Consider the following 144179-nt stretch of genomic DNA (forward strand, 5'->3'; position numbering starts at 1 on the left):
CCGGAAGTGACATAGCGATCCAGACGTCGTAGCGGAGCTGTGGCCTAGTTTTGAGGCAATTGTCATCAGTGGGCTGACGACGGACGCATGTATAGCTTTTGCTTCCTAAAAATATTTAGGAGTATGTAATAGCTTAGTTAAGGCTTTTAGAGGTTAAATAATGATGCATGAGTATTTGCATTGTAGAGCTGATGATAGACTCAGTAAGGCGTTACTTCCTGTGGATTCGTGTCTGGGGATGCTCAGCCCCTGGTTTTGCTATCACTAGGAGCGACCACGATGGTGGAGTAGACGTTGTAGTTGATAGGTTAATAAGAGCGGCACCGTGGACTTGATATCCGACATTTCTCTGTATACTCATGGCACCTCTAAGTACTGGTTTACCCTCGTTTTAAATTCACTTATGTGTTGCATATACTTTATATATCATTGCTTCTGTATTGAGCTTAGAGCTCGCGTCCAGTATTTTCTATATGTCTGGACACCCCATTCGACGGGGTAGGTACAGGTGCAGGGTTGAGCATCAGGAGCTTGGAGTAGCCAGTGACCAATGAAGACAACAGGATTAGCTGTAGGTCTTTACCCTTAGGATTATTTGTAATTTAATTGGGTTGTACATTGGCTTATTTAACCGGTTGTATTCTGCCGGCCTGCTTTTATTTAAGTCTTTCGCAGCGATTTATTTTAAATGCATGCTTAATTATGCTCTAACTCTGATTAGGTAGTGGATCCGGGTTGGGTCGCTGCAAGCGTTCTACTGAATGTTGGATGTCCACATGAGATTGCACTACATAGATGTCAAGGGTTAATGAGATCTTACATTAAGGGTTATATCCAAATCATGCATCCAATCATTCTTATCTCTATACATAGGCGTAATTAATGAGATGTCGTTGACGTGATAAATCATAAGAAATTAGATCTATCATTTGGATAATACTCGTAAGGTAAGTTGAATAAAATCGATGTCAAGGAATCAAGCTGTTAAGGGCTTGAACAGGACGAATCCCTAGACTAATGAATGCATAGAAAAATTGGTGTATGTTTGCATGCGCGTGTGCGTCAAATTTTTCGTAATTGAGTCTCAAGTTACATATCTCATCTCCAACTTTAAACATTAACGTCATATTTTCTATAAACGATCAACCATTTGTTTTTTTTTAAAAGTAACAAAGAGAGAGTTATTTGGACAAAAAAAGATATCCTTCTTTTACATTTATCCTACCAAAATCTCACCCCCTCTTTTTCATTATTATTAAATTTTACATGTTATTAGGTTAATGAATTTAGTAACCAAATCATTCTTCTATATTTATACAACATACGTCAATAAATATAAATATATTTTTTCCACTCGTTATCAAGCTTAGAATAGCTTTTAGATAAGGATATAAAACTTGGAAATAACTCAATATTAATGGATCAGCGACTAAGTAATTGACCCACCGAAGGAATACTAGTATACTACAACAAGACCAAGCTCATCTTCAAAATCAGTTGGATTCAAGTGTCAATGCCTTAAAGATATAAGAGAATGAGAGAATTAAGGAGTAATAGCAGAAGCTTTGAGAGTGCGCAAGATGCCTTCATGGATGAAAGATTACGTCACCTAAAAGAAGGACCACGCGGTTGAGCGTCGACAAGCTAACCACCTGCACAACTGCACTAATGTTGGAGAATATTTTTTGTTAGCTAGTTATCTCATTAGATGGTATAAATTATGTAAGGAACGCTTGATTTTTTATCAAAAATTATATGAGTGAATTGTAAGGAGATTGACACAGATTCGAAATGTGCGAATTTCAAACATATTACTGATGCTCTCGTTGTTCTCATTCCAGCAACAATGAGAAACGAAGAAGTGGCAGAAATAATGAAGCAGATCGAGGCCAATTTCAAATCGCACTATGAAATTCAATTGACCCACTACACTAAAATGATCGAGCAGTATATGAATTACATGGACCTTTGTTTTAGCCAAATGCATCAAAAATTTGAATAGTTTTTTGAGGAAAAATCTTAGCAACCAGAAGGATCTCATGTTGTGGTTGATAGCAATTGGAAAAATGAGGGGTCTAATATTTGATTTGTCTCTTATCTCAAGGATATAAAACTTGATTTGTTAAAGTTTAATGGCAAAAATTCTCATGCTTGGTTATATAAGATTGAGAAGTATTTATCGGTACATTCCATCCCTAGACCGGTACATCTTCAGATGGTGGCCTTCTATCTTGAAGGTCAAGAAGCTTCTTGGTATCATTGGTTAAATCTTAATGGAGCTCTAAGTGATTGGGATAGCTTTGTATCAGCTGTGCAAGAACTTTTTGGTTCTTCTATCTATGATGACCCATTGGGCGAAATTGCTAAATTGGTACAAACAGGGCGTGTTTGCCAAATTTCTTGTCGATTTCGAGAATTTTATGAACCAAATAGTTGACGTACCTGCATCCATGTTCTTGAAATTTTTTATATGGGGCTTAAATCAAGAAATCCGAAGGGAGTTTCTCCTCTCCCCTCAAGCGACCCTCAATGAAGCTATGGCTAAAGCCCAACTTTATGAAAAAAGGAATGAAGATCTTCGTGGCCATTTCCAGCATGATAATATGAGGCAAAATTCTGACAGCCCAATATTCTCTAGATCTTCAACACCTTCTCTTCACCATGGGGGAATAACTCGTCAATCTCAAGGGTCTCCTCCATTCCACCATACTCAGACGAGTCCTACTCCAAAGGTTCCCATAAAACATTTAACTCCAGCTCAGATCCAAGACAAATGGGAGAGAGGACTTTGTTTCAACTGCGATGAAAAATACAATCTCAATCATTGTTGCAAAAACAAAGTTATGATTCTCTTAGGCGATAAAATTAGTGAGGAAGGATATGACGACATCAAACGAGAAAATTCCAATGAATCATTTGCCAAGCTTGAAGAAGAAATATAGGTTAGTCTGCATACTCTCACTAATGCCCCAAATCCTCGTATATTTCATATAACGGCTACCCATCACCAAGAACTAGTTGAAGTGTTGATTGATACTGGAAGCCACAATAAATTTTTTCATGAAGAGTTGGTTAATCGATTGGGCATCCCCTACTTAGCCACTAAACTTTTTCGTGTATATATGAGTAGTGGTCAACATTTGTGGTGTGACAAGATGTGCTCGTAAGTTTCTCTCATTTTTCAGGGCCATGAGTTTTACATTGACCTTTATATACTGCCCATTTGGGTTTGGATGCGGTTCTTGGCATGAAATGGTTGTGCACCTTAGGTCCTTGCTTACATTACCATGAGGCGCTCATAATGGAATTTTCTTGGAACAATAAGAAGATTTGTTTATTTTTGGGATCTTCTCCGGTAAATGTTCGTCCTTATCTTTATCCCTATTTCCAAAAGATGCCATAGAAAAGTTAGTGCAAGAGTTACTTGCCTATGGTTTCATATGGAGTAGCACCAGCCCGTATTCCTCTCCGGTGTTTCTTCTTAAGAAAAAGGATGGATCATGGAGATTTTGTGTTGATTACAGTGCACTCAATGCACTTACAATCCGGGACCGTTTCTTGATTCCCATGATTGATTAGTTATTTGATGAATTAAGAGCTGTTTGAGTCTTCTCTAAATTAAATTTGAAGGCTCATTATCATCAAATACGAATGGATATCAAGGACATCCACAAGACAACTTTCTAGACTCATGAGGGTCATTATGAATTCATCGTTATGTCATTTGGATTATCAAATGCACCTTCTACATTTTAGGTTGCTATGAGTAGGGCTTCATGTTGTTACTTACAGTGATTTGTCATCATATTCTTTGATGATATACTTGTCCATAGTCAATCGGAGGATGAACACCTCGTACATTTACAAAAGGTCCTTGAGTGCATTCTTACTCAGAAATTATTTTCAAAGAGGAGTAAATGTCATTTTTTTCGAAGGACGGTTGAGTGTTTAGGGCTTCTAGTGACTGACAGAAAGGTAATGGCCGATCCAACGAAAATTGAGATCATGACACAATGGCCCCAACCCAAAACACTTAAACAACTTCGTGGGTTCTTGGGCATCACATGGTATCACCATCGATTTGTGCAACACTATGAAACTATAGCAACACCACTTACAGATTTACTTAAGGACTCTTTCCAATGGACAGACGCAACTACTACAGCATTTGAAAGGCTAAAAAAAGTGATGTCTTCGACGCATTTGTTATGTCTTCCAGATTTTTCGAAACAATTTATTATTGAAACCGATGCTTCTAAGGTGGGAATGGGAGAAGTACTCATTAATGAGGCACCTCCTTTAGCTTATTTTAGTAAAAATTTAGGCTCGAGGATGCAGCAAGCATCCACTTATGTACGTGAAATGTATGTCATCACTGAAGCAGTGGCTAAGTGGCGACAATATATTATGGGTCAGAAATTTATTATTCAAACAGATCATCGAAGTCTGAAGAAATTATTTTCACAAACAATACATACTCCAGAGCAACGAATGTTTGTAAGAAAGTTGTTGGGTTACCAATTCACCATAGAATAAAAACTAGGATGTGAGAATTCTGCGACAAATTCTTTATCTAGAATGCACGAGGAAAGGATTGGACAGGAAACTACTACTCAATTTTTCATCTTCTCGCAACCCGTTTACATTTTTTTGGAAGTGCTCTGCCAAGAGAACAACTCTGTAACAAAAATGATTGATCATCAGCAGCGCCTTAAGGATAACTCTAATGATATCCGTGGGTTTTCTCTGGGAGATGGTATTACTTGGCTAAGGAATTGAGTTTGAAGACAGTTATGCTACAAGAATTTCATAATTCGCCCACTGGTGGACATGCAGGGGTACAATGAACATACATGCGTTTAGAAACCAATTTTTATTGTTTTGGGGTACGCAAATCAGTCAAAGATTTTGTAGCTCGATGTTATGTATGCCAAACAACCAAATATTCCACCGAGAAACCTTTTGGGTTGATGCAACCAACGGAGATTCCAGAACAAATATGGAAAGATGTGGAACTTGATTTTATATCTGGATTGCCACGATCCAAGGGACATACCACTATTCTTGTGGTTGTTGACAGATTCACTGAGTATGCGCACTTCGAACCACTGTCTACTTTGAATACAACAAGTCAAGTGGCTGATCTTTTCTGTTCTATGGTCATTCGATTGCATGGGGTTCCTTGCTTCATCATTTCAGATAGAGTTCTTATATTCACTAGCCAATTTTGGCGAAGGATCTTTGAACTTATGGGAACTCGATTGCGAATGAGTTCAGCATACCATCCCCAAACGTATGGGCAAACCAAAGTACTCAATTAGTGTTTAGAGAAATATTTACGGGCTTTTGTGGCTGACAAACCCACTGCTTGGGCTGATTTCTTAAGTTGGGCAGAGTATCATTATAACACTAGCTATCATTCCTCTATTGGTATGACTCCTTTTCAATCAGTATATGGTCGATCTCCTCCTACCATTCTTGCATATATGAGGGGAACCACAACAATAACAGCAGTTGAACAACAGTTGATTACAAGAGATGAGATCCTCAAGAAAATGAGACACATTCACAATAACGGATGAAACAATTTGCTGACACCAAGCAAAAGACAAGCAGTTTAATATTGAAGATTTAGTTTTGGTTAAGCTAGTTCTTTATCACCAAACCACGGTGGCTAACTGATTGCATCCTAAGCTCTGTCGTCATTTTTTTGGACCATATGTTGTGATTGTTAAGGTTGGTTCAGTTGCTTACACCCTAAAGTTACCACCTTATAGTCGGATCCACCCCACTTTTCTTGTGTCACAACTCAAATCCTACAATGGCACAATGTCAGATACTATTGAAAAGCTTCTAACCCAAATTCTTCAATGGCCAACCTTTAGCACTACTTTTTTGAATTCTGGTTACGTGCATTGTTACTATAAACGAGCAACAAGTCAAATAGATTTTGGTGCAATGGTCTTATAGTTATCCGGATGATGCCACATGGGAAAACTTCCATGAATTTTGCTCATTATATTTTGAACTACACCTTGAGGACAAAGTGAATTTCGATGATGGAGGGAGTGATAAGGATATAAAACTTAGAAATAACTCAATATTAATGGATCAACAACTAAGTAATTGGGCCATCAAAGGAATACAAGTATACTACAACAAGACGAAGCCCATCTTCAAAATCAGTTGGATTCAAGTGCCGAGACCTCAAAGATAAAGGAAGGAGAGAATGAAGGAGTAATAGCATAAGCTTCAAGAGTACGCAAGATGCCTTCATGGATGAAAGATTAAGTCACCTAAGAGAAGGACCACACGGTTGAGCATTGACAAGCTAACCACCTGCACAACCGTACAATCACTGGAGAATCTTTATGTTATTTAGTTATCTCATTAGAGGGTATAAATAATGTAAGAAACACTTGATGTTTTTTTTATCGATAATTATATGAGTGAATTGTAAGGAGTTTGGCACATACGCGAAGTGTGCGAATTTCAAACATATTACTTTTTATTTATTTTGTATGAAGCTCTAAATTCAAGATTCGGTGATATAATACATTATTTTATTTTAAAAAATAAATAATATAAAAATTATAAAAATAATGCATTTGTAAAAATGTTAGAGCATCATCTTCAATGGGTGTGCTATTTTGGAGCGAATCCATGGTTTTGCACCAAATTTGGCGCACAGGGAACCGACAAAAAAATTATGTTTTTAGAGATTAATGTAATGATTTGAGGAAATAGGAAATTTGTTATAATTTTAATGAGAAAAGAGAGAGAAGAAGAGAATAGAGAGAAAAGTGAGTTTCGAGTATGAGTCAGAATTGTTTTATTCATAAGTAAGAACCCCTATTTATAGGTACAATTTCAATATACAAATCAATAGATAGATAAGATTGAGTGTAGTAATCCAGATTCCATTTTAAGATAATAATATGTTAAACATGATTAAGGGTTACTAATTAAACAAGTCAAGATCAAGAACACATGGTATGAGCTCGGATGTTTCCTTGGGGCTCGGGTCGGTCATGGTGAACCAAGGGAGGGTTCGGACATGAGGGGCTCGGTCAAGGAAAAGCATGGCTCGGGTCGGGTCCTAGGGTGCTCAGAAAAGTGAAGTGCAAGGCCAAGGTAGTGTTCGATCATGGGAAGAGCACATTGTGTTCAGGTCGGGAATGAACACGTCTCTTAACCAAAATCAGTGCATGTATAAGCCGAGCTATTAGGCGAGGTGTCAAGCATTCATTCAAGTGATGAGATGCTTAGTGTCCTTCCAGATGTCAAGGTCTCGTGCATTTCAGTGACACCTGTCCCAGTTCAAAATCTATAAATAGGAGCTGAGAGTTCGGTTATTTACACATCACTTCCATCTTACTTCATAATTCAGCTCGGGAAGGAGTAGCTCGGGAGATCGGGAAGGAGTAGCTCGGGAGCTTGGGAAGGAAGAGCTCGGGGTCGGACCAAGAGGCCAGGTCGGGTCGGGAGTTGACCTAGGATAGCTAGGGGTTGTCTTTCTCCAGCTTAGTTCAAACTTCGGTGTTAAGTACATACACATTGACTGAGATTTCCAGCGAGTATACATGTTTATATGTTGCATTTATTTGGAATTATTATGTGGCATGATGTATGTTTTACCATTTTATATATTCATATATCATGTGCACATACACGTTGAGCCTATACCTTGTTATACCTGATTATAGAGCTGCTCAGCTCTATACTCGATAGTCTGTCACTGAGAGTACCATGACGGCGGGGACATGTATGTTTGACTACTCTGGTGTACTAGACGAGTGTGGTTGCACCCAGAGGTTGATCCGTGCGGTGGCAGCACTCATGTGGCACCGGTACTGAGCATAACTTTTCAGATGACCCTTTACCAGTCATCATGTTGCATGCATCATATACATATGTTTACTCATGTTTATGTACTGGGCGTTAGCGCTCACGTTCTAGTTGTTATTTTGGACACCCATTCCACGGGGCAGGTCGCAGGATGGACGGAGCCGGTAGCTCGAGGCAGGATTAGGGAGCCAGAGCTTTTCAGGGGATTTTATACAGCATGATTTGTTTAGATGTATAAATGTTTTAGACAGTTTATTTTAAGCATTTCAATATGGTTGTATCACTAAAGATCTAAGCTTGGATATGTTTTACTAAGCTGTTATGTAAAGTATGGATTATATTTCCGCACGTTTTTACTCTGTTTAAGAATTTTGATGTATTAAGTTTAATGCATGCTATTAGTTTCCAGTTAGTAGGTGATTCCATGCAGGGTCACTACATTTTTGGTATCAGAGCATACATAGATTTTGGGAATTAGTACTTGGGATTTACTCTAGTCTTAAGTAATTATTGCGCATTTGGGATTTTAATGTGCAATTCTTTTCAGGATATGGCTGATGAGAGTCACAGTAGTGTTGGCCAGGGAGGTGGTCATCATCATCGTCACCATCGCCATCAGGATGATCGACATCGTCCTCATGAGGGTAGACGTCGTTGCTCTATCAATAAGTTCATGCAAGTAGAACCGAAACCCTTGGTGGGAGGCGAGAATCCTGAACAGTCAAGAGGTTGGATGTCTAAACTCGAGAGTGCTTTTCGAGCTTTCGAGTGCACTGAGGAGCAGAAGCTGGAAGTTCTAAAATTCGTTCTAAAAGATAGAGCACGCTTATGGTGGGATGCCAAGGCTACTCAGGCACGTACTGAGAGAGGACAGGTGACTTGGGGGGATTTCTGTCAGTAGTTTCAGAAACTATATTTTCCTCCAGCTGCTCGTCAGGCACGATCTATGGAGTTGCTGACTCTGAGGCAAGGATCAATGACTATTGATCAATATCAGCAACGATTTCTTGATCTGCTACCTTTTAATCCTCATATCAATGACAGTGATGCGTCCAAGTATGATATCTTTCTGCAAGGCCTGAATCAAGATATCTACTCACAAGTTGTCGTATGTGATAATCCGACATCTTATGAGACTTTGGTGAACCGTTGCCGTCAAGTGGAGAACAGCAATAGGCGGGCACTATTGATGATGTCAGGACAACCTAGTGCATCTCTTGGGCCTAGGGCTCAATCTGTTGTGCAATCTGGACCTATGTCTTCTTCTACTCCTACTACTTCGTCTGGTTCTCGTGGTTCACGAGGTACTTTCCGTTTCGGGAAGAAGAAGAAGAAGGAGGAGGAATTTTGCAGACACTGTGGTGGGAAGCATCCTGCGGCTTCGTGTCGGAAGGCTACTGGTGCTTGTTATATTTGTGGTGAGCAGGGACATCTGCGGAGAGATTGTCCTCAGCGTATGGGTTCTGCTAGTGGATCGGGATCATAGGTTGGATCTCAGGCTTTTACTTTTCCACATCAGCAGACAACACCACATAGTTCTTCTGGTTACCGTCCACAGACTCAAGGGCAGGTATTTGCTCTGTCTTAGGAGCAGGCTACGGAGGAAAACGATCGCATGTTGGCAGGTACCTTTCTGTTATGTGATATTCCTGCACTTGTCTTAATTGATACTGGAGCGTCGCATTCCTTTATTTCTAGTTGTTTTGTTAAGAGACATAGATTACCTTATGTATCATTAGATATGGATTTAGTTGTATCTACTCCGCTGGAGCAGGAGGTAGTAACTAAGCGTCTAGTGATGGGTTGCCTTCTAGAGTTTGAGGGTAATGTGTTATCGGCTAATCTGATAATATTAGCGATGATCGATTTTGATTGTATTTTGGGAATAGATATGTTGACTTTGCATCACGCTACTGTGGATTGTTATCAGCGTCTGGTACAGTTTCATTCGGATGAGGGTGATAGCTGGTACTTTTATGGTGAGGGTGCGCGACCTCCGATGCCACTTGTATCGGCTCTAAAGGCATGTCATGTCTTGGAGTCAGGTAGGGAGGGCTACCTCATTTATGCAGTTGATATGTCCACGAGTAGTCCAGGTATCGATCATCTACCGGTTGTCAGCGAGTTTTCTGATGTATTCCCTGATGAGATTCCTGGTTTTCCTCCGGTTCGAGAGGTTGAATTTGGTATTGATCTAGTACCAGGAACTACGCCTATATCTCGAGCACCTTATCGTCTAGCACCGTCAAAGATGAGGGAATTGAAACAGCAGTTGCAGGATCTGCTTGATAAGGGATATATTCGTCCGAGTGTTTCTTCGTGGGGAGCACCTGTGTTATTTGTCAAGAAGAAGGATGTATCGATGCGATTATGTATTGATTACAGGCAGCTGAATCATGTCACCATCAAGAATAAGTATCCTTTGCCACGAATTGATTATCTGTTCGATCAATTACAGGGTAATTCTGTTTACTCCAAGATAAATCTGAGATCGGGATACCACCAGATGCGGGTACGAGACTCAGATATTTCTACGACTGCTTTTAGGACCAGATACGGGCATTATGAATTTCTGGTGATGCCATTTGGTTTGACGAATGCACCGGCAGTCTTTATGAATCTGATGAATCAGGTATTTCAAGAATATCTGGATAGATTTTTCATCGTCTTCATTGATGATATTCTTGTCTATTCTCATGACGAGGATGAGCATGCACAGCATCTGAGAATTGTTTTGCAGACGTTACGAGATAAGCAGTTGTATGCGAAATTGAGCAAGTGTGAATTCTGGATTGATCGGGTAGTGTTTCTTTGTCATGTGATTTCTAGTGAAGGAATATCTATTGATCCAAGTAAGATAGAGGCAGTGCTGAACTGGTCTCATCCGATGACGGTTGCTGAGATTCGTAGTTTCTTGGGTCTAGAGGGTTATTACCGTCGGTTCATCGAGAATTTTTCACAGTTGGCCAGGCCTTTGACACAGCTTACACGGAAAGATGTTGCCTTCATATGGTTCCCGGATTGTGAGGAGTCATTTCACGAGCTGCGTAGACGTCTTACTACTGCACCTGTGCTAGCTCTACCTTCTGGATCAGGAGGTTATGTTGTCTATACTGATGCCTCTGGTCAGGGGTTGAGATGTGTTCTGACACAGCATGGACATGTTATTGCCTATGCTTCTTGACAGTTGAAGACGCATGAGAATAATTATCCAGTACATGATCTCGAGTTAGCCGTCATTGTATTTGCACTCAAGATTTGGAGGCATTATCTTTATGGCGAGAAATTTGAGATATTCACAGATCACAAGAGTTTGAAGTATTTATTCACTCAGGCGGAGTTGAATATGCGACAGAGACGCTGGATGGATCTTTTGAAGGATTATGATTATGAAATCAAATATCATCCAGGTTCTGCTAATCTTACTGCTGATGCCTTGAGTCGGCAGGTGAGATTTTCTGCACTTCAGACTAGTGAAGTATCTCATATGATTCAAGAGTGTTGTTCATTGAGTTTTACGCTCAAGCACAAGAAAGGGAGGAATGAGATTCGATTGTATACTATTCTATCTGAGCCAGCATTGTATTCTCGGATCAGAGATGCTCAGATATCTGATGTTAAGACTCAGCATTTGGCACGTCTAGCCAATGGAGCTAATATATCTGGATTCCATTATCAGACATATGGTTTATTATGCTTATCAAATCGAGTGGTTGTGCCTGTTGTTGCAGAGCTCAGGAATGATATTCTTTCTCAAGCTCACAGGAGTCGATTGTCTATTCATCCTGGAAGCATGAAAATGTATAAGAACTTGCGAACTAGATTCTGGTGGAAAGGGATGAAGCGGAGTGTATATCAATTTTTTTCAAGATGTTTGGTTTGTCAACAGGTCAAAGCTGAACACCAAAGACCAGGTGGATTACTGCAGAATCTTGAGATTTCCGAATGGAAGTGGGAGCACGTGACTATGGATTTTGTTACCCACTTGCCTATGACTTCACGTCAGTGTGATGCTATCTGGGTCGTTGTTGACCATTTGATGAAAGCAGCACATTTCATTCCTTACAACCGGGAGTATTCTTATGATCGCATGACACGCTTATACATCCAGGAGATAGTGCAATTACATGGGATTCCAGTGAGCATAGTCAGTGATAAAGACCCGCGATTTACCTCACGTTTTTGGGGTAGTTTTCAGCAGGCATTGGGTACCACTCTGAGTTTGAGTACTGCATATCATCCAGAGACTGACGGGCAGTCAGAGCGGATGATTCGTACGTTGGAGGATATGTTACGTTCTTCTGTCATGGACTTTGGTTTATCTTGGCATGTTCAGTTACCTTTGATCGAATTTGCTTACAATAACAGTTATCATCGTAGTATTGATATGGCACCTTTCTAGGCATTGTATGTTCGACGGTGTCGTACTCCGTTATTCTGGGATGAAGTCGGAGAACGTTAAGTCGAGGGTCCTGAGTTGGTGCAGCAGATTGTAGACAAGGTAGATTTGATCAAGCGGAGGATCAAAACTGCTGAAGATAGACAAGCCAGTTATGCTAATATTAATCGCAGACCATTGCAGTTTGAGCCTGGTGAATATGTGTTCTTGCGAGTATCACCTTTCAGGAAGGTGATAAGATTCGGTGTGAAAGGCAAGTTGTCACCTCGTTTCATTGGACCTTTCCAGATACTGGAGAAGAATGGAGATGTTGCTTACCGTTTGGCGTTACCGCCATCTCTTTCCAGTATACATAATGTTTTTCATGTGTCGTTACTTCGACAGTACATAGCTGATGAATCACATGTGATTCAGTCTTCTGAAGTTTAGCTAGAGTAATATCTGTCGTATGTTGAACGACCACTCCGTATTCTAGACAGGAAGGAGAAAGTTCTTCGAAACAAGACTATACCACTTGTGATGGTATAGTGGAAGTGCCGAGGGCGTTGAGGAAGCAACTTGGGAAACCGAGAGCCATATGCGAGCAGAATATCCTGATTTATTTGCTTTGTAGTTTTGATTACCATGTAAAGATGTAATTACTGTTTGTTGTAATAAAACATGGTTTTCTGTTTCATATTGTTATCTTATTTTGTCTTTAGATTTTATTTCGTGGACGAAATATCTAAAGGTGGGGAGAATGTAGTAACCCAGATTCCATTTTAAGATAATAATATGTTAAACATGATTAAGGGTTACTAATTAAACAAGTCAAGATCAAGAACACATGGTATGAGCTCGGATGTTTCCTTGGGGCTCGGGTCGGTCATGGTGAACCAAGGGAGGGTTCAGACACGAGGGGCTCGGTCAAGGAATAGCATGGCTCAGGTCGGGTCCTAGGGTGCTCAGAAAAGTGAAGTGCAAGGCCAAGGTAGTGTTCGGTCATGGGAAGAGCACATTGTGTTCAGGTCGGGAATGAACACGTGTCTTAACCAAAATCAGTGCATGTATAAGCCGAGCTGTTAGGCGAGGTGTCAAGCATTCATTCAAGTGATGAGATGCTTAGTGTCTTTCCAGATTTCAAGGTCTCGTGCATTTCAGTGACACCTGTCCCAGTTCAAAATCTATAAATAGGAGCTGGGAGTTCGGTTATTTACACATCACTTCCATCTTACTTCATAATTCAGCTCGGGAAGGAGTAGCTCGGGAGCTCGGGAAGGAGTAGCTCGGGAGCTCGGGAAGGAGTAGCTCGGGAGCTTGGGAAGGAAGAGCTCGGGGTCGGACCAAGAGGCCAGGTCTGATCGGGCTTGAGACCAGGTCGGGTCGGGAGTTGACCTAGGACAGCTAGGGGTTGTCTTTTTCCAGCTTAGTTTAGACTTCGGTGTTAGGTACATACACATTGACTGAGATTGCCAGCGAGTATACATGCTTATATGTTGCATTTATTTGGCATTATTATGTGGCATGATGTATGTTTTACCGTTTTATATATTCATATATCATGTGCACATATACGTTGAGCCTATACCTTGTTATACCTGATTATAGAGCCGCTCAACTCTATACTCGATAGTCTGTCACTGAGAGTACCGCGACTGCGGGGACATGTATGTCTGACTACTCTGGTGTACTAGACGAGTGTGGTTGCACCCAAAGGTTGATCCGTGCTGTGGCAGCACTCATGTGGCGCCGATACTGAGCATGACTTTTCAGATGACCCTTTACCAGTCATCATGTTGCATGCATCATATACATATGTTTACTCATGTTTATGTACTGGGCGTTAGCGCTCACGTACTAGTTGTTATCTTGGATACCCATTCCACGGGGCAGGTCACAGGATGGACGGAGCCGGAAGCTCGAGGCAGGATTAGGGAGCCAGAGCTTTTCAGGAGATTTTATACAGCATGATTTGTTTAGCTGTATAAATATTTTAGACAGTTTATTTTAAGCATTTCAATATGGTTTTATCACTACAGATCTAAGCTTGGATATGTTTTACTAAGCTTTTATGTAAAGTATGGATTATATTTCCGCACGTTTTTACTCTGTTTAAGAATTTTGATGTATTAAGTTTAATGCATACTATTAGTTGCCAGTTAGTAGGTGATTCCATGCAGGGTCACTACATTGAGATATCTATCTTAAGAAAAAATCTATCTTGATAATCATCTATATTCAAAATCATTTCATAGCACTCCCTCTTAGATGATTATTTCGGATTGGCAAGATGATTGCTTGGGAACTTCATGGAGATTCAAGTGTTGCCTCATTAAAATCTTGTCAGTAAAACCCCGTGAAACAAAAACCTGAGCGAAGGAAAAATAGTACAACAATTGATTATTTATTCTTGGTTGTTTCTTGAAGACGGATGTGCCTCGTTTAAACCTTACTAAAAAAAGCCAATGGGATAAAAATCCAGTGAAGAAAAAAGAGTACGACATCATTTACTTCTTGTTGAGATTTAAATGCAATTTAAGTAAAGGGTAAAATTGACTATTAAGCAATGTTCTAAAAAGCTTACTAGATCGATGCTTAATCTCGTTTAAATTTTCATACGCCTAAGCTCGATTATGCGACCTCTTTTTAGAACGGAAGATTTTATTATTTTTTAAAAATGTAAACAATTTTATAAATATAAATATTTATAGTTTAGAATTTGAAATATGTATTAAATCTTATATTTATGGTTAATCTGTCATTTTATTTAATGTTTGTCTGAAAATAATTAAAATTACAGTAGATATTAAAAACGTTTTTTTTTTCACGTTTATGCTCGTTTAAGCTTGAAACTTGATCTTCACGCTTTGACGTGTTTCATAATTTTTAGAACCTTATTTTTGAGTTGATCATATATCAATTAAACTATTTTTAATAGTTCATGTACCAATTTGATATTTTATTAATTGTTTGTGTAAAAATTAATTTTATATATACTAGTAGTAAACAGCACGTGCGACGCACGTGGTGATACTTTGTTTATATAATATATCTATTTATTATTTTTTATAATTATTGAGATTTTCACCAAATGTTCATGCAACTATTTATCGAAAAATTCTCTAATGAATTTTTTTTATTTCTATTCACATTTTTAAAGATAAAATTATTAAATATACATGATTTTTTAAAATAATTTCAGCTAAAATATATTTTATTTTTCGAACATATATTTACTTTATACATCAATTTTTATATTTTTAAAATACTGTGTAGAAAATCTGATATCAATACAATTAATCGAATGGATATACAATCTAAGGGCAAAATAAAAAATCCACCGTGAAAAACTAATTCATTCTATTTACACTTTTATAGTAATAATAAAATAAATATATATTATCTACCGTAAAAAAATATATATTATCTTTAATAATTGTAAAGAATACATGCAAATTTTTATTTTTCAACATATGAATCATTTTTATGTTAATTGTTTTTAGATTTTTCTAAGAATTATATTTCGATAAAACTTTATTTCTCTAATTTATTTTTATGAACATATATCTATTGAATTATGACGTATCATTATTTTCAAATATTTTTATAAGTATGGCATAATCAAATTTTATTTTTTTATTAGAATTTTTTTTAAAAAATGTGTTTTAAATTTTGTATTCTTAAATTGATAGAAAATAATTCAAACCAATTCATTGAAGGTGAATTTTTATAATTAAATAAGAGGTGAATAGACACAATGTATTTGTAATAACAAATAAACTATATGAAATAATTTATTTTTTTATTTTACTTATATTTCTATAGTATATGATTAACTTTAAAAATGCAATATGATATTTTAAAAACCAATTAAAAATTTTATATTATTTTTTATTCTCTTTCTAATATAGCATGCTTTTATTAACATATTTTCACATTACGAAATTATTCTTCATAAAATTTATGGTGATGATATATATCTATATATTATATTAAACACAAATTTTGTAGAAGTGTAAATATTGCTTAAATATTTTAAATGATCAGTTATTTTTTTGTCATAGTACAAAAAATATGTCAATTATTCTATTGCTATATATATTTGTTACAATCCTTATGTAATTAATTATTTATTTTAATATGATTAATTCATCATTTTTATTAGTATCTTACTATTATATTATTATAATCATAACAGTTTTTTTCTCTTAATTTATCTCATAATTCTATATTTTTCAAGATAAAAAATCATTATTACCCATAAATATTAATATTAAAAGTCAAAATGATTCACTTAGAACATAATCCACGAGAGCATACACAATTACAAAAAACTATAAAAAAAACTCACTAAAAAAACTCAGATATTAAGAGTCAATAAAAAACCCAATAAAAATAAGACGCAATAAAACAAACAAACTCAATATTTAGACCCAATTAAAAAAACCCCAAAAAAATTACACCCACTAAAAAAACTCAGATATTAAGAGTCAATTAAAACCCAATAAAAATAAGACACAATAAAAGCAATTCAATTATTAACAATAAATACAAACTCAATTATTAACACATTAATACATGTAGGAAGAGAGAGGAATTATTGTGCTTCCTCAAATGTCCCTATAATTTTCATGCAATTCTCAAAAATACCTCTTGCATTTAACATTCCAATAAACAAAATTTGGGCAATTATGACAATACACAATAAAAAACTTTGCCCTCCATTCATCATTTTATGGTAGATTTATAGTAGATAGAAATAGATATCTTACTATTATATTATTATAATCATAACAGTTTTTTCCTCTTAATTTATCTCATAATTCTATATTTTTCAAGATAAAAAATTATTATTACCCATAAATATTAATATTAAAAATAAAAATAAAAATGATTCACTTAGAACATAATCCACGAGAGCATACACAATAACTACAAAAACCTATAAAAAAAAACTCACTAAAAAAACTCAGATATTAAAAGTCAATTAAAAACTCAATAAAAATAAGACGCAATAAAACAAACAAACTCAATATTTAGACCCAATTAAAAAAACCCCAAAAAAATTATACCCACTAAAAAAACTCAGATATTAAGAGTCAATTAGAACCCAATAAAAATAAGACACAATAAAAACAATTCAATTATTAACAATAAATACAAACTCAATTATTAACACATTAATACATGTAAAGAGAGAGAGAAATTATTGTGCTTCCTCAAATGTCCCTATAATTTTCAATGCAATTCTCAAAAATACCTCTTGCATTTAACACTTCAATGAACAAAATTTGGGCAATTATGACAATACACAATAAAAAAAACTTTGCCCTTCATTCACCCTTTTATAGTACCTTTTATAGTATGATATACTGATCTAGATACGGCTGAAATACACGGTTCATGAGATCCATGAATACTGCTGGAGCATTGGTCAACCCAAATGACATCACCAAGAACTCGTAATGCCCATAACGTGTCCGAAAAGCAGTCTTAGACACATCTGCATCTCTAATCCGCAACTGATGATAACCAGATTGTAGATCAATCTTGGAGAATAACGAGGCTTCCTGCAGCTGATCGAATAAGTCTCTATCCTCGGTAGTGGATACTTATTCTTCACTGTAACCCTGTTGAGCTCTCGGTAGTCAATACACAATCTCATGCCTCAATTATTAACACATTAATACATGTAGGGAGAGAGAGGAATTATTGTGCTTTCTCAAATGTCCCTATTATTTTCAATGCAATTCTCAAAAATACCCCTTGCATTTAACACTCCAATGAACAAAATTTGGGCAATTATGACAATACACAATAAAAAAACTTTGTCCTTCATTTACCCTTTTACAGTACCTTTTATAGTATGATATACTGATCTAGATACGGCTGAAATACACGGTTCATGAGATCCATGAATACTGCTGGAGCATTGGTCAACCCAAATGGCATCACCAAGAACTCGTAATGCCCATAACGTGTCCGAAAAGCAGTCTTGGACACATCTGCATATCTAATCCGCAACTGATGATAACCAGATCGTAGATCAATCTTGGAGAATAACGAGACTCCCTGCAGCTGATCGAATAAGTCCTCTATCCTCGGTAGTATATACTTATTCTTCACTGTAACCCTGTTGAGCTCTCGGTAGTCAATACACAATCTCATGCCTCAATTATTAACACATTAATACATGTAGGGAGAGAGAGGAATTATTGTGCTTCCTCAAATATCCCTATTATTTTCAATGCAATTCTCAAAAATTTTCCTTGCATTTAACACTCCAATGAACAAAATTTGGGCAATTATGACAATACACAATAAAAAAAAACTTTGCCCTTCATTCACCCTTTTATAGTACCTTTTATAGTATGATATACTGATCTAGATACGGCTGAAATACACGGTTCATGAGATTCATGAATACTGCTGGAGCATTGGTCAACCCAAATGGCATCACCAAGAACTCGTAATGCCCATAACGTGTCCGAAAATCAGTCTTGGACACATCTGCATCTCTAATCCGCAACTGATGATAACCAGATCGTAGATCAATCTTGGAGAATAACGAGGCTCCCTGCAGCTGATCGAATAAGTTCTCTATCCTCGGTAGTTGATACTTATTCTTCACTGTAACCCTGTTGAGCTCTCGGTAGTCAATACACAATCTCATGCCTCAATTATTAACACATTAATACATGTAGGGAGAGAGAGGAATTATTGTGCTTCCTCAAATGTCCCTATTATTTTCAATGCAATTTTCAAAAATACCCCTTGCATTTAACACTCTAATGAATAAAATTTGGGCAATTATGACAATACACAATAAAAAAACTTTGCCCTTCATTCACCCTTTTATAGTAGAATTTATAGTAGAAATAGATTTATAGTAAAAATAGATATATATACTTTTGATAGACCCAGTAGACGGTATCTAGACACTAGACCATGTCTGACTTTTCAGATTGGGCCACAAAAGGCTCAAAATATTTCGCAAGGTCCAAATTTCTCGGTTATTTTGGAACAAACCCGTCAGAGACCGAGTGGCCCGTGAAAGTTTTTGTGGTGAATCTATCTCATAATTCTAATCAGTAAATTGTGCCCATTTTCTATATTTTTGGGTGTGAGGATTGTAACTTGTAAGCTAGCGACATCTATACGAGTTCGTGATACGTAGAAGGCTCTATGCATGCATGTACGTACATGAGTTATATTTAAAATCTTTTTTTTTTTACAGAAGTTATATTTAAAATCTTAACTCGATATTCACGTGTTTTCTTTATATGTAAAATTTTAATTCGATATTCACGTGCTAAAAAAAACCTCGCTTTTATGTAGTAGATTCCGTTTCACAAAATTGACCGGTAAGCGATGATAATTTTTACGTTTAAAAAATGACTTGATATTTGAAATTCCCAAAATATTGTGATATCTGTACAAAAATTACATCAAAGCATAATTAGTTATATAATTTCCATATCTTAGATAACATATTTTTAAAATTAATTATATATATATATATATATTATAATTGTGATAAAAAAAAATGAACCATATTATCAAGTGTGTCAATAAAATAGAAACGTCGATAAATGTTGGGAATTTTGGCAAATAAAAACAAATGATAAGTCATAAGGGTTGTGAATTAGCTGTCAATTTTGGTTCATTTCATGCCTATCCAGGTCATCTAATTAATCGGAACAAATCAAAGTCCCATTGTTATTTTACTTCTTTTGACAACGAATTCAAACAAACATTAATAGCAAATTATAATTAGCCTACTTTTTTTTGTTGAATTTATGATATTGTATAATATATATATATATATATATTCTCTGTCAATATTATATTACGTAAATAAATACACTCAGAAAACATTTTTCTATAGCTCATATGATGCAGTGACATAATATTTCTTGCTGTATTGTTAGAACTTAAAAGTGAGGGTTTTAAATCCTAGTTATAACAAAAACCTGTTCTCATCACATTGTAAAAACAAAAAAAATCGTATATTTTAATCACATATGGATGGTCATAAATAATTTTTTTAATCTTATACATAAAAGGGCATTATCATAAATGTTTAAAAAAATATTAATTCATTTGGATGTTTGATAATTTTGTCTCTGTAATTGACTTTGTAAATTTTTGCAACCTAACATATGGATAATACCCCAATTATAATCAACAATATATAATTAATTACGTCTATGTGTAAAAATACGAACTGTTAGATGCATGGTTTGGATATTATCCATATGCTAGCTAGGATATCATCTACCCAAAATACCCCAATAAATAGATCCCCTCCCGCAAATTAAGATATAATTGTCCAATCGAGCTAGATCATAAATCATCCACTCTATTGTTTTGAGCCAAAATGTTAAAGATAATATCCTCAAAAAAAATGTTAAAGATAACGTGAAAAAAAAAAAGAAAATAATACAAGATGAAGCCATGATTTATTGCTTTTTAAGAAACCTTAAAAAACAATTATTTTGAGAAACAATGATAATACACAAAATAATTATTTTCTCCGTCCCGATTATATATTCATTTTTTCATACAAATTAAGAAAAGTCATTGAAAAGTAAATTATATACAAACTTCTCATTTTATCCCAATTAATATATTCAAAAAATAGTTACACAATTTTCAAGACGTAATTAATAAAGATATATCAATAAAATAGTATAAAATATTACTAAATACAATGTAATATTTGAGACAAATTAACAAAAAAGAAAATGTGGTTGATATAATCGAGACGAGTTGGAGTACATGTTAAAGTAATCAAAATAACATAACTCAAAATATATATGTTTCTAATCTATTATAATCAACAATTAAAAATTATACAAAAACTCAGATGAGGTCATCTTATAACTCAAATTTACAAAACGATCTTCGATTCGATTAGACTAATGAAAAAAATTTTATGCTATACGTATTAGTTTTTTCAATAAGCGTGTATAATGTTAATACATCATGCGTACGGTTATAAATCCGTGAGAGATACTGTCCTAACTAATTAAACTTCAAAAATATCAAACGATTATAATAAAAACACAACATATAAATACGATCAAACTCGACTCGGAATGAACTACGAGAATCACGATGAACTACAAATGATACAATGGTTGTTTAAATGCAACGATTCTTTAACATTTTAAAATTTTAAGATACTTTGTAATAATAATTATGTGAACAAGAGATGGCATGAGTTGTTTTTTGACCTACCTGCGACAAATAAATCAACAAACTTTAAAATCAATCAATTAATAAAAATAATAATAAATTGAAATTTGAGGAATTTTGAAATGGTGGACTTGATTGTGAAATTTAACATAAATATGAATAAATACAGCTGCTTCCCAATTGCATTGAGTAATTGGAATTTAAGTGTATCCCAGCTGGCCAATACAGACACCATTCCACTATCCGACAAAAACCCCTTCATCCAAACAATACCTAGCAAATACTAAGCGACAGCATACAGGGATCATATTGCAAAAAATTTAAGCCCCACCTATTTTTCTTTATTTTTTGTTTAAAAAAAAGTATATTTTATGTATTGATTGCTACTTGGGCAAATTTTATATTAGGGAATATTATTACAAAACTTTTAATAAGAAATTCCATCAGAAATATCTAGAAACTCTTTTTTTTTAATCTTGAAAATAATTCTTATTATTTTCATACAATCTGAATACATGTTTTTCTTGTTCCTAAATTGTGATCTATAAATTTCAATCTACATCAATCTATAAACCCTTCAACCTTCAACCTTCAACATATAACTATAATTAAAATATAAATAATTTTTAAAAATATATATAATAATAAAAATAATAATTGACAATCAATGGTTAAACATTGTACCCTGACTCTAATTTTAGTTTTAGTCGACAATTTTTATTTTTTTGTTTAATATTTTAAATCATTTTCTAATGAAGTGTTGATGTGGCGTCCAATTGTGTAATAACACAAAAAATAAAAATTATCGATTAAAACTAAAATTTGATAATATAAAAAATCAAAATCACAAAACAATAAAAATACAGAGTGAAAAACACAAATTTTCCTAATATCAATTTTAAATAGTGAGATAAATTTCTTCTAATTTTCCCCACCACCAGCAAGTAATAATAAATCCTATGTTATTAATCATAAGTTAATTATAATATATGGTTTTTATTGGTTAGTACTAATAGTTTACAAGAATAATAATGAAATAAAGGGGTGTTTTTGCAATTAAACTGGACAGGTATGTGTACCAGTATTGGATACCATCGCTGGCACTTACCGTACGTGCAAACCAGCTCATATCGCACGCATGCCCATGCAAGCCCCTCACCCCAGCCTGGCGTACCCCACTCCCTCGCTGCCACAGCCATGTACGATTCCCATATATGAGCTGCTTCTCCTTTGATTACATCATTCTAGTACACATCTTGTTCTGGGAAGAAATTTGTTCGTTGTTTTGGTTACTGTGTTGATAGCTAGCTAGTTGGAGTTTTGGCGAGAGCTAGGGAAGTGATGGATCCATGTTCTTTTGTTCGGATTTTCTGGGCCAATCTGGCGTTGAAGTTTCCTGACAAAACCCATCTCTCGTCCCTTTCGTTTTTCTGCAAATTCAAGCTCAAAGGGTTTCCCACCCAGGTTTCAGATGTCACGGTCCTTGCGGCGGAAAGCGGCCCGTTTGAGAGCAGAATTCAGGGTTGTCTCACCTTGAGGAAGGCGGAATTGGAGAGTTTGATGAGCAAGTCTTCTTGTCTCAAGTGTGAGATTTACAGGAGAAGTGCTGCTGGAGGAAATGGCGGTTGTGGGTTTGCCAATGGCGTGAAGCTCTTGGGCTGCGTTGCGGTGCCGTTGGATTTGAGGAGTATTATGGAAAATAATCGGAATAATCGAAGAAGTGTGATTCAGAATGGGTGGGTTGCGATCGGTGGTTCGGGGGTGAAATTGCACTTGAATGTGAGGGCCGAGCCCGACCCGAGATTTGTCTTTCGGTTTGATGGGGAACCCGAGTGCAGCCCGCAGGTTTTCCAGATCAACGGCCATGTGCAACAGCCTGTTTTCACTTGCAAGTTCGGGTTCAGGAATTCTGGGGATAGGATTTTGAGATCCAGGTAAACTTAATTTCTTGGTTTTATTTCATTAATTAAATTCAGTCATTTTATGAACAAGAAATTTGATGAACAAAGTTTATGAATCTGTATGAGCTGCCAATTAGCACTTATTTCTTGATTGTGTGAAAATGTTCTAACCAAGATTTCAGTCCAACCAAGATTCTATAGGTTTAGTTTGCAGCAGGTTGAAAATGGATAATTAAACCTGATTTTGAACAATAGATGCCCGAAATGAAGTCCATGAATGTGTGTTTTAGTTTCCAGTAAGCTCTGATTTCTTAAATGTAATCTTGATATTATTCGGTTTCTTGTTGAAATTAGATCATCGCTGTCGGAACCAAGTACCTCAACCAGCTGTTTCAGTGCATTTACAGAAGAAAAAGAGGAGGCCCCGGAAGAACGAAAAGGGTGGTCGATCACTGTCCACGACCTCTCCGGCTCGCCGGTGGCTGCTGCATCGATGGTTACACCATTTGTTCCATCACCTGGCACTAATAGCGTCAGCAAATCGAATCCTGGAGCATGGCTCATTCTTAGACCAGGCCACAGCACGTTCCAGCCTTGGGGACGCCTCGAGGCGTGGCGTCAGGGGAAAGACGTTGGCTACCGATTCGAGCTCATACCCGACGATGGCATGGACTCGATCCGACTTGCGAATTCCTCCATTAGCACAAAATATGGAGGGAATTTCAGCATAGACATCAGTAACGGTCCAACTCCTATAACTAGTCCTAATAGTAGCTTTGATCTCAGTTCGGGATCAGGGTCCGAGTTGGGGTCGACGTCCGGTTCGGGATCTTGGGCGAATTTTTTCTACAGAGGATTCGTGATGTCATCTACCGTGGAGGGCAGCGGCAAGTGCAGCAAGCCAGAGGTGGAAGTTGGGGTGCAACATGTGACCTGCACGGAGGACGCTGCTGTTTTCGTGGCTTTGGCTGCTGCCATGGATTTAAGCATGGACGCTTGTAAGCTGTTCTCTCGGAAGCTCAGGAAAGAACTGAGACAAGAGAATCTTGATTAGTTTAATTCGGGATCGGGTTGTGTTGGCAGTTGGATTTTGAATTTTGGAAATTTGGATTTGTATTCAATTCATTGCAACAACGAAGAGCTTGTTCAAAATTTATTCTTTAAGAGAGTGTACAGTAGTGATTACCAGCTGTTTGTTTTCTTGATTTTTCTTGCTTTCAATGTAATAACTTTTCATTGTACGTTAATTGATAGGTTCCTATCATTTTATTGATAAATGGTTTTTCTTTATTGGCTTTATTGGATCCATGTTTACACTGTAGATAGTAATAGAGCTGGGACAATGCATTTAAAATATAAGCCAACTCATTTCAATCCATGTTTACAATGTACAGATTAAAATCCTTAATACCATCAAATTTTGGTTCAAGATATATGATAAAGCAGAAACAACAATGTACTTGAGAGTGAATTCTTAGACAGTTGACAAGAGAAACAAAAAACATACAGAAAGAGCCCTCTTCAACTCATATTATCATATATCATGCTGCTGCTGCATCTTCATTGTTTGTGTCTTCGGTGTGTATCTCAGGGAGTGTATCAAGATCTGCACCGACATCTTCGGCGCCTTTCTCCTCTGATGAATCGGATGAGTCTATTGAATCCTGTCGTATTTCTTCAAGATTTTCGGTCCCTTCAGACTTCGAGATTTTGGTTTCATAAGTACCAGTTAACTCAGAGTCTAAATGGTTATCATCCACGTTTAAGGTAGAATAGTTGGCCTTCTCTAAACCAGTACCTTGTAGGTTCAAGTCCTCCGAGAATGTATCCAATGTGAGAATCTCAGGAACATATTCTGATTCAGCCTCCTTTGTTTCCGAGCGAGGATTCGAGTCATTCGACCACATATTTTCCTCGTTTTCATTGTAAGTCACATTTGGCTCTGCATCATCTTTAACCATTTCACCAGCTTCTACTACTTCCAACTCTTTCCTCTTCTCACCTTCATCGGTTTCCTCGCTGGCGTTCTCTTCCAATCCATGTTCAAGAATGTCCTCGATCTGTTCATTCTCATTTTCCATACCTGCCACTCGGGTTTCATGACTCACTGCACTAGAAGCATCATCAGCCTTGTAATGTTCCTCACGCGCCTCGTGCGAACTCTCATCATCTCCATTATGATCTGTTTCCTCCACCGAACTTTCCTTCTCCATTTGATCATCAATATCTGCCGGATCTTTTTCTTCAATATTTTCATTCTCAACAACTTCTTCCCCCTCCCTTTCACCAACGACGGAATTTTCTTGATCAACTTCAGCATCATCAAACGTCTCATCTCCGCCATCCACGCCTCCACTCTCATTTTCCTCGTCTTTCTTGTCTTCTAGCCCATCTTCTTCATGCTTATTTTCCTCCACATCTTCCACACTCATTTCCTCCAGTCGGGAATGGATACCTTTTCTTCCGAGTTTTACAAAAATCATTTCACTATGACCACTGGGAAGCGAAACTTGCACATCACTTTCATCAAATCCTTTCTTCTCATCGTGAGAAGGCTTCACTTGGTATATTAACCAGAAGCAAACACCGAGGAACAAACATATCTGCCAGACATGCTTAACCTTGATTTCCTTCGATCTCTGGTTCGTTTTCACGAACTGCCGGTACATAATGACTTCCGAAGAGCCGTCCTTTTATCAAGCTACTACCCTTTTCTCACCACCGACAGCAACACAACCTGCCACAACATCAAAAGGAACATTCATAGGAGAAAAATAATCATATGGTAGACAAACCTCAGACGACCGAAACAAGAAAATCATAATGTTTCCAGATATACAAATCATGTCACACATATTTTCCTTCACACTGTTCATCTCTATTCAATATTCCTCCTCTTGTTTCAGTTATGTACATGTGTGTGAGGGAGGGACTCTCTAAAATCTGGCAGTTTTTAGTGAAACGAACAAAAGTTAAGTTCAAATCCAACCAATGAAGAAACTACACAAGCTTGAACATCTAAAGCCAAAAACCCAGTTCAAGAAAAAAGATCTAATCAATCAACCAAGTGATGATCAAAGGTCCACGATTCCACTCAAGCACTCGTAGTTGATTATTAACATTTTTATACACATTCACTTCAGAACTCGCGGAAACCACCGAATTCTTCCATTTAATCGACCTGAAAATACTGGGTAAGTAATTAAACATACAGAAATTAAGCGGATACAAGCAATAATACCTGAAGAAAACGAGAAAAATTCTTTCAAGTTGATCACAAAAGTAGTAAGAACACAGTCAGATCAGAAACTATATATATATACACACATTGAAAAATCAAAGTTTCAAGTATTTCCTCCCTCTTCTTGTGTGATGCATTTGATCGATAATTTGAATGGCCCCAAATTTTTTAGAAGCCTTGTTATTATTATTATTATTATAGAATACATATATTATCTTGCACTTCTCAATTCATTTTCATATTTGTTTTCAAAATTTTTAGTTAATTTTTTTTGGTAGGCTTATTGAGTTAATCGGTCCATCTACAATTTTTTTGAATTTGATCAATTTCAATTTCTATTCTTGAGCTTAAAATTAAAATTTTGTTGAGCATAAGACTGGGATACCAAATCAAAATATCGATTTTTCGGGATATCGTACCGAAATTTTTTTGATATATATACATTTTTTTGGTATATCGAAATTTTTTTCGATATTTGTACGGTATCAATATGGATTTTTTACATACCAAAATTTTAGAATTTCGATATCGGTACCGGTACCGATATGATTTTTTTTTTTACCAATATTTTTAATACGATACATCGAAAACTCACCCTTAGTTGAGTCGACGGAAATTTTGTTTCTTTAATGTATTCATATTAAGCTTGGACTTAATTTTAATAAGCTCATCTACAAGATTTTTCAATTGAACGTATTTCAAGATTTATTATTGAACTCAAATTGAGTCTTTGTTGAGATGACTGGTTATTTTTATTTTTTTTTTTAAATTACGTTAAGCTAAAAGCATATCACATGAAACCAAAACCTACTTTTTTTAACTTTTTATTTCAACTCATTTTTTTCGTTTTGAAAAAGAACTACAAAATTATTTTAAAAATTAATTTCTGGACTTTGAATTAAATTTTAAAAATAAAGTGTAAAATGTCACAAAAAATGACGATTTTTTTAAGTTAAATTATTTTTCTAGGAGCGGGCGATCTCGGTGACCAACGAATTTTTTTAAAACTTTATTGTTGCAATGGAAAACATTTACTGATTTACGTGTATATATTTATAAACACTCCAATAAATATCGGTGTTGAGATTTTACATTCTTTTACTTTTGACACCGTTTGGTTTGAAGTATGATATAATTAAGCAATATATAGATAAGTAATATAATGTAATAAAAAATAAATAAAAATTAATAGTTAAAATAGTATTGAATTTGATTGATAGATTGTAGTTTATTTGATTTGATTGATTAAATTTTATATAAAAATGTTAAATGACTATTTTGTCCTTTTAACAATAAATAAAATAAAAATTATATTATTTATAAGAGGTAATATAGTAATTTAAATTCAATAATTTGATTAATGTAAGATAAATAATTAATAATTTGATTGATGTAAAATAAATAGTTAATATATGGATAAATAATATGATGAGAAGACGTGTGATGAGATAAGATGAGTTATACATATATTAGTAATATGGTGAACAGAACGATGTCTAAACTCAAAATTCGTTAGTTTCTTGAGATGCACAGTCTCTTAGACTACTAGTCTGAAAAGAGAATTCGGCCTCCCAACTGAAAATTGATAGCTCCATCCATGGGCGTCGGGCGGAGCCACCCCAGCCCCGCCCGGTCTTAATTTTTTTTTTATATTATTATAATATATATTTAATTGTTTAGGCCTAACAATGATCTTTGCCCAAGTTAAATATGTAGACTTGTTGCAGGCGTGCAGCCTATTTTCTGAAATATATTTGTTGTGTTTGATTAATAAAATTGGTTTGAAACAAAATGAAGGCAGATGAAGCACATCTCCTTCGTACGTGAATTTTTGTGTTTCTTTAAATTAAGGTTTTTTTTTTTTGTTTTTGAACGGTTTGATTTTATTGATGTGTGCACTTGCGAGTTTCGTGGAAATAATTGTGACTTTCGGATATTTTTTTAATAATTTCATTTAGTTTTTATAATTTTTTATGTAATTTTTTATTTTAAAGTTGCTTCGTTTCTTTTATAATTAAGAAATTAGGTGTTTCTTTAGTGGTTCACGAGTAAATTTTTTCATGGTATTTTTTATTACTTGAAACATCATATTTTTCCTTCTATGTATATGTTGGGTAAAATACTAGTAATCTTTGGATATATTGAGTATATGCGGGTGAACAAAAATGGCTAGAGGAAAATTAGTCGAGGCAAGAGTTTGACTCTTTTTCCTTAAAACGTTATTGCCCCGTCCCGGTGCTTACGACTATTGGCAAACGTTTTCCAAGATACAATGACTATCGACTTTAAAATAGTAGCACTACAAATTTTAAAGTCACACGAACTTTGAAATGTTCAGAACGCTATGAATTCGAATTTTACTCGTTCAACTTAAAAATTCAAACCCAAGATTTTATGTCTTGTAAAATTTGAATCTAAGTGTTTTGCTTAAAATTCGAAACACCTCTCGAATTTAATTCTAAAGATCGAATCTAAGCGCAAAAAGCTTAGAAAATTCGAACCAATATTTTATGTCTTGTAATTCGAATCTTAAGCGCTAAAAGCTTAAAAAATTCGCAGAAGAATTAAACAAGAGAGAAGATAATAGAAAATGGTGTGAGATACAAATGAGAGGGGATCTCTATTTATGAATGTTGAAAAACCTTGATGAAAAGACACAACCTTTCACCAATTGGAACAAGCACCACTTCACATGAAGTGGTGCTTCCCTTCCCCACACCACACGGCCATTCAAAGGCCGTGTGATATACTTCAAATTCACTCGGCCATGTGTATATTTACTTAATATATATAATATAATATATAACATAATATTATAATATATATATATATATGTGATATAATATAATATAACATAATATATTATATTATATATTCATATACATCTATCGTTTCCATTAACTTTTCAACACGATAAATTCGAACTAATTAATTTCTCATTCACTTTATTTGATCAATACTCGAGAAATAGTTTTCTTACGAATTCTACTCGCGATATAGAATTCGTTCGCAACTTGTTCGAATTATTTATTAACTTTAAATGAGTACACAACTCATTTTTTCCAACAATCCCCCACATGAATGAAAATTAATGCATGTGACTATGCTGACTCGACAAATAGCGTTCTTGCGAAAAATTATTGCATCAGGATAGGTAGCTTTTGGCTTTGAACCTTCCTTAGTGAAACATAATCGGATTTACTTGGCAATTAGTGGACGTGATGCCTTGAACTATTCGCCGTTTTGTGTAAACCAAGAAAGTTATGCTCACAAAATAACCTTTCTAACATTTCGTTTAGTTCTCACTGTTGTGTTCAATTCAGCCTTGGACACCGCTTGGTTCCGCGAGTGCTTTACATATTTGAAGCGACCACACTTCGCACTTACGTAGGTGATCTCCTAGGAGAGTGTTCCGCAATACTCTAACATACCATTTCGTATGTCGTAGGAATCATTAAAGGTATAGACCTATCCTCATACCCCTATTGCGTACAACACCTGTTATCATAGGAATGGGAAGGAGATTTCTCCAAGGTGTTTCTCCAATCTTGTAATTTAGTTGTCCCTTTTGAACCTAGATCTTGGGATCTCCAGACAACTAGGTTGGGTATCCACTACAAGATTTAATTTTGGGGTTTTAATCTCATTCCCCTCGATAGGCAATTCATTTGATCTCTCGGTATACCTTTTGTTAGTGGATCCACGAGATTCTCCTTTGATTTTACATAATCAATGGAGATAATGTCATTAGAGATCAATTGTCGTATGGTATTATGTCTACGGTGTATATGTCGAGACTTACCATTATATATGTTGCTTTGTGCCCTTCCAATTGCAGATTGACTATCGCAATAATTTATTATTGAGGACACGAGCCTATTCCAACAAGGGATTTCTTCTAAGCAATTTCGAAGCCATTCTGCTTTTTTTCCCTGCTTTGTCCAAAGCAATGAATTCGGATTCCATTGTGGACCGAGCAATGCAAGTTTGCTTAGAAGACTTCCATGATATGGCACCACCACCAATGGTAAATACGTAACCACTTGTGGATTTTGAATCTCTTGTATCCGATATCCAATTTGCGTCACTATAACCTTCTAGCACTGCAGGATATCTCGTATAATGTAATCCATAGTTCAAAGTGTATCTTAGATATCTAAGTACCCTTATCAATGCCTTCCAATGTTCATTACTAGGATTACTCGTAAATCTACTTAATTTGTTGACAGCATATGCAATATCCGGATGAGTGCAGTTCATGATATACATTAAACTACCAATTATCCTTGAATATTCTAATTGAGATATAGGTTCACCTTTATATTTGGCAAGATGTAGATTTTGATCACAGGTGTTTTAATCAAGGACATGTCATTCGCATTTATATTTTTCTAATATTTTCTCCACGTAATGAGATTGCGACAACACACGTCCTTTCGATGTCTTGGTAACTTTAATTTCCAAAATGACATCTACTTCTCTCATATCTTTCATATCAAAATTCTTCGTCAACATTTTCTTAGTAGCTTTGATGATGTTAATATTACTTCCCACAATTAACATATCATCAACATATAGGCAAACTAAAACATATGTTTCGGGTGTACCTTTAATGTAAATACATTTATCACACTCGTTAATTTTGAAACCATTTGACAACATAGTTTTGTCAGATTTCTCATGCCATTATTTTGGTGCTTGTTTAAGCCCATATAATGACTTAACGAGTCTACACTGATTTTTTTTCCTTTGTCCGGGAACCACATACCCTTCGGGTTGTTTCATATATATTTCTTCCTCAAGTTTCCCATTGAGAAATGCTGTTTTTACATCCATTTGATGTATTTCTAGATTATACAATGCTGTAATTGATATCAATACTCGAATTGATGTTTTTCTCGTCACTGAAAATATGTATCAAAATAATCAAGACCTTCCATTTGTCTATAGCATTTGGCTACTAATCTAGCCTTATATTTTTCAATAGATCCATCAGTCTTGTATTTTCGTTTGAGAATCCATTTGCATCTCAATGGTTTATTTCCCGTAGAAATATCAACCAATTCCCATGTGTGATTTTGCATAATGGATTCAATCTCATTGTTCATTGCCTCTTTCCAAAAAGAGACTTCAGGACTTGATAGTGCTTCACTGATTGTCCTTGGTTCATTTTCCAATATATATGTTAGAAAATCGGGGCCAAATTCTTTAGCAGTTTTAACCCTCTTGCTATGTCTTTGTTCTTGTGGTTCTTCCGTGAGTTGACCACTCTTATCTTCATAAGTCTTTTTTCGATAACTTATCTCTTTATTTTCCTTACAAGGAAACGTTTATTCAAAGAATACAGCATTCCTTGATTCAATAATAGTTCCTTCGTGCACATCACTTATTTCAAACTTATGTACCAAAAATCGATATGAATTACTATTATTTGCATATGCAATCTATTGTTTTTGGTCCAATTTTTACTTGCTTTGGTTTTGGTACTTTCACCTTTGCCAAGCACCCCCACACTTTTAAATATTTGTAGGAAGGCTTGTGACCTTTCCATAACTCGTATGGATTTTCATCCTTACTCTTGTGTCGTACTTTATTAAGAATGTAGTTGGCTGAAAGGATCGCTTCCCCCCCCACAAGTTCTGTGGTAATCCTAAACTCAATAACATTGTGTTCATCATTTCTTTAAAAGAGCAATTTTTTCTTTCAGCAATTTATTTGTTTGTTCAATCGGTTTTCAACCTCATTCTTATAGTGTTTAAACACTTCAAGAGCTTTATCTTTACTTCGCAACAGATATACATAACAATACCTTGTGCAATCATCAATAAAAGTAATGAAATACTTTTTTCCACCTCTAGTTTGCACAAACTTTAAATCACATAAATCGGTGTGAATTAATTCTAAAAGCGACGTGCTTCTTTTCACAGATGGAAATGAGGCATTTGTTAATTTAGCTTCCACACAAATCTCGCATTTGTGTTTCTTGTTAACATCAATTGAAGGCAATAAATTTAATTTTACTAGTTTACGTAATGAATTATAATTTACATGACCCAAACGATAATGCCATAAATCACACGACTCGACCAAGTAAACAGAAGCATATCTTTTATTGCTTTCAATATTACGAAGTACATTCATCGCATTTAATTTGAAAAGGCTTTTCTCCATATAGCCTTTTCCTACAAACATATCATTATTAGACAATACAAACTTGTTAGAATGAAACACTAGTATAAATCCAGCTTTGACAAGTGCTGATCCAGATACTAGGTTCTTTCGAATGTCCGGAACATGTAGCATATCAATAAGGGTTAGTACTTTGCCGGATGTCAGTTTTAGCACCACTTTACCTAGACCCACAATGTTTGACGTAGTTGAGTTACCCATAAAGAGTTTACATCCATGATCGGGGTGAAAGTAACATCTCTTTTTATGCACATACATGTCTTGTTGCTCCAGTATCAATAAACCATTCTTTTGGATTATCCACTAGATTGGCTTCAAACACAACCGCAGACAACATGAGATCAGACATGTAAGTTGACAATTTATCGTCTTTGGGGATGTTCACTTGGTCCATTGATTTCTTTTGATTACCTTTATTTTCTTGGCAATCTCGAGCCAATTGGTTGGGTTTGCCACAGTTGTAACAATTTCCCTTGAACTTTTTGGTTTTTCCCTTCTTTGGACCATTTTTTTTTTTGTGCTTTCTCTTTTTGCTGGTATTTTGTTCCACCAAATTTGCCCTTGCCTCAATCCTTGTTTCGGCCTTCCTTTCGGATGCCCTGTTGTCCTTCTCTATTCGCAGGCGCACGATCAAGTCTTCAAGACTCATCTCTTTGCGTTTATGCTTGAGATAATTCTTAAAGTCTTTCCACACAGGAGACAACTTTTCGATCATGGCCGACACTTGGAATGAGTCACTAAGAGTCATTCCCTCCGCATGAATTTCTTGCAAGATCACTTGTAATTCTTGCACTTGGGCCATAACTGGTTCAAATAACATTTTAAGATTGTTGGGTAAAATACTAGTAATCTTTAGATATATTGAGTATATGCGGGTGAACAAAAATGACTATAGAAAAATTAGTCGAGGCAAGAGTTTGACTCTTTTTTCTTAAAACGTTATTGCCCCGTCCCGGTGCTTACGACTATTGGCAAACGTTTCCCAAGATACAATGACTATCGACTTTAAAATAGTAGCACTACAAATTTTAAAGTCACATGAACTTTGAAATGTTCAGAACGCTATGAATTCGAATTTTACTCGTTCAACTTAAAAATCCAAACCCAAGATTTTATGTCTTGTAAAATTTGAATCTAAGTGTTTTGCTTAAAATTCGAAACACCTCTCAAATTTAATTCTAAAGATCGAATCTAAGCGCAAAAAGCTTAAAAAATTCGAACCAAGATTTTATGTCTTGTAATTCGAATCTTAAGCGCTAAAAGCTTAAAAAATTTGCAGAAGAATTAAACAAGAGAGACGAGAATAGAAAATGGTGTGAGATGCAAATGAGAGGAGATCCCTATTTATGAATGTTAAAAAACCTTGATGAAAAAACACAAAATCTTTCACCAATTAGAACAAGCACCACTTCACATGAAGTGGTGCTTCCCTTCCCCACACCACAGGGCCATTCAAAGGCCGTGTGATATACTTCAAATTCACTCGGCCATGTTATGTATATTTACTTAATATATATAATATAATATATAACATAATATTATAATATATATATATATGATATAATATAACATAATATATTATATTATATACTCATATACATATATCGTTTTCATTAACTTCTCAACACGATAAATTCGAACTAATTAATTTCTCATTCACTTTATTTGATCAATAATCGAGAAATAATTTTCTTACGAATTCTACTCGCGATATGGAATTCGTTCGCAACTTGTTCGAATTATTTATCAACTTTAAATGAGTACACAACTCATTTTTTCCAACAGTATATTGTAAGGATATAGATTTAAGGAGAAAAATTAATATATTATATATGCGAAACTTATATTTTTTACAATTACAAAGATATTTTTGGAGTCAGCCCACTTGAAACATTAGTATATAATTTTTTTTCATCTCAGTGTGTAATTTTGTAGTTAACATTAAATGTTTTGCAAGTTTTTCTTGATTGTTAATTAGTGTTATAATATATTTTAGTTTTAATATATTTATTTTACATCATTTAATCTTTTTTACGGGATCAACCAACCCAAGTTTATATTTTTTTTTGGCTGTGTACGTCTGTGCTCCATCACCGCAAGCAACGGTCTTGTCTATGCTATCTCATTCGGGTAGTGCAATGGGGATCCAACGGCCCAATTTTTTTTGCATTTGAGAACGCGAACATCTAAAATACAAAAAAAATTGGGCCGTTAAATGCAGCACATGTACCTATGAGTTAGCATAGACAGAACTGCAAACTTAAGATCATGGATCTGCCATGTTAATGGTTGGAAGTTGGCTGAATTCTTTTCTTTAATGTTACTACTGTACAGACACTGGACACAGGTGAAGATTTGGAGCTGGATTCATTTTCTTTTCCCGGGATTTAAATGGGAACTTAATATCCTGGTCATAGGATTTTTTTATTTTATTTTTGAATATGTTGCTGATATTCGAATTTCAAGTTAGTTTTTAAATCATTAAAGACAAAAATTTCTTTTATTGTTTTTATTCTACAAGTTTAAATTTTTTAATACAAATATATTGTGTCACAACTACGAGTTTAGAAAACATTAGAGTTATATATTATTACAATTAGAAATACTGGGTACCTTTATTTTGTCTCAAATACCTTAATAAGCTTTTGAAAAATTATTTTTTCCCAAGGGGGAAAAATGTCTAATTTCTATATGTTGACCGTAAAAATATGAGAAAGATAGTTAAAACTTATAAAGATAAATTTCAATTTGTGAAAAACAAAACGGCTATTTGTGGCATGTGGGGATTACCAGATTTTTTTTTTTTAACTCTTTTCAAAAAAATATTTTCTTTTAATCTATTTTGTTGTTTTTTTGCTGATGCATGTCAGCATGGGCATTTAAACACAGTATATATAAAGAAAAACATCGCTTTACTCGCATTAATTGAGATAGTTTCAGGGCAACTACTTTGCCATAGAAAATAGATGTTTTCCATTATATTTGAGATAGTTTCATGCAACTACTTGCCATTAAAAAAAAAAAACTAAAAATCAAAACCATTTTTCTTTATACAGGTGTATAAATACCATTTCACAACTAAATAATTTGTAAAATGTTACCGTTAAAATCGAATATTTTTGAAAATGTTTCCCAGAATGTGCTGTTATTTTTATTCCCGTAATTTAAATCGTTATTGGTTTTGCATTACCGGGAGATCTTAGACTAGAAATTCCCCATCTCTGCAAAGATAAATTTGTACACAAGAAACCAGACAAACAAAATTTTCAAGATACAATAATATTGTTGTCTTATACTCAGATATATAAAAGAAAACAAGGCGACACACTTTCCACAATTACAGTTTGTAAAAAATAATACTATAAGAACTAAAGATGCTATTTATTTAGCACCTATGATCATAAAGAATACAACCTACATGATCAAAATAATCAATGCAATGGTTTGAGGTGGAAAATCTGGCAAGCGGACTTATACGATTTCTTGGCCGCAGCCTGCTCAAACTTCTTCACATATGCATCATTCTCTTCCAAGCTTGTTTGAATGAAAAATCTAATCCACCAAGACGAGCTTCGCAATTTTGCCTATATCATGAATATAGGCATGTTAAGTTGCAAGAATTGAGGTATAGAAATGAAACACAAAATATGGTATGTTGTATAGTTCTTCTAATCTGAAAGAAAGGTAATCTACCGCAAGTTACAGTCCATTCCAATCAAACAAGGAGAAGAAATAACTCCCTTCCCTTGCCCCTCTCTCGACTTATCACTCACCCTAACGAATTATTTCTTACCTCACTCTGTCAATCCCCTGCATTTTTACTTCCCTCTCTTGTCCCCATATGACGTGACTAACACAATATTGGCCTTTTTTCTTGAGAAGAAATAACCCCCTCGAGTTATCATTCACTCTAATAAATTATGTCTTACCTCACTCTGTCACTCCCCTCTGTTTTTACTTCCCTCTCCTGTCCCCATATGACGTGACTAACACAATATTGGCCTTTTTTCTTGGCCCGAATTAAATTTGGACTCTCGGCTGTAGCTCTCCTCCTAACAGTTAGCCATCAATTCAAACATTCTTGCACTAGAGAATTACATGTTTATGAGAAATGGTCCATCCACCAAAGATGAAATATCGATGCCTCAACAGTTTGGACTTTGGAGCTTACAATTTCACAAATAATTGAATCTCATAATCCTTGGGTTTCATCGGATATGTCAGAAAAAACTATAGTTAAAAACTATTTGTTGTATTAATCATTTAAGTTAATAAATTCTATATATAATGAAAAAGAAAACATTAGGCGAATGGGAATATCTGGTGAAGAGGCCAATGGTACATCAACCAGGAATTTGAACAGTTAAAAGCTTCAAAAATTCATGCTGATACTATGAATTCTCAGATATTTTATTAAACTTTGTCTATTTATGGCCATTCAAGCAAGATAATAAAATGTGCAGGAAACCAGGTTGAAGGAAAAAAGCGGCACTTACAGGGCGACCAAACTTGGACAGCTCAGCCACTTGAGCTTTTTGAAGACCTGGGTACCCTGCGAGCAAAAAGAATTTTAGATAAAAGCACTCGTCACCATAATAATGCTATGATCAGGACCCCTCGCTGTTACACTTTCCCAATGTTTGTAATTATTGTATGCTATAGATGAGATAAAAATGTTATTTCACCTCCTTAAAATTAAAATAAAAATTCTAGGGCTTAGGTTTCACCCCATACAGGAACTTATAGGGTCATTAATCGTTATCCCCATTTTCAAGTATCTAATCAGCTCTCAGATATAGCAAGAGTGTGCTGAATTGTTGGTTCCATGTTAGAATAAAGAACATTGTAAAAGGATTTTTAAATAAAGACAAACTTAAGAAACCAAGCGATGCACTCAGCCCAGTCTCAAATTTTAAATATATTCCTTATGAACAATGTTATTAGTAATTAGTAATTAGTCATGGAGAATTACCAGATAATATAACTAAACCGTCTGCAGATACCCTAGCTAGTTCTGGAACTGTCTTGTTAAGGTATTTGGGTGACAAGTAATCCAGTGCATCTGACACTATGACAAGAGAAAACGACTTTGGCCTATAGGGAAGAGGGAACTTGATATCAGCCACACGAACAACACCTTTGTGCACAAGACCCCTGCAGTTTGCATCAGCATCATCTAGCTCGTAAGGTTCCACACCCCACGCTTCAGTATCTTCTTCTTTTAATAGTTGTGAGACTATGGAACAGGTTTCAGGGCCTACATGCAACACTTTCTTCATGCTGTCGCCATATGCTTTCTTAAGAATGGGGATTAATCTCAGAGTTTCTGATGAACATGAAACACCCCCTGCATATACATGCCCGAGTTACTGAAAAAATGCAGCTTATCTCCAGAAATTCTAAGAGAAACCACAAGCAGAATAGAAATACATAAACAGATGAGGAAGCCATGCCAAGCAGGTAGTTTATATTTTCATCAACAATAGGAATTAAACACTATAAAATCAATTATAAATTGCAGAATTTACCTACAGATGTCAACCAAAGAAAATATCGTGATCCAAGTAAAAACAAGTTAAGTAACACGTCCATAGCTCAAAACAAATTGAGATTTCCTAAATGGAAAAAAGTTGCAGCTGCAGTGGTTGCAGGTACATGCAACAAAACATCGTATAAGTACACCTGCATTGCCTGGTTCTGATTCACTAACAAGGAATATTGGTACCAAGTACACTTATTTGTCACCGTCATGTCTTTCTTTGATATGTTAAATATGGAAAGAATAGTATCTGGTAGAGCGCCTTCATTTCTAGCTAATACCAAAGTGTGCATCTTTGCATCTTAAACATGCCGATAATGATTTGCATTAGAGGCTCTTGACAAGATAGAGTCAGTTATTTTAGATCACGTGCAATTACCATCAACTCTATCAAAAGCAGCTATGTCACCACTCCTGCCACCTGTCATAAAACGATTTAAGACTTAGATCTCACTATAACAACGAACTTCATGATCAAACATTTTCAATGGAAATAATTTATCAGAACAAATGAAGGTACTAAGGATAGATGCTAAGTTCCCGTTCTGCCAGGACTTTCATCACATCAAAATTTAGGGGAAAAACAATTACATAAAAATTCAGCTAAAAAGGAAATCATGACAAATTAAAGTTCGATGTTATTTGATGAATCTTGCTAGGATATGTGTTGGGTGGGTGCAAAAACCAAAGGATCAACAACAGACCTGAATCATGATACACATATCCAACAACCAATAACGCTCCCTGAAAATGACAAAAAAAGTAGTTAGCTCATCAGTTATCTTGCAACAAAGAAAATCAACCAGATAGAACCTGACGGCTGGGCCATCATCAGAATTCATAAAGAACTTAAAATTTAATCAGTGGCATCCATCAACCATATATTCTACGATCCATATGAAATGCTAATGTTAAAAATTGTACCACAGCGTATATTTATCGCAATAAAGGAACGTAGGCATGCTTGTGAATGCCAAGAGTGTGTACATATTTCTGGGAAGTGAACTAGTGAGAAATAGTTAACGGAAAAACCAATATTTACCACAACAAGAAGGCCAATAGATAATATGGGAGATGGGCGAGATTTGGGGTGCAATGAACCCACTAAAGGAAGGCCCCCATTATCTGCAAATCGACGAGAAGTATTGGGTCTTCTAGACATTGTTTTAATATCCTGCAAAACAAAATTTGGCACAAATATATAAATGTCAGCCCGATTAAACAAGAAATATTATGGTAAAACAATTTTTTTTTAAAAATAGTATTTACCATATAATGCTCATTCAGCTAAATCTATAGTATAAAGATCCGTAAACTGGAGAACCGAGACATCTGATCTCAGTACCCAAAATTCCTCGACTAAAATATTCTTAAACGCACTAGACACAACACAAACACTCTAACCATCTCAAGCAAAATGAATTTCTGATAAACTAATAGTAAGAAATATCCAGTGCCAACACAGAAGAAGCATTCAATGCAGCCAAAGCAGGCCAAAAATGTAATACAATCCATGACACGTTTTGCCACCGCAATAAATTTCCAATATTCATATCCATTCCTAACCGTCAAGCAACCAAAAACAAGAAAACAGCTGATTGCACTTAACGAATACGGGATTCTGGGAAATCAAACACGCAGCAGAAACAAAATCAAATTGCAAACCAATGACGAATCAAATTCACAGCTCACATCTCTTATTTCACTTAATCTTGAAAAGACAAATTTTTTTTAAAAAAAGAACCCACAACTTCAGGAACGGAACAACGTCGCATCTTCTCAACAAAGAAGGGGACCATAAAATCTAAGAACCAAGAATTGTACCAGAGATGCTACCTGGAATGGCGAGAAGTGGATGTGGGATCTGGATCTGCTCGTTTGATCTCAAGGGAGGGGAGAGGACAGAGAAAAAAGAGCTACAATTTATTTCGCTGATATTGATTTTCTATAATTTTCTTTGACTTAATATGTTTGGATTAAATTAAAGTTAAGTACCATCTAACATCTCTAATAATAATGCAACTCAATTAGTGGGAAATTTAATTTGATTTTAATTACGTCGGCAGAAGCCACGTGATATTTGACAATAAGGTTTTCCCTTCCATTTTTGGCTATACGTACATGTGCAATTCAAATTACTAAAACTTGTAAATATGTAATGAAATAACCGATTTATTTTTCGAGTCGGGGAATATATTGTTACAATTGGACATCGAATCGAAATTTTGTATTTGACGAACTACTTGACATGGACGATGAAGAGTTCTTTTATGATATTCAACACTACATGCCCATTTTATGCCCACCATGTACAAGTCAACTCATCTATTGTACCGGTCAACTCATTTATTGTACATGATGGGCATGAAGTGGGCATGTAGTGTTGGACACCATAAAAAAACTCGGACGAGGAAATAATGGAATTATATTATAATTATAATTATAATTATAATAATTAAAATGATGGATAATTTAGAACCTAAATTGATTTAATGAAATTATCATGTTAAATTTGTTTCTTGTCACACTAGTGTCATGGGGTTTTGAGTCGGTCGGTTTAGGCGGTTTTTGTAAGACCCAAAAATATTAAATTATTAATTATGGGATTTGAGAATTAAATTTCATATTATGGGCTAATATTGATTTGAGAAGTTATGAAAATGATAGATTTAATTTTCGAGCCAAAAATATTTAATTTGAGAATTTACGGATTTTGAGAATTAAATTCCGAGAATTCTTAAATTAAGAGAATAAATATTCGATTTGAATATTTATGGAATTTAAGATTAAATTCCATGTTTCGTGAATTAAAGAAGATTAATTTTGACAATACAACTCGATCAAGGACTGATTTGCAAATATCGAAGTTGAAGGGCTCGAATGCAAAAGGCCGGGATTATTTGATTAATCCGAATTTATTTAATTTTAATCCGAGAATATTTAATTTGGGAATATTTAGAGTTTCGATTTAAATTCTAATATTCTTAAATTATTTAGGATTGAAATTAAATTAAAAAGAAGGCCAAGGACTGAATTGCAATTACTGAAGACTTGAGGGACTAACTTGCAATTTATTCAATATCTATCCGATTTAATCAGATTTCTCAGCATGTACACGTGCATATGTTAAAATGAATTCAGAATTGAGAGTTGAGAAAGCCGAGACCTTCGATTTTTTTTTTCTTTCCAATTTTCAAAACCCCGTAGCTTTTGATCTGATCGTCCGATTTCGATTCCGAAAGATGTTCTGGAATCCTTGCGACGAGGACTTCGATTTGATGTAAGTATTGTGAGGTTTCTGATAGATTTTTAAATCATTATATTGGACAGATCAGATGTTGAGCATGAATATTAGTTTTCAATAGGTTATGTAGTTTCGTATCGATGTCGAATCGGTTATTTGATATCGTATGAATTCCAATGAGTTTTTACAGCATGTATCTCGAATTTATACTTCTGATATGCTGCGAATATGATGTTATGTTGCTGATATGTTGATTAGAAGCCATAATTGAAGTTGAAAATGGTTTCGATATTTTGTCGGTTACCGATTTTTAATCGCTACGCCGTCGATTCGTGTTTTGAGACTAGTTTGATAGCTGATTATCGAGATGAGATGTTCTTTGATATGTTGATGATTATAGCTGTTGGTATGAAGAATTTCATGATAATTAACGGATATGAAAAGCCGTATGAATGAAGTTGACATTAGAAATGAATTCAATATCGTAACGATTCCCGATTGTCAATCGCTACGATGCTCGATTATGTTTTGAAACCATACTGATAGTCTACGATTGAGCCAATGATCTTGGGATTGTATAATGATTTTGTTAGATGGTAATCTTTACATTTCAGACGTGCTACGAGCTCAATCAACTCAAGAGGTCGGATGGTGAACCGAGGAAGTTCGCTTGTGGTTTGAAATGAATTTGATTGAAGATGTGTTGATGATTTTGACTCGATTTTGAAAGGAATGAATTGAACAAAGATTGATGTGAATGTTTTGAGATCGCAATTCAGATTTGAAGAATTCAAAACAGACGAAATACGAAGGTAAAAGTGGACTACTACTTGAATGGGATTATAACTCGAGATGGTTTGTATCGAGTTCCCTAAATCACATACTTATTTGCTTAATTGCTTTTCTATGATCTTCTATGATTTATTGAATGAGTATTAGATGTTAATGAATGCTCTTGTGATGATATATATTGCATTCATCTTGAAAGACTTATTCTTTGATTTTGAAATGAACGGAAACGTTCGAATAGACGATTTGAGGGATTATATATGTATGGCCTGGGTGGTTGACGTAGCCTAGCATCTGAAATGCATATGTAGTGGCTTCAAAGTCTAGAGAAGTAAGATAAGTAGCCCCACCTCGATTGGGAGAGTCGGTGGTTAGCTATGATATCTTCTTCTCGGGATCCCAACCGACGAGATAAGAGATGAACCTTGTTTTTAAACATGCATTGCTTTTCTTTATATCATGATCTTGATATATGTTTATATGCATGTTTAGTTGCTTTTACTGGAAAATATATTTCTCACCGGAGTTATCCGGCTATTATTATGTTGTATGTGTCATGGCAATAGGCGGGAGTGGAACAGGGCAAAGGAGATCTTGAAGAACAAGGGATGAGAGAATAGCGTGATGATCCGAGTTTAGATGTTTGTGTGAGCTGTCAATGTTAGAGTTGAGTCCAAAAACATGAGTATGTTATAGCTACTTGTACCAAGACTTGTTGGTTATCAAGTTGTTGTCTTGCTGATGTATATAGGATTGGAAATGATGTTGTAAATCCTTAAGACAACATGATGTAGCTTAATCTCTATTGTATAACAATGCTTCTTGCATGTTTGTGAGCCTTTATTATTATGATTGTAAGGCTTTGTTATGATCTAGTTCCATCAATTGTATAGCATGTTGGAATGCATGTTAGTTGTTGATATTGATTAGATCATGTGTGAACTGAAGCTAGATGTAAATGCATGAAGGAACTCATTCTTGACAGCAAAAGTTTCTCCTGTTATTTTCCTGGAAATGAGCTCGCTCGATCGGTGCAATGTCACGGATCGAGCGAGGCTCTGGATTTGGAAACAGAAAGTTGATCATATTTGGCTCGCTCGATCGGTGAAATGTCACGGATCGAGCGAGGCCAAAACTAGAACACACCCGAGAGATTGAGCTGCAGGGCTCGCTCGATCGGTAGCTTTTCACCGATCGAGCGAGGTGCTCATTTTTTTAAAAAAAAATTTTTTTTTTACTTTGTTTAAACTTTGATTCTTTGTCTATTAATTACAATAATTTGTTTAATGAGAGATTAGAACTCGGGTCGTCACAACAGGTGGTATCAGAGCGTAAGTTCTTGGACTGAGATAGAAGCTGAGCGGGGTAGATTGAGTCACATGCATTTATAGTATAGCATGATTATGCCTTACTCGATTTTATGAGACGATGATTTGATAAATTGCATGTGAGCATGATCTATATTTGAAATTCAACTGCCTGATTTACTGATTTGTAAATTTTTGAAATTTTTTTTACCGTTTTGTTATACGATTTTTACTGGGTGATGTAAGCACCCTTGATTGAACAGAATGGTATGGTCAGACTGAACAGAACAGAACGGTATTGCTCAGCTGAATGAAGTATCTCTGATTGAAAAGAACATAATATTAGCAAATGAATAGATGATGTTGTAGGTAACGGTTGGCTTGAAGAATTTGTCCAGTTGTTCAAATATCTGAAAGATTCAGATAAATATCGGATCAGATTGATTGAATACCAACTTCGAAACCTAGCAGTCAGCTGGTGGATTGTGATAAAGAAATGATGAAAAGACAGAGGTATGTTGATTGTTGGTAAGTGTCTAGAACAGAATTTTGTTTATAGTTCTTTGCCACAACAGATAGAAATGATGAGAAAGAAAAATATACTCTGTAGAAGCTGAATATTTTGAATTTGGGGAAGACCTTATTAGAATTTTCAAGTCTATTACAATTCTTTGAATTGTAGATGATGAAAAGCTCAAGATTGAGTGAATTATTTAATGGCTTGAATTCGAAGGTTATGTCTGAATAAATATCGACGACTGCAATTTTGTGTGTTTTTATAAGACATAGTCCTGTCTAAAAGAATTGAAGCTGAATGATGAGTTAAGAGAATGAAATTGTAGACAGGCAAGAGTATATTAGAACTTATTACACTTATTGTAGAGGAAGATATCCGAACAAGCAGTGTAAGGACAATTCAGACAGATGTGCTAAAATCTATTCAATGAATAAAGTTCAGAAGTATACAGAGGATTAGAATAATATTGCACCTGGGAATGAGACTTACAGGTAACATATGTATGTTGTTTTTACCTATTTATTATTGGTGCAATAGATACATAATAGTTGGAAGCTTATTATATGATCACCTCTGTATCAGAAAAGGGATTTTGTGAATTGAACTGAAGAATAGAACTATTGCTTCGATGAACTGAAACCGAACATGAAATTGTTCATATGGGAACTATGCGGTTGCTCTGCATGATAGATTATAAGACTACCCAAGTACTGATTAGTGATAGTTTCAGATTATTGAATCACTGGATTTTGTGATTTAACCAATCAGTATGATGATAAGAAGCGATAAAATTAGATCAACAAGAACATGATGTGCATATGAATATGATGATATGATATAGAATCTCGAATTAAGATTCTGTGATTTTGGTTTGATATATGATGTTTGATTATAGAAATATTCCGAAATCAGTATATTCGATGCACTAGATATGTTCAAGATCTAAATTAGCATTGATAGGTATGCCAATGCATAGAGATTACAGATATGTTCCAGTAAGGATTTTTTTTTTTTTTTTACTTTAGTTTAAGTTGTGAACTGAAATTCAATAGCGAATTGATGAATTGATGAATTTATGAATTACCGAATTGATGAGATTATGAACTGAATATTGATCTTGAGGTTTAGAAGATAGATGATGATGATATGAAAATCAGTTACAGATGAGTCTTTTCTTTGATTATGCTGAATCGAATACATCAATTGGATATATAATTCTTGAAATAATTGATTTCGAGTGGCTCTCCTTGTTTCGTTCATAGAGCCTGAGTGATTTACTCATTCTGAGTTATGTGATGCAAGTGAATTGTTTTCACTTTGCAGAGTTTGTTATCCAGAAAATTTTATTTTGGATGACCTTGATTGAGGGATTTTCTCAATCTTGATTTATTTCTTTTTATTTTGAGAATTATTGATCCTTTGATGATATTTTAGCGTATTTTAAGATTGTGGCTCGTAACTGATAGAAGAATTTGAATATGATCCATGATTTTTGGGTTAGATGATATGAATTATCGGTCTTTGGAGATAGGAATAAGGAATGAAATAGGCATCCGATGAATTGAATTCAGATTTCTTTGTATTCTGGTTTGAATATTCAGATGAATATATCACCAATCAGAATGATTTTTCGATTGAAAGTAAGGCAGAACTGTTCAGAAGATGAAAGCAACACGGAAAGTAAACTGAAGAGATGAGAAGTCAGTAAAGAATGCCAGATTGAGATATGAATTGAAGCCTCCGATCCGATTGAATGAATTCTAGTATGATTGATTATTTGATTTTTTCTGACATTTCCGAACAGAGATATCCGAATTTGAAGTATTGCACAACAATGAATTCAATACTCATTCGATAATTGTTTTATCAGAAGATAAAGCAAATAGAAATAACAAAATTAGTATGTTTTTGAAATTAAACGTACAGAGAGTTTCCGATGAAGTTGAAAATCGTTGACCAGATGAGTTCAGTGATAGTTTGAAAACTCCAAACATTGAAACGAGATTATAATGTGAAAGAATATTTTGCGAAAACCACTGTGATGAAACAGTATAGATGAGGTAAACAGGTAGTTATGATGGAGGTTACTGTATACGATGATCTGTCTGTATGATCAAGTCACTGAATTGTGATTAGATTCGTTGTCAGATGAACAGTAAGCCAAGAAATAATGTTTCAGGTTGAAACATTGGGTTTACTGTTAAATTGTAATACAGATGATCCGACGACTTTAAATACTTTTTGAGTTAAAGGTACAATATATTATCCTTGAATTGGAAGAATAGTCAGAGAAGATGAATCGAATTTTGAGAATGAACTTTTTATCTGATATGATACCGATTCTCAACATCTCTGAATACTTTGACATCTGTGAAGACAGTATATTATACTCTAATTTAAAGATAGTCCGAATAGACTAATCAAATTTTTTTTAGAATACATTGTCTGAAGATAGAGATATGATGAAATTACAGGGATGATTAAAATCTATTGTCAGAATTAAGACTTTAGATTTATTCGATAGAATGTGGCATCGATTGATTGACTGATGTTCTGAGAGTTGGTTATATGTGATTGCATTATACCTTCTTCAATTGATGGATTATCTGAGTCGATTTTCCAGATATTGAGAATATTCTCAGAACTTTAATACCTGATTCGGTATTACCGGACTTGATGTGTTGCCACTTGATGATTATAATTCCTGTAACATCTATTGAGTCGATTTTGAAATAATGCTATGCTGATATGATGGAAAGAAATATGATTTCGTTATGTTGAAATGATACTACTGAAGTATATGACATCAGATCAGATAGGATTTGTCGATATCCGATCAGATTTGATTTGGGAACACAAAGATGATAAATAGGAATCTGTATGAAACGAGAATAATGAAGACGAGTCAGAGTAAATAATTGAATGATAGTTATAATTTTGAAGCTGAAACTGATTCGTTAAGCGAAAGAGTTATTTTTGAAACATCATTCAATTCAGAATTGAGAAAGAACAGAGTTGTTTTACAAATTTAGAATATGAAGTTGAATACGGATATTGAAGCAACTAAATGAATGATAGCGTAGACTTGATATGTTCTATACAGAACATTGAATGATATTCAGAAAGAAACAAGTCGACACAAATACTGAACTTCATTGAATAAAATGTCAGATGGAATTGACGATGTGAAAGATTTATTCTTTTCAGCTTGATACAATGAATCTGAATTGTTTCACGTATCTAAAGTAAGGAAGTATTGATAGATTCCTTCTGTGTACTTGAATCAGACAAGAGGAATAATGAAAAGATTCTGAGGTAAGTCGAATATTCGACAGATTCTTGATTTAGAATAGAAACAACTCAGAGAGAATTCTTTTCAATACTTAGAATACAACTGAACAGATTAGAGTTAGATTATTGAAGTGAGAATAACTTCAGATAATCATTTAGTCTCTCAGACTTGATATTTGGTTTGACTACGATTTCGAGGACGAAATAATTTCTTAGAGGGGAGGAATTGTAAGGCCGAAAAATATTAAATTATTAATTATGGGATTTGAGAATTAAATTCCATATTATGGGCTAATATTGATTTGAGAAGTTATGAAAATGATAGATTTAATTTTCGAGCCGAAAATATTTAATTTGAGAATTTACGAATTTTGAGAATTAAATTCCGAGAATTCTTAAATTAAGAGAATAAATATTCGATTTGAATATTTATGGAATTTAAGATTAAATTCCATGTTTTGGGAATTAAAGAAGATTAATTTTGACAATACAACTCGATCAAGGACTGATTTGCAAATATCGAAGTTGAAGGGCTCGAATGCAAAAGGCCGGGATTATTTGATTAATCCAAATTTATTTAATTTTAATCCAAGAATATTTAATTTGGGAATATTTGGAGTTTCGATTTAAATTCTAATATTCTTAAATTATTTAGGATTGAAATTGAATTAAAAAGAAGGCCGAGGACTGAATTGCAATTACTGAAGACTTGAGGAACTAACTTGCAATTTATTCAATATCTATCCGATTTAATCAGATTTCTCAGCATGTACACGTGCATATGTTAAAATGAATTCAGAATTGAGAGTTGAGAAAGCCGAGACCTTCGATTTTTTTTTCTTTCCAATTTTCAAAACCCCGTAACTTTTGATCCGATCGTCCGATTTCGATTCCGAAAGATGTTCTGGAATCCTTGCGACGAGAAATTTGATTTGATGTAAGTATTGTGAGGTTTCTGATAGATTTTTAAATCATTATATTGGACAAATCAGATGTTGAGCATGAATATTGGTTTTCAATGGGTTGTGTAGTTCCGTATCGATGTCGAATCGGTTATTTGATGTCGTATGAATTCCAATGAGTTTTTACAGCATGTATCTCGAATTTATACTTCTGATATGCTGCGAATATGATGTTATGTTGCTGATATGTTGATTAGAAGCCATAATTGTGTTGGAACACGGTCGTTCTCCGGATCGAAAAAGAAAGTGATACCCGGTGCAGCGGAAGTTTTAAAATTTTATATGGAACGATTCCATATTGGTATCAAATTCCTATGATTAAAATTGATAACATAAAATTTAAACAATTTAAATTTTACCTTAAAATCTCGAAACGAATTATGGACACCAACAGATTAAACTGCTCTTGTTGTATATCCCAGGAACTGATGAACGAACAATTCTTCAATCAGGTCCACGAACAGAAGTTTAATCCCTCTGATAGACTGCACTAGAAAGTCTATCAGAAGTTTCTGCGAAGAGATAGAACAGATATGATCTGCTAATTCAGACTGCAAATTCGAAATTCGCAGACTGAAAATTCTCTAAGACAGAGAGAGGGGGGCGGCCAAAATTCCTAGACTGGAGGCTAGGGTTTTCGAAAATCTGAGTGTAAGTTGTGTGTAATTTCTGTACTGCAATAACTTATTTATAATGTGGGCTGCTAACAGCTTAGTGCCCATTAGTCCTAAGTTCAAGCCTGACAAGCAAAGCCCGCATGTTCAGAAATTAATATAAAATTCATCGTGACTCAGATTGATAAACCAATTTCACCAATATACACAGAAACCATTTCTGCATCTTTTAAAGTCAAGATAAATTTTCTGAATCCGAATTCAGTGGTTTCCAAAAATGTCCATCACTATGTCATTTTAGGAAATCTTACTCCCTCTACTCTTAAATAAGAATTCCCACTTCTTTATTCACTAAATTTAACTCTTTAAATTTAATTATCTCAACGGAGATTAAAAATCCATTACTTGTGTGACCCTCAATGGTTCAGGGATACAGCTAGCCGTGGGCTCACAACTCCTTATGACTCGGAACAACAATTTCCGACTTGCCCATCGAATCATGGTAAGAGCGCCTAGCAACATCGCCCCATGATTCCCTAGGTATCACTGATAGTGCCTGCAAGAACCAATAGATTTTGGTTAGCGTACAGTACGGTCCCTTCATCCATATATCCCGATCGAATCAACAACCATTGGTAAATCGAGAGTCGTTCGAGATTCGATAACTATGCAATGCATCTTGAAGATCAAATAGTGACATCGCATGTGCTACTAAGAAACCATTTCTTAAAAATACATCATGTACTCTGGCCAGAGATTCGTCACACTAATATCTCCTCAGATTGCATAGGATATCCACACTCGCAAGTATGTGGTGAATCCTTGAAAACAAAGCATCGACTCCTATATGTGTCGTAACTGTACCCAATCCCGACACCTGATGACCCCAATAGAGTCGGTAAACGAGTCAAAGTACAGTACTAGCATATAGAGTCTCAATGATGTTTCAAGTAGTAAGGACTAATGGTGTACAACCAAAACCGCGGACTTTATCCACTCGATAAGTGATAACCACTTGGAAAGTCCGGATAGGGTAGTTCGATCATTCATCGTATGAATATCCATTTGCATGCTTTGAACATCTCTATGTTCCATACCAATGAAACGTGGTACTCGGCATCGCAAATGCTAGTCTCAATCTTGAGCGATCCTTATCCTTATTAACGGACGGCTCAATCGACTAGGAACTGTTTAGAATATACAGTGACTATAAGATGTGTTTCATGATAGCCATCCCCATGTGCCACCACATCTTACATACACTATAGTATATTCAAGGTCTTCATCTAAACATCTTATAGTATGTCACAACATAATAATATGATAAAAGATAAAGTAAATGCCATTATAAAAGTGTAAATTATATTAAACAAAATATTGTTTATACATAGATTCATAAAAGCCCTTAGCCACAAGTTGGCTCACCGGGCACCCACTCTTTCAATCTCCCACTTGCCCTAAAGCCAACTAGTCATACTACGTAGTCTCATTGCTTCGCGATGTTTGTCAAATAATGGTCCTGGCAAGGGCTTAGTAAGTGGATCAGCGATATTGTCTGCAGAGGCCACTCTCTCGACAGTGATGTCTCCTCTTTCCACGATCTCCCGGATGATGTGGTATTTCCTCAGTACGTGTTTGGATCTTTGATGAGACCTTGGTTCCTTTGCCTGAGCAACGGCACCTGTGTTGTCACAGTACACCGGGACTGGACCAACAGCTTCAGGAATAACGCCCAACTCTTGGAAGAAATTCCTCATCCAAACGGCCTCTTTAGCAGCAGCTGATGCCGCAATGTATTCTGCCTCAGTGGTGGAATCCGCTGTGGTGTCCTGCTTGGAACTCTTCCAAGAGACAGCACCGCCATTGAGCATGAACACAAATCTAGAGGTTGATTTCGATTCATCCACGTCACTTTGGAAGCTAGAGTCGGTATAGCCTTTCAATTTCAGTTCTCTTCCTCCATAAACCATGAATACATTCTTAGTTCTTCTCAAGTACTTAAGAATATCCTTCACGGCTTTCCAATGCATTTGACCGGGATTGGCTTGATATCTGCTCGTGACACTCAGAGCAAATGCCACATCCGGTCTGGTGGATATCATCCCATACATGATACTTCCTATGGCTGACGCATATGGTATGTGTGTCATTTTCTCTATCTCTTCGTCAGTCTTGGGACACATAAACTTGGATAGAGAGACTCCATGACACATAGGTAGATGTCCTCTCTTGGACTCATCCATTGAAAACCTTTTCAATATAGTGTCGATGTAGGTAGCTTGAGTAAGTCCTATCATTCTCTTAGATCTATCTCTATAGATCTGTATCCCTAGAATATAGGACGCCTCACCCAAATACTTCATCGAGAATCTACCTGATAACCATATCTTTGTTGACTGCAACATCCCTACATCATTCCCAATGAGTAAGATGTCATCAACATAAAGTACTAAGAATGTCACAGCATCCTTAACTACTTTCTTGTACACGCACGGTTCCTCCGGGTTCTTGATGAAACCAAAATCCTTTATTGTTTCATCAAATTTTTGGTTCCAACTTCTCGATGCTTGTTTGAGACCATAGATCGCTCTCTGAAGCTTGCATACCTTATGCTCGCTTCCCATGGATGTGAATCCCTCGGGCTGCATCATATAGATTTCTTCCTTAATGTTTCCATTAAGAAATGCAGTCTTCACATCCATCTGCCATATCTCATAGTCATACCATGCTGCTATGGCAATAAGAATTCTTATGGACTTGAACATTGCGACTGGTGAAAAAGTTTCATCATAGTCAACTCCTTGTCTTTGAGTATAACCTTTTGCCACCAATCGTGCCTTGTAGGTCAGTACCTTTCCATCAGGCCGTTTTCTCTTATAGATCCATTTACACCCTATTGGAACAATTCCATCGGGAGGATCTACTAAAGTCCAAACTTGGTTTGTATGCATCGAATCTATTTCCGACTGCATAGCATCAAGCCATAAATTCGAATCTACATCAGAAATTGCTTCCTTGAAGTTTCTTGGATCACATCCAATGTCGGGTTCACTTTGATCCCCTTCAAGAAGAAAACCATATCTAATAGGAGGCCTAGACGTCCTCTCGGATCTTCTAGTAATAGGCATGTCAATCAATGGTTCCTGAGGTGTAGGATCATTATTTTGTATCTTGGGTTCTTCTCGAATTTCTTCGAGTTCCATCATCTTGTCTTTCTTATCCAATAAGAACTCCTTCTCCAAGAAGGTGGCATTCCTTGAAACAAACACTTTTGTTTCAGTAGGATGATAGAAATAATATCCGATTGAATTCTTTGGATACCCTACAAAATAACATAAGGTGGATCGACTATCCAACTTATCTCCCACTGTCTGCTTCACGTAAGCAGGACATCCAAAAATCCTCAAGTACGAATACTTAGGAGCTTTGTCATTCCATAACTCGTATGGTGTTTTGTTCACTGCTTTAGTGTGAACGTTGTTCAACAACAATACCGCCGTTTCAAGAGCATAGCCCCAAAAGGAAGGTGGGAGCTCAGTGAAGCTCATCATGGATCGAACCATGTCCAACAAAGTTCGATTGCGACGCTCCGAAACACCATTAAGCTGAGGTGTCATAGGAGGAGTCCACTGAAAGAGAATCTCATTCTCTTTTAGATAGCTCAAAAACTCGGTACTCAAGTATTCTTCACCTCGATCTGATCGAAGTGCTTTAATCCTCTTACCTAGTTTGTTTTCTACTTCAGCCTTGAATTCTTTGAACTTTTCAAATGATTCAGACTTATATTTCATCAAATATAAGTACCCATACCTAGAATAATCATCAGTAAAGGTAATGAAGTAGGTGTGACCAAATTTTATACCAATACTAAATGGTCCGCAAACATCCGTATGGATCAAATCCAATAGATTTTGACTACGCTCAGGTTTTCCTTTGAAAGGAGATTTAGTCATTTTTCCTTTCAGGCAGGACTCACAAGTAGGTAGAGAGTTAATATCAGACATATCAAACATGCCCTCTCCCACTAGCTTGTTCATCCTCCTTGAGGAAATATGACCTAGCCTAGCATGCCAAAGGTTTGCCGGGTTTTGACTATCGATTTTCCTTTTGTTCGTTGTTACCGTTTTATCAACATAATTTATTGGAACATTTTTTAATTTTAAGTTATATAGATCGTTTTCAAGTTGTCCATTTCCAATCAAACATTCATTCTTGTAAATATTGCAAATCACATTCACAAAATTGCAAGAAAAACCATCTCTATCAAGCATAGAAACAAAAATAATGTTTTAATCAAGTCTGGAACAAATAAAACATCTCTTAAAAGTAACTTAAAATCGTTCTGCAAAATTAAATAAACGTCTCCCACAGCTTTGGCTTCAACTCTAGAACCATTTCCGAGCCTCAGCTGGGTCTCACCCATTCTAAGCTTGCGACTTCTTGTCATCACCTGCAAATCATTGCAAATGTGAGATCCACATCCGGTATCCAATACCCAAGAAGTAGTATTAAGTGAAACATTTATTACAATATAAAACATACCCTTCGCAGTTCGCAACTGCTCTAGATATTCCTTGCAGTTACGTTTCCAATGACCGGGTTTCTTGCAGTGATGGCAAACATCCTTGGAATTTTCCATGTTTGAAGACTTTGTCTTGTTCTTCTTCTCGGGTCCGGTTTTCTTGGATGGGGCAGAACGTTTCTTACCCTTTGTACTTGGCCCCTTCTTAGCAGAAGAAGAGGAGCCCACCAAGAGAACCGGTTTATCCTTCTTTAAAGTGGCTTCATAAGTTACAAGCATATTGACCATTTCTTCAAGGGAGGCCTCTATCTTGTTCATATTGAAATTCATCACAAAACCGTCAAACGATGAAGGAAGAGAGAGAAGTAATAAGTCCACATTGAGTTCATGCTCCAATACCAAATCAAGCGTTACCAACTTCTGAATGAGCCAAATCACGCGTACCCCATGATCACGGACCGAAGTCCCTTCACGCATGCGACACGTCATTAACTCTTTTACAGTAGCGAACCTTTTAGCTCTCGATTGAGCCCCAAAAAGTTCCTTGAGTTGTACGTTAATGTCAGCAGCATTCACGGTATCCTCAAATCGCCTCTGGAGTTCATCAGACATCGAAGCTTGCATATAGCATTTGGCCTTGATATCATGGTCCCACCATTTATCAAGTTTGGCCAACTCTTCCGGACTTATATCAGCTGGTGCTTCCTTCGGAGGAGATTTTTTAAACACGTAGAACATCTTCTCCGAGGTTAAGACAATCTTCAACTTACGGAACCATTCCGTATAGTTTGCGCCAGTCAGTTTATTTTGTTCGAGAATAGAGAATAGTGGATTGCGCGAATTCATCTTAATGAAATACTGAAAAGAAACAGACAATAATCAGTGATTGTTTAATTAATTTACTAAGACATAAAATAGGTGAAATTTATTTTATGAATCTCACTCCCACTATTTTAACGATTTCACTACCCTCTAGTGAAAACGAGAAACATTTTCTTTAGTGGGAACATGGAGTCCAATTGAAAAACTATAGTCCCGAATAATATCAGCCAACCATAATTTTCAAAAAGTAGAGCCCAATTGCTTCCAAAGCAACCTCCATGTTTTTACCTCATGTCCAATAAGGGCCCAATAATATGACGCCGTTTATTGTGACATGTCAAGATGACCCATCAATATCAAGTTGTGATGGACGGTCGCCATATGGATCCCCAATAATATGAGCCAATCCCATGGGAGTTCCATCCAACTTACAACATGTGTCGATCCAATGTACAGCTTTCCGACGAACGGGCCCCCCCAATAATATGAGCCGGACCGTATCCGCGGGTAGCATCTCATACATTGATCGTTGATGGAAGGTAGGAACATTTAAACAATATTTAAATTTCCTTTATTTATCTTGATATCAATTTTAAATCATATTTAAAATGAGGGATTTTAATTTTGAAAATTTGTCTCATCATTTAAAAATTGTATGCTTGCGGGATTCATACAATTTAGTCTAAACATGCATACAACGATAATATCATATATTATATTTTAGGATGATCGATTTCATTACTAATCGACCCGTGGTTGCCAATCACGAGTCTAAGTCCAATCCTAGGTGATATGCAAGTATGCAATGCAATCCTATTACATTGTGCTTCCAATTTACATTTCTTCAGTCTTTATCATTGCTTGCTGGTCCCACCTCCATCTTCAAAAACTCCCACTATTTCTAGTGAATTCACAATAAATTACTATGACAAATAAAGGGATACATTGTAGGGGTGGGAACGGGCCATAAATCAGGCCCACTTTTATTACAAATGATTAAATCAAATTTGGGCCATAAACCAGACCCATTAATAAAATCCAACAATCAATAATAAATTCAAATGTAAACAACCTAACATACACCTATAATATTGGTCATGGCAATCGATCATCCTTATCCAATAATATTTAATTCAAAAATTAATTTATTGAATATCATGCAATGACAATAAATATAAATAGATAAAATCATATTTCATACATAAAATCTTATTTTATATATAAAATCATATTTTATCTAGTTTATCCATAAAATCATATTTTACATATAAAATCCAATTTTATACATAAAATCATATTTTATTATCAATTGTACCAAAATTAATAATTAAAGATTTAATTTATGGGATTAAATTTATAAATTTCCAAAATTCAAAATTTATCCAAAAATTAATTTTCTTAAAAATTTTGGGCTCAAACAATTTTGACTCATTGCCTCGTGGACCAACTGAAACAATTTTCAATCGGGCCAAAAACTGGGCCCAAAACCATTTTGGGCTAGAATTCATAATTCACGAAAAAATTTAATTTTTAATTAAAAAAAAAAAAATTTCTGGGCAGCCCGGGACAATCCCAGGCTGCCCGCCCGTCGCTGGGCCGCTCCATGCGGCCCAGCTGCGCGGGCTAGGGCAACGCTTGCCCTAGCTCGCGCAGGGCTGCTGCGTGCAGCCCATCTGCGCGCAGCCAAGCTGCGCGCAGGGCTGCACGCGGCGCTGCCCGCTGCCTTCGGGCAGCCCGAAAATATATATATATTTTTCTTTTCCGTTTTATTTTTCTGAAAAATCGAGGCTTTGTACAATCGATAAAATTTTAATCGTAAAATCCGAGAACATCCTGGCTTTGATACCACTGTTCGAACACGGTCGTGCTTCGGATCGAAAAAGAAAGTGATACCCGGTGCAGCGGAAGTTTTAAAATTTTATATGGAACGATTTCATATTGGTATCAAATTCCTACTATTAAAATTGATAACATAAAATTTAAACAATGTAAATTTTACCTTAAAATATCGAAACGAGATTATGGACACCAACAGATTAAACTGCTCTTGTTGTATATCCCAGGAACTGATGAACGAACAATTCTTCAATCAGGTCCACGAACAGAAGTTTAATCTCTCTGATAGACTGCACTAGAAAGTCTATCAGAAGTTTCTGCGAAGAGATAGAACAGATATGATCTGCTAATTCAGATTGCAAATTCGAAATTCGCAGACTGAAAATTCTATAAGACAGAGAGAGGGGGGCGGCCGAAATTCCTAGACTGGAGGCTAGGGTTTTCGAAAATCTGAGTGTAAGTTGTGTGTAATTTCTGTACTGCAATAACTTATTTATAATGTGGGCTGCTAACAGCTTAGGGCCCATTAGTCCTAAGTTCAAGCCTGACAAGCAAAGCCCGCATGTTCAGAAATTAATATAAAATTCATCGTGACTCAGATTGATAAACCAATTTCACCAATGTGCACAGAAACCATTTCTGCATCTTTTAAAGTCAAGATAAATTTTCTGAATCCGAATTCAGTGGTTTCCAAAAATGTCCATCACTATGTCATTTTAGGAAATCTTACTCCCTCTACTCTTAAATAAGAAGTCCCACTTCTTTATTCACTAAATTTAACTCTTTAAATTTAATTATCTCAACGGGGATTAAAAATCCATTACTTGTGTGACCCTCAATGGTTCAGGGATACAGCTAGCCGTGGGCTCACAACTCCTTGTGACTCGGAACAACAATTTCCGACTTGCCCATCGAATCATGGTAAGAGCGCCTAGCAACATCGCCCCATGATTCCCTAGGTATCACTGATAGTGCCTGCAAGAACCAATAGATTTTGGTTAGCGTACAGTACGGTCCCTTCATCCATATATCCCGATCGAATCAACAACCATTGGTAAATCGAGAGTCGTTCGAGATTCGATAACTATGCAATGCATCTTGAAGATCAAATAGTGACATCGCATGTGCTACTAAGAAACCATTTCTTAAAAACACATCATGTACTCTGGCCAGATATTCGTCACACTAATATCTCCTCAGATTGCATAGGATATCCACACTCGCAAGTATGTGGTGAATCCTTGACAACAAAGCATCGACTCCTATATGTGTCATAAGTGTACCCAATCCCGACACCTGATGACCCCAATAGAGTCGGTAAACGAGTCAAAGTACAGTACTAGCATATAGAGTCTCAATGATGTTTCAAGTAGTAAGGACTAATGGTGTACAACCAAAACCGCGGACTTTATCCACTCGATAAGTGATAACCACTTGGAAAGTTCGGATAGGGTAGTTCGATCATTCATCGTATGAATATTCATTTGCATGCTTTGAATATCTCTATGTTCCATACCAATGAAACGTGGTACTCGGCATCGCAAATGCTAGTCTCAATCTTGAACGATCATTATCCTTATTAACGGACGGCTCAATCGACTAGGAACTGTTTAGAATATACAGTGACTATAAGATGTGTTTCATGATAGCCATCCCCATGTGCCACCACATCTTACATACACTATAGTATATTCAAGGTCTTCATCTAAACATCTTATAGTATGTCACAACATAATAATATGATAAAAGATAAAGTAAATGCCATTATAAAAGTGTAAATTATATTAAACAAAAGATTGTTTATACATAGAGTCATAAAAACCCTTAGCCACAAGTTGGCTCACCGGGCACCCACTCTTTCAAATTGAAGTTGAAAATAGTTTCGATATTTTGTCGGTTACCGATTTTTAATCGCTACGCCGTCGATTCGTGTTTTGAGACTAGTTTGATAGATGATTATCGAGATGAGATGTTCTTTGATATGTTGATGATTATAGTTGTTGGTATGAAGAATTGCATGATAATTAACGGATATGAAAAGCCGTATGAATGAAGTTGACATTAGAAATGAATTCAATATCGTAACGATTCCCGATTGTCAATCGCTACGATGCTTGGTTATGTTTTGAAACCATACTGATAGTCTACGATTGAGCCAATGATCTTGGGATTGTATAATGATTTTGTTAGATGGTAATCTTTACATTTCAGACGTGCTACGAGCTCAATCAACTCAAGAGGTCGGATGGTGAACCGAGGAAGTTTGCTTGTGGTTTGAAATGAATTTGATTGAAGATGTGTTGATGATTTTGACTCGATTTTGAAAGGAATTAATTGAACGAAGATTGATGTGAATGTTTAGAGATCGCAATTCAGATTTGAAGAATTCAGAACAGATGAAATACGAAGGTAAAAGTGGACTACTACTTGAATGAGATTATAACTCGAGATGGTTTGTATCGAGTTCCCTAAATCACATACTTATTTGCTTAATTGCTTTTCTACGATCTTCTATGATTTATTGAATGAGTATTAGATGTTAATGAATGCTCTTGTGATGATATATATTGCATTCATCTTGAAAGACTTATTCTTTGATTTTGAAATGAACGGAAACGTTCGAATAGACGATTTGAGGGATTATATATGTATGGCCTGGGTGGTTGACGTAGCCTAGCATCTGAAATGCATATGTAGTGGCTTCAAAGTCTAGAGAAGTAAGATAAGTAGCCCCACCTCGATTGGGAGAGTCGATGGTTAGCTATGATATCTTCTTCTCGGGATCCCAACCGACGAGATAAGAGATGAACCTTGTTTTTAAACATGCATTGCTTTTCTTTATATCATGATCTTGATATATGTTTATATGCATGTTTAGTTGCTTTTACTGGGAAATATATTTCTCACCGGAGTTATCCGGCTATTGTTATGTTGTATGTGTCATGGCAATAGGCGGGAGTGGAACAGGGCAAAGGAGATCTTGAAGAACAAGGGATGAGAGAATAGCGTGATGATCCGAGTTTAGATGTTTGTGTGAGCTGTCAATGTTAGAGTTGAGTCCAAAAATATGAGTATGTTATAGCTACTTGTACCAAGACTTGTTGGTTATCAAGTTGTTGTCTTGCTGATGTATATAGGATTGGAAATGATGTTGTAAATCCTTAAGACAACATGATGCAGCTTAATCTCTATTGTATAACAATGTTTCTTGCATGTTTGTGAGCCTTTATTATTATGATTGTAAGGCTTTGTTATGATCTAGTTCCATCAATTGTATAGCATGTTGGAATGCATGTTAGTTGTTGATATTGATTAGATCATGTGTGAACTGAAGCTAGATGTAAATGCATGAAGGAACTCATTCTTGACAGCAAAAGTTTCTCCTGTTATTTTCCTGGAAATGAGCTCGCTCGATCGGTGCAATGTCATGGATCGAGCGATGCTCTGGATTTGGAAACAGAAAGTTGAGCATATTTGGCTCGCTCGATCGGTGAAATGTCACGGATCGAGCGAGGCCAAAACTAGAACACACCCGAGAGATTGAGCTGCAGGGCTCGCTCGATCGGTAGCTTTTCACCGATCGAGCGAGGTGCTCATTTTAAAATTTTTTTTTTTTTTTACTTTGTTTAGACTTTGATTCTTTGTCTATTAATTACAATGATTTGTTTAATGAGAGATTAGAACTCGGGTCGTCACAATTTTTCACGGGGAGTTTGATCAACCTTAATTTGTAGGAGGATATTTGATTTGGTGGATGATATGAAAATACGTTTGAAGTAACAATTATTTTGAGTGCATTTCAAATATATCTCAATGACCATTAAATGTAACTAAATAGTCTAAATTGATTAAAACTAGGTTTAAATTGATCCAATATAAACTCATTTAAATAAATAATTATATTAGAATACCTCGATCCAAATGCATCTTTTTTATATAGATTTGGGTGTGATGATTTCTTATCTAGACCGCTCATGCAATTGACGTTCACTCTTGTTGTTATGCTAAAATATTTTAGATAAATACACATTTTTTTTCTAAGAACAGATGCGCTTATTTATGTTAAAAGAAATGTGTTCACAATATCACATATGATCATATTTAGAGATGTCCAAACTTTGATTTATACCGGAAAACAGTAAATCCAAATCGAGGAAAACAAAAATCAAACCGAATAAAAAACGGATTTTTTTAGTTAGGATATAAATGATAAAGTTTGACCAGCCATAATTTGTAGGTGGATATTTGATTTGGGAAATGATGTGAAAAATACGTTTGAAGTAACAACTATTTTGAGGGAATTTCAAATATATCGCGATTTCCATTAAATTTAACTGAAATTAATTTAAAGTAGATTTAAATTAATCCAATATAAACTCATTTAAATAATTAAATTAGAATAACTCGATCCAAATGCATCTTTTTTATATACAATTGGGTGTGATGATTTTTCATCTATACTGCTTATACAATTGACGTTCACTCTTGTTGTTATGCTGAAAGATCTTAGACAAAAAAAAAAATTTTAAAGAACAAATACACCTCGATCTTTATGTAAGAAGATATGTGTTCACAATATCACATATGATCATATTTAAGGATGTCCAAACTTTGATTTAAATCGAAAATTAGTCAATCCAAACCGAGAAAAAAAAATCAAACCAAATCAAAAACTAAATTTTTTAGTTCGGATACAAATGCTGGAAAGGAACTATATATATTAAAACCGAAGTTTATAAGTTTCGATTTTATATTAGATATGTCAAAATCGGAACCACAAAAAACCGAAATCAATAATAATTTTATTTATTTTTTATTTAGATTATATATTTTATGAAATGATATTAATGAACTAATAATATTTTGTTAAATTTTAGTGGATTTTTATTTATACATCTAATTTACTCGATTTTTAAATGTTTTATTGAATAATAACATACTATATTTTAAAATATATTTTAAATTAAAATATTAAATAATTGTTAAAATCAATAAAACTGTTTTGGTACAAAACGAAATCGAAGTATAGCAATTTAAGTATCAGATTATACATCTTTAAAATCGAAATAAATTACATGAGATCAATTCGAACCAAATGATGAATATAATGATTAGGGGTGGTTCGGTACGGTATACCGCATACCGTACCGAATACCGCATACCATACCGAAAATTTCGATATCGATACCGTACCAAAAATTTCGGTATATCGACATGTCGGTATACCAAAATTTTGGTATGACATAAACCCATACCGATACCGTACCGAATACCAAAATTCGGTACGGTATCAATATGATACCGTGTATACCAATTTTTACACTGTTTTTTTTAAAAAAGTATCGGTATATACGGTATCATACCGATACCGTGTATATCGATTTTTTTTTCGGTATACCAAAATACCGAAAATTCAAAAATCTTATACCGATACCGATATCGAAAATTTCGAAATTTAAGGTATACCGAAATTTTCGATTTTTTCGAATTTTTTTCGATACGGTAAAAACGGTATGACGGCATTTCGTTATTTTTTGTCAGCCCTAACGATGATCATGTTATAGAACTACATATACAATATAAATGGCAATATGGTAACGCTGGAGTTTGTGATGCGACTTGCGAGTGAATCAATTGAATCATCAAAGACCAATACATAATTTTTGTTAAAAGGGGATAAATTAAAACCACAACATTTGTATGCAACAAAAAACAAAACAAAATAAAATACAATAAAAAATGACAATATGTTTGTATTTTAAGAAAACATGACACTTGACGTGTGCCAAAATCTAACTGACACGTATATAATTGGACCAAAATCAACGAAAATTAAAAATTAGTGTACCAAAACCAAATTTTGAAAAATTAATGGACTAAAACCAAAACATGGACAAGTTAATAGACCAAAAAAATATTTTTCATATTTTTAATAAGAAAATAGTTTGTAATATGAATATTATGAATTATGATGGAGTTGTGCAAGTGTTTTTTTTTTTTTTTTATATAAAAAAGCATATTGTTCATTGATCAAAATTGTTTTACTTTTTTAGACAAAAGTTTGGGCCCAATGATAAAAAATTTAATAGAGATTAAGAGTTTGTTTTTAAAATGTGTTTTTTAAGCTCTAATTTTAAACTTTTGAAAAAACTCTAAATTTGATTTAAAAAAGTGTTTTTTGAAGCCCTTAAATCATCATCCAAACACTTTATAAACTGAAAAAAACACTTTAAAAAATACTTTTCTAATCTAGCTTTTGATACCAAACGGAGCCTAATAAATTATGATAAATAATAGAGATTAATATATTATGATAAATAATTGTAGATGATGACATACCAAAAATTTCCTTCCAGCGTGTGTATTCTCTGTCTGTGTTTGCCTGAAAGTCATGGAAAAAACCGGTTAGGGGCGCCAGGATTTCTCCCGGCGTGACCCCTCCGATGCCTAAGTCAGGCAGAGAAACATGGGAGAAAACTAGAAGAAAACGTGAGAGAACATCATGGGGAAGAAAGTGTCTCTTCCCACCTTGCCTGTAATCAAGAAGAGAACAGTCTATATAATAAAAACTTCCCTGTCCTTCAGATAGTTGAGAACGTGTGTTCATGTCAGACGTGTAGTCCCTAGTGTAAGCCCATAACTCAAAGGGCAAGGCCCATGATCTGATTGGATGCGGCCCATGATCACATAATACTGACAAGTCCAAGCCCGATTGTAGATAGTGAATATATGCGAGGCCCATATCCAATAATAATTGCAGGACATCACTTACCACCAATAATATGCTTGTTATCACATATCCCGATCTAAGTTCATGCGAAAAAATAAATATATCCCGAGATATTAGACGATATCTCGGGATATATCCCATAACATCACTACACCCCCCTTAAGAAGTCGGGCTAGAGTCACCACTCGCTGTCCCGATTTGTTCACTTCCTCCATGAACTTAAACAAGAATGCACCAATCACCCTCCTGAATCGATCAGTCAGGTAAGAAGATTCCATGCATGCAAGGCCGAGAGAATGGCCATGGACTTGTGTTTGACGAGGGGTCGAATTAATATAATAATTGTTGAAGAACATAAAATCCTCGAGGTTGAATCGATATAGTCGTTGGTGAGTAAATGATCAAATAATCTCTCATGCCAAGTCAATAGACTTGTAGTGCCGAATGCATCGGGTTTTGGTAAGTGCCGGGGCATGGAACCTCCCAGGCTTATATAATGTCAAGGGCTTATATATGCCTTGGGCTTGAATGGGTGCCGGGGCCTGGAACCTCCCGGGCTTATATAATGCCAAGGGCTTATATATGCCTTGGGCTTGAATGAGTGTCGGGGCCTGGAACCTCCCGGGCTTATATAATGCCAAGGGCTTATATATGCCTTGGGCTTGAATGAGTGCCGGGGCCTGGAACCTCCCGGGCTTATATAATACCAAGGGCTTATATATGCCTTGGGATTGAATAGATGCCGGGGCCTGGAACCTCCCGGACTTTGGATGTCATGGCGTATACAGTGCCATGGGATTTTCTGGACTGCCATGGCGGAGATATTGCCATGGGCTTTTAAATGACTGCCCGGGCCTTGAAACTCTGGGACTTTAAATAAAGATCTCAGGGCCTTACTGCTAGATTGCATGCCCGATAAATAAATCCTGGCGGGGCTTCCTGCTAGATTGCATGCCCGAGAAATAAATCTGGCGAGGCTTACTGCTAGATCGCATGCCCGATAAATAAATCATGGCGGGCCTTACTGCTAGATTGCATGCCCGAGAAATAAATCCTAGCGGGGCTTACTGCTAGATCGCATGCCCGAGTAATAAATCCTGGAGGGGCTTACTGCAGATTGCATGCCCGAGTAATTAATCCTGGCGGGGCTTACTGCTAGATCGCATGCCCGAGTAATAAATCCTGGCGGGGCTTACTGCTAGATCGCACGTCCGAGTAATAAATCTGGCGAGGCTTACTGCTAGATCGCATGCCCGATAAATAAATCATGGCGGGCCTTACTGCTAGATTGCATGCCCGAGAAATAAATCCTAGCGGGGCTTACTGCTAGATCGCATGCCCGAGTAATAAATCCTGGAGGGGCTTGCTGCAGATTGCATGCCCGAGTAATAAATCCTGGCGGGGCTTACTGCTAGATCGCATGCCGAGGCTCAATGTGCCTGCAAGAAAACATGAGAACAAGGCAAAAAAGAATCCTTGCACGTGCAGCCTATCTCATGAATGTGAGATCCCACTTCTCATTTTCCGATGCATTTCATGATTTTCATGAATTCATTCATATTGATTTGGAAAATATAATACCGATAATCTTTAAGCACTACTAAGCCAATGAGGTAAGATATATAGAACAAGTTGAAAAAGTCAAATTCTTGTGCCACATAAATTGGACTTTTGCACTATCCAAAAACACGAGAATAACTAATCAAATAATTACCAATTTGACAGTATTCTCACCCACCTAGCACCTTAAATAAATATCCGATCCTACAAAATGCATTGGCTTAACATAATGGCGTAAATAATTAAATCCAAACCATATCCCCAATATGCAATTTAATTAATTGCATTCAATCGGCCTTTCTTGTCCTTTTCACCAATCCATATTATTTTGTTAGCCACATGAAAGATAGTCTTGTCATATTATATGTGAATAAATTTAGATAATGTAGAAATACTTATCTTGCTGTGAACTCCAGATTCTGAGAACCCAAGAATATTTGAAGCTTTGTTTCTCGACAGCCCTTAGCCACGAGTTCGCAACTAGGAACCCGTAAAAAATTCTGGACTTCAATTTCTAGCTTCAACCCACGCCCAAACAAGAGAGACCGGCCTGAGAAAAGTTGTAGCTCGCGAAAAGAAGCTCGGCGCAGGGTTCTAACTTTCTTGCCAATGTCTACTCAAGCTGTTGTGCCCTTACCTTGCAACCTGCACAAAATGTGAGCAAGGGGGAAGAAAACAACAACAAGAACGATGGAATAGCAACTAAGAGGACTTCGTAAGCATCCAAAGATCAATCCCAGGTAGAGCGCACAGAAGCACCCAAAACCCAGCCGCTAGAGTAGACCACCGTTGTCTCTGTCCGCCGGAGCAGTAACATCGACGCAAGACAGGTAAACCCGAGCAAACAATATCCAGCCAAAATACGAAGTAGTAGAAATCCGATATAATATTGTAAAAGCAGAGCCAGAGATATAAGAAAGTCATCGCCATCATATCCATAAAATCCCAAGAATATTCTATATGAAGCGGTATAAGATTTCACCCAATAAAAAATTCATATTTTTGAGCAATTTAGCATAATTGCTCTGTCCAATATTGGATTGTATTAACATGATGAAGTAAGAAAACTTATCTTCGTGAAGCTGCACCAAGCTTGCTATCAAGGAACCGAGAACGCCTGACCAGCAAGATGTCGGGCTAATACCAAGTTATCCCAGGAATAAAAATGATTTAACATGAGCTCGAGAAAAAGACACCGAGCATATTAAATTGTGCCATTAAAATTTGTCATAGTTTTCTTTAAAATCATAATCCACTAGTCGAATATGTTCCAAGTTAAAGCATGAAGCAGTACAAAATTATTTGATTGGGCAATCAAAAGTATGTGCTAGAATGACACAAAATGGAACATTGCTCCACGACGAATTCCACTACCATTTGAGCAAGTTCAACCACATTGATTTTTTTAAATGAAAATTCAAGTCAATCGGCCACTTGCTTCCAAAATCTCAATCTTGCTAGATCAAGATGCGAAAATTACAAATCACATGCTTGACTTTCCTAAATCCTTGTGTTGGAATTTTTTGAAGATTCAGTATAAATTTGGAGGTACTGAATAATTAAGTCTCACATATTTCATGAATTCAAACCAATATATGCATGACTCGGCGAGTATATCCCTTGATGTGATATGCAATCTCTATAAATTACATACTAGTCCTAATATAATTAAGCATTGTAAAAGCAATACTTATCTGTTGTTGCAAGTCAATGATGAGCAAGAGATGAGAGTCTCCAATAGATGACCTCTATCCATTGAAAAGGCAGAAACGAACTGAAATCTTACTCATGTTCGCATAAACATTTCAGATAGAGCCAACATAAATTCATTAACCTGTATTCGATCAACTCGCATTGGACCGAAATTCTTTCCAATGAAACAATGCTTTGGGTTCTGCCCCTGCACTCGAACGGCAGTGATAGAAGCCATTAACTCAAGCACTTGGCGGGCATAAGTATGTAACCCGAAGTGCAGCAGCAGGGTAGTGATTAAAATGACTCCAACGCATTACCAACAATTCCAAAAACACTCCAAAGCCGAACCCAAGCAACCCCAAACACAACAGCAAACCGAACGACAATATAAAAATGCAAGAACCTTAAATCTGCTCAGATTCGCAATCTCATTGAGCAGCAGGAAGAACGAGAGAGATGAAGCCCCTTCGAGCTGCAGGAGATGCCATGATGGTATGGGCCATAAAATTCGAGATTTAAGCAACAAAATCGATCAAATGCGCTTGAGAAAGCAACAAAAATTGATGGAAGGAGCTGAAGAAAGCTTTTAAAGTTACGCTTTTTCTTTTTCAGTGGGAGAAAGAAAAAGGAGAAATTCAATCCACGTCTCAAACTCAATTTCCTACAGACGGCGCCAATGATGACATCCCAAAAATTTCCTTCCAGCGTGTGTATTCTCCGTCTGTGTTTGCCTGAAATTCATGGAAAAAACCGGTTAGGGGCGCCAGGATTTCTCCCGACGTGACCCCTCCGATGCCTAAGTCAGGCAGAAAAACATGGGAGAAAACTAGAAGAAAACGTGAGAGAACATCATGGGGAAGAAAGTGTCTCTTTCCACCTTGCCTGTAATCAAGAAGAGAACAGTCTATATAATAAAAACTTCCCTGTCCTTCAGATAGTTGAGAACGTGTGTTCATGTCAGACGTGTAGTCCCTAGTGTAAGCCCATAACTCAAAGGGCAAGGCCCATGATCTGATTGGATGCGGCCCATGATCACATAATACTGACAACTCCAAGCCCGATTGTAGATAGTGAATATATGCGAGACCCATATCTAATAATAATTGCAGGACATCACTTACCACCAATAATATGCTTGTTATCACATATTCCGATCTAAGTTCATGCGAAAAAATAAATATATCCCGAGATATTAGACGATATCTCAGGATATATCCCATAACATCAGTAGACTTTCAAATCCAGAATCCTTGGTGACACTGGAAATTGTTGTTGGTTCTACGGCGAAGAAGCGAAGAGGAAGCAATATCTGAGACTGACCAAAAAATTGAAGTTTGCAAGGAATGCATTCGGTGCAATGATGGCTCTTCACTCTTTCTTCCAAGGGCAATGAATATTGAGATCAAAATTTTGGTAAATAATTTTCATTTTCATAAAATGGGAGTTAAGTTGGTAAATGACATTTTGGGTAATACGAAATAATATATATCTATTTTATTCTTCTATCAAATACAACAAACACCATACACACTACCACATATTAACCAAACACATCTATCTACAAATGTTATTTTAATTATCCATTCTATATCAACCAAATTATCAATTCGTTGATTATCTTATCACACCAACTAAACGCACCCTAAAAATCTACATAAGTATACTACAAGCATAGATGAACAACACTCGTTTTTATGTATAAAACTTTATATTTGATGAGTTATTATAAATCAATTTAATATTCAGTGTATGTTAACTTATGCCGGGCCTTATCTCTCTGCGGATCTTTTTTAATAATCAGTATATTTAGGTTAGGATCGTGTTGGGCCCAAACCTACGGGAAGTCTATCAATGCACATCTCTAACCCCACTCACTTCTCATTTTACGTTTAATTCAAAAATCTTTTTTTCTCTTTTTTTTTTTCTTTCTTTCTTTCTTTTTTTCTTTTTTTTTTTTGGGAAGGATTTTCGTTGAATAACTCTAGTTCTTCTAACTTTTTTTTTTTCGTGATGTAAGTGATGAGCCACAAAACTTGTGATGGTTTATTACTCAGATTGATTGATTAACCGAATTTGTCGATCATCTTTATATTTCGGATAGTCTTAATTCTCGGCAATATCAAAATCTAAAGTTATATTATAACAAAATATTATGTGAAATATCGAAAATGCATATTTGTATCATGAAATTAAATAAACGTCACATCCCTTGAATTTTTATAAAAAAATGGATGGTTTATCGTCGTTATTGCGATTTTTTAAACACATACCCATGTTACGGCTAGAAAATCAAAAGATAAATATACAAAAATAGCTCATATTGATCTATAATATCTTCTCGATCTACACATTAAATCATTTCGAATATGATTTTTTTCGAACCACGCAACAAATTTGAACAAAAAAATCATGTAATCTCGAATCAAGATTCCACAATTTGTTGTATTGAAAATCTCAATTCAATGTTCGATTTCACGTTGATTTCTTAATCGCAACACGTGTACGTTTTCAAAAGATCATGTTACTAAGAGTAGATGACGCAATTTTCATAAAATATCAAGAGCTTAAACATCTATGTAATTTTCATAAAAATAAAATACACATTTTGATGTTTCAAAAAGGTTCTGATGCGAATAAATCTTATATCTATTATCACAACTTCAATAAAAATTTTAAAAAATAAATTTTTTTTAAAAATATTTAAATTTGCATTAACTGGCCCACAAAAATATATATATATCAAGTCCCGACAAAGGAGCGAACTGTAGCATTTATGACTGCACCAGATGCAGTCATCGCCCACACCGTTGGCTTGTGGTTGGTGACACGTCAGCTTTACGACTCACAAAAACATTCCCCTGCGATTAAGCTCTCTCCAATTCCCGCACAGTTACAATATTCTTCGCGAATCCGAATTATTCCTCATCCCACGTTAGGGAATCGATTCCCCAAGAACAATAAAATCTACTTGACTTGATAATCGGAAGTGAACAGTGGCACATTTAGCAGCTGAATTCGTTTTGGTGTTGAATGGCGGTGGAGTACAAATGTTGTGGGGCGGAATTCTTCATTCACGTTGCTGGGATCGTGCTTTTGGTGGCGTTTGCGGGCATGATGTCCGGGCTTACTCTGGGCTTGATGTCGCTCAGCCTCGTCGATCTCGAAGTGCTTGCCAAGTCCGGAACTCCCAAGGACAGGCGGCATGCCCGTAATCTTCGTCCCTTAGTCTATGTGCTTTTCGCCTTTTTTGTTGTTATATTTTGAGTTTGAAGTTACCCGCGTGCTGAATTTGTGATTAACCAATGTTGTGGGGAGTTTCTGTGCTATTGGAGTTTTATGTTGAATCGTCGTTTTGTAGTTTGTTTGGGGTCAAACAGTGGTCGAATCAACATTTGGTTGTGATAAAAGTTGTTTGTGATAATGGCTGACAATTCTGCCGGTCATTTGGTTGTGAATCCTTTAATTTTCGGATACTGATGGAATGGATTTTGATGTTACGGTATCACCTTTTCATAACAGTGAAGATATTGCCAGTCGTGAAGAATCAACATTTGTTGCTTTGTACACTGCTTCTCTGCAATGCTGCTGCGATGGAGGTGAAATAGTGAAGGCATTATGCTTCATAAAAATTATTGAATCTTGTCTAAAATGATTTTTATTTGTTGAGTTATTTTTCCTTTCAGGCGCTTCCTATTTTACTTGACGGTCTCATTGCAGCTTGGGGTGCAATTCTAATTTCTGTAACTTTAATTTTGCTGTTCGGAGAGGTAAGTTGTCTCTAGTTGTTTACAAGTAGCTTTTTGTTGAAATTTTTTTTTTTTTTGAACGTGCTTTTTGTTGAATTTTAGTAGCTTATGTGCCCAGTGAATATAAATTGATTAGCAAAGGTTTACTGTACTAGAGATTTACTTACAACAACACTTGCAGACACCTCTGTAAAAAACAAAAAAATGATTACATTTCAGAATTTTAGGTCGTTTTTACATGTTTGGGACTAGGACATGATATTGGATTTAGTTGATGATGGAACCAATACTGATGGATATTTTTTGCAGTAAAAAACTTGAGAAAGGGTGTTGATTTTTGAAGATGTGCCAAAGTATAGGACTAAATATGAGGGATTCCTTTAGCTGCGACAAAATGAAAGGATAAATAGTAAACATGAAGGTTTACATGATGCAATATCCTAGACTTAATATGTTATTCTGAAATTGGCGGAGAAACAAAGGTTTGTGTAAAAGGGACAGCCCAAGTTCATATGATTCCTTTAGATGTGGCAAAATGAAAGGATAAATGGTAAATCCGGAGGTTTATATGATGCATATGCCATAGACTTCATGTGCCATTCTTCAATTTGTGTAGAAACTAAGGTTGTTTAAAATGGAAAGCGCAAGTTTATATCTCACGGCTACATATGATTTGTTAAGTAAAGAATCTGTAAAGCCTTTATGTACTGAATATGAATGATTACATGCAAAATTAAAATCTTGTTTTACTTTCAAGCCATTATCGTGGAGAAAATAGCAAGCGTCTAGATGAGATAGGCTAATTATATTCATGAACTGATTATGTCTCATCAGATCATTCCACAATCTGTTTGTTCTAGACATGGACTTGCTATTGGTGCAGCTGTGGCTCCAGTAGTTCGTGTCCTTGTCTGGATCTGTTTTCCAGTTGCATATCCAATAAGCAAGGTACATATTTGTTTCCCATACATTTCCATATTTGCATTTTCAGACAAAGACTGTAGCAAACTAGCAATATATGTTGTCTGATTTCCAGCTGTTAGACTTACTACTTGGACATGGTCATAGAGCACTATTTCGTCGAGCAGAGTTAAAAACACTTGTTAATTTACATGGCAACGAGGTATGGGATATATAAATATTGTGCATCTGTTGAATCTCGTATTTTTGTTGCTCTGTATTTTGCAAATCATGGTTTTGTTTTCCTTTAAGTTGATTGCTTGTGCCGCCTCTGTGTCATTATGTAGACTTTCTTACAAGGAGCCTTTTACTTTTCTGCCTGATATTCTAAAGCTAACGCCACTTGTATGTAGGCAGGTAAAGGTGGAGAACTCACACATGATGAGACCACGATCATTGCTGGGGCACTTGAACTCAGTGATAAAACTGCTGGTGATGCTATGACTCCAATTTCTGAAACTTTTGCAATTGATATAAATGCAAAGCTTGATAGGTGATTCTTGTTTTGGTATTTAGCCACCGTGTTCTTTCAGTTGCTAATACCAACATTAACATTGGAATTTGTTATCAGGTTCTTGATGAATCTAATTTTGGGAAAAGGAAATAGTAGAATTCCTGTCTACTTCGAGGAACCCACGAACATCATAGGGCTTGTTCTGGTATTTGTTCCTCTTTACATGCAGTTTCATTGAGTCAATAGTTACCCCACCTTAAGATCACATCTATTTTATGCTGCACTGCCGCTTGTGTTGCTATAGTATTGGGTGTTATTCTGAATTTGTATCCAGTGTAATTCCGGAATGCTGGGTGTTAGAATTTGCTTGTTTTCCTGGTTGGTGTAGATCCAACATTTAGAAGAGCTATTAAGTTCAAATGGCCCCACCATAGTAACACAATCTAATCAGTTAATGTTAATTAGTTGTGGAGGAATTTTTTATTTATTTTTCAATGACTATTGCAGTTGAACACGGCCGACAATTTTCGCAAAGATTATGTATATTTCTTCACAATTCTTGAAGCCGTGTGTGCAAGCAAAACTCCATTTTGTCTACTGGTTTACATAACTAATCATAAACCCTGTATTCGCGATTTCTCAGATCTGAGTCTTACTAGATTTTTTCTATTATGTCTGCTCAGTTACAGAAACATCAAATATAATCTATGAATTTTGGCATAAGTTTTTTAAAGCTGGTTCGATCCTAGTGTATGATAAGGCAAAACTAAGTTTTAACGTGATGGTTTAATCGTAGTGTCTGCTATTCTTAAGATTGTGGTCTTGCTTGCCGCGACTCCATATTATGAAATCTGTTCATATAGTGGCACTTCTCGCTCTAGCTGTACATGGTTTTAAATTACTGAAACTCAAAATAGCTCTTGGAATTACTCCAGCGATTTTTGCCCTCATAGTTTCAACTTTCAACGTCATTAAACCCATCAAGCGGTATATTTAAATGGTTGTTGCTTGTTCCTACCAAGTTCTGGCTAACATAAGATTATCTAAGCAATATATTGTTGTTTGTCTCTGACCTTGTAGGTCAAAAACTTGTTAACCGTCCGTCCCGAGGATGAAATCCCAGTAAAGAGCGTCACTATACGTAGAATTCCAAGGTAACTTATTGGTTTTGAAACTTTGGATATCTTAATTAAATTGATTATAAAATAGCAAAATGCTTAATAAAGATCTTCACTCAGAACACCACTTTCACGTATTTTGAGCAGCCCAAATTTCTGAATTTCATATGTTTTGTGATTGGTTGTCCAAAATGAGGCGTGCCGGTGACAAGTTTATTTACTAATTATTTGTTTGATGCCAATGCATTTTGCTTACAAATTAGTAATAACCACAGTTGGTCCTCTCTACACACACACATACACGTGCACAATTTTTTGGTACTTGCTATATATTATTGAATTCATGATATATACAGACACCTTTTATTTTTTAACGACACTTGCGCACCTTCATTGCATCAATTAGCTTAATAGATTGAGCCATTCATCTGAATGTAAGGATCTTGTGCTTCAGATTTCTTATTCAATATGGTAGAATTGACGAAGCTGAAATGTTCTTCGGATACGTAACTGATAACACAACTTACTATTGTATTTGTATTATGTCGTAGGGTTCCAGAAACCATGCCGTTGTATGACATCTTGAATGAATTCCAGAAGGGTCACAGTCACATGGCTGTTGTTATAAGACACTACACCAAAGGGATGGCCCTTCCTGCTAGCGCTGGAGCTTCAGAAAGTAAGCGCCTTTGGTTTTCATGATCAGTTTTTTAAACACAAACTATTTTTGACTCATAAAGGATGTGTTTGGTTTAGTTTTTTTCATCTTCAGAAAGCGATTCTGAAAGATGTAGTGGAAAATGTCATGTATATATTTGATTTTTTTTTATGAAAGAGATTTCTTTTATGGTAGAAGTAAGGATGTATTAGGTTAGTGATGTTACATCATATATATTTAGTTTTTACTAGTATTTGGGTTATTTTAAAACTTTAAAAATAGTATATTGAATTGAAATGTGACATAATAATATAGTATTATTGGGAATGTCGGAGAAATTAAATTGAAAGTAATGGCTATACTTGGAGGTCTGAAGATGTTGAAATATTTTTGAGGATATTGAAATGAAAATGAAAATGAAAATTAGAGTGTAATGTTTGGTTTTATCTTCAGGAATGGAGAGGGATGAGGGAAAATGATACCAAAAATGCCTCGAGTGTTTTTGTTTTTCTGGCTGATTTTCTATGGGACGTTATCCAAACCATAGGTTGGTCAGATTTAAAATCAGCTTGATGTATAAATAATTTAGGCTCTACAAAAGATGGGACTATGTGTAATGTTTGAAGAAGAAACCATGTGAGTATTTGACAGTGCACTATAGCTAGGATATATTTAAATGGCTGAGGCATCGAGATTCTACTTGTTGGGGTTTTGGATTCAAATTTCACTATGAATTGGTGTTATTCTTCGAGATTTATTGTACTAGGATGCTTGCTTGAATTTAACTTGTATGATTGACTTGGGTTTCTATCCTAGATTCCATCAAGGATGTGAGAATAGACGTTCACGGTGAGAAACCTTACCCGGAAAAAGGTTCCAAAACCAAAATACCGATACAAAAATGGAAGACTTCCCCAAACACCGCTAACAATCCTGTCAAGGTTTCTCAAAGGAGCAAGAAGTGGACAGAAAACATGTATTCAGACATCCTGGAAATAGATGGAAGTCCTCTGCCGAAAATCCCCGAAGAAGAAGAGGCGGTAGGAATAATAACCATGGAAGATGTAATCGAAGAGCTATTGCAGGTGAAGTAGTCATGCATATGTTGAATTCCATTGGTTCTGAAATGTTTTTTTTTACCTTCTCTGATTTGAAATCTCCAATGATTTATTGCAGGAGGAGATATTTGATGAAACTGATCACCATGTCGAAGAATTGTGATATTTTTAGGTTGGACATCACATCGATTTAGTAAATATTACAAAACATATCTTTGCGAGAAGTGGTTTTAGTTGCAATTTGCATGCCTGTATTTTGTAGTACTTGTAATGTGTCCGCAAATTGCTAAGTCCATCAAAGATTTATATTGAAATGATAAGGTGACAAAATAGAGTCCGTTATTAGCCAATTCATCTGATAGGTGCTTTCAATTTTTCTCTATTCTTGATTTTCCCCCTATAACATACTTTTTTTTTCTCAAAGATAATAATTTTGTTTTTTCTTATTTTTGTACTTGTTCACCAAAAATGCAATTTTTTTAGCTCAGTTTCATCTTCTTGAATCATAATTTTCAATCCATTTCTTTTTTAAAATTAACCAACTACATTATAAGTTTTATGCTCGAGATTGAGATGCCAGTTACCAAACACCTTTTTTTGTGAAGTTCAAAACATTGATATTTTAAAAACTAAGTAATATGATAGCATCTTCGTTAATAAAAAAATATCCCTAATCAAATAAAACCAAACATGTTTTGCTTAATAATATTCAACCTCAGAGCATATCTTAACACGAGGAACCTTAATAATCACAGTTGATCACATTTCCCTCTACATTGGTAGCAAGCATATGCTGAAATACGAATTGATAAGTCATAAAAGAATAACACTCTTATTAATTCATAAAAATTAGATCAGAAATCTAAAATTTACCTTAGTTTAAAGCTTTCGTATTAACCTCCTCGAAAGCATGCCCCGCACCTTTTCGATATGAAATCGAAATCAAATATGAAATCAACAGCTTCGATTACTTAACCAAATAGTTCCCACATTCTTTGCGCGGTACTTAGATATAACGTCAATGACATTAATACACAATTGGATTGTCCTAACCATATGAAACAATTCTCAGGTTATAACCTGTCATCTGCGATGCTTTCTCTTTTTCTCATTCATCATTGTCTTCTTCTTCCTCTTACCATCAGACTCTTCTCTTGATTTGTGTTTCTTGGAGTGCTGCTTGCTTAGGCTCATCTTCTTCGCCTTTCTTTTCTTACCTTGAAGGGATTCATCGTCTGATGATTCAGCATATGCTAGTGAAATGGGTTTCTCTGGGCCAAGCAAAACAGGGCGCTTTCCAAGTTCCTCATCAGTGCTTTTTGAAATAATTCTTTTAGAATCGGGAGAAGTAAAAAGGTAAGGACCGGTTTCATCCATTCTTGAGCCCACCGCACCCCTGCCTCGCTTGGTCCTGCAATTTATAACACAACTGATTGAGTTTATGGAAATTGTCTTGTGAGGAAAGCCGTTCCATCAATTAAACAAATAAAAAACCGGGGGCTGATCCAGAGACAGCGGAGGGATTGGTTGCCCACAAAATAAGATAAATTTTTCAAAAATGTTTCTAAAACAAGTTTCACCCTCCGAATCTGCACAGTGGCCCCACCCTTGCAACCCCTCTACCGAAGCATTGGATCAGCTCCTTTTATGGAAGACTAACGTGTCTACCTTGACTGTAAAAATTCATCCACCTCATCATCCCTCAAACCTTCGCCTTCTATTGGAATTTGATCATGAATAGTTGTCTTGGATGAATGTGATGCACTAGCATTTGGTTCAACTTCTCTGCGGCCAGTATTTGAATTACTTTGAGATCCAAAAATATCACCTTGACCTCTACCACTGGTACTTTCATGTCTTCTCCCTCTAAGTCTATTGTCCAGCTCCAGTTGTTTCTCCCTCAGCCGCCACATCTCATTTACCTCAACAGCACGATTAGCTGAGAACAACATTTCAAAGAGGGATTATTTAAACACAAATAAGATAAATAAAATCAAAAGGTAAGAATCATCCCCTTTAGATGCACTCTCAACGTGTTTAGGTGTCTGTGCAAATAAATCTGAAATTAAACCTAACCTTGCTGCACACCACGTACAGTTGCCGTCAAGAAACGGGAGTTTGGTCTACTCCTAACAGTGGGCTGTCGAAGATAGGCGAGAGCACCTTCACTCTGAGCTTGGCGACGCATTTCCGCCGCCTCCTTCAAAAGTATGGCAGCAATTCTATTTTCCGTTTCCAAATCCATATCTAAACCTTGCTGCTCCTCAAGCTTCCAGACAAAAAATACAAAGCCCTGCTAGCATATTTACATGATCCTTGAGCCTAAAAACTAAAAGAACACCCATCTATGATTATCAAAAACTAGGAAAACCTACAAATTATCAGAAAAATAGCTGGAATGACACTTTAAAACACTACCAACACAATTTAACTCTCAAGGTTAAATTTTTAACAACTTTTCCGCTTCCGTTTAATTTTTAAATTTAAATTGTTGAACATTAGGTCCTCAATATCACTGTATTACTATATATAAAAATTCACTCGATCGAATTTGGCGATCAAAACTTACAAAGTCAATCAAACTTCCGAGCAGACACAAATTTAAAACTCAAACACCAATTGTTCGAAATGTTTGTTTTCAACATCGGGGGAAATGAGAAAAATTGAAACACCCAAATAAACACTGATTTTTTTATCTAACGCAATGAAAATTTCACTGCGATACAGTCAGAATTCAATTAGTGAAACAAATTTAAATACAATTGCAACAATAAGCTAGGGTTCTTGTAGCAGTAAAAGGGGAAGCTGATTGACGAAAATCAACACACAAATCTTACTAACCAAGATGAGACGTGAACTTCATACGACCAACGAACGAAGCACTTGGCGAAATCGATTCTTGGACAGCCCTAGAAAAAGCTCTTCGCAATTAAATTGGAATTCAATTCGAGACTATATATATATTAATTAAAAATATATATAGCAGCTAAGCTAAGAAAAATTATTGCGTTTGGGCTTGTTTTAAGACCCAAAAATTGGTCCAGTAGTGCCCAAGAAAGCTTTATCCATCATCGAGGTCCATGCTAGATTTTATTATTTATTTCTATATATATATATATATATATATATATCACTTAAATAAATTAAGGGATAATAAACCAAAAAGGTCCTCTAATTTTGGCTATTTTTAAGTTTTGGACCAGTAAATTAGATTATTTTTAGATTTTTTTTTTTTTGATGGAAGACTAACGTGTCTAGAGACTAGAATCACTTCAGCATTTAACTCCATAAATTGGAAAATCCTTAGATTAATAATCTGAAATTCCTGGAAAATACCAATAAATCCCGGAACTAATGTATATAATTTCTAGAGCATTTAACTATCTAATTCTCAATCAGTTCACTCTAAAATTCCGAAAATCCTAGATAAATAAATCTGGAAAATTCGAACTAATTCTTAAGAAATTCGAAAAATCCATCGATACCTTCGATCGGATCGAATATAGCACCTACAATCAACAAATAATCACATATCATATAATTTCGAATTAACCAAAAATCACCAAATTCGAAACCCTAATTTCGAATCATACCTTCTAGGCTATGAAAACAAGCTCCAAACGACTAAACAACCTCGACCCAAGGCTGAAAGACGGTCGGCGACGGCAGGGACGGCGGCTGGGCGACGGCTTCCGGAATTGGGTTTGTCGAGACGAGCTTAAAACTTAGGAAAATGGATAGTGGTAGATAGCCCTCGTCGAATGGATTCCAAATCTATGCTCAAATAATTTTTTCAAGCAACAACACGACGTAGATCGGAGCTTGAAGTTTCGAAAATGTGAAGGAAAGAATGGAGAAGATGAAGAGGGCGAGACGAAACGGGATAGGATCCTCTGCTGTTTTGGGACAGCACCGGTGCTGTTATCCCAAAACGGCACCGTCTCTTTTTTTTTTTCATTTTATTTCTTATTTTTTCATGAATATTTTGGTGGGCTTTTTTTGAGCTTTTTCCAACCGTTTGACTTGAGAATAACGTTTCTTTTTCTTTTCTTTGGCGTTTTCTTTGTCTTCAACGTTTACCCATTCATTCTTCCCCCACTTTCTTTCTTTCCCTCTTCTTTTGTTAAGTCTGTTTCTTTTAATTTTTTGAAACATTTTTTTCCTTTTTCCATGGCCATTTAAAGTAGGGGTGCAATCGGGTCGGGATCCGTCCTGTAACCTCCTTACTCGATTCTTGTTTCGATAAAAATTGAGATATTTTTTTTCCCGATCCCACACCCGAGAAATGTGGGGACCCAAAAAATATTTTTTTAAAAAAAAATTCTATGAAAATATTTTTTTAAAAAAAAGTTATGAAAAATTCAAACAATTTCTTATTACATTACAAATAAATTAAAATTTCTTTATATATAACCATGTCCTCCAAAATATTTTTGCATATTTTCATAAATTTTTATCATGTCCTCCCTTCATTAAATATTATTAAAATATTTTTTCTAAATAATATCAATTTTTATAAATTATAATATAAAATAGATTTGTTTTTAATATAAGTTTATTCTAAAATAGCGTATATTTATAATTATTTACATGACCTTCATACTATTATATTTTTTTTATAGCTTATGAAAAGATTTTATAATAACAAACATATCAATATTTTAAGTTGTTTAAAATAAGTTTATCCAAACTCTTTTAACAATCTATTTTTAAATAAGTACTGATAGCTTATAAACTACTAAAACAACTTATAAGCTCCTAGTTTATAAGTTGTTTTTAATAAATTTAATCAAACACTCTGTTATTGCACATGATTGACGAAATCGTTTACACATTTTCTAGATTTTTTTATATTTTTTTCCTCTCCCAATTATTTTAAAGAAAGAGAATTTTTCGTTTTGGTTGGTAAATCTTATAATTAAAGGTTAACAATAACATTACAAGTCTTACTGTTAAAAAATAATAATAATTTAGAATAATTTTTTATGAAGTGGAAAAAAACGCGGCCACTGTTCGATAACGTAACCTTAAATCATGTGATGCGATCGGCGAATTCGATTGCACATTCCCTAGCTAGCGTCTTTTGATATTTATCCCCTCTCCAAATGTTTCCTTCATTTTGATTCGATTGCATCATATTTTTAAGGGAAAATAATTTTTTTGGTTCATTAACTTGTCCATGTTTTGGTTTTGGTCCATAAACTTTTCAAAATTTGGTTTTGGTACACTAAATTTTAATTTTCAGTGATTTTGGTCCAATTGCACACGTGTCAGCTAGACATTGGCACACGTCTGGACCCTTGCACGGACCAGGGCACGAGGTCCGTGCCTGTTCTGGATAAGGGTCCGTGCCTATACAGAAATTGAAATTCAAAGGAGTTGCGGAATAGAGGACACAAGGACCCTTACACGGAGGCTTGCACGGGGTCCGTGCCTCCTTTTCTCAAAACATTTTGGGACAGAGTGTAACACCCGGTGTTTTTAATACGTAAATTCGCATGCATAATTAGGAAATTTATTTATTTAAAATTTTAGATTATGGGTTAAATATTTATGTGAATTATTTGTGCATGATTTAAATAATTTTCAAGCATTTAACCCATAATTAGAGATTTTTCATGATTTATGGAAATTTAATTATTTTATCGCGTAGACGGGACCGTGGACGGACGAGATGACAACTTTCTACCCAAATTATTTTATGAGTCTTTTAGGAGCCCAAAAATATTATTTTGAGTTTTTATTCCTCAAAATTATCAGTATTTAATTTTATATATTTTTAGGAGTCCGTTTTTATCCTAATTTAGCCAAAATATTGACTTTTAATTACCTTTAAAATTCCCTAAAAATTTTATTTCGGGATTTTAAGTTAGTTATCAGATTTTTACTTATTATGTAGAGTTTTAAGTTATATATTTTATATTTAAAAACCCTTATTAATATTTTAATTATCCTAAACCTTATTTTATTCTAATTACCCTAAACCTACCCCAAAATCCTACGCTCAAAGCTCCCAGCCGCCAACCCCATCTCTCCTTCATCTTCTTCAGTCGGTTTTAGCTCCAAGCCTCCATTGTTGAACGGTTTTTCAAGCTCCAAGTTGGTTGTCATCGCCCCGTCGTCCCGGAATCGTCATCTACGTCTTCTTATTTTCATTCCACGATGCAAGGCATGTTTCTTTCTCTTATTTTTACACCATATCAGTGATTATACGTGTGAGTGTGTAGACATCAGATTTTTCAATGAGACTTTCAAGAGAGGATCGGTTTTTACGATTATTTGCACATGGTTCTTTGGTTTCTTAATCATGCTCACGTTTTTGGTTAACCATGACTTGTATGACTGCTGATCAAGGTGCTTTAGGGTCCCTAGGCCAGGTAGGGCTCGGGGGTTAAGGCTGGAGAGGGCTAGGAAAGAGAGGAGACGAGCTGCACCATGGTTGGTGCAGCAGATCGCGCAGCTAGGTTTGATGGAAGGGGTGATCGGTTGGTTGGCTGGGGCTGCATGGGGTCAAGGATAAGGGGTGGTTCGGACCGCCCAGACGTGGGCTACGTCTGGGCGGTGCTGCTCCGGTCAGCGGCGGCCGGAGCAGGGCGGCAGCAGCCCTAGAAGGGCTGCTGCTCGCAGCCGCATGGAAAGAGAAGAGGGGGATCGGTCTAGGGCTGCTGCTCGCGGCCGCATGGAAAGAGAAGAGGGGGATCGGGTTCTAGGGTTCAGTGATGGGTCTGGGTCGGGTTTGGTGATCCGGGTCGGTCAGTAAGTCATGGGTTATGTTAGTTGGGTCCGGGTCCGGGTTAAGTGAGTCGGGCTCGGGTATTTTTATTTTTAAGTTTTAAGTTTAATTAAGTGTTAAATGGGCCTAATTAAATCCAAAAATTTAATTGGGTTTCATTTAATTATTTAAGTTGAATTTAATTGTTATTGGGCTTAATTAAGTTAAATTAAGTTAGCCCGATAATTTTTATGGGCTTGGGAGCCCATGAAAGTTATTGGGCCAGTCTTTGGGCTTTTGAACCCATTGGGCCAGGTTAAGTTGTTATTGGGCCAAGTATGTGCTAATGAGCTTTAATTGATTTATTGGGCTTAGAAATGTGATAATGGGCTTAAGTATGTTAGTGGGCCAGTCCCAGTGTTAATGGTTCAGAATGTAAAAAAATGGGCTTGAGTGTTAGGGCCAGCAGTTCAATACAAACCGTGAGAAATTGCATGTGTCCCAATTATATATTTAATTATTTTATGCATGAAAGTTATTTTAGTATTTATATGTTAGTATAAAAATTAAATTAAATATATATGAAGGACACACATTTTTATTTAAGTACATGCATTCATGAAATAATTTTTATGGCATGATTTAATGTTTAAGGTTGAGCAGGAAAATAATTTTATGTTGGAAGTTGAAGTAGTATGACAATTTAAGGGGGGCAAGCCCCCACATGTTAAGGGCAGTTTACTGTCAATTTAAGGGTAGTTTACTACCAGCAAGAGGTGATTCGTCACCGCCGCGTACGTTGGTTTTAAGAGACTGATCAGTCGAACCACTTAAGTTTAAGGTTACACTATGGATATGACCATGCGATGTTAGAAAAACGGTATGCTCAACAATGTTTATGTATGTATTATATGATTATATTTAAGATCGAGTTTAAGCAAGATTTTAAGTTATGATTCACGATTTTTAAGCATGCTCATTCATGTATATGTTATGTATTAGTACTTCAGTGATTTAAATTATTTTTAATCCTTGTTATGTTAGCATGTTGGGCCTCTAGGATCACTACACTTATATGGTGCAGGTGAGTACGTAGAGGAAGATGTAGTATCTACCGACGGCGAGGACGTATGAGCGGACAGGTAGTGATCCCCCACAGCCGTCGTTTGAGTCATTATGAATATTTTTAAGAATTTTAAACTCTGTTATTTATTTATTTCTTTTTAGTCTTTTCAGTGGCAAATTTTAACACTATTTTTATTAAGTAATTTATTGCATGCAAACTTTTAAGTTAATTGTTTTGACAGTATTTTATTTAAGTTTGACTCAGATATTTAAGTATAAAATGTTGCATTTTATTTAAGTTATTTTTAAATCTGTTTATTGTTGTGCATATATGTATGGGCATGTATGTACATTTATTTCACTTAGGATATAAAAATATATATATATATTGCATATGTTATTTTAGAAAATTTGCTCATTTCAATTGGTATCAGAAACGCGTTCTTGGTGGGGTCATCACTGCTATGCGAGCTCAGAAATCCACGCTACCGGTCTGTAAGTTTTAATTGCTTTTAGTATGATTTAGTAGTAGCATGTTTAAGACCTAAGTATTTATGTTAGCAGAATTTTTTTTTTAAGTACTTAGTTATGCATTGCGATTTACGTAAAGAAATATGTGGTGGTGCAGAATGCATCTGAGACCAGTTAACAGGCGTGAGGGATCCCCACCACCGCAGAACCCTCTTTCAGCATTGGAGCAAGCCAATGCAAACATGATGGCTAGGATTACTGCTCTGTTGGAGCATCAGGCGGCGCGTTCGAGACTTTCCCATGATGAGGACGTGGCTGAGAGGTTCCAAAAGAAGGGACCGAAGGATTTCACAGGTGCCACAGATCCACTCGTTGCTGAGGGGTGGATCCGTTCTTTGGAGAGCATCTTTGCTTATATGGGGTTGACTGATGCGGACAAGGTGAGGTGTGCAGTGTACATGCTGAAGGGTGATGCAGACTTATGGTGGGAGAGTGCATCACGAGGAGTGAATCTGAATACTATGTTTTGGGCAGACTTCCAGAGGATGTTTTACTCCAAGTATTTCACTGAGGACGTGCGCAGCCGCATGATCCGAGAGTTCATGAGTCTCCAACAGGGGGACAAGACCGTTGTGGAGTACATCCAACAGTTCGAGAGGGGCTGTCACCTGGTGCCATTGATTGCTGACAGTGCACCTGAGAAGATGAGACAGTTTATTGAGGGGCTCAGGGCAGAAATCAAGCATGACGTTCGCATGGCGGACGTCCCTACTTATGAGGCTGCAGTCAGTAGAGCCTTGCGTTCTGAGGAGGGTAGGAGAGAGATCCAGAGGGAGCAGCAGAGTAAGAGGCAGTTTCAGTCTGGGTATCAGCGACCATCTTCGCAGCCTCCTGCGAAGAAGCAGTTTACTGGGCCGTCTAAGGGCCCGAACCAGCAGAAGCCACAGCAGCAGAGACAGCAGCCTAGGGGCGGGGCCCCTAATACTGGAGGATATCCTACTTGCCCGAAGTGCCAGAAGATGCATCCGGGACCATGTCTTCTAGGAGCAGGCGTCTGTTTTCATTGTAAAGAGCCAGGGCACCAGATGGCCAATTGCCCGAGGAAGAAGAACACTACAGGGAGAGTGTTCGTGATGCAGGCTGAGGAGGCAGACCCAGATACCTCCTTGATCACCGGTATATCTTATCCCTAGCATTTTATGATTTTTTCTTTTGGGTAATATTTTTTCGATTTTCGTTGTGGAATAATTTGTTATTTGGGTTACCTATCTGCATGTTAGAATAAAAAACATGTTTTACTTGTGATTAGAATTAAGGGTTATTAGTGACTCATCTTTGGGGGAAAGTTTAGTGGTGGTATGAAATTGTTGGGATTCTTTTGCGTGCAGGGAAAATTCTAGTTGGAGGCAACTTCACGTTTGCATTGCTAGATTCAGGGGCTACGCATTCGTTTATCTTCCTGAAGTTTATCAGACGGATAGGCATTACCCCTGAGATTGCCGACAATGGTTATGATGTCACTATGCCGTCAGGACAGATTATTACTATCTCTAGTGTCATCCGAGAGCTGGAATTGGAGCTGCAGGGGCACTCCATTCGCGCAGATATAGTGGTTTTGCCATTGAGCGGATTTGATTTGATATTGGGTATGGACTGGTTGACAGTCAATGGAGCTTCGATTGATTTTCGTCGGAGGACAGTGTCAGTGAAACCATCGGAAGGCGACCCGTTTACTTTCCATGCATCTCAGAGCAGTGATATTCCTCAGGTGATATCTTATATTCAGGCGAGGAAGCTGTTGAGACGGGGTTGCCGAGGTTTTCTAGCGAGTATTGTCACGGCCTCAGAACCATCTAGCAGATCATTATCAGAGATAGAAGTGGTTCGTGATTTTCCGGACGTCTTTCCGGAGGATGTTGCAGGAATTCCACCAGTGAGAGATGTGGAGTTCAGTATCGACTTAGTGCCAGACACCGTGCCTATCTCAAAGGCACCATACCGACTTGCTCCTACCGAGATGAAAGAGTTGAAGGAGCAGATTCAGGAGTTATTAAAGAAAGCCTTTGTTTGTCCTAGCTTTTCTCCATGGGGAGCTCCAGTGTTATTTGTGAAGAAGAAGGATGGCAGTATGAGACTGTGCATCGATTATCGAGAGCTCAACAGGGTCACAGTGAAGAATAAGTACCCACTGCCGAGGATAGAGGACTTATTTGATCAGTTGCAGGGAGCTTCGGTGTTCTCCAAGATAGACCTGCGATCTGGTTATCATCAGTTGCGAGTTAGGGATGCAGATGTGTCCAAGACTGCTTTCCGGACACGTTATGGGAATTACGAGTTCTTAGTAATGCCATTTGGGCTGACCAATGCTCCAGCGGTTTTCATGGATCTCATGAACCGGGTATTTCAGCCGTATCTTGATCAGTTTATCATAGTCTTCATTGATGATATCTTGATCTACTCTAGGAGCATTGAGGAGCATAGGCAGCATCTACAGATAGCCTTGCAGACTTTGAGGGAGCAGCGTTTGTATGCCAAGTTCAGCAAGTACGAGTTTTGGCTTGAGCAAGTGGCATTTCTTGGCCACATTATTTTGAGAGATGGGATTGCAGTGGATCAGTCGAAGGTTGAGGAAGTGCAGAAATGGGGTATTCCGAGGAATGCTTCGGAGATTCGCAGTTTCTTGGGTTTGGCAGGATATTATAGGAAATTCATCAAGGGTTTTTCCTCTATTGCAGTACCCTTGACTTCCTTAACCAAGAAGAATGCGAAGTTTATTTGGAGTTCAGACTGTCAGAGGAGCTTCGATCAGCTGAAGGAAGCACTCACTACCGCACCGGTTTTAGCGATGACAGTTCCACACGAGGAGTTAGTGGTATACACCAACGCGTCTAAGCTAGGGTTAGGCGCAGTACTTATGCAGTGTGGTAAGGTTATTGCTTATGCGTCGAGGCAGTTGAAGATTCATGAGCAGAACTACCCGACACATGACTTGAAGTTAGCAGCAGTGGTCTTCGCTTTGAAAATCTGGAGACACTATCTGTATGGCGAGAAGTGCAAGATTTTCACTGATCATAAGAGCCTCAAGTACTTCTTCACTCAGAAGGAGTTGAACATGAGGCAACGAAGATGGTTGGAGTTGGTGAAGGATTACGACTGTGACATTAGCTACCATCCAGGTAAAGCTAATGTAGTGGCCGATGCTTTGAGTCGGAAGTCGTCAATAGCATCGTGTTTGACAGTGCAGTTACCACTACAGAGCGAGATTCAGAGGTTTGATTTGGAGTTTTACTCGAGTGGTCATGCACCGAGCTTGTCAGTGTTGACGGTGCAGCCGATTCTACGAGATCGGATCAGAGATGGACAGCCTACTGATGAGGAGTTACAGTGTTGGAGGCAGAGAGATGAGGCCAAGGGTGGTCTTCTTTATACAGTTGTGGATGACATTGTTCAGTACCGTGGTAGGATATGGGTACCGAACGTCGATCAGTTGAGAGCTGAGATTTTAGCAGAGGCTCACACATCTCCGTACTCCATTCACCCCGGAAGTACGAAGATGTACCAAGATTTGCAGACTTTGTATTGGTGGCCCAGCATGAAGAGTGATATCGCACAATTCGTATCTGAGTGCTTGACTTGTCAGCAGGTCAAGGCAGAGCATCAGCGTCCAGCAGGGCTGCTTAATCCTCTACCCATTCCGGTATGGAAGTGGGATAACATCACGATGGATTTTATAGTTGGCCTTCCGAGGAGTACTAGAGGGTGTACAGCTATTTGGGTGATCGTGGATAGACTCATCAAGTCAGCTCATTTCTTGCCTGTGAGGAATACCTACTCCTTGACACAGTATGCAGAGCTTTACATCAAGGAGATTGTTAGACTGCATGGCATACCACTGTCGATAGTGTCAGACCGGGATCCGAGGTTTACATCTGCATTCTGGAAGAGTCTACACACAGCATTGGGGACTAGACTACTGTTCAGTACAACTTTCCATCCTCAGACAGATGGCCAGTCTGAGAGAGTGATACAGGTTCTCGAGGACTTACTGAGGGCTTGTGTCATTGATTTTCAGGGATCGTGGGAGACTAGATTGTCGTTGGTGGAATTTACCTATAACAATAGTTTCCAGGCGTCTATAGGTATGACTCCTTATGCAGCATTGTATGGGAGGAGATGCAGATCTTCTGTGCATTGGGATGAGGTTGGCGAGAGGATTTTACTTGGTCCTGAGATCGTGCAGCAGACAGCTGACATTGTGACTCAGATTCGGGATCGTATGAGGACTGCTCAGAGTCGTCAGAAGAGTTATGCAGATACTCGACGACGAGATTTGGAGTTCGCAGTAGGTGATCACGTGTTTTTGAGAGTGTCACCTATGAAGGGAGTGGTACGATTTGGCCGGAGAGGTAAGCTTAATCCGAGATATATTTGACCTTTTGAGATCTTGGAGAGAGTTGGCACATTGGCCTACCGTTTGGCCTTACCACCAAGGCTTGCAGAGTGCACAATGTCTTCCATGTATCCATGCTTCGGAGATATATCTCTAACCCGTCGCATGTGTTGAATTACGAGCCCTTGCAGTTGCCACCTGATCTAGTATATGAGGAGAGGCCAGTGCGGATCTTGGCTAGGGATGAGCGGAGACTTAGGACGCGGGTCATACCGATGGTCAGAGTCCAGTGGCTGAATCACTCGGAGGAGAAAGCTACTTGGGAGACCGAGGCAGACATGAGGACTCGCTACCCGGAGTTGTTCGGGTAAGTACTTTAATTTCGAGGACGAAATCCAATTTAAGGGGGGGGGGGGGAGAATTGTAACACCCGGTGTTTTTAATACGTAAATTCGCATGCATAATTAGGGAATTTATTTATTTAAAATTTTAGATTATGGGTTAAATATTTATGTGAATTATTTGTGCATGATTTAAATGATTTTCAAGCATTTAACCCATAATTAGAGATTTTTCATGATTTATGGAAATTTAATTATTTTATCGCGTAGACGGGACCGTGGACGGACGAGATGACAACTTTCTACCCAAATTATTTTATGAGTCTTTTAGGAGCCCGAAAATATTATTTTGAGTTTTTATTCCTCAAAATTATCAGTATTTAATTTTATATATTTTTAGGAGTCCGTTTTTATCCAAATTTAGCCAAAATATTGACTTTTAATTACCTTTAAAATTCCCTAAAAATTTTATTTCGGGATTTTAAGTTAGTTATCAGATTTTTACTTATTATGTAGAGTTTTAAGTTATATATTTTATATTTAAAAACCCTTATTAATATTTTAATTATCCTAAACCTTATTTTATTCTAATTACCCTAAACCTACCCCAAAATCCTACGCTCAAAGCTCCCAGCCGCCAACCCCACCTCTCCTTCATCTTCTTCAGTTGGTTTTAGCTCCAAGCCTCCATTGTTGAACTGTTTTTCAAGCTCCAAGTTGGTTGTCATCGCCCCGTCGTCCCGGAATCGTCATCTACGTCTCCTTCTTTTCATTCCACGGTGCAAGGCATGTTTTTTTCTCTTATTTTTACACCATATCAGTGATTATACGTGTGAGTGTGTAGACATCAGATTCTTCAATGAGACTTTCAAGAGAGGATCGGTTTTTACGATTATTTGCACATGGTTCTTTGGTTTCTTAATCATGCTCATGTTTTTGGTTAACCATGGCTTGTATGACTGCTGGTCAAGGTGCTTTAGGGTCCCTAGGCCAGGTAGGGCTCGGGGGTTAAGGCTGGAGAGGGCTAGGAAAGAGAGGAGACGAGCTGCACCATGGTTGGTGCAGCAGATCGCGCAGCTAGGTTTGATGGAAGGGGTGATCGGTTGGTTGGCTGGGGCTGCATGGGGTCAAGGATAAGGGGTGGTTCGGACCGCCTAGACGTGGGCTACGTCTGGGCGGTGCTGCTCCGGTCAGCGGCAGCCGGAGCAGGGCGGCAGCAGCCCTAGAAGGGCTGCTGCTCGCGGCCGCGTGGAAAGAGAAGAGGGGGATCGGGTTCTAGGGTTCAGTGATGGGTCCGGGTCGGGTTTGGTGATCCGGGTCGGTCAGTAAGTCATGGGTTATTTTAGTTGGGTCCGGGTCCGGGTTAAGTAAGTCGGGCTCGGATATTTTTATTTTTAAGTTTTAAGTTTAATTAAGTGTTAAATGGGCCTAATTAAATCCAAAAATTTAATTGGGTTTCATTTAATTATTTAAGTTGAATTTAATTGTTATTGGGCTTAATTAAGTTAAATTAAGTTAGCCTGATAATTTTTATGGGCTTGGGAGCCCATGAAAGTTATTGGGCCAGTCTTTGGGCTTTTGGGCCCATTGGGCCAGATTAAGTTGTTATTGGGCCAAGTATGTGCTAATGGGCTTTAATTGATTTATTGGGCTTAGAAATGTGATAATGAGCTTAAGTATGTTAGTGGGCCAGTCCCAGTGTTAATGGGCCAGAATGTAAGAAAATGGGCTTGAGTGTTAGGGCCAGCAGTTCAGTACAAACCGTGAGAAATTGCATGTGTCCCAATTATATATTTAATTATTTTATGCATGAAAGTTATTTTAGTATTTATATGTTAGTATAAAAATTAAATTAAATATATATGAAGGACACACATTTTTATTTAAGTACATGCATTCATGAAATAATTTTTATGGCATGATTTAATGTTTAAGGTTGAGCAGGAAAATAATTTTATGTTGGAAGTTGAAGTAGTGTGACAATTTAAGGGGGGCAAGCCCCCACATGTTAAGGGCAGTTTACTGTCAATTTAAGGGTAGTTTACTACCAGCAAGAGGTGATTCGTCACCGCCGCGTACGTTGGTTTTAAGAGACTGATGAGTCGAACCACTTAAGTTTAAGATTACACTATGGATATGACCATGCGATGTTAGAAAAACGGTATGCTCAACAATGTTTATGTATGTATTATATGATTATATTTAAGATCAAGTTTAAGCAAGATTTTAAGTTATGATTCACGATTTTTAAGCATGCTCGTTCATGTATATGTTATGTATTAGTACTTCAGTGATTTAAATTATTTTTAATCCTTGTTATGTTAGCATGTTGGGCCTCTAGGCTCACTACACTTATATGGTGCAGGTGAGTACGTAGAGGAAGATGTAGTACCTACCGGCGGCGAGGACGTATGAGCGGACAGGCAGTGATCCCCCGCAACCGTCGTTTGAGTCATTATGAATATTTTTAAGAATTTTAAACTCTGTTATTTATTTATTTCTTTTAAGTCTTTTCAGTGGCAAATTTTAACACTATTTTTATTAAGTAATTTATTGCATGCAAACTTTTAAGTTAATTGTTTTGACAGTATTTTATTTAAGTTTGACTCAGATATTTAAGTATAAAATGTTGCATTTTATTTAAGTTATTTTTAAATTTGTTTATTGTTGTGCATATATGTATGGGCATGTATGTACATTTATTTCACTTAGGATATAAATAAATATATATATTTTCCGCATATGTTATTTTAGAAAATTTGCTCGTTTCTTAGAGTCCATCCGGACCCAGGCACATGGCATGCACGAGGTCCGTGCACTGCGCATAAAATTCAGTCTTTTTACGCTATCAAGTCTGAAAAATGATATAATCTATCATAAAAGCTTTCCAACATGATTCTACATAATTGACATGCATTTAAACATCAATCTACATATCTGTAGACAATACTCAACAACAACATATACAAAAGTGCTTGTTGTTCTAACAAGATTACCAAATCATAAAATACATGTCATATGCTTAAAACCCGAGTCTCCACTTCTAATTTTTCAATCTTGTGCAATCCAAGTCAAGTCTGACTTGCTTATGCCCCAACCTGATGCAATGCACACATACAAACAAAGCAATAGCCGGATAACTCCGGTGAGAATAAATCTCAGTATGAATAACATGCATATACATCATTCAAGCATATTGAATCTATATGCCATAATAATCTTCAATCATAAAACATGTAATAACATGTAAATCATAGAATCATAGTCGACCCTTAAATTCTTAAAGCACAACTATTCACCCAAGGTAATCTCATACCAAGCATATAAACACATTCACATCTTGAATGGAATATAATAACATGCTAGCATTTATACACGCATAATCTAAACCATAGAAATCTCTAGGTTAATGCATAAATGCAATGCATGTGCCAAGGAATAGACTATCAAATCTGATATCAATAAATCGTAGCTTTGGGATCCCGGGGAAATAAAATCTTTAACCAATCACCGACTCTCCCACTCGAGGTGGTGTTAAATATCTCAATTCCCCTGACTTTGGTGCAACTATAGTGAGTCATCTAGCTCTAGAAATAAATATATATTCCGTGTCATGAGTCATCTGACTCTGGAAGTAAATCTACATTCCATGCCACTCAACTACAGTTTTCCAAACGTCATCTGCACTCTAGGCCATTCAACCCTCTGTGTTTTTCAGGCTGGAGTTCAAGATGAATGCAACATAATCTGGACGCATCAAATCATACATAAGCTAAAACAACATCTTGAACACATCAATCATATAATCATATGATCATATAATCACTCAAGGATACCGACAAATCTGTAAGCATCATATAGAATACGTAAAACATGTTCAATACAGAACATAATATAAATCAAAGAAGACAAGTAAACATTTACATAAATATTCTGGGAATTCAAGAAGATAGTTATCTTGAATAATCTATCCCATTTATGTAAACGTAAACAATAACATATATTAAACATGTCTGTATGTGATTTTAGGCAACTCGATAATCAGAAACAATCTCGAGTTATTCTGCCCATCTTATTAATGTCTATTCATACATTTCCTTCTGAATCTGAGAAGCTCCAATTCTGGACAAATAACATCAAAGAACTTCTATCAAAATCTGCTCAAATCATTACAATCATTCAAGGCAAACTAGCTTCACACCTTCTTTAGTCTTTCTCGGTTCAAAGGCTAACTTCTCGAGTTCGCCAACTCGAAATCGATATGTTGCAATTCAAATATGAAATGCATTGATATCTAATTCAATATGAGCTTTCAATATCATTTCATTCTTATCAAACAATCTAATAACTTGATCACATGACCGGAATTCAAACCGACGGCGTAACGGATCAAAACCGGAAATTCTAAACACATGAATAACATCAATACTATGATCTCAACATGATATCATCTTCAATTCTTCAGCTGAATTTCGAAATATGCAGCCCCTAAATTTCAGAATTGCAAATAATCTTCAAAAATTCATAAACAGGTTCAAACGACGATCTTTTCTCGATCCGTCTTAGATATGCTATCGTCGTATATGCTAGAACATGTTTATACAATCAAATCTTAATTCTAACAACAAATTAAATTTTAAACATGGTAGAACTTCTTAAAACTTACGTCAAAACGAAGTACTCGGAGCTGTGATCGCAAATATATGCTCAATCGGAAATTCTACCGGACGGATCGAAAGATATCGGAGCTTTAAAGGGACGTTTTTCTGATCTTCTTCCCCTCTAATCACGTGTAATCTGATGAAAACAAGGTGGAGAGAAGATATATATAAGCCAAATTGCACTTAGTCCCTGAACTTTGGCCTAATTGCAAACTAGTCCCCGGACAAGCAATTTAATTCAATTTCAATTCTAAATCATTTAAGAATATTAGAATTTAATTCTAAATTCTAAATATTCTCAAATTAAATATTCTCAGATTAAAATTAAATACTTTCGGACCTTATCGCATTCTAGTCCTTGAACTTCTCAATATTTGCAAATTAGCCCTTGCTCGGATTTCATCCTCAAATTAAATCCTTGATATTTATAATCTTGGAATTTACATCTTAAATTTCATAAATATCAATTTAAATATTTTTAATCTTTTAATTTAAGAATTCCGGATATTAAAATCTTAAAATTCAAAAAATCCTCAAATTAAATATTTTTGACCTGAAATTGAAATCTCGAATTTCCATAAATTCTTAAATTCATCTTTTCACTCTTATTCGGAATTTAACTCTTAAATCCCGTCATTAAGAACTTAATATTTTCGGGCCTTACAGAACCGGTCGAACCGGCCGGTCCGATCCGGTTTTAAAAACATGGCTTCCAATGATGAATTGAATTAATGTATAAATATGGTTTTATCGTGCAAAAAATCTGATAATTCCACCTCTAAATTTCCAAAATAAAATCATTTAATGTTTTTTTTTGTAAAATCACTAGTATTGATTTGTAAAACTGATCTTACTTTTTCTAGTGATATTTAGCCCGCACGAGTTTTTATACTCGTGCAAAATTATTTACTTGTGTTTTACTTTACGCTTTAATTTTCGCTGCTCTGTGTTGTCGCTGGTGTTACAACACCAAATACAACACAACCTGTTTTTACATTAAAAAAACTGCGTACACATCGTTTTTCATTCTATATATCTTCGATTTATTATAATTTTTTCTCGATTTTCAGGGAACACGCATACATGCAACCGTAAAATATGATGTCATTGATAAATTGAAACAAATACTCAAAGAAAGTCGTCTTTATGCTATAGAGAATGCGATTGTCGCCTAGAATAAAATGAAGTGCAAGACCACGTCAAATAAATACAAAATCAATATTATCAATATATAAAACAAATATGTGCGAGATAGAAAATGATCGTTTTCCGTCAAAGCTCTTTGAATTCAAGAGCTTCAAAGATTTGAAGGGCGCAAATGTCATCGATGAAATATAAATTTTTGGTATGTTTTATTTTTCAAGTGTTGTGAACTTAACAAATATTGTTAGTTTTTATTATTATATTTTAATTTTTGTTTTTGGATCAAATCTATAATTTGACAACTCCTGTATTTATCTTTTTTTTTTTCTAGATGTCATTGGCGTAATGGTTTCAAGAGACCATCCTAAAAACAAGAAATTAATGGACGTCCTACGAAGTTAATTGATTTTGTCATTGCAGATTTATAGTAAACAATTTATTTTTTTAGCACATTATTCGTATTAGTCATTGTAAAATCAAATTTTGTTTACCTTTTAATTTCATATCAAAATTTTCATATATCAAATTTTAATAAATATTATACACATATATAGTCCGTACATGACACGAGTGAGATACTAGTTAAATAGAAAAAGTTGAGTTTTATTAATATATTTTTGAAGTATAATTAAATAACATTCTCTTATCTATAAGTTAAAATATTTTTAATTTAATTTTAAGTTCCTAACCAATTCTATGATTTTTTTATGTATAGTATTTAATATCGTATACTAATTTATCAATAAATAAAGTAAATATTTTTGCGAAACATGTATTTTTTTTTTTAGCATGAAACATGTAATTAAATCAAGCTAATTACTCAATTAATTATTTCATAATATAAAAAAATTGCTTAAACCTAACCACGTGCGCCAGCGGCCGGCCCTTTCTTTTGGGCGGAATTGGGATTAGGGTTCAGAGTGGATCATTTCAAATATAGATAGATAGAACAATAGAAATTCAATTGGCAATCTGCTGGCCATTCTCTCGCCTGCTTTCTGAAAATGTCTGCAATTCAACAGAATCTTTCCACATCTATGGCCTCTTCGGCCTCCAGTTTCGTCGCTCACTACAGCTTCGATAACATCAAGTACCAAAGATTTTTTTTTTTGAGTTGGGTTTTTTTTATTACAAATGAGAAAATTTTCCGATTTTATTTTCTTGGTGATTTGGTTGCAGGTCCACGAGTATTTCGATTCCTGGAAAATTTAAAGTGTCTGTGAAATGTGTTGCCGCGCCTGAGAGAACAGGTGAGTTAGATGTCCAGTTATTGAGAAAATATATTATTTTTGAATCTGTTTTTAAGTATTGTGGTGCTCTTTGTTCGTATATTCCGGTGTTTCCTTTTTTTTTTTTGGATCATTTTTGACATTTTATAGCATTTTTTTAATGTACGTACTTTCTCTCTTTTTTAGGTATTAAATATGAACTGCGCGTGGTATATGACTCTATATTCAGTTATCCTAACTACTAATGCTGCTTTTGATGAAGCTTACAAGACGAAAGTCTCTCGCAACGAAAACATGGCTAAACTTCAAGCTGGCTACCTCTTCCCGGAGGTGCTGTTTTAGACTCCTTAATTACCTCTTAGCTATTTTGAAGCATTAAGTCTGCTGGTTAAACATTGATTTGTTCTCGCATGATGTAATGGCTCGATAACTATGTGTGTAACCGCACATTTATTCGGTTGAGTGAAGTGAATTTCATCCTTCGGTAGTTTAAAAAAATTTATGTATTTTTGCCCCTCTACTTTTGCTTTTGAGTGAGAACTTTGATTCTTTTACCATTTTTTTATCCCTGCATTAGATTGCCAGAAGAAAAGCTGCACACATGTTGAAACATCCTGATGCCCAAGTGATCAGCCTTGGAATTGGGGACACCACCGAGCCCGTTCCAGAAGTTATAACTTCTGCCATGTCAAAGGTATTGATGCAGTAACATTTAGCGAGCGCTTTGAATACTATGAATTGTCATGCTTTCAGAAAATTCCAAGAAAGCTGTCGGAACTTGTAGTTTTATCCAAATAAGTTAATGTTGTCTTATGGTGGTAACCCTTGTATTTCAATCTGTCTCAGAGATCACATGGGCTGTCAACTATAGAAGGTTACAGTGGTTATGGAGCTGAACAAGGAGAAAAAGTCAGTGATTGCCATCTTTCTTTTTCTATCCGGTCCTATATCTGTGCCTAGATTTATATTGTTTTGATACCTATTACCTACACAGTACATATTGAAATTATTAAACCGTTTTCTTTCTCTCACAGTTTCTTCCATTCGTTGCTGCCTTCTTTTTGCGTTAATTTGTGCATCAGCTTATTTTCTAGCTGCAAAGGGTTTACCAGGCTTCTATGGTTTTGTCTATGTGGCAGCTAATGTCTGAAACAAAGTTTCTCTTTGTTTCTTTTACAGCAATTGAGAGCTGCCATTGCTGCAACCTATTATGCAGACCTTGGAATAGAGGAAGGTGATATTTTTGTCTCCGACGGTGCAAAAAGTGACATTTCTCGCCTTCAGGTTTATTTTTGTTTATATGTACTGCTGCTATGTTTTAACTATGATTTTAGCTTTGGATGTACTACTTTGTAATTGAATAATATCTCTGATGACTGCTTTTTTAAGAAACGACTTTAATTTGTGGATCGATTTTATTGTTTCTTCGAGGCAGGTTCTTTTTGGATCTAAGGTGACGATAGCCGTTCAAGATCCATCATACCCGGTAAATATGTCAACGAATGCTCAGATATTATTACATCAGCATGGATTATAAAGGAAAAAACATTCTTTTTTATGTAGGCGTATGTGGATTCAAGTGTTATTTTGGGTCAGACTGGGCAATTTCAGAAGGACATTGAGCAGTTTGCTAAAATTGAATACATGAAATGCACCCCAGAAAATGGTTTTTTCCCTGATTTATCCACTGTTGGTCGGACTGATGTCATATTTTTCTGTTCACCCAATAATCCAACTGGTTATGCTGCCTCAAGAGACCAGCTGACGAGGCTTGTGCAGTTTGCTAAAGAAAATGGATCCATCATAGTCTATGACTCTGCCTATGCTATGTATGTATCTGATGATAGTCCAAGATCCATTTTTGAAATTCCTGGAGCTAAAGAGGTTAGTTTGGAGACTGATTCTTCCATATTAGTTCTCGTCTTCTGGTATTTGTTAATTTCCCGCCTTAAGGTTTGCTTTGGATTTTAAACTGTCTTGTAGGTTGCGCTTGAAGTTTCTTCCTTTTCCAAGTATGCTGGGTTCACTGGAGTTCGTCTTGGTTGGACTGCAGTTCCAAAAGAGCTCCTGTATTCTGATGGATTTCCTGTGGCGAAAGACTTCAACCGCATTGTCTGTACTTGTTTCAATGGTGCATCTAACATTGCCCAAAGCGGTGGTGTGGCTTGCGTTTCGCCCGAGGGCATTAAGGTTAGTCCCTTTTCTCATTTCGAGATGCATACATTCGACACCCTTTAAGAGTTCGCTCTTGTAACTTTAGAGGCATGACATTTTTTGCCTGTTTGTATGTGCTTATTGGCTATAGTCCTAAATTTATGCCCCAACTGCTACTTGTGTTCCTCAAAGCTAAAATCACTCAATTTTGTAACGTCAATTCACATCTTTCTGATACTTGATTCACCTTCTAACTGAATTGAAACTGAGTTGGTGATTTAACTGAAGTTTTGGTCGAACTATACATACTAACTACTAAACTACGCACTTAGTTTTTGAAAACAAATCATGCACATATTGCAGTTTAAAATCTTCTACCTACAGATCTTATATCATATGAAATAACATCCTCACTCGCGGCATCAGTGATACGTGTCAAGAAAAGCTAATGATTTATGTTTACTTAGATCATAATTGAGGGTAATTGTCTGATATTAAAAAGCCATTAATTTAACAGCCCTTGAAGAGAAAACTGAGTGATTCCTGCAAGACCGAAAGCGATAGTTGGAGGATACTTATAGGACTAAAATTGATAGGTGATGCATGATTAACAATGCAAAATCACTATAGTTTTGAGGTCAAAATTGCATCCTACATGGAAAAGCACATCAATTAATTGAAAGATCAACATGAATTGATTGAATTCTCTATCGGCAGGCCATGCATGAGGGGGTGGGCTTCTACAAGGAGAACACCGGTATCATAGTCGACACGTTTGATTCTCTTGGATTTAAGGTTTATGGAGGTAAAAATGCACCATATGTTTGGGTACACTTTCCGGGCCAAAGTTCATGGGATGTTTTCAGTGAGATTCTTGAGAAGACCGATGTCGTCGTCACTCCTGGCAGCGGTTTTGGACCTGGTGGCGAAGGTTTCATCAGAGTGAGTGCCTTTGGGCACAGGGAAAATGTTTTGGAAGCCTGTAAAAGATTCAAGCAGTTGTACAAGTAACCGTGCTACCTTTCCTACTTAGACCAGGCACGTTGGTTCGAGTAATTTGAACCTGATTTTTGAGAGTCATGAGCTGATACATTTAGTTACCCGTGTTTTAATAATTTGAAAATGTTGTATTTATTTCCATTGTTTGATGTCTTGACGATTATTGAGCAATTTGGAGTAAAAAAAATAATAACGATAACAGAAGAGAGACCATCATTAGACCCGACAACAGAATCAAAATCAAAATCGTCTTTCAAAAGTGGACCGAATTTTAGGACTTATGGTTGGGGCTATAGATTTCTAGAAAAAAAACTGGAACCTAGATCAACATTGCTTACATGATTGTAACTGGAAGTTATTGAAATGTTTATAGAACTAATTAAATGAATAATCCAAAGATATTAAAACAAGATTAATATGCACGCAGAATCTTTATATATAAAGAATTCTCTAGCCACTCCACAAAATAATCACACAAAATGTACCGAATACGTACGGTTTGATTTAAAAGAAAATCCCAGAATCTTGGTGTGAAACATCTTTTCGGGCTAGTCTGTCGTCCAGTGCTTGATCAATATGGTTTAGCCGAAATGTAGTGACTGCAAGTGTGACTGTCATAAAAAAAAGAAAAGATGACCATTCGCATTTATGGGATGCAAAATGTGCATGTAACTGATCTACCACGCTTCTTTCATTTTTGAAACTTAAATTCCGCAAATGGACATGTCGTGTTTGCCAACATTAATCTTTTGTATTGAAATACAGAAGATATACATGCGTACACGAAATCCTTCTAGTTTCTTGTTTTTGTGGGCTCATATTATTATGTTTGTTCATATTTCAAGGAAAGTAGGTTAATTTCTATTATGGGCAAATAAAGAAAAATAGAACCACGTAAGGGATTTTCTTTTTTACCTTTATCATAGAATGATATTCGAATCTTTGTTTATGCGGAAGAAAATATGAATCAAAACTTTTCTCTTTGTTAGGATATAAACTTGCTGGGCTGCGAACAAAACCTGTTGAAACTATTGTCCCAAAATTTCAGTAGCTCATGGGAATCCATGCACGCAGTAAAGTTCCTCAACTGTGTAAGCTGGAAACTTGGATATATGTGCTCGAAAGTACGTAATATTCGAATTGTTTAAATGCGCGTTAGCATGATATTAGGCAACAAACAGCTAAATACCGGATTTGGATCCTCTGTTGTGGAGGTAAAGCACAACACCGTGAGTTTTTTTTTTAAAGAGATAATCATCTGACAACTTTTCAAATTCATCTGTGACACCATGTAGGATCCACATGATGATCAACCCATCATTTTGCATAAAAAAATGCACCACCAATTTAATAATGTATATGAGTTTGGTAGCTGGAGCAATAGGTGTTCTTCACCATAAAACAAATACAGCAAACATGAAGCAATTGTTTCCTCGTACCTTGGCAAGGGTATAGGCCAGAGCTGCCCCGGCCACACCGGCACCCACAACGATATATAATGTCAGCCTCTCTGCCTGCCGGGCGGTGCTGGAACTGTACACGCATCGTTACATCTTGTCTTCGACCCTATGGTTATCTTATTCTCTCGACGCAACCTGTAGAGCAAAAAGATTCAAAACAACAGAGCAATTGAACCACCAGCAATATGCTGATCCACCAACCATTTTGTAGTCGATCAAATTTGGGATCAGTACATATGATGGAGAATTGGGAGAAATATTATTGTGTTGTATTCAAGTTGATATAGAGGTGATAAATATGGAGGGAGAAGTGCAGTGCTGCAATGGCAGGGGATTCTTCTCATGCAAAACCTGTGATCACCAATCAACTGCAAACGTTTCCATATGTCTATATGCTTATTTTCTGCTTCGTCCATTGACTTGTCAAATTTGAGTTTTTTCTCGACTAACTTTGTGTGTTTTTACTCTTATTTCCGCTTACTTTTGTTTCACGGAGTGCTGAAGTGATGACGTGACATTGAACTTGTAAACATTTTTGGGCGAAACATGATTTTTGAAAAGTGGTAAGAGGGAATAATTCATTAATCGAGCAATACAAATTCAAAACAAAGATCCTTCAAAATTACTTCACGGTTAGTCACGGAATGCCAGCCCATAAAAGTTTCAATTACACCAAGTTCATGCAAGTGAAAACGGATTCCGACATAAAAAAGCAGAAACCGAAATTAAAATTGGAATCGTAACCAATATTAAATGTCAAGTTTTCTAGATATATATCACCAATTTAATTCATATAAAATGTAAACTAGCTAATTTTTTTTGGTAATAACAGTGGTTATATGGTTGAACTAAAATAGTTTGATTACATCAAATGATGTATCCCAAGGGCCAGGATTAGGGAGTCTTTAATCTTTATGATAACTAAAACTAATTGCAGCACATACGTATTAGGTGTGTAATGTTATATATAAATATTATGTATAATGTCTACATAATATATATTTATTATTTAAAACATTTGATTTAATATGATTTTTTTTTGTTGCAATTGATAATTTTATGTGATTTTTTTAAAAAAAATATATTAAAAATGTATATACCAAAAGACCGCTAATATGTTCTTGATTTATATATAGTATAGAGAAATGGTTATGTTTTTTACTTTAAAAAAATCAGTTTTGTATGATTCTTAAACCTAAATTATATGTTAAATTTTGCTCAATTTAATGAAATCCAAAAGTTGATAGGATGATTTTGTTCTACAAAAGCGATTTCAATAAAAAAAAAAATGATATAAATTCACTTATTTATCAAATACTAACACATTAATACTGAAATAACTTATTTATCAAATACTTTCTTCATTTTGTTTTTAAACAATGTTCATTTCAGATTTTTCTCCGCTCATTCATAATTTATAAATATAATTACATAACCAGTTCTACAAAGGTAAGGCTAATTGCATTATATTAACCCTGTAAAATCATGAGATTGCTAAAAACATCTCACAAACTCCCCGTGTTTCAAATTTTTAGCACAAACATCCATACGGACAAAGGGGTTAATGCTCAAAATTTGATGAAAGCATAAGGATGTATCGACTCAAGATCTAAAAACACATGGAGTTAATATATTATTCTTTTTCATAGGAGGTTTTAGCAATCTCGAAATATCACAAGAATAATGTATGCAATTAACCCACAAAAGTATAATATTTTGCATACACTCGCTTGTTTTCGATTGAAACCAGATAGCCTTTATATCGCCATCTCGTCAACGATCACTCTGATCATTGATCAAAGACAATAGGACATGGAAGGGGAAGCCTAATATATGATATCACAACGAGCTCTAATATTGTATGAAAACGTGCTTACATAATAAGAGCTTACCAACTCGACAACCAAGTTCGAACCACACATTTTGATCGAGGCTAAGAAAATCTGAGCTCAAACTCGAATATGACGAATATCTAGTCTCGATTTATTCGAACCCCTGATCTAACTGAATTTTTATTTGGGGAAAATCAAGAAAAATAGAACCAGATTGGAAGCTTATATGCACTACAAGTTTTTCCCCCATTCCAGGAAGTTATTAGAGAATAACGGGAGATGTTTTATTTGTGATTTAATAAAATGGGGGAGCTCTGTGGTACGCTGGAACAGTAGCAGGGAAGAACATTTGCCTGACTCCCTCCGCCTTTATAATCGGTAAAATTATCCCCGATGCACCCTGTGAATTGAAAATCATGAAAACATAAAATGTTAGCGTTCTCTGTTGAGGAAATAGAACTTTTCACGACAAGTATGGTCTATTTGACACCAAGGTCACACGGTCGGGGCAAAGTCTCGAGTTCGAGACTCAATTATAACAAATCACTCCTGCTAAAAGAGAAAGAGAAGCTAGATTATGTATAGGTGTTCATCTTCATCATCATAACTATTGTTATTTATGATATCAATTGCATGAGCCACTGAGAAAATAGAAATGCTTTGTGCATCATTCGTTTAAGGGTGAGTTTGCCACTTCAAATGAATTTAAGGGAACTCACCGAGAGCAATCTAGCTCCTAACCAAATCCTTTTCGGAGAAGGAAAGGGCAGCAATAATCGGCCAACGCCATACACTGCAACCGCGAAGAAATGGAGAACGAGGCTTAAAGGGCGTGGATTCAGACCAGAAAGCAAAGACACAGGGCCATTGGAGAACATGCCTCCAAGGCTCAAATAGTCGAAACATGCTTGTCGCATTTCCTGCCTTGCTTTGTCGGGAGATGCACAAAAAACTTTGTAAAGAGCTCCAGCTAATGTATTAATTGTCGATGCCACAGGCTACAAACCACAAAAACAACCAAAAATCACGAGTCAAAACCGGTGAAAATTTATTAAGTCATGAAATAATGAAGTTTGGTAATCTTGAACACACCTTCCTAAGGGTGTAGAAGGATTCAAGATACTTGCTCAGAGTAGTTGCATCGTGTAAATCTTTTATAGGTTTAAGAAGATCACGAAGAACGACAATGTCTGATAGAGCAACCGTCATTCCTCCCCCAGTTAGAGGATGCCGCATATTAAAGGCGTCTCCCATCAAAAGTGCACCAGGAGTGGGATGAGGATTCGCAGGCATGCTTCTGTTAGGCATGGTTCTTATGTTTCCTTTATCAATCGCCGCGTTAAACGAATCGTAGAGCTGCGGAGGAATCTGAGGTAGCATGCATTTTAGTCAGTTCATGCAATGTGAAAGAAAAGTTTGTGTCACAGAGAGAAAACTGCACTTCTTTTTCCATTTCATACTCGAGGACATAACAAGACAGGGGTCGACGAAACCAAACTTTGTCAGATGAACAAAAGAAATTCATCTATAAATTGTTCAGACCGATTTTCATAGAAACCAAACTTAATAAATCCAACTTAAATAAACCCGACCTATTCGAAATAGCATGAATAATCGAATTGATAGAACTAGCCAGCCAAATCAAAATAACTACAGAAGTTAAATTTTCTCTCTAGTTTGGTCGTTCAGTTCATTGGATTCTTGAAGCAACCAAATTCAAACGGAATTAGCTGAATCTGGTGCATGAATAGTACCTGTGGAGCGACCACCGTCTTCAAGTAGTTAGCCATTTCACCATTGGCAATGGAAGGCACCTTCTGTCCGGGGACATCGACCAGACAACGGATCTCGGTGCTGCTGATGGGATAAAATAACACCGGTGACGGATCCCCAAGAACAACATGCCCATGATTCGCAAATGGGAGATCGCAATTTTCCAGGACCAAACCAACGAAACAAGACGGGTTTTCCACCTGTAAGACAATCACCAAGTAAGATACAAGAAAACTAGATAAAAGGCTACAACAAAATTTTCCTCAATTCACCTTGGGAGTGCAGAGAGAGCGCCTCAAGTTCGAAAAACAACCATCACAAACAATGGTCAGAGGAGCATAAGCAGCCATTTCTTGACCATTCTTGCTCCTGTATCGCACTCCTTTCACCGTCCCATCTTCTTCAATCAAGGATGTCACCGTTCCTTGTTCCAGGTTAACGCTGTAAAAAAAAGAAAAGAAAAAGGGGCAATCAAACACCAAAAGACATCCCGCTAGGTAATAGAAATTTCTTTACGAAGATCATACTTAGGGAGAGTGCTGGCCTTTTCTCGCATCCTCTGTATGAAACGGCCATTGTGAAAGCTTCTTCCGGAGACATCCGAGCGAAACTTTTCCAAGGGATAAGAAAGCATCGCATTTTTGCCATCCTTGTAAAGGGCATACCCGAAAACTCGTTGAGCGTCGATGTCGCCAACGCAATCTGAGTTAAAATTTCAAATTTTAAGCAAATGGGTGTCCAAAGTTTGGATCTTTGAGGCAAGAAAACAGCAGATTGTGACGCAAAATGATTTTGGAAGTTGTCGGTGTTACCTTCTAAACCTAACTCAATCAATTTGAGGTACCCTCCAGGCTGTAGAAGTTCACCAACAATACGATCTGGTTCGCTCAAGTCTCTTTCAATCACGTGAACTCGGCGACCCTCCTGCAATTAAATATCATATTAATCAACATCATTAAAAAAAACGAGTAGATTCTTCAAATACTACTAGTACAATAATTGACATGCACTCTTGGACTTGGAATGGTAAATTCTCCACGTGAAATATATATTTTGATTATTATGTGTTTTTTCTCGATTATTTCTTTTTGTGACTTTATAATTAACTTATTTATTTAAAAATTATTATACCATATATTCTTTCAAAAAAATTAAAATACTATTAATATTTTTAAATTTTTTTACCATGCTTTTTGTAAAGAAAAATACATAATCAATTTTTTTTTTTCTAAACACTATTCTCGGGTAATATTCTAAGCTTTGTTTCTGTGGAAGAAAATATGAATGAAAAACTATACAAAAGCCTTTTCAAAAATTAAATAGTTAATGGGAGAAATAGTTTTATACTTTGCCACATCTGCTCAAATGTAAGCTGCAAACTTGGGTGTATATGTTCTTGAAATTAAATCGAGTTACACAAGTGCAATATTAGAACCAACAAAAAAAAGCCCTAAAAGTATGTGCAAATTAGACCAACTTAATATACATAAGAGGTCGTTAATCCATGTATAAGTTGATGGAATAAGTGAGCACATGACTAAAGTTAAGTAGTTTGATTTTTTTACCAACACCATTTTAGACTAGTTTGTGACATAGATCTTGCTTAGTTTAACTTTCTAGCGTGGTTTGCATATTATTGCGTTAATCTAGGATTTAATCTAGTGCTTTAACTCAATGCTTATCGAAGATAGTGGATGCAAGTTACCAAGTCATTTTAAAAAAAAACTTAATATACATATGAGATTTAGAGATAATTTGCAACCTTTCAAAATAAATATGATTATTAATTTTTTTCATAAAAAAATTGTGAAAAAAATGCATATTTATGTTTTTAGTAATTACAAACACTATCTTAATACGACAAAGAACTCCTTAATTTGATACCGCAGTGGTGTAGAGGCACGAACTATGGCTCGGAAACACAAAAAGTAGTGTACGCGCGCCGTATTGAAAAATTAGACTCGGAATTACGGGAAGAATTTTCTATGTTGCAAAATATTTTTGACTTTCCCAAAAGATTTTTCCACTTGAGGAGTTCAGAAGTGGACTTTGGTCTTTGAATATTATTTGTACCAAGTATTAGACCAATTTAACCTTTGATTTATCGTAATAATATATACATCTGCAAAAAAATCAGAAGCAGTTATAATTTTCTTCCTCATACCTTGGCAAGAGTACAAGCCAGAGCCGCCCCGGCCACACCGGCGCCCACGATGATAATGTCAGCCTCTCCGCCTACCTCCGCCGCGAAACCACCTCCGGCGGCGGAGCTCCGGTAGCAGCCACCGGCTTTACGTCCATTAATCCTCGAACCTATGGCTCTCTTATCCTCTCTACGCAATCTGTGGAGCAAAACGAACCCAAACAACAAAGCAAATAAACCACCAAAACAACACTGATAATCCATCGCCACCATTTCCACAATCGATCAAAACAGATCCAAAAACAAAAGTAGAAATTATATGGAAGTAGCTAGCTAGATGATATATTATATATATATATATAATTATAGCGGTGATGAATGTGTGTGTGTATATATATTATATATAGAGGGAAAATGTGCAGTGTTGGGATTTCCTGTCATGTGAAACGTGTGAGCTCCAACCAACCACAAATGCTTCCATTTAAGATATATACATTTACCTCTTTTTTTGCTGTAAAACTCGGATTAATTACTCCGCTTCACGTGCTCCATTTTACGGATAATTTACATTCATCTCCTCGTATATTTATTATATTTCATTTTTATATCTCTCGTTGGCAGTAAAACTTATATCATTACGTGTTATATATATATATATATATATATATAGTCAGGATCCACTGCACATCAGTATGCAGGAATTTTGTGTGCATCGCGGGATATTTGCACGAACATCTAAAAAAAATCAGATGTTCGCGAGAACATCTCAGATGTTCACGCGAATATCATAGGGTGCACACAAAATCCCAGCACACTGGTGTGCAAAGAAACAAGATTATATATATATATATATATATATATTTATGAGTTTTGATATTACGAGCAACAATTATAAATATTTATGTGGACAACAGCTGGTGTAACATTTTATGTATCCAATCAATAATTCTCACAACAATTGTTGTCTATAAATATATTTATATATATTTTATATAGATTCATTAAACACAAGAACGTGAACGCAAGATTTCCCGTTAATCGATGGTAGCAAATTTTATGTTAATTTTTTTTGTTTATTGCACGTGTCTATTCATGCAATAATTTGGTAGGTGACTGATGTCACATTATGTATCTTAGTTATTTTTTTAAGTTAAATATATCATTGAAATCTGGTGTAAGCAATTAGAAATTTTATAATATCACGAAAACTCTTACGAACAAAGCTAACGGTTTATTTTTGTGATACAACTTTTTTATTTTATTGGATCCATAAAAAAATATTATTTTTTGATTTAATTTATATTTACAATGAAAAACAATAACTTTCTTGAGACGAGTCAAATCAAATCAAGATGTATCTCATAAAATTGATCAGTGAAATGATTTTATGAAGTTTTTGTGTTACGGGAGTGAGCAGTGAGATCAAAAAAATATTTTTGTATTTCTGATCCCAATAAAACAAAACAATCGCTATTATCTTGTTTTTGTATATATTTTTTCCCCAAAAAATATATATTCATCAATTTCTATCTCTCAGAATAATTAATATTTTTATTCCAACTTTTCTTTCACTTAGTACTCATAAATAAAGAATTAATACATTCAATCTAACACTATATATATATATATATATATAAAAGGACAAATCAAAAGCCCGTAGACTGCCTCGAAACCTAAAAATCTATCACATAATTTTTGATCACACAATCTCACGAGTTAATTTATGATAAGAATCTCCTGCATGTTTCATCAATCCAAGAAAAAGCTACGTATATAATTCTCATGGAAGTGAAGAATGGGGAAAAAAACTTTCGAATTTTTACTTACACTTAGATTTCTAATAAAAATAAATAAATTCTTTTTTTTTAAACAATTTCAGCAAGAATTAATGCAATATTTTTTACAGTGGTCTTCCTAAAATGGTTGAAATTGAGAAATGCAGTAATTGTATATTTGTATTGTCTCAATCCAATATAAACTGTATATAGCGAAAGATGTTAACAGGCATGGCAACACATGATGCCGACCCTTGGCCTTACGTAAAAAGAAAGAAACAAAAAGTTCAATGGTAGAAGAAGTATGAACCTAATTTCTTTTTAAATCAAATTGTTTCCATTTTATATTTACTGATATAACATAAAATTGGAATATTATTTGAAACGAGAAATATTTTTGTGTGATTCTATTGACATTGTCGTGTGATATAAATTAATGTACTTAATATATATAGCCATCCTAGCACGTAATTTTTTTAAATAAAAATTGCATAATTTTTCTTGACTAACTAAGTTACACGATATTTTGAATATGCGGGCATGATATGACTAAAACTAATATTCTGAATAATAATATAACGTCCAATGTACAAAATTGTCATATTATTAATCTAAAATATTTTAATGATCTCTATCCACCAAAATATAGTTTTTTCAGATCCACACAATAAGGTTGTGCAAGAAAACCATGGCACTCATAGGGACATATATATGTGAGTTGATAAGACCTGAGGTGACATGGGAAGAGATTCATCAGCGTTGCGGGTTCGATCCTCGTGTGGAGCATATTTCTTGCTGAGATATATTGTGGTGGTATGCTCTGGAGGTTGGGTCATGTTGTTCTCTCTTTTAGGTCTCTGCCGTTCGTGCACATCTCTCGATTTAACCTTCGCATGATCAAATGAATCTCTGACTCATGTGAAATGAGATCCTCTTCGGGGTCAACCATTTTCGTGAAGAAAACCATGGAACTTCAAGCAAGAAACCATGAAATCTGCTCGAAGATTCCATATTTTTCTTTTACAGAGAAAAATCAACTAAATATTGTGCTTCACATTAATTTTTTCAGTTGCAACAAATGAATCGTGTAATTTTTATAAAAGTTTAAAAACACCTATTTAGTTTTTATAAAATAAATAGTTTCCATATTTTACTCGGGCTTTTGAGGGGGTGAAAAAAGAATAAATTCGGCGGTGTATATTTGTGTGAAAATTAATCTAAAGTCAATAGTCAAGACAATCAGTACTTTTCGTCTTTTAGGGGGCAACATTGGTTCTTTTATTTTTGAAAACCGAGCCACCATTATTTATTGTATTAACCATAATATATTTTACAATTATACATTCACCTACTTTTGTTTTTTTGCAATTATTTTTTAAAAAATTATAAAGAAGAATAACAAGGCTACAGAAAAATGTGCATGCACGTGAAAAACGGGATGGGACAATGATTAATGTAATTTGTAACCATAATATATTTCTCCACTCCTAAACGTGATTAACTCCTGAAACTCGCTTATCTTGGGTTGGGTGTGTTGAAGTTTGGGTAATAAATAAATGTTCCGATTTCAAACAACATCAAAATCGAAAATGCACATCTTACTTTTTTTTATGAATATTAAATAGCTAGGCGTATCAAACTTATAAAAATTGTATGATCTACTTTTGTTAATACGGTTTTCTGAACATGTGACAATGTTGCGGTTAAAAAATACAATTTGAATAATATACGTTGAATGTTTAAAAATAGTACTCTATAATATTTTTTTATCTATAAAATATCAAGGTCAACGTGAAAATCTATTTAGTTTGCAGAGGAGTGAAATTAATACACATTTTTTATATTTCATCGGAGATTTTTAAATCCAGCATCTCGATTTCAAACATCACAAAAGTCATCACCACAAGAGTTTTTTTGTTGTTGCAACATAATAGTATGAACTTACACATTTAATTAGCACAAAAACTCATATGAAACGGTCTCATGAGTCAATTTTGTGAGACGAATCTCCAATTCGATCAGATTCATAAAATAATATTATTTTTTATGCTAAAAATATTTTTTTATTGTAAATATATATGAACCGGATCGACATATCTCATAGATATATATAGATCCGTGATACTATTCCACAAAATCACGTTATGAATTGTTATCTAATTAAAAATAGAATCGAAATACGTCATCTACTTGAGTTATGTTTATCGGGTTTGGAGCATCAAAATTAAATATGAATATTATTTCGTGTAGATACTTATTTTTTTTTTTTGCATGATGTACTAAATTAGAAATAAGAGAAATTTGAAACTCTTATAATTATAAATATGTGACAAGATTTGTACGGGGTTACTCTGCTCGACTGAGAGCACTGTAGCAGTTTACTACCAGAAATGTTAAGATTAGTTCAGTTGAGATTGGTCAACTGAATCATTTTACTTCTCGCATATCGATGTTAATTGATAACTTGAAAAGTGTGAAATAAGATCAACTAACAGATTGAACTTGTAAATTAATGGATTAATCAGAGTGATGAGTGAGTGAGTGATAAACCCGAAAGAGCATTATGCAGACATGATGCATGAAATATGACTAAAATTAATAAAAAAACATAAACAATAACACATGAATGCATGCATAACAGGTGTGCAAATGACATGAAAATATGCATATAAAATACAATTATCATCCGCACATGAATACTATATTCTATTATTGTTTTGCATGGTTTGAGATTTTAAACGTATGCATGAGATTATTACGAAGGATTATGATTTTACGTATTTTTGTTATAAAATTTTCATGCTTGAGATTTTAGTTATGTTTAAGTATTTAATTTAATTGCATGAAAATGCATATATTATGTATTATATTTTATGAAAAATTATTTTAAGTATAAATACATATATGTATGGGTATATATATAGCATCAATATTTTAAAATAAAGTATTTTTTAAAAAAATTAGTCGAAAAGTTTCAGTTTTGGGTCGTTTGAGTTTCCGTATTGGAAAAATTTTGCTATTATTGTTCATTTGGAAATCGCAAATTTAGTCTTTCTTTATTTGAATTTTATCAATGCCATTTTTTTTATCATGTCTTGACAATCTATATATGTTTGATATAGCAGTTACCTCTTTTAATGAAATATTGCATGTTGATATCTATGGTTAAAAACACAAATTAACTGATGAGAATCTCACATCTTTATGATGCAAGTAATTTGGTTCCTGTAAGGGAATGTAGGTTGCACATAAACAGTTTTAGATGTTGTCACAAAGTGTTAGCAACACCTTCAAAAATATCTTGAGTAATACGCAGCTGAAATAATAAAAACGTAAATAAAATAAACTAACAACCACTAAAATAGACTCCGATAATTTAACCAAGAGTATAAAATACTCTTGCAACGCCTCAGAGCAAAAATTTCACTAAAAAATAATTCAAAGATTTTTACAAACCATAAAACTAGTGAATTATTTCAAAAATCAAAATTTTCAAAACATATGAAAAAATAAACAATAAAAACAACTCCTAAAATTCTATTCAAGATAGAATAATAAAATCAAAGCAATGAGTTGAAATCTTGATGACTAAAACAGAGCAACATGAGCTTGGATCTTCAATGCTCTCAAATTCCTCAAGTCGATCAAGCAAGGTCACGACCTCAAATATTCTTCATAAAATCTTCAGAATACACACGCATAGACTATCTCAAAAAACTCTCTATCGGTCGTTCCTCTCTCGGTGTACGCCCATCTTCAATATATAGTCTAGAATCCTTCTTCACAATATTTTCTTGTATGCGTAGGATTTCTTAGATTTGATCATATCAAATCTACAAAGATTTAGAAATAAATCAATTAGATATGATAATGATAAACTCAATAATATCTCAATCAAACTTAAATAAAGAAATAAATTTTTCTATTTCTAGTAAACTTTGAATCCAGGAAAGACAAAAGATCAAAATCAAATCTTTTTAACTTAAAGAATATTGAAGTACCCCTTTCAGTTACAATAAAAGGCTTGTATGTGATGCCATTCTTAGTTCTTTTAATTTTTTTACAAATAATAATGTTTGTATATATGGATTGTATTAATGAGAAAAAAAATAAACGTAAGAAAAATGGAAATTTTGATCAGCATATATTTTCTAAGAGATTTAGTGGGTGTACTAGTTTTTACTCCACTTTTGAGATAAGAAATGCTACATTCTTTGATGATGTTGAGTTTGAGGGAGAGACCGTTAAACAAAATTTGTTCTTGAAGAGAAATTAATTAGTTTAGATTTTTACAATTGCATTTGATAATGTTATCTTATGGTATGTTAATCAAGAAGCAAATTTGGAAGTTGGAACCTCAAGGGAAAAAAATTAATGAACTCCCTATATAATAATAATAATAATAATAATAATAATTGGTTCTATGTTTTCTTTGATTTAATATAACGATACGGACGGTTTTCACTTTATTATTGAAAACACAAAAAACAAAACACGTATAATCAAAAGTTATTTGATATTAGAATATATTTTTTTTGAATCTATATATTGACTTTTAGTTGGGTATTGACTATTGATTGAAGGGACAAGTAGTCAATAAGTCAAAAAATGGACATGAATCCAACCATTTTGAGTCCCTTTGCTGAGAAGTCGTTGGTAGTCGCCAATTAATTACTGTGAGATCATTAAACGAGTCCTCGTATCTTTCCCTTAACAAAGAAAGTCAAGTAGCTCTACCAAAGATTCTTGCAAGATCGTTTTATGTGTTAATCATATGAGATAAATCATTTTACTCGATACAATTTATACATAAAAAAATATTTTTTATGCTTAAAGTATCACTTAATTATTACTTCATATATAGATCGAATCGATACATCTCACATGATATTTATCAATATTTTAATGCACACAAGTGAAAATCATAAATTTTTTTATTTGCACATTAAGCATATATATATATATCTCATCACTTTCGATGACAAATTAGGTGAAAACCAAAATGAGTCAATCATTTGATTTTTCTAAAATTAATGTAAAATCATACCACTACCAACATTTTTTTAATTCACATATGTATGGATCGGGAAATCTATTAGATGGTATTTGGAATAAAAAATAAAACTTGAGTACGAAATCTTGCTTGTACAATTAGAAATATAAATGATAGAGATTTTGACGGTGTTGGTTAATTAGATGGTAGAGGAAAAGGATATGGCCCGTTTGTGCAGCACTTCCCATCTCATCGTTCTTTAGTGTGAGATTAATATGTTTTGTGGAATCTCACATCAATCCAAATATTACCATTTGTGCAACACTTCTCATTCGCTATATTTCGGTGCATACTGAGTAGACACTCGAATTAACGCAATAGCCTGCAAATCATGCTAAATAGGTAAATCGCATTAAACAAATCATGTGCGACAGACTAGTCCAAGAAAGTATTGATAGAGAGAATCGAACTCCTGACATCTGATCAAGCACACTCAGGTACTCCTATGACTTGAAGACTCCTTTAGAGGTTATATATGTATATATATATATATATATATATATAATATATGCCACAGTAGTGAGTTGAATACTCATTTTTTTAAATTTTATATGTAGGTGGATTGAATACTTAAATTATATGAAAACTGTTCCAAAGAATAGGAGGAAAAATGGGAAGTTAAATAAATTATTATTTTTTTCAAAAATAGGTACTATAGAATGAAATTGCAATATAACCTGTTGAGTTTCCATTTCTTTTATTTAGTTGAGGGCTATCCGTGGAAATTTCACACTAACAAGAAAAAGATGAAAAGGAGTGGAAAAAATTTCAAAAAAAAAAAAAGGGAAAAAACCCAAAGAAAAGGAAAAAAAGAAATTGACACACCAACGTACCAAAGGTTGACACAATTTTAATATATGCATTGGTGAGTTGCATACTTATATAGTTCATTTTTGTTTAACAATTTTTTTTTCATTAAAGTTGATAAGGGGCTAATTGTGAGTGATTTTGTAATATATATATATATATATATATATATATATATAAATTTTATATATATATATATATATATATATATAAATTTTCATCTGCGCAACCAATGATACTCAACTAGTCTCCGACAACTAAAACCCGGTACCATGTTTTAGTTATGTGAAAAATAAAAAAATAACTAAAACCCGGTGATTGGGGACGAAGTGGAAAAAATTGATTGAGCAGCTGAAAAGTTATATATATATATATATATAGATATTTTCAGCTGCCCAATCAATGCTGTCCAACTCGTCCCAGAAAACTAAAACTCGATACCGTATTTTAGAGATACGAAAAAAAAAAAAAAACTAAAGCCCAAACGAGATGAACGAGGTGAGCAAGAATAATTGAACAGCTGAAAATTATTCGTATATATATATATATATATATATATATATATATATATATATATAGATAGATACCATCATCATCTGTTATGATCGAATCTCCCCTTTATGCACCATGCAGACCCACGTTACGCCCTTTATTCCACATGTTTCCAATAATATTTAATTTCATAATATTTTGTGGTAGTTCCAATTTTATTTATTTATTTATTTTGATAATTTGTGGTGAGAAATAAATGCAATTCAAATGAAATTATTGGAGAGAGAAAATGGCTGCAAATTATTGCCAATCGTTAAATCCACGTGACAAATTTGATTTGGAAATAAATTTCCATTAGAGCAAACAATCAACTTGCAAAGAAACGTCGGTGCTCTATTTCTCATTCACAATTGAGATTATTCTATGTCACGTATGGAGTATTTCTTCCTATAATTTCAGGTTTTAGGACATTTTTTACTTTAACAATTGCTTAAAAAAAAGAGAGAGAAAGAAACTTTTTGGAGTATTTCTTCCTATAATTCCAGGTTTTAGGACATTTTTTACTTTAACAATTGTTAAAAAAAAAAAAAAACTCTCAATGTAATATAAATTAAATATACGCCCGAGGGACATTTTTTCCGCTAACGATTTTCCCTCAACGTGAAAAAAAAAAACATAAAGTTGATTTCAATAATTTCAATCTTTTTCCTTTTTGTTCCAAAAGTCTAATTGTTTTGCCCCATAATGCAATATAATAATTTAAATCAATTGCTGATCAGATGGAGAAAGGCACATAGAGCTGAATTAAAAAAAATAAATAAATTCGGGTGTTTGACCGCTTATTTCGGTGCTACTAATAAGTATACTAGATTAAGTAATAGTAAGTAAATTTAAGTATAAATGTCGAACCCTCAAAGACTGTTATTAGTAATCACTAAAATATAATTATTTTAACTAAATCCAGACTAATCAATAAAAGTGATTTTAAGATTTTAACTAATAAATAAAATTGCAAATATAATCAATTAAAAAAAACGCAGCAAGAATTATTAAGTTTAATTTAATGAACTAAAGATTCGATCAAGTACACACGTAGATACCAAACAAATTATACAAGTAGCAGATTTAGGACTCAGATTTTAATCTTAAATTACGGTGAATTCTCATAACTTGTTTAAAGGTCTATTTCTAGATCAATTAAACTATTCAAATATTGACAGATCAATCTTTCATAATTCAAATCAAATTAGAATGCATTGAGAATCGTGAGAATTCAGTTTGCACCTAAAACCGCACAATGAAATCGAATATTATTTCAAGTCAATTTAATCTTGTGTTGATTAATGAAGTGATTAAAATAAATTCCTCACCTTTAGAGTCAACAATTGGCCAGATTATTCACAAGACAAATTGGAATTCAAAAATCAATAATATAAAATCAAATCTGAAAAATCTCAAATAAATATTCAAGTTTTCTACATAGATTTGTTAGGCTCAATCACGTGGTCTTGATCGAAATAAAACGACTACTCTAAATCAAACATAGTTCAAAACTCAAATTGTTCAATCCAAAACATGAAACAAAAATCAGAAAATAAAAAATAAAAATAGAAGAAGAAGAGTAGAAGAGTAGCTACATGTGATATTCTCCGTTTGAAACCCTACATTAGATGATAAGAGAGCTATTTAATTATATGTCTAAATCTTCAAAAGATAGTATCTTTCTCGGCCAAAGAATTTTCCAAAATTAAAGCGCTGAACGCCCGTCTCGCTCAAATCGTAGGAAATTCCCGCTTGAGCGAGAATTCTTCTGCATGTCTTTCCTTTTCTTCTCCGCTCGAGCGGGAATAAATCCCCGCTCGAGCGGACACTTTTCTGTCCGATGATTTTTTCATTCCTCACTCGAGCGGTAAATGTCATCAGCTCGAGCGAGAATATTTCTGATCCAAAAATCTTCCTAATTTTTCATTTCCTACACAAAAATCCGAGAGAATGTTATGTAGACATAGATGCATGAAATATGACCAAAACTTAATTAAAAACATAAACAATGACACATGAATGTATGCAAAACAATAATAAAAGTAAAACGACACAGAAATATGCAGACAAAACACAGTTATCAGTGTCTACTTTAGGTTAAAAATACGTGGTAAATCACAACCGTATCTTCTAATATTTTTATTTCATTTTTAAATCATGTATTACTTTTGAAAAAAGAAAAAATTCATCTTGAGTGTAATATAAAGTATATATTTCTAGCATAACTCTTTTTTTTTTTTAGAAAAATGATTTATTTTAATCCATTATCTTGTCCATTGTAAGTCAATTAACTTTGAAAGCTTGATTTTGATATATTAGATTTTAATTTTTGGCTATTTGGGTCCAATTGCTAAAGTGAAAACTTGACATGTCAGTATTTTATGGTGTCACGTCATTATTTTTGGTGTCATGCACGTAAATATTTTTCGGTGTCACTTCAACAATTAGACCAAAATAGTCGAAAACTAAAAGTTAGGTTTCAAAATCAAAATTTGAAAAATGTACGGGTCAAAATTTAAAAAATAGACAAGTTAATGAAAAAAAAAATTTATTTTATCCCTTTTTTAATCTGATTAATAGAACATCATATGCACGAAATTTAGATTTTCTTATATAAAAAAAAACTCACAACTCAATTTTAGGTGTGTGTTGCCATGTTGGATTGAGATTTTTGAAATAATGAATTTCAAATTTATTTTAAATAATTCTCTAATCAAATATCCTCCACAAATTGACGTCCCATATGGGACCTCTATTAATATTCACGGGATTGATTTGGGTAATTCATTGTTGAGTCGCTGGAGTAGGGTAGCTACATAAGCCTGAAATATAGGCTTCTTTCCGTATTGAGAGTCTAAAATGATCCAATTGACAAAATTACAAAACACAAAAAATAAATTCTTATTGCATCCTGTTGAAAAATATATTATTATTATTATGTTGAATATTGAATATTGAATATTGAGTGTTGAATATTGAGTTGTAAAATGTGGAAAATTAGTGTGTGATGATGTAGATGATGATGTATTAATTTTTGGACTAATCTCAAATATGGATCTATAAATAGGTCTTCATTTATGATAAAAAATACAATTGAGTTGAAAGAAAAATATTATAAAGTGTAGAGTTTGATATATTTTGAGTTTTGGAGTTTTTACTTTTTATCATAAATTTTTACTTTTTCACAACACGTTATCAGCACGATCGCTCGAAGGTTCTATATAATTTCCAACGCTCCAAAATACAAGAAAAAGTCAAAAATATTCAACAAGTAAGAATTTTTATTTTACTGTTTATATATTTTTATTGTGTATATATTAATATATAATATCATGTTATGAAAAAAAATAAGTATTTTTCAAAACTTGTTATAAATCCTGGGAGAATGTTAAGACTACATCCCACACTTCCGGTAAGGGATACGACAAGTATAAAAGACTCTAAGGTTCTTAAACAATATAATCATATTTGTATAATTTCATGCTATTATATAAAAGGTTGTCTATGACACCGATCTTATAATAATGTGATATGATATACTATACCTGACTTTATACTAACTATATTGGTATAATTTCATAATATTATATAAAAGGATGTCTACAACACTGACCTTATAATAATGTGATATGATATACATAATTATTTAATTTATCATTATATGCATTGCATCATTATCACGAATTTTTATTCAACATATAATCGATTTTTTCTTTACCCCCAACGGTCACAAACGGCTAGTTTTTGGCCTATAAATATGTTCACTCAAACTCATTTTCAATCAAACCAAAATTCACTCTTTCTCTCAAAATATTTTCTCCTCGGTTTTTTCGAAGATGAAGATGATGACATTTCTAAGGCTATTTTTCATAAAGATTATGATCATCATGCTCACGAATCTTGTTCTCACTAGCGATTTTCCACCACATACTTTTTCTCTATTTGTATACGCACTTGTAATCTTCGTTCTTCCATTATTTTTTATTGTCATATTAATGAAAATTAACTAATAAAATGCATTGTTATTTTTTTAGTACCAACATGTCAAATTTGGCAAAGATTGAATTCGTTGATCTCGATATCACTAGAAAAGAACAAAAAATTGTTAATGAGAAATCATAAATCCCGACCCAATGTATCTACGGCATTTCCAGAAGCAAATGCCGTAAGTAAAAATGAAAACCAAAATCAAAGGCATAAACTAGATTTTAGTTGAGGTCGAGGATGTGGTCATGAACGTGGACGTAGAAATGATCGCGATCGTGGTCACGGCCGTGAATATGAAAATAATCGAGATAGTTACTTCAATAACTAATCTCAAAAGAACGTCACGAACCACCAAAAAAGACAACATGAAAATATGAGTGAAAATAAAAATCACTCAAAAAAATATGAAAGTGCTTGTTATAAATGTGGCACTCCAAGACATTGATCACGTACCCCTGAGCACTTATGTAAGCTCTTTAAAGTATCGATAAAGGGAAAATAAAAAGAGACCAATTTTGTTGAAAACAATAACCATTTAAGTGGTTCAACTTATTTCAATGCTGCCGATTTTTTCAAATGATTTTGAAAACATTGATTAATATATTGGTGGGACTGAAATGTAACATGCTATATTTTTCATGCATTCTTATAAACATGCTATATTTTTCATATATATATTATTCTTGATTTTTTTATTGCATTTTTTTGAAGTATGGAAAATGCTATGAGCAAAGATAAACCCATGAAAATTTGCATACCCGATAATGGTACAACGCACACCATTCTCCGAGATAAAAGATATTTTTTGAAATTAAAACCAACAAAAACAATGGTGAATACAATATCAGGTCCTGTAGACTTGATTGAAGGTTGTGGAAAAGCACATTTTTTGTTACCTAATGGTACAAAGTTTTTGATAAATGATGCTTTATATTCACCAGGATCAAAAAGAAATTTGTTGAGTTTTAATGACATATATTCTCATGGGTATGATACTGAGACGATAACTGATGGAAATCAGAAATATATGTGTCTTACCACATATAAATCAGGAAAGAAATATGTGGTTGAAAAATTATCAATGCTCCCTACTGGATTGCATTATACACATATAAGTCCAATCGAATCAAATATGGTGGTTAATAGTTCTTCAATATTAACAAATTGGCATGATCGATTGGGACATCCTTGTTCGATAATGATGCGAAGAATTATTGAAAATATGCATGGTCATCCATTGAAAGACCAGAAGATCTTTCAGAATAATAAGTTTCAATGTAAATCATGTTTTCTTGGAAAACTTATTATAAGACCATCGCCAGCTAAAATCCAAACAGAATCACCCATATTTCTTGAACGTATTCAGGGTGATATTTGTGGGCCAATTCATCCACCATGTGGACCATTTCGATATTTTATGGTATTGATCGATGCCTCCAGCAGATGGTCATATGCATGCTTATTGTCAACTCGGAATGTGACATTTGCAAAACTAATGGCTCAAATAATAAAATTGCGGAATCAATTTCCCGATTATAGAATCAAGAAAATAAGACTTGATAATGCTGGAGAATTTACTTCCCAAACTTTCAATGACTATTGTATGTCAATGGAAATTACTGTTGAACATCCTGTTGCTCATGTTCATACACAGAATGGATTAGCTGAATCATTGATTAAACGTCTACAACTGATTGCTAGACCAATGATTATGAGAACAAAACTCCCTATTTCTATATGGGGACATGCAATTTTACATGCTGCGACATTAATTCGCATCAGACCAAGTGATGATTGGGCCAAATGAAAAGATGCCATCCAGGTTGAATTGGATTCGCTGAATAAACGTAATGTTTTTGGACCTATAATCCTCACACCTGAAGGTGTAAAACCTGTTGGATACAAATGGGTTTTTATTCGAAAGAAAAATGAGAAAAATAAAATAGTCAGATATAAAGCTAGACTTGTTGCACAAGGTTTTTCTCAAAGGTCTGGAATTGATTATGAAGAAACGTATTCTCCTGTTATGGATGTAATAACGTTTTGATATGTTACGCCTTAAACGCATACAAATCTCGTGTGATGAGATTAATGTTTTTAATGCATTAACAAGTCTCATAATATTATGTTTTGATGATTACAAAACTCGGTTAATTGTTACTAACCATTTAAAGTGAGATTTTGCAGATTAGATTTATTGACAAATAAATTATTGGAAGTTATTTTGAAGCTATCAATGTATTTATGAAGTCTCATATTGCTCATATAATGAACACAATGTTATATGGATGCCATGAAACATTGTAATGAGGATATGAAGAAAGGGACAAGAATAAGCCAAAGTATGGAGCAGCAACTTCCGAAAATTACTGGAAATTTTATATGACTCTAAATCAGATCTTCACCAATCATAATTTAGCTGAGGATGTGTTGAACCAGCTGTCCAAAATTTAGAGCAATCCAAAGGCCATATTGAGAGATATGATTTTTTCAAATATGCTGCACAATACCTACTCTTGCAAGGAACGAAACCATGAAGAGGCAATTTCAAAAATTTACTGGAATCGTTTGAAACATCAGAATCCGATCTCCACCGGTCATAGTCAAGATCAAGATGTTTTAAAACTTATATAAATATTTCATGTTAATCCAACGGCTAGATAAGGATTTTTGATTTTTCCACAAAAGCTGCGTTGTACCTATTTCTGCAGAACATGAAGCGAAGGATGAGGAATCAACTTCCGAAAATTACTGGACGTGTTTGAAACATCAAAATCAAATATCCACCAATCAAACTCAAGATCAAGATGTTATAAACCTTATGTCCAAATTTCAGATCAATCCAACAGATGGATTGTGAGATATAAATTTTTCAAATTTGTTGCACAGAACAAGTTCGAAAACTTGATTAAGCGACTTCCGAAAATTACTGGAAATGTTTGACTTGTTTAAATCAAATCTTCGCCGTTCAGAATGAAGATCCAGATTTTTAAAGCTTCGGTTTAAATTTCAGATCAATCCAACGGTTAGATTATGAGATATGATTTTTCCACAAAATCCGCTCAGTGCTGGGAAAAAGTAGGCAGCGGCGCCGAACACTTTTTGTCACTCCTTGACTTCTCAACACATGCTGCATGCACTCAAATCAGATTCAAATCTTTGCCAACTATAAATAGAGATCATCCAAGGTCATTTGGAGACATCCCAACTCATTTCTTCTCTCATTTGCAAGCTATCTTCTCTATCAAAGTGTGTGTGTGTGATATATTCAAGTATTTGAGAGTGTTTGTAAAAATAGTTTGTGAGTTGGTTGTGCTATTGTTGTAAACACTTGAGTGTGAAGCCAAGTGTGTTGTGCTATTGTTGTAAGAACTTGAGTGTGAAGCCAAGTGTTTGTGTTGAGGCTATCCTTGGAGCCCTTAAGGCCAAGTGTTCGAGTTGTATCGGCGCGGTGATCGTGTTGAGTTGTACGGCTATCCTTGGAGCCATCAAGGCCAAGAGTTGAAGTGCTAGTGGATCCTTGGTTAATTGATCTTAACCAAGAAGGGGAGACGTAGACTATTTATCGTCGAACTTCCATAAACATCTCTTATCCCTTTTACTGCTTTATTTACATTACGCATTTATTTACTGCACTTATATTTGATTGCTTTAAGTCTTCCGCTTGCGTACTAGCATAATCGCTTTAAATTGCTAAAGTTGCCAATAGAACCTAAATCCCCCCCCCCCCCCCCCCCCCATTAGGTTCTAACATGATATTTGATTAGTTTGGCAGTGTCTGAAAATTTGGAAATGTGTCTTATGGATGTTGTTACAGCTTACTTATACGGATCACTTGATAGTGATATATACATGAAAATCCCTGAAGGATTTAAGATGCATGAAGCACAGAGTTCAAAACCCAGAGAATTTTATTCTGTAAAATTGCAAAGATCATTATATGGGTTAAAGCAATCCGGATGAATGTGGTATAATCGGCTAAGTGAGCACTTGATGAAAAAGGGATATGCAAATGATCCAATATGCTCTTGTGTTTTCATCAAGAAAACAACATCCGGATGTGTAATTATTGCTGTATATGTTGATGATTTAAACATCATTGGAATGAATAAAGAAATTCAAGAAGTTATGATGTACTTGAAGAAAGAATTCGAAATGAAGGATCTTGAAAAAACCAAGTACTGTCTGGGTTTGCAAATAGAACAAAAAGAATGTGGAATTTTTGTTCACCAGACAAATTATACAGAAAAGATCCTTAAACATTTTAATATGGATAAATCAAATCCATTAAGTACTCCAATGGTTGTAAGATTATTAAACATAGAAAAGGATCCATTCCGTCCATGTGAAGATGATGAAGTTATTCTTGGTCCAGAAGTACCATATCTAAGTGTCATTGGTGCCCTTATGTATCTTGCAAATTGCACTAGAACTGATATATCTTTTGCTGTAAATTTATTGGCAAGATTCAGTTCATATCCAACAAAGAGGCACTGGAACGGAATTAAACATATATTCCGTTATCTACGAGGAATGACAGATTTGAGACTTTTGTACTCAAAAGACACCAATCAAAGTATCATTGGTTATGCCGATGCTGGATATTTATCTGATTCACATAAGGCACGTTCCCAAATCGGATATGTATTTACTCGTGGAGGCACCGCAATTTTTTGGCGTTCACAGAAACAAACACTCGTAACAACTTCATCAAATCACGCTGAGATTATTGCGCTACATGAAGCAAGCCGTGAATGTGTTTGGCTAAAATCAATGACACAACATATCCAAACTTCTTGTGGATTATCAGTAGACAAGAAGCCTGTGACGTTGTATGAAGACAATGCTGCATGTATTGCTCAAATGAAATAAGGATACATCAAAAGTGACAGAACCAAACATATGCCCCCAAAATTCTTTGCCTACACTCAAGAGCTTGAGAAGAGTAAAGATATTGATATCTGTTATATTTAATCAAGTGAGAACTCATCAGATCTCTTCACAAATGCACTTCCCACGACGATATTCAGAAAGCATATATACAACATTGGGATGCGCAATTTGCGGAATATGTGAAGAATCACTCATGTTAAAATGAGGGAGAGTTTACGTGGCTGCACTCTTTTTTCCTTGCTATGGTTTTTATCCTATTGAGTTTTTCCTAGTAAGGTTTTTAACGAGGCAGTATAAAACACGTAATGAAGACAATCATCATATCACGATCATCATCACAAGGGGGAGTGTTGAAAAATATATTATTATTATTATGTTGAATATTGAATATTGATGTTGAATATTGAGTTGTAAAATGTGGAAAATTAGTGTGTGATGATGTAGATGATGATGTATTAATTTTTGGACTAATCTCAAATGTGGATCTATAAATAGGTCTTCATTTGTGATGAAAAATACAATTGAGTTGAAAGAAAAATATTATAAAGTGTAGAGTTTGATATATTTTGAGTTTTGGAGTTTTTACTTTTTACCATAAATTTTTACTTTTTCACAACACATCCAAAATAATAACGATACCTTAAAACCAAAACAGGATAACAAGTAAACTTAAAAGAGTGGGTCTCTTATGAAACGTCTCACTTACTCGTGAGACCAGAGTCGTACCTTATAAAAAAAAATTAACATAGGTACGCTATATATATGGCCCAATTATTAATAAATTACATTAAAAAATAAAAATCAAATAGGCGCGAAGAAAATTAAAAAAAAATTGAAACCTAAACCAGAGTGCTCTTCTTTTAATTGGCACAATCCAACTTTTCTGATTTCTTCGCAAATCACTAAACCAAATCAATAATTACCACACCAATCAACTTAACCCTCAGGTAAAAAATTACTTACGATTTGTTTACTCGTTTTTGTAATCTTCAATTTGTTTTCTTATATTTTCTTTTGTTTAATATTATTCTATCAAATTTAGCATTTCTTAAATCTTCCTATGTCAAGGCCCATGAATGATGACTAATAGATTTCTTTAAATCTAGTTTATAATTTGTAATTAGTTTGTTAATTTATGCCTTAATTTTTGAATAATTTTGGTAGCCTATTATTTGCTTGAATTTGAGTTTGCTCTTTTCGAATTAAATTTCTCTTTTTGTCATTGTGATCTAGTTTGTTTATGGAGTTTGACAGGTTCTATCATATTTAATTTAATAAGATTTTTAGTGTTAGTTGTTCTCATTTTTTAATATAGGCAGTAAGTTATTGTTTGATTTCAATTTCCATAGAGAAAGATATTATTTTGCTAACTGATATTGAAGGAATATTATTCCTTGAATATTTCGGTCCTTGATAAAATTGATATTATGTGATTTTTCTTTCTAGACAAGTTAAAATATTTGGCGAATATCCTATGTATATTTCGAATATCTTATAAAATATATTTGCCATGATCAAATTTATCTTGATAAGGTAGATAATCGATATATTATGGGTTGATAATGATCAAGATATGATTTGATTAGATTTGATAGAGTTTGATTCCTACTTTAACATGTTTCCTTATTAATGTAGGGCTCTATCTAAAAAAACCTTCAAGTCTTGGACTCCAATTTTCCAATCTATAAAAGAAGTGTTTCACACACAAGATAGACACGACTTCAGACGTACAAAACCGCTGCGTAATCATTGAAGAATTCTGTTGAAGAATTGAAGAAATCTGAAGCAAGATTTTGCAACCTTTGTTGTTGCTTGTCCCCGTGTTGCCGTTCTTGTTGAAGAAATCAGAGACAACACAGTGGGAACTGTGTTGTTGAAGATCTTTTCATGTTTCTTCAATTTAGGCTATGGGAGTTGCATCTATTATTTTTTACTCTGATTTATTTAGGATGCAAGTTTGATTTCTCAACTTGTTGAGAAATTTAGGATTTAATGACTTTTCGTAAAATCACTAGGATTACTTTCTAAGACTGATCTTACGTTTACTAGTGATATTTAGCCCTAAGGCACCCACACGAGTTTTTATACTCGTGCAAAATTAATTACTTGTGTTTTATTTACGCTTTAAATTTCCGCTGCACTGTGTTGTTTGTGGTGTTATAACACAAAGTACAACACTGCCTGTTTTCACATAACGAACCACGCACACCGTTTCTTTCACGTGGCATCAGAGCCACCACTTGACTTTACTAAGTGAGTTCCTGGTTTGTGTTACAGGTTTGTTATGGATACTCCGTACACTACATCAATTCGTCCACCTATTTTGGATGAGACAAATTACGGCCCTTGGAAATTGAAGATGAGCATGTACATTCAATACATTGAGTCCAGGGCCTGGCAACGTGTTCTTGATGGTTGGACACCTCCTATGAGAGATGATGATATACCCGGATCAAAGCCAAGAGCACAATGGACAGCTGACGAAAATACTGCGGCTATTTATAATGCAAAAGCTCTTGATGCTATGTTCACTTCAGTTCATATGAATATGTTTAATCTAATTGGTACTTGTACTTGTGCAAGGGATGCTTGGGAAAATTACAAACCCACTGTGAAGGCTTGACAAGTGTCAAAAAGACAAAGATGCATCTCATAACTTCAAAATTTGAGAAAATAAGAATGGAGGAATCAAAGACCATCATGGAATATAATGGAAGATTGAAGAGCCTTGCAAATGAAACATCTGTTCTTGGTGATCCTATTTCGAACGACAGACTTGTGTCCAAAGTGCTTCGTTCTGTTCCCAAAAGATTTCACACCAAAGTTTGTGCTATAGATGAATCCAAAGATACATCTATAATGAGTGTGGATGAGTTAATAAGTTCTCTCCGCACATATGAGATGGAGATGAAAGCCGAAGATGACTCCAAAGGTAAGTCTATTTCCTTTCAAGTATCTAATGATGTTTACAATGATTTTTCTGAAGTTCAACAGGAAGTAAAGGAATCTGATCTTGAAGAAAACTCTATTGCCTTGATTTCGAAGAAGTTCACTGATTATCTCAAGACAATGAAAGAAAAGAAGGTCGTGAAAAGTGCACAACCTTCAAAATTTCCTAAATTGCCTACTTCAGAGAAGCCTCAAAAGCTAGCTAATACTCGAGGACCTCGCCAAATGTATGAAGGTAAGACTTAGTCCTCAAATAAAAATTTTGATAATATTCAATGCAGGGAATATAAGGGATATGGACACTATGCATATGAGTGTGCCAATCGCCTTCGTAAATGTATGAATGTTTATCTGAGTGATGATGATTATGAAGAAGAACAAGAAAAGGTTGAGCAGGCAGATCTCATATCTTGTACTGCTTTGCTGGAAAGTAAGAAAAATTTTCAGATTAATCCACTTGGTGTTGTTTCCAGTGTTGCAACACCTGGACGCAACACAGTTCAAAAATAAGTTTGCTTTGTTGTTTCTAACCTTGATAATTCCAGTGATCATGAAGAACAGGTAGCTGACGCTTACACTCTGGAAGGTATACAAAAACTCTATGAGGAGTTGTATTGTGATTGGATCAAGAAGAATCAGTTGAACACAAACCTCACAAAATAGAATACTGAATTAAAAGCTGCTGTGGCTAGACTGGAAGTTCTCATGAGTAAGAAAGATCTGGAATTAGGATTACAGAATTCGGAACTTGAAAGAGCAAAAACAACACTTGATAAATTTAATTCCAGTTCAAGAAAACTCGATTCTCTTTTGACTATGGGTAAGAATGATAAGTTTGGACTTGGTTTTAAAGAAAGTGTTTTTGAAACTGGTGAATCTTCTAAAACACCAGTGTTTGTGAAGGAAGGTAGTGATTCCTTGGACCATCCTTCAACTATTTCTAAAGGTAAGAAACTCATTGTTGAGAATAATGTTTCCGTCCCAAAGCCAAAACAATGAAATCGTCCTTTTGTATGTCATTATTGTCTCAAACCTGGTCACATCAGGCCTTTCTGTCGCAAGCTTAAGAATGACTATATTTTGTGGAAATCTAAGCAAGTGTTGCCCCCCCGTGTTGCACAACACCAAGAGCAACACTGGCGGAAAAGACCCACTGTGAAGAAAGTATGGAGACAAAAATCTGATGTTAAAAGTTTTGTTATTTATACTTCCTTGAAATCTAACACTGCAATAATTGGTACTTTGACAGTGGAAGCTCTCGGCACATGACAGGTTTGAAAGATCACCTCACGGACTACATTGAACAAAATGAAGGTAGAGTGACTTATGAAGGTGGCGCAAAAAGAATAATTGTTGGCAAAGGAACACTCAATGTGGAAGGGTTTCCAAAGCTTCATAACGTGTTACACGTTGAAGGACTTAATGCAAATTTAATTTCAATTAATCAACTGTGTGATGATGACTTGCATGTGAAGTTTGATAAGAATACTTGTGAAGTTTTTGATAATGCTAATCGTTGTGTTATGACAGGTACAAGATCAGTTGATAATTGCTACCAACTTGGCGAGGAATTGACATGTAGACACTCAAAGGTTGACGAGTTTAGTCTATGGCACCAAAAGCTTGGACATGTGAATTTCAAGACTTTAAAGAATTTGTGTAAGTTTGAAGCTGTCAGAGGTCTTCCAAATCTAAAGTCTGGTGTTCCATATGTTTGCGGTGCATGCGAAAAAGGTAAGCAAACCCATGTGTCACACCCCGTGTTACAACACTACGGGACAACACAGTGTCTTGAACTTTTGCATATGGATTTGATGGGTCCTATGGAAGTTGAAAGTTATGGAGATAAGAAGTATTCTTTGGTATGTGTTGATGATTTTTCTCGGTTTACATGGGTAAGATTTCTTAGAGAAAAGTCAGATACTTTTGATGTTTTCAATAAATTGTTAAACAAGATTACCAATCTTCATGCTTTGACTGTTGCAAGGATTCAAATTGATCATGGGAATGAATTTGAGAACTCATCTTTTTCCTCTTTGTGTGATAAGAAGGGCATTGGTAGCGCTTAATCGTGTCACGCCCAAATTACCCAACTCAATCAGATAATCACTAAAAATGTAGTAGTGTGAGTAGGGATCGTTCCCACGAGAAAAGGTAAATTTAATTGTGTTCTTAAAATACTGGAAATAAATAAAAGGGGTTTTTGATATTTGGATTAACTACTGAAAATTTTAAGCAATTAAAATTAATAAGATTACTAGCATGCAAGATTGAAAATTAAAATAAAGAAATCAATAAGAGATGAGACTTGGTATCGGTCGACTACACCCTTGATATTCATTATTCATTCATCAATTCCCTAAAAATAATTAATCCTATCAAGTATTCATCGTTGGAAACCAAATTCATGTTTCACCTTAAGTTTAGCTAATCAGAAAACAGCATTCTAGATTAACCCTTACCAATAAATTAACCCGGATTCCAGCAATCTAGATTTAAATTTACGATAGCATTCAAACTAGTAAAACTGACGAACCTAGACAACACAAACACCAGCGGTTGTATTTAGCCTAGTCAATACTTGACCCTACGATTCAATAAATTCAACAGCAGAAAATATCAAACGTAGTTGCTTCGCAAATTAGTTAATTCAAACAATTACGGATTTGAACTCTAATTTAGCTATAGTTTGCAAAACAAAATCTTAAGATGGCCAATCCTAAAATCTCGAATTCAAGCATGAAATAAACCAGATCAAATATTGATACTTAAAAAGAATTAAACACTGCAATTCGATTCTCATGAATAAATTATATCAAGGTTTCGTCTCCCTCAACCAAGTAAAATTTTTTAGCTACAACGATTCATCACCAAATCTATAAAAATTCAAAGAAGAGAAGAAAACTAGAGAGAAAATTGAAAGAATAAAACCTAGACGCCTTTGAGGGTCTCCAAAATCTGATAATAATCCCTCAAAAACGAAATTAAAAGCCTAATAAAGTCTAGAGTCCAAAATAAAAGAGTTTCCAAAATTACAAAATCCTTCCCGAAAAGCCTAGTGCGCTCGAGCGCAGGAGAACGACCGCTCGATCGCTCAATAATATGCAATTCTCTGTTTTTCAAACTTTTTGGCCGCTCGATCGCTCTAATTCATCCGCTCGAGCGCTCAAAAATATGTGATTCTCTGCCTTGCCTCACCCAACGTGGTGCTTGGTCGCTCGAGTTCATCCGCTCGAGCGCCCAATAATCTTCGATTTTCTGCCTTTCTTTTCTTCAACTTCGACACCTCCTACACATTAAACCCGGAAATATGTTACGAATCTAAATGCATGCAAATTACAAAACTAAGATAAAACAAGAACAAAAGCAAATAAATGCATGCAAATTACTAACAAAATAACAAATATACAAACAAAACACGACTATCAAATACCCCCACACTTAACCCTTGCTCGCCCTCGAGCAAGTCATGCAAAACAAAATGAAACAAAACAAATACATAAATAAAGATGAGTATGCACAATATAGCCTCAGAGAAAACCACTTCATCAAAAACAAGCTCATAGCGACTCTTAATCATCAATGATACACCTTCAGTCAAATGCGAACGTGTGTGTGTGTGTCATGTTACCCCAGTTACATGCAACTTCAAAAGACAAAGTTTCAAGACTGTTCGCCGACCTATAACAATTCAGTGCAAGCCTCACCATCAAGAACTCTCCTCCCAACAATCCTTCAACACAACACAACTTCCTTGAGAATAATTACGCACCGTCGGATTTTGAACCCGAAATTTTAAAAGTCCCAATAATTACCCGCATACTTAGCTATAACTAGATAGGATTCGAATTTCAATCCTCTCGTCTATAGCCCGGATGGAACTACAATCCCATGGAATCCGCAAACTTAGCTATGAAATAATGAATAGAATTTCATTCACATTTCACGCCCGGATGGAATTGTTATATATATATATTTTTAAAAGAATAACCCCATGTAATCCTCATACTTAGCCACAAACAAGATGAATAGGATTTCAAACATCTTGCTCGCAACCCGGATGGAGTTAATTGGTTCAAAAAATTGTTTTTCTTCTTAAAAACCAAAAGTTTTAGGTGCGCCCAAGAAAGTATATGCCATATCAAAAAAATCATCAAGATTCAAGAATTATCATGTTCCACAAACACCTATTATTATGCAATGGTCCAACAGACATTCAAAAAATCTAATACATCGCTACACTTCACAGGTTCAACTTGTGTGCTTAAGAATATTCAACAAACAACTTACGGTTTCTCATATCCAATCAATAGTCAAATTTTTTCAAAAATCATCATTTTCCAACTATCTCATCATAGGCTGACAACTCATCCTCAACTTATGTATTTTGACAACACAAACGATAATAACAACAATACGATGCAAAACAACACAAGAAAAAAAAACAATACAAACAAAGGAAACAAAATGCAAAATGCAAAATGCATGCAATGCAACCCCCCCACACTTAACCGAAGCATTGTCCCCAATGCATTCCAACACAAAAAAAAAAAAAAAAACTAAAACAGTATGCTATGCGAAAAATGAAAAACGAAACTCCCCCGGTTCAATGGTTGGCGTCGTCTTCCTCTTCATGCTCTGGAGGAAGGACAGGATCTTTACCTGGAAATTCGTACAATGGTGGAAATGGAGCAGCTGGTGGAAGCGTGGTGGGATCGATTCCTAGTCGCTCTGAAATGCCTCGGCAAATAAAGTCCAAGGCCTGAAAATTCGAGGCCACCGCTGCATTAAACATGTTTTGGTGCTGGGCAAAATCGTCCAACTCCCGAACAGTGATAGTAGTAGTTTGGCGGGGGAGCGGCAGAGGCCGTACTGGATCGGGGGATGGCACAAATCGATTGTCCACCATGAACTGGTGCATCCGATAAGTACGTTTGGCATCAACAGTGGCATGATCAATTGGGCGCATGGGTTGCAACCATTCCTCGTCGGGTCGATGTGGTACACCGGCGCGCAAGCACAGTTGCGTGATAATTATTGGAAAGAAAAGAGCCAATGTCCTGCTAGTGATGGAATGCCTCAGCTGTGCGTGAATTACTCACCCCGCATTCACCGGTAGATTGAGATCAAGAGCGTAAAGTAGCACGACTCTCTCAATATGGACTTCGCTCGTGTGAGAAATAGGCATCAGACGACGAGCTACAAAAATGTACCAAGTGGCCGGATCTATATGTAGATATTTCTCTTTGAAGCACTGAACCTTGACAGGATCTTGCCAGGCAGCCCCTGCCATGCATATTTGTTGAATGATCTCGTGCAAATCCTTGCCGGATGTTAGGCTCTGGTACAAACTATCATCGACGTCGGGTGTCTCCAAAAGGCTATTCAGATTTTGGGGCGCATATGAAACTAAAATGCCTCGAACGAAGGCCTTACTATCCATGCGCTCCGCAACATTGGCGTAGAATTCCCTCACAATAGGGACAATAGCCGGAGATGGTTGTCGAGAAAATGGCCCCCACCCTCGATTCATGACTTGGTTAGCCACATCGCTGTCGTACCCCATTAGAGCAAAACCCCTCTCAGTAATAGGTGAGCGACGGGTTTTCACAAGATCGTATCTCTCTCGAGCGGCTTGGCTTACGAAACGTCCGAAAAGGTTGAGTGAATCGGGGTCATCTCTTGTTCGTTGGCGAGAAGATTCGTCGAGCTTGCGAGTGCGTTTCGGGCCCATTATGGTGTAAGAATAGCAAGAAACTTGACAGGGGTAATTTATCGAACAATTGGCGTGCACTTAAAAGTCCGGTGTTTCTGAGCAAAATCAGATGATGGAGATGAGAAAAGTGATGAAGAATCTAATTCCGGAAATGATACCTGTAACATATGAGGAACAATTGATGAAATTTCACAATTCGAAATTTGGGGGTTTAGGGTTCTATGTTAGCTGAGAAGAAGGGGTGAAGAGAAGTGAGGAGAAAAGAAAGAAAAGAGAGTAAAATAACACGCCCAAGGACGCGCGCTCGATCGCGCGAGTACGGGCGATCGAGCGCGCCCTAAAAAAAATCAGGGGAAGAGAATTCGGAAAAAACGGGTGCTCGATCGCATGAGTACGCAGGATCGAGCGCGCCATAAAAAATCTTTTTATTTTGTAAAATTTTCCAAAATTTACCAAAAAAACGAATTAAATCAGAAATAAACCAAAACAAAACAAAAAAAAAATCAAATAAAAACAAAAAGGGAAAGAAACACTGGGTTGCCTCCCAGCCAGCGCTAAATTTCCAGTCAGTTTATAGCTCAACTGCATGCCGCAATTTAGTCGACAATTGGCGGAGCATCGAGAGTGATATCATGCTCGTCCCCTCCTACTTTCGTTTGGACTCCTTCATAGTAGTGTTTAAGCCGGTGGCCATTCACCTTAAATGTTTTGGATGTGTCCAATCTTTGAATTTCGACTGCACCATGAGGAAATACATTAGTTACAACAAACAGTCCATTCCAACGTGAACGTAACTTACCTGGAAACAACCGAAGTCGTGAATGATAGAGCAAAACTTTCTGACCAACTTCGAAGGCCCGTCTAGAGATCCTCTTGTCGTGGAATGCCTTTGTTTTGTCTTTGTAGATCTTTGAGCTGACATAAGCATCATTTCGGATCTCTTCCAACTCTTGCAACTGCAGCTTTCGGTGCGCACCGCTCTCATCCATCTGCATGTTAAAGTTTTTGATAGCCCAATAGGCTCTATGCTCCAATTCCACTAGCAGATGGCACAGTTTTCCAAAAATCAGCCGATATGGAGACATCCCAATCGGCGTCTTGAATGCGGTTCTATACGCCCACAAGGCATCATCCAAATGCAAGCTCCAGTCCTCTCTTGTCGGATTCACGGTCTTTTCTAGGATGGACTTAATCTCTCGATTTGATACCTCAGCTTGACCGTTGGATTGCGGATGGTATGCAGTGGAGATCCTATGCGTCACATGGTACCTTTTAAGCAGACTCGTCATAGTACGGTTGCAGAAGTGTGTGCCTCTATCGCTGATGATAGCTCGTGGAATCCCAAACCTAGAGAAAAGGTTGTGCTTGATAAATTCTGCAATAACTTTAGAATCGTCAGTACGGGTGGCCTTGGCTTCCACCCATTTCGAGACATAGTCCACAACAAGCAATATATATATATATCCATATGAACTAGGAAAATGCCCCATGAAATCGATGCCCCAAACATCAAAGATTTCACAAACTAAAATAGGTTGCTGGGGCATCTCCTTACGTTGGGAGATATTACCTGTCTTTTGGCATTGAGTGCACGACTTACAGAACATGTAAGCATCCCGAAATAAAGATGGCCAGAAAAATCCGCAATCTAGAACTTTTCTTGCGGTCCTTTTTGCTCCAAAATGGCTGCCACATGCATAAGAATGACAAAACGTGAGGATAGGGATTACCTCGCTTGCGGGTACACATCGGCGTATAACTTGATCAGCACAGTGTTTCCACAAGTATGGATCATCCCACGCATAATACTTTGTATCGCTCCGCACTTTGTCCCTTTGCTCCTTGGAAAATTTAGAAGAAAACCCTTTAGTCACTAAATAATTGACAATATTCGCACAGGGTAATTCGGCGCTTGCTGAAAATAGTTGCTCGTCCGGAAATTTTTCTAGCAAATTCAGCTCCTCATCAACATGAACTAGGCGACTCAAGTGGTCAGAAACTCGATTCTCGGTCCCTCTTTTGTCCTTTATTTACACATCAAATTCGCTTAAAAGTAGTATACATCTTACCAGCCTTGGTTTTGCCTCCTTCTTCGCCATTAGAAAACGAAGAGCTGCATGATCAGAATAGACAATAACTTTAGCACCAAGTAAATAAGAGCGAAAATTTTCTAATGCAAAAACAACAGCTAAAAGCTCTTTTTCAGTGGTGGAGTAGTTCCGTTGGGCATCGTTCAGGACACGCGAAGCGTAATAAATAGCTTGCGATGCTTTCCCAACTTTTTGGCCTAACACTGCGCCAACTGCATAGTCACTGGCATCACACATAATCTCGAATGGCTTGCTCCAATCCGGTGGCTGGATTATTGGTGCAGATGTCAAGGAGTCTTTGAGTTTATCGAAAGATGTTTTGCATGGTTCATCAAACTCAAATGGGACATCTTTTTGTAACAATTTGCACATGGGGGATGCGATCTTGGCAAAATCCTGAATGTACCTCCTGTAGAAACCTGCATGGCCAAGAAAGAACGCACTTCCCGCACACATGTGGGATAAGGGAGAGATGGAATAATATCAATTTTAGCCTTATCTACCTCTATTCCCTTAGATAAAACGACATGTCCCAATACAACACCTTGCCTAACCATAAACTGACATTTTTTTAGAATTTAAGACTAAGTTGGTGTCGACAAACCTCTTAAGGACAAGTGCAAGGTTAGACAGATAGTTTTCGAATGAATCACCATAGACAGTAAAATCATCCATAAAAACTTCTAAGATATGCTCAATGAAGTCAGAAAAAATACTAACCATACACCGCTGAAAAGTGGCCGGTGCATTGCAAAGTTCAAAGGGCATCCGTCGATAAGCAAAGGTGCCAAACGGGCAAGTGAATGTCGTATTTTCCTGATTCTCTGGCGCAATAGCAATCATAAAATAACCAGAATACCCATCAAGAAAACAATAATAAGGATGACATGCTAAACGTTCAATCATTTGATCAATAAATGGTAAAGGAAAGTGATCCTTTCGGGTTCCTGCATTAAGCTTGCTATATTCAATACAAACCCTCCACCCATTTTGAATATGGGTGGGAACCATCTCGTCATCCTTATTCTTCACCACACTAATTTCGGTTTTCTTGGGTACCACTTGGACTGGACTGACCCACTGACTGTCAAAGATTGGGTAGATGACCCCAACTTTAAGTAATTTCAGAATTTCAGCTTTAACCACCTCCATCATGGGTGGGTTCAACTTCCTTTGTGGCTGATGCGAGGGGTTCGCTCCTTCCTCCATTAAAATTCGGTGTATGCATGTAGAAGGGCTGATTCCCTTGATGTCTGCTATGGTCCATCCAATAGCAGTCTTGTGCTCTTGCAATACTTTGACCTATTGTTCCTCTTGATCGGCTTCCAAACTATTGGAGATGATGACTGGTAATGTTTCTCCTTCTCCAAGGAAAACATACTTAAGATGGTTGGGAAGCGTCTTTAGTTCGACCACTGGTGCCTGCAAAACAGATGGAAGGCACATAGTATTAGGGATTTGTAAAGATAAATAGGAGACATTACCTGACTTGGGTAGCTCAGGCGAATTATTCAACATCCCCTCTGTAGTAGCCCGTAACCAAAATCAGTGATTAAGGGATTAATCAACGCTATTTAAATAGATTGGGCACCGGATGGATCGGAAGCTCCGATGGTATTACGTCACGCATGACGTGTGGCAGGATCGGAAGCTCCGATCACCCCTATCCAAAGTCAACCAGTGATATTTTGACACGTGGCAGATGAGGATCTTCGGAAGCTCCGATGGCAGGATCGGACGTTTCGATCGAGGAACGGAAGTTCCGATCGTTGTCTATAAATAGGAGGGCCGAGATTCAGATTTAGACGCACCAATCACCTCTTCTCTCTCGATTCCTTAGCCTTCTAACTCAGATATAGGGAATTCTAGGCGTTCCATTGGGAATCCGGAAGTGGCATAGCGATCCAGGCGTCGTAGCGGAGCTGTGGCCTAGTTTTGAGGCAATCGACAGCAAAGGGCTAACGACGGACGAAGGTATAGATTTTGCTTCCTAAAAATATTTAGGAGTATGCAATAGCTTAGTTAAGGCTTTTAGAGCACTTTAATGATAGTAGTATCATTTGGCAGTGTAGAGCAGACTATAGGCGTGGACCTAGAGTTGGTAGAGCTTGCACTGATTTGAGGTACGAAAGTACTGTTCGATATATCCTGACTGAGTATGCATGTATTATGTGACTGCAAGGTTTATATGTCATTGATTTATGCTGCATTCATTTGCATACTGAGCTATATCCTTCGAGATGTCTATTAGTAGGGTTGTACCCTATCCTGTTAGTGTATGGACTTCCATGGTTTTGGGTCCGGTAAATCCACTGGTATTATGGCATGAAAGCCACCTCCTGAAGCGACGGCACAGCGTGCTACATACCAGGGTCCGATCTGTCTTTGTATCTGATCCTTGACCTCGAGTTATAGGGAGTTCACTTTGCATGCATGTATACTCATACTCTCGTACTGAGCGTTTTATGCTCACGTTTCGTACTCTGTGTTTTTGGACACCCTATTCCATGGGGTAGGTTTGCGATTGGATGAGGCGGGTGGATCCAAGAGGGGCTAGGCAGTGGTTGGCCAGCTGGAGCTTCGCCTCGTTTTATTCTGTTGTTATTGGATTGATACAACTGTTCGATTGGGATTGTATATTGTTTATGGTTTCCGCAGTTTTATTTTGATTACTATTTTGATTAAAGTAATTGCATGCCTAAGTTCTGTTTAGTAGGTGATCCAGGATGGATCGACGACGGTTGTTGAGATCCGTAGCTTTCTGGGTCTAGCAGGATATTATCGTTGCTTTATTATGAACTTCTCTCAGTTAGCTCGACCGTTAACGCAACTTACCCGCAAGGGTGTTGATTTCGAGTGGTCCTCCGAGTGTGAGGAGAATTTCTGTGAGCTTCAACGGCGGTTGACTTCTGCGCTAGTGTTGGCATTACCGTCAGGATTTGGAGGGTATGTGGTGTACACTAATGCTTCTCTTCAGGGGTTAGGTTGTGTCCTGACTCAGAATGAGCATGTGATCGCATACGCTTCTAGACAGCTGAAGCTTCACGAGGACAACTACCCAGTCCATGATTTGGAATTGGTAGCCATTGTGTTCGTTTTGAAGATCTGGCGTCATTATCTGTATGGCAAAAAATTTGAGATCTTCACCGACCATAAGAGTCTCAAGTATTTGTTCACTCAGGCGGAGTTGAACATGAGGCAGAGACGTTGGATGGACTTGCTTAAGGACTATGATTGCGAGATTAAGTACCATCCAAGAGCTGCTAATCTCACTGCTGATGCTTTGAGTTGCAAGGTGCGACTATCCGCACTTCAGACTTGTTCGATGTCTAGTGCGATCAGTGACTGTTGTACTTCAGGATATACTTTCAAGCATAAGAAAGGTATGCAGAGTATCCAGATGTTTGCGATATTATCTGAGCCAGCTTTGTATTTGCGGATTCGAGATGCTCAGATGTCTGATTCGAAGACCCAGCGTTTAGCTCGTCTAGCTAACGAGGGTAGCTCGTCTGGATTTCATTATCAGTCAGATGGCTTTCTGTGTTTATCTGGTAGGCTTGTGATTCCGCAGGATGTAGAGTTGCGAGAGGAGATTTTGTCTCAGGCGCATCGCACTAAGTTGAGTATTCATCCTGGGAGCAACAAGATGTACAAGGATCTACGTACTCGTTTCTGGTGGAAGGGAATGAAACGCAGTGTTTATAAATTTGTTTCGAGATGTTTGGTGTGTCAACAGGTCAAGACAGAGCACCGACGACTTGGAGGATTGCTTCACAGTCTGCCTATTCCTGAATGGAAATGGGAGTTTATCACAATGGACTTTGTGACCCATTTGCCGATATCCCCGAGGAACTGTGATGATATCTGGGTTGTGGTTGACCGACTCACCAAGTCAGCGCATTTCATTGCCTATAGCCGGGAGTACAATGTGGATCGTATGGCTCGGTTGTACATTCAGGAGATCGTTCGACTTCATGGAGTGCCTGTGAGCATTGACACCTTTTGAGGCGTTGTACGGGCGACGTTGTCGTACTCCACTCTTGTGGGAAGAAGTGGGGGAGAGACAGGCTGAGGGACCGGAGTTTATCCAGCAGGAGGTAGACATTGTTGATCAGATCAAGAAACGGATTAAGACTGCACAGGATCATCAGGCCAGCTATGCTAACACCAAGCGTAGGCCTTTGCAGTTCGATGTCGGGGAAAAAGTGTTTCTGAGAGTGTCACCTTTTCGCAAAATTCTCAGATTTGGCCTTAAGGGCAAGTTGTCTCCCAGGTTTATCGGTCCGTTTGAGATCTTGGAGAGCATTGACGATTTGACTTATCGACTAGCTTTTCCACCGAATCTTTCCAGTATTCACGGTGTGTTCCACGTATCTCTGTTGCGACGATATGTGGCGGATGAGTCTCATATTCTGCAGCGGTCTGAGGTTCAGGTGAGCAAGGATTTGACCTATGTTGAGAAACCTATTCGTATCTTGGATCATAAGGATAAGGTTTTGCGGAACAAAGTCATTCCTCTGGTTTTAGTTCAGTGGCAACGCCGAGGCACTGAGAAAGCTACTTGGGAGCATGAGGACAGGATGCATGAAGACCTTCCTGAGTTGTTTTGATTTCATTCTTAAGTTGTATTCAGTTGCAAACTCTGTAAACGTTTGATTTGAATAAAGAATGTTTCTGATTTCTGTATTACATTCGGTACTTAAGATCTGATTTCGAGGACGAAATATCTTAAGTGGGGGAGAATGTAGTAGCCCGTAACCAAAATCAGTGATTAAGGGATTAATCAACGTTATTTAAATAGATTGGGTACCGGACGGATCGGAAGCTCCGATGCAGGATCGGAAAGTATTACGTCAGGCATGATGTGTAGCAGGATCGGAAGCTCCGATCACCCCTATCCGAAGTCAACCAGTGATATTTTGACACGTGGCAGATGAGGATCTTCAAAAGCTCCGATGGCAGGATTGGACGTTCCGATCGAGGATCGGACGTTCCGATCGATGAACGGAAGTTCCGATCGTTGTCTATAAATAGGAGGGCCAAGATTCAGATTTAGATGCACCAATCACCTCTTCTCTCTCGATTCCTTAGCCTTCTAACTCAGATCTAGGGAATTCTAGGCATCCCTTCGGGAATCCGGAAGTGGCATAGTGATCCAGGCATCGTAGCGGAGCTGAGGTCTAGTTTTGAGGCAATCAACAGCAAAGGGCTAACGACGGATGAAGGTATAGCTTTTGCTTCCTAAAAATATTTAGGAGTATGCAATAGCTTAGTTAAGGCTTTTAGAGCACTTTAATGATAGTAGTATCATTTGGCAGTGTAGAGCAGACTATAGGCGTGGACCTAGAGTTGGTAGAGCTTGCACTGATTTGAGGTACGAAAGTACTGTTCGAGATATCCTGACTGAGTATGCATGTATTATGTGACTGCATGGTTTATATGTCATTGATTTATGCTGCATTCATTTGCATACTGAGCTATCTCCTTCGAGATGTCTATTAGTAAGGTTGTACCCTATCCTGTTAGTGGATGGACTTCCATGGCTTTGGGTTCGATAAATCCACTGGTGTTATGGTATGGGAGCCACCTCCTCAAGCGACGGCACAGCGTGCTACATACCAGGGCCCGGTCTGTCTTTGTATCTGATCCTTGACCTCGAGTTATAGGGAGTTCACTTTGCATGCATGTATACTCATACTCTCGTACTGAGCGTTTTATGCTCATGTTTTGTACTCTGTGTTTCTGGACACAATATTCCATGGGGCAGGTTTGCGATTGGGTGAGGCGGGTGGATCCAAGAGGGGCTAGGCAGTGGTTGGCCAGCTGGAGCTTCGCCTAGGTTTTATTCTGTTGTAATTGGATTGATACAACTGTTCGATTGAGATTGTATATTGTTTATGGTTTTTGCAGTTTTATTCTGATTACTGTTTTGATTAAGTTAATTGCATGCCTAAGTTCTGTTTAGTAGGTGATCCAGGTAAGGGTCACTACACCCTCAATCTCCTTCACTTCTTCGCTGAATCCAATTCCATCATCCTGCTGAGTGGGTGCAACAATAGCCACCTCTAGATCATCTTTTCCTGCATGCTTACAATAATCTTGTGCCAAGTAATCCACAATATCAACAGAAAATACACAATCATCACTATCAAGAAATTTCATGGCATCATAGATATTGAATTTCACAACTTCTCCATCAAATTCCATAGTGAGTGTGCCATTGTGAACATCAATTTTGGTCATGGAAGTTTTCAAGAATGGTCTGCTTAACAGAATAGGACTATTATGATCACCGTTTTTCATGTCTAGCACATAAAAATCTGCAGGAAATACCAATTCATTCACTTGCACCAACACATCTTCTACTATTCCCCTAGGATATGCATTAGACCTATCCGCTAACTGAATAACAATTCCAGTTTTGTTCAATGGACCAAGTTTCAAGGATGCATAAATAGAATATGACATAATATTAATTGATGCTCCTAGATCTAACATGGTCTTCTCAAGTCTAACATTTCCGATAGTGCATGAGATATAAAACATACCTGGATCCTTGCATTTTGCGGGCAACTTTCGTTGGATCACAGCAGATACGTTCTCACCAAGTTCCACTTTTTGACAACCCTTCAGTGTCTGTTTCCTCTTTGCTGTGCACAGTTCTTTCAAGAACTTCGCATATCGAGGCACCTGCTTAATAGCATCTAACAACGGAATATTCACCTCATATCTACGAAAAGTCTCATAAAGATCCTTTATCCCTTCATCTTTTCTAGATTCCATAAGTGCTAAGGGGAAAAGGGCAACAAGCTTATACTCAGAAAGTGGAGAAAACTTACCTCTTGGCGTCTCTTCCTTGGATGCTTTGCCATCAGTCAATTTCGGCTCTTCTCGTAGCTCCTCTTTGGCTGGAGTGTCCACTTCTTTTTCCTTGATCTTCAACTCCTTCCCATTCCTTAGAGTGATTGCACTTGCGTTTTCTCTTGGGTTTGGGATTGTTTGAGATGGTAAAGCATTAGAATGTTGTGTTTCTAGATTATTGATGGCGGTGGCGAGCTGCCCCATCTGGGTGTTCAAGTTTTGGATACTTGCTCTTGTTTCCTGTTGAAAAGCTACAGTATTAGTTGCAAGATCGTTAACGATATTTTCAAGAAACTCACCTGGTGTTGGTATTTGAGGTCGCTGCTGTTGTTGAGGGTATGGTGGCCTATAAGCTTGATTGTGCGGTGGTGCTTGAGGCCCCGATTGATTTGCTTGAGGATTCCCATATCTCAGATTGGGATGATCCTTCCACCCAGGATTGTATGTGTTGGAATAGAGATCATATTTCCGCTGTGGTGGTCCAGAAAATCCTCCAGTAGCATTGACCTGTTCCACCGACTCTTCTTGAAGTGTGGGACACGTATCAGTAGCATGTTCCACTGCAGCACAAATCCCACATTCCTTTGCAGTTTGTCCATTCCCTACAGCCATCTGACGCACAAGAGACGTCAATTCAATTAATTATTGTTCAAGGGAAGAGACATTTACCTCGTTGTTCTTCCTTGGTGCATGCTCATTCCTGATGGTGCCAAATTGTCGAGAATTGACAGCCATACTCTCTATCAAATTCCTCGCTTGTACCGGAGTTTTGTCCACAAAAACTCCTCCACTGGCTGCGTCTAGCATACTCCTGTCATGAGGTAAAAAAACCTTCATAGCAAAATTGTATTAATTGATTTTCACTTATCTGGTGTTGCGGACAGCTAGCACAAAGTTTCTTGAACCGCTCCCAGTATTCATGCAGTAATTCTCCTGAGTATTGCTTGATTCCATAGATTTCCTTTCAGATGTTCGCAGCTCTAGAGGCTGGGAAGTATTTCTCCAGAAAGGTTCTTTTCATCTCTGTCCATGTTGTGATAGAACCAGAGGGCAAGTAATACAACCAATCCTTAGCAGCACTCTTCAAAGAGAACGGAAAAGCTCTCAGCTGAATCTGCTCCTCTGTCACTCCATGGGGTTTCATACTTGTGCAAACCACATGGAATTTCATCAAGTGTTTGTTAGGGTCCTCACCTGCAAGACCATGAAAATAAGGCAATAAGTGAATCAATCCAGACTTAAGCTCAAAATTAGCATTATTTTCTAATGTAGGAAAAATAATGCATAAAGGTTGTTGATTGGGATCAGGAGTGCCCAATTTTCTAAGACTCAGATTTGCGTTGGCAGCCATTTCTCTTGTCAGATCTTCAACCACGCACTCGTTCTCTTCTTTTCTCCTACGAGCTTCTCTCCTTCGTCTATGCAAAGTTTTTTCCATCTCCGAGTCTTATGGAAATTCTTCTTCTGAAGAATCACCTGGAAGCATGAACAAACCCGAGAAGCACTGGGGGAAGAATAAAAAAAATAAAAAATAAGAACACAATTAAATTAAACACCGTTCCCCGGAAACGGCGCCAAAATTTGGTAGCGCTTAATCGTGTCACGCCCAAATTACCCAACTCAATCAGATAATCACTAAAAATTTAGTAGTGTGAGTAGGGATCGTTTCCACGAGGAAAGGTAAATTTAATTGTGTTCTTAAAATACTGGAAATAAATAAAAGGGGTTTTTGAGATTTGGATTAACTACTGAAAATTTTAAGCAATTAAAATTAATAAGATTACTAGCATGCAAGATTGAAAATTAAAATAAAGAAATCAATAAGAGATGAGACTTGGTATCGGTCGACTACACCCTTGATATTCATTATTCATTCATCAATTTCCTAAAAATAATTAATCCTATCAAGTATTCATCATTGGAAACCAAATTCCCGTTTCACCTTAAGTTTAGCTAATCAGAAAACAGCATTCTAGATTAACCCTTACCAATAAATTAACCCGGATTCCAGCGATCTAGATTTAAATTTACGATAGCATTCAAACTAGTAAAACTGACGAACCTAGACAACACAAACACCAACGGTTGTATTTAGCCTAGTCAATACTTGACCCTACGATTCAATAAATTCAACAGCAGAAAATATCAAACGTAGTTGTTTTGAAAATTAGTTAATTCAAATAATTACGGATTCGAACTCTAATTTAGCTATAGTTTGCAAAACAAAATCCTAAGATGGCCAATCCTAAAATCTCGCATTCAAACATGAAATAAACCAGATCAAATATTGATACTTAACAAGAATTAAACACTGCAATTCGAATCTCATGAATAAATTATATCAAGGTTTCGTCTCCCTCAACCAAGTAAAGAGGTTTAGCTACAACGATTCATCACCAAATCCATAAAAATTTAAAGAAGAGAAGAAAACTAGAGAGAAAATTGAAAGAATAAAACCTAGCCGCCTTTGAGGGTCTCCAAAATCTGATAATAATCCCTCAAAAACGGAATTAAAAGCTTAATAAAGTCTAGAGTCCAAAATAAAAGAGTTTCCAAAATTACAAAATCCTTCCCGAAAAGCCTAGTGCGCTCGAGCGCTGGAGTACGGCCGCTCGATCGCTCAATAATATGCAATTCTCTGTTTTTTAAACTTCTTGGCCGCTCGATCGCTCTAATTCATCCGCTTGAGCGCTCGAAAATATGTGATTCTCTGTCTTGCCTCACCCAACGCGGTGCTCGATCGCTCGAGTTCATCCACTCGAGCGCCCAATAATCTTCGATTTTCTGCCTTCATTTTCTTCAACTTCGACACCTCCTACACATTAAACCCGAAAATATGTTACGAAGCTAAATGCATGCAAATTACAAAACTAAGATAAAACAAGAACAAAAGCAAATAAATGCATGCAAATTACTAACAAAATAACATCAAAATATGCAAACAAAACACGACTATCAGGCATCTCACAAGAGTTCTCTGCCCCAAAAACTCCTCAACAGAATGGAATTGCCGAAAGGAAGAATAGGACGTTTCAGGAGATGGCTAGGGTGATGATGAAGTCAAAAAATGTCTCCAAGAGATTTTGGGCAGAAGCATTAAACACAGCTTGCCATATTTCTAATCGTGTCTATTTGAGAAGTGGTTCTTCGATGACCTCCTATGAAATCCTCATGGGAAAGAGGCCAAATCTCAATTATTTTCCTATTTTTGGCTGTGTGTACTATGTTTTGAATGATAGAAATCACCTAGCAAAATTTGATTCTAAAAGTGATAAATGTTTGTTCCTTGGCTCTTCTACTAACTTTCGTGCATATAGGATGTATAACCTTAGGACCAGGATAATTATGGAATCTGTTAATGTTGTTTTTGATGATGGTGTAGATCTCAAAGGAAAAACTGCTGAAGATGATATTGAAGGCTTGATGGAAATTTGTCTCGAAGAACACAGTGTTGTTCCAGATGTTGCAACACCAAACACAACACTGGTTTCCTCCAGAAACTATTCATGAAGAAAATTCTCAAAATAATGAGAAAACTAAGGTATCTACTGAAAAAGATATTCCAAGCAAGATAGAAAAGAATCATCCATCATCACAGATCATTTGAGATGTTTATGGAACAAGGAAAACCCGAGCTAAGGACAAAGTTGACTACCATAAGATGGTTGGGTTAGTATGCATGAGTTCCGTATACTCACAGGTAATGCATTCTTGTTTTTTCTCCAATATTGAACCTAAGAATGTCAATGATGCTTTGAATGATGAATTTTGGGTAAATGCCATGCATGAAGAACTTGAACAATATGTCCGAAATCATGTTTGGTTTTTAGTTCCACCTCCTAATCATGGTAATTTCATTGGTACAAAATGGATTTTCGAAAATAAAACCGATGAATCAGGAAACATCATTAGGAACAAAGCAATGTTGGTTGCTCAAGGGTATACGCAGGTTGAGGGGGTTGATTTTGATGAGACCTTTGCTCCTGTTGCCCGCATTGAGTCAGTCTGACTATTGCTAGCAATTGCATGTCATATGGGTATAAAACTTTACCAAATGGATGTGAAGAGTACGTTTTTTAATGGTATTTTAAATGAGGAAGTGTATGTGAAGCAAGCCAAAGACTTTGAAGATCCACATCACTTGGATCATGTTTACAAGTTGAAGAAGGCACTCTATGGCTTGAAGCAAGCTCCACGAGCTTGGTATGGTAGATTGACCGAGTATTTGTTTGAAATTGGCTTCAAACGAGGTGAGGTTGACAAAACCCTTTTTTATTCAAAAGGCCAAAGGTGAAATTTTTATTTTTCAAGTTTACGTGTATGACATTATATTTGGTGCTTCCTCTCAAAATCATGTTGATAGTTTTGTTGATTGCATATCTTCTACGTTTAAAATGAGCATGGTAGGAGAATTAACTTACTTTCTTGGATTCCAAGTTAAGAAATTGAATGATGGTATTTTTCCGTGTCAAAGTAAGTATGCAAAGAATTTAGTGAAAATGTTTTGCAAAGAGAATGTTAAGAACATGAAAACCCCAATGGGCTCGAGTGAAAAATTGGGAAAAGACAGTGTTGCGGCTGGTGTTGACAATGCCATGTATCACAGCATGATAGAGAGTCTTTTGTATCTGACTGCTAGTCGTCCTGATATCATGTTCAGTGTGTGTTTATGTGCTAGGTACCAATCTGATCAAAAGGTAACCCATTTAAAAGCTGTTATGAGAATTTTGAAATATGTTTCGGGTACATTGGATTTGGGATTATGGTATACAAGGGAAACCAACACTAATCTTTTAGGTTTTAGTGATGCTGATTGGGCTGGTGATGTTAATGATAGAAAGAGCACTACGGATGGGTGTTTTTATCTTGAAAATAAATTGGTTTCATGGTATAGTCGTAAGCAAAATTGTGAGTCACTTTCGACTGCTGAATCAGAATATGTGGCAGCCGAAAGTTGTTGT

At 35.9% G+C, this 144179-nt stretch overlaps 8 protein-coding genes across 14 annotated transcripts; 3 read left to right on the top strand and 5 right to left on the bottom strand.

The window, feature by feature from the left end:
* The first annotated feature begins 22628 nt into the window (after positions 1 to 22628).
* LOC140859950 (uncharacterized) lies at positions 22629 to 24627 on the top strand. Its single transcript, XM_073262603.1, has 2 exons — positions 22629 to 23361; positions 23683 to 24627. Exons 1-2 carry the CDS (start codon positions 22769 to 22771, stop codon positions 24380 to 24382), a joined length of 1293 nt encoding a protein of 430 aa, XP_073118704.1. The 5' UTR covers positions 22629 to 22768; the 3' UTR covers positions 24383 to 24627.
* Positions 24628 to 24720: 93 nt separating this feature from the next.
* Positions 24721 to 26733, bottom strand: LOC140864683 (uncharacterized). The gene is made up of 2 exons (XM_073268981.1): positions 26570 to 26733; positions 24721 to 26065 (listed from the first exon to the last, which is right to left on the bottom strand). The coding sequence occupies exon 2, from the start codon at positions 25995 to 25997 to the stop codon at positions 24870 to 24872; it is 1128 nt and encodes a 375-aa protein (XP_073125082.1). The 5' UTR covers positions 25998 to 26065; positions 26570 to 26733; the 3' UTR covers positions 24721 to 24869.
* Positions 26734 to 36005: 9272 nt separating this feature from the next.
* Positions 36006 to 40259, bottom strand: LOC140864092 (probable pectin methylesterase CGR3). The gene is made up of 7 exons (XM_073268012.1): positions 40134 to 40259; positions 39340 to 39471; positions 39002 to 39041; positions 38677 to 38718; positions 37731 to 38105; positions 37255 to 37310; positions 36006 to 36342 (listed from the first exon to the last, which is right to left on the bottom strand). The coding sequence occupies exons 2-7, from the start codon at positions 39457 to 39459 to the stop codon at positions 36190 to 36192; spliced, it is 786 nt and encodes a 261-aa protein (XP_073124113.1). The 5' UTR covers positions 39460 to 39471; positions 40134 to 40259; the 3' UTR covers positions 36006 to 36189.
* Positions 40260 to 68983: 28724 nt separating this feature from the next.
* LOC140894586 (DUF21 domain-containing protein At2g14520-like) lies at positions 68984 to 74569 on the top strand. The gene is made up of 11 exons (XM_073303139.1): positions 68984 to 69394; positions 69706 to 69782; positions 69870 to 69953; positions 70767 to 70880; positions 70969 to 71055; positions 71246 to 71385; positions 71464 to 71551; positions 72427 to 72500; positions 73016 to 73143; positions 73939 to 74207; positions 74299 to 74569. Exons 1-11 carry the CDS (start codon positions 69217 to 69219, stop codon positions 74341 to 74343), a joined length of 1284 nt encoding a protein of 427 aa, XP_073159240.1. The 5' UTR covers positions 68984 to 69216; the 3' UTR covers positions 74344 to 74569.
* A 558-nt stretch (positions 74570 to 75127) lies between these two features.
* Positions 75128 to 78127, bottom strand: LOC140863826 (uncharacterized). Of its 7 annotated transcripts, none has more exons than XM_073267542.1 (6): positions 77774 to 78127; positions 77666 to 77689; positions 77022 to 77089; positions 76257 to 76473; positions 75849 to 76119; positions 75128 to 75591 (listed from the first exon to the last, which is right to left on the bottom strand). In XM_073267542.1, exons 4-6 carry the CDS (start codon positions 76423 to 76425, stop codon positions 75264 to 75266), a joined length of 768 nt encoding a protein of 255 aa, XP_073123643.1. In that variant the 5' UTR covers positions 76426 to 76473; positions 77022 to 77089; positions 77666 to 77689; positions 77774 to 78127; the 3' UTR covers positions 75128 to 75263. The 7 variants fall into 7 exon arrangements, with proteins under 7 accessions (XP_073123643.1, XP_073123648.1, XP_073123645.1 ...); XM_073267547.1 differs by having other exon boundaries at positions 76257 to 76476; XM_073267544.1 differs by having other exon boundaries at positions 76257 to 76509.
* A 15725-nt stretch (positions 78128 to 93852) lies between these two features.
* On the top strand, positions 93853 to 97486 carry LOC140863577 (LL-diaminopimelate aminotransferase, chloroplastic). Its single transcript, XM_073267103.1, has 10 exons — positions 93853 to 94053; positions 94143 to 94213; positions 94455 to 94522; positions 94770 to 94886; positions 95039 to 95101; positions 95372 to 95476; positions 95628 to 95678; positions 95756 to 96076; positions 96176 to 96382; positions 97064 to 97486. The coding sequence occupies exons 1-10, from the start codon at positions 93968 to 93970 to the stop codon at positions 97355 to 97357; spliced, it is 1383 nt and encodes a 460-aa protein (XP_073123204.1). The 5' UTR covers positions 93853 to 93967; the 3' UTR covers positions 97358 to 97486.
* A 3151-nt stretch (positions 97487 to 100637) lies between these two features.
* On the bottom strand, positions 100638 to 104992 carry LOC140863288 (squalene monooxygenase SE1-like). The gene is made up of 8 exons (XM_073266607.1): positions 104575 to 104992; positions 103223 to 103334; positions 102938 to 103112; positions 102683 to 102851; positions 102392 to 102610; positions 101730 to 102005; positions 101357 to 101635; positions 100638 to 101037 (listed from the first exon to the last, which is right to left on the bottom strand). Exons 1-8 carry the CDS (start codon positions 104824 to 104826, stop codon positions 100933 to 100935), a joined length of 1587 nt encoding a protein of 528 aa, XP_073122708.1. The 5' UTR covers positions 104827 to 104992; the 3' UTR covers positions 100638 to 100932.
* Positions 104993 to 130323: 25331 nt separating this feature from the next.
* Positions 130324 to 131556, bottom strand: LOC140861197 (uncharacterized). Its single transcript, XM_073264205.1, has 3 exons — positions 131308 to 131556; positions 131116 to 131256; positions 130324 to 130425 (listed from the first exon to the last, which is right to left on the bottom strand). Exons 1-3 carry the CDS (start codon positions 131554 to 131556, stop codon positions 130324 to 130326), a joined length of 492 nt encoding a protein of 163 aa, XP_073120306.1.
* Between the last annotated feature and the right edge of the window lie 12623 nt (positions 131557 to 144179).

The sequence above is a fragment of the Henckelia pumila genome, chromosome 4 (assembly GCF_033568475.1).
Source record: "Henckelia pumila isolate YLH828 chromosome 4, ASM3356847v2, whole genome shotgun sequence".
Lineage (NCBI taxonomy): Eukaryota > Viridiplantae > Streptophyta > Magnoliopsida > Lamiales > Gesneriaceae > Henckelia > Henckelia pumila.

Excerpts from the sequence above, each read along its gene's own strand:
- LOC140859950 (XM_073262603.1), top strand. The coding sequence starts at position 22,769 with ATGGATCCATGTTCTTTTGTTCGGATTTTCTGGGCCAATCTGGCGTTG. Across the intron at positions 23,362-23,682 it reads GATAGGATTTTGAGATCCAG|ATCATCGCTGTCGGAACCAA; the intron begins GTAAACTTAATT and ends TGTTGAAATTAG.
- LOC140864683 (XM_073268981.1), bottom strand. The coding sequence starts at position 25,997 with ATGTACCGGCAGTTCGTGAAAACGAACCAGAGATCGAAGGAAATCAAG.
- LOC140864092 (XM_073268012.1), bottom strand. The coding sequence starts at position 39,459 with ATGTCTAGAAGACCCAATACTTCTCGTCGATTTGCAGATAATGGGGGC. Across the intron at positions 37,311-37,730 it reads CGGTTTAGTTATATTATCTG|GGTACCCAGGTCTTCAAAAA; the intron begins GTAATTCTCCAT and ends TTTTGCTCGCAG. Across the intron at positions 36,343-37,254 it reads TGTCCAAGTTTGGTCGCCCT|GCAAAATTGCGAAGCTCGTC; the intron begins GTAAGTGCCGCT and ends TTCATGATATAG.
- LOC140894586 (XM_073303139.1), top strand. The coding sequence starts at position 69,217 with ATGGCGGTGGAGTACAAATGTTGTGGGGCGGAATTCTTCATTCACGTT. Across the intron at positions 69,395-69,705 it reads CAAGGACAGGCGGCATGCCC|TGAAGATATTGCCAGTCGTG; the intron begins GTAATCTTCGTC and ends TTTTCATAACAG. Across the intron at positions 74,208-74,298 it reads TAATCGAAGAGCTATTGCAG|GAGGAGATATTTGATGAAAC; the intron begins GTGAAGTAGTCA and ends GATTTATTGCAG.
- LOC140863826 (XM_073267543.1), bottom strand. The coding sequence starts at position 76,425 with ATGGATTTGGAAACGGAAAATAGAATTGCTGCCATACTTTTGAAGGAG. Across the intron at positions 76,120-76,256 it reads TGTACGTGGTGTGCAGCAAG|CTAATCGTGCTGTTGAGGTA; the intron begins GTTAGGTTTAAT and ends TGTTGTTCTCAG. Across the intron at positions 75,592-75,848 it reads GATGAATTTTTACAGTCAAG|GACCAAGCGAGGCAGGGGTG; the intron begins GTAGACACGTTA and ends TATAAATTGCAG.
- LOC140863577 (XM_073267103.1), top strand. The coding sequence starts at position 93,968 with ATGTCTGCAATTCAACAGAATCTTTCCACATCTATGGCCTCTTCGGCC. Across the intron at positions 94,054-94,142 it reads TACAGCTTCGATAACATCAA|GTCCACGAGTATTTCGATTC; the intron begins GTACCAAAGATT and ends ATTTGGTTGCAG. Across the intron at positions 95,102-95,371 it reads GAGCTGAACAAGGAGAAAAA|CAATTGAGAGCTGCCATTGC; the intron begins GTCAGTGATTGC and ends TTTCTTTTACAG.
- LOC140863288 (XM_073266607.1), bottom strand. The coding sequence starts at position 104,826 with ATGGTGGCGATGGATTATCAGTGTTGTTTTGGTGGTTTATTTGCTTTG. Across the intron at positions 102,852-102,937 it reads AAGGCCAGCACTCTCCCTAA|CGTTAACCTGGAACAAGGAA; the intron begins GTATGATCTTCG and ends TTTTTTTTACAG. Across the intron at positions 102,006-102,391 it reads AGACGGTGGTCGCTCCACAG|ATTCCTCCGCAGCTCTACGA; the intron begins GTACTATTCATG and ends ATGCTACCTCAG.
- LOC140861197 (XM_073264205.1), bottom strand. The coding sequence starts at position 131,556 with ATGACGAGTCTGCTTAAAAGGTACCATGTGACGCATAGGATCTCCACT. Across the intron at positions 131,257-131,307 it reads GAAAACTGTGCCATCTGCTA|ATGGATGAGAGCGGTGCGCA; the intron begins GTGGAATTGGAG and ends TTTAACATGCAG. Across the intron at positions 130,426-131,115 it reads TCTCTAGACGGGCCTTCGAA|GTATCATTTCCGGAATTAGA; the intron begins GTTGGTCAGAAA and ends CATATGTTACAG.